Here is a 129,362-nt window from a genome sequence, read left to right on the forward strand (position 1 = left end):
GGGAACTTTCCTCACTCCCAGCTCAGCAGAGTTTGGAGCCTGAGGTCAGACAACAAATAGCTCCTCAAGTAAGGTTTTTCAGAGGTATATAAGCACTTACACATGCAGATAGCTACCTAGCGGAACTAATTTGTTTACAACATTCATGGAAAAATCTTAATAACCAACTTCTATATTTAGTCTAAATGCCTTTGAAACTCTGAGCTCTATATCCCTGTGCTTACTGGCCCCATCCACTCATGTGGGGCTATGAGAAAAGGCAGAAAAACTGACAGTACGACCCTCCCATGGTCCCGATGGTTCTGCCAAACAAGACCTGAAGGCTGCTGGTCTGCTTTGGCGATGCTGTATACCCCTTTTTAACTCAATGATCGAAGGCACAGTTCATTGCAGAATCAAGCCCACCCAGTTTACCTGAATTACCCCCTTGTTCTCTTACTGCTCTTCCCTCCCCAGATCAAAACCCTACTTCATCCCACTTTTTTCCATTGCAATTTGCCAGACAGCTCTTAGCTGCAGGGAAAATATAAAATCAATCTATTTTTCCACCACCTCATCCATCAGCTTCACACTTCTCCCAGCATCAAGCCTTCTGTTGCCAGGATGAGTTCTCCAGCAGCTGGCCGCCACTGAACAAGCCCAAGGCCATTTGGTTTGCTGTATCACAGAGCTGCAGAGGCTGCAGTCATCTGCCTGACTGTGCTACGGGCAGGGGCATGGGAGCAGAGTTTGAGCTCCGTGTAATGAAATTGCAGTTCGGTAGGTTTCAGGACATTAATAGCGTGATTAACCTGAAGCAACCACGGTAACAAATTGATTATCAAGAACAATAAATCATCTTCTTACACATATAGGTAGCCCGAGTTTTTTTCACATTGGAGAGCCATGAGTGTCTACAGGAGCATAACAACGTCCAGCCCAGAGCAATACCCAGAAAAAGGACAAAAATCACTTGATTAAACTATTTTGGGAATGCAGAAGACAAAGGAGAAGGCTGTTGGCTTTCACATCTTTAATATTTGGACACAAGTAATGTGACAGCTTTCAAGCTGATTTCCTGGCCCTCCCCACCCCTGTCTACTGGCCAGTCCTTTCAAAAGCCTGTGGGACTGACTTTGCAGGGCCTGCAGCCAGGACAAGGTGTGGCTGCTCTGGGCACGAAGGCCATGGGCAGGAGCGTGGCTGCTCCAGCCCTGAGAATGCAGAGCCTGCAAGATGCACTGAGCGGCTGAGTGATGGGCTGGGCCCCCCTGCACCCCAAAGCCCTGAGCTCTCTGGATTTGCTCACGCAGTTTTCCATACACAACCCTTTGAATGTGACCTTTTGGCGGCCGGTCACAAGCGGTGTCCCCAGGGCTCTGTGTCGGGGCCAGTCCTGTTTAATATCTTTATCAATGATCTGGACGAAGGGATCGAGTGCAATCTGTCTGCAGATGACACCAAGCTGGGTGGGAGTGTTGATCTGCTGGAGGGTAGGAAGGCTCTGCAGAGGGACCTGGACAGGCTGGATCCATGGGCCGAGGTCAATTGTATGAGGTTCAACAAGGCTCAGTGCTGGGTCCTGCACTTGGGCCACAGCAACCCCATGCAACGCTACAGGCTTGGGGAAGAGTGGCTGGAAAGCTGCCCAGCAGAGAAGGACCTGGGGGTGTTGGTTGACAGCTGCCTGAATAGGAGCCAGCAGTGTGCCCAGGTGGCCAAGAAAGCCAATGGCATCCTGGCTTGGATCAGAAATAGCGTGGCCAGCAGGAGCAGGGCAGTGATCGTGCCCCTGTACTCAGCACTGGTGAGGCCGCACCTCGAATGCTGTGTTCAGTGTTGGGCCCCTCACTCCAAGAGAGACACTGAGGGGCTGGAGCGTGTCCAGAGAAGGGCAACGGAGCTGGGGAAGGGTCTGGAGCACAAGGCTGATGGGGAGCGGCTGAGGAACTGGGGTTGTTCAGCCTGGAGAAAAGGAGGCTGAGGGGAGACCTCATCGCTCTCTACAACTCCCTGAAAGGAGGGTGTAGAGAGGTGGGGTCGGGCTCTTCTCCCAGGTAACAAGTGATAGGACGAGAGGAAATGGCCTCAGGAAAGTTGCACCAGGGGAGGTTTAGACTGGATATTAGGAAATGTTACTTCACCGAAAGGGTTGTCCAGCATTGGAACAGGCTGCCCAGGGCAGTGGTTGAGTCCCCATCCCTGGAGGGATTTAAAAGCCGTTTGGATGAGGTGCTCAGGGACATGGGGTAGTGGTGGGCTTGGCAGTGTCATGTTTACGGTTGGACTCGATGATCTTAAAGGTCTTTTCCAACCTCTACGATTCTGTGATTCTGTGAACACAGACTCTGGGCTATTGCTAAAGGCCCAACCCAGCTGAATCCAGCTGCTTTTCCACCAGCAGTAAAAGGGGCTCAACAAGGCTCACTGTGCTCACTGGTTTGAAGAACCTTAAAGCATCAGAGACCCAAATCTCACTCAACGTAAGCCACAGCTGGAAACTGAACTCTCATTTCCTTTGAGGCACAAGTGAATAACTCCTGTACATGGAATATAAGTCATCTGCTCACATCTCCTGATCCAGAAAGGAAACATCGAGTGAGCCCCGAGAAGGGCCCTGCTCACACGCAGGGAGATGAGTTATTGCCTTGCCTTGGTGATTGCACCTTTTGTCTGGAGAAGCTCATTAACGATCTGCTGTTGCATTGCAGTGCACGTAGCCACATCCAAGGAGCTGGAGATGAGCGTGGCTAAGAGGGAACAAGTATGTGCCTCTCAGCCTCTGAGGCAGGCTATTTATAACATCAAGGAACGTTTCAGGTGATAATTTGCAAATGCTATCCACAGGCACAGAAACAGCAGCAGAGAAATAGCCATTCGGCTTGGCGTTAGCACCCAGAGTCCTCTGCTACACCCAGTCACCGTCCACACGCAGGGAGGCACCAGCAGGGCTTACATTACACCAGTCCCAGGGCAGACCAGGGCTTGTTTCGCTTCCGGGCATCTCCTGGGTGCTCTCAAGTTTACTTCAACTGTAGCATCTCTGTAGGAGGGTGCTCAGGTGTTGCTGTAGCTCAGAACCCCCCTGTCCATGTCCCTTCCAGCAACTCTGATCTGTACTGGGAAACAGCAGGTAACAGACCTCTTCATAGCCCTTCTGCCCTGGCTGGCTCGCTGGTGCATAAGGAATTATGCAGCTGCCCTGTGCTCCTTGCACCAAGGCTAAGAGTTGAGCAGGAGTCTTCACGGAGACAGATGGGACAAGAAGTGCCAACTGCTGCTGTTAATAAGTCAAAGCAAGTCCGGCCATCCAATTCAAATTGCTGGGCCACAGCACAGTACTTTAATATGAGAACATCTTACAGCCAGCAACAAAAATTTGATCCAAGCCAAGGAGATCACTAAGTCATCCAGGGACTGAGCCAGGGTAAGTTGGTACCATGCTGTCTGTTGACCTGTATTAATATTGGCATCAGAGGAAAGACAGCCTGTGACCCATTTGGGCTTTGAGACCCATCGGGAACTGCAGCAAGGCTCCCCTGCACCCCATTCACTACCTCTTTCTTCCCAGAAGGAGAGTTTGATGGAGACATTTCTGGGCCAGGAGGAATCCAGAAAGAGATTGGCAGATTGGGTATCTCAAAGCCTGTCGCACATTGCAGTGGTGGTCGAGTCAGGACATGGAAAGACTGAGATGGCAGGGTGGGAGAACTTGCCCTCTTCCAGCCTTGGCAGCAATGCTCCCAGAGAGGTGAGGCTCACCTCTGGAAGAAGGAGCAAACACTCCTTCCCATAGCATCTTCTAGCAGAATAGCTTCCAGTTCCTTAATAATTCAGCTCTGCTGCCATCCCCAGAGCCACTGAGTCACTGCAGCACTCTTCTCCCGTTAAGGATCTTGCAGGTTAAATGGACAAAATGTCTTGCTGCTTCTTGGACATCTCTGATGTAAAGGCCGTAGCCTTGGATCCAGTTTCCCCAGCCCTGCCCTGGGAGCCCTTCCCGACACACAGCGCTCCCTGCAGCCTCACTCGCTGCCAGGAACTGAGGATGGAGGCGGAGGGAAGAGCGATCCATTATTTTAGTCTGCCAGTGATGAGACACAGGATCCTGAGAGAGACATTACAAATTCATCTTGCACATGATATATGAACACAGGCAATTACTTAGAGAAGGATGCAATCTGTTAGAGCAACGCTGGGCCATTGGCACGACAAGCAGAATCCCTGCAGCTGAGAAGTAGCTCTGTATTCACCCTCAACCTGATCCAAGCCCCGACAGCATGGATCAACAAAACCTATTGATTTCAGGGAGGTTTCATGGCAATCCTAATGCCCGAGGCAGAACAATGCTCCTGTAAAGACTTCTTTGCTTACTTAGGGCTTTAAAAGCATCACTTGGGTTTTGCCAGGACTCATGAGCTTGTTCTTTCCCCATGTAAGGCTCTTCTGTGGGATTGATCTTTTCGTTCCTTTTGCAATCAATATGTCTAAGCTTAGAAAGAAGATAGTTATGAGTTCAGTGGCTAGCTCTGATGGCAGTGCTGGAATACTGCTGTTTGGTTTGTATCCACCTCCATTTGTGAATGAACAGACCCCAAGGGTTTGCATGAGTGGGAGTTTAAATGGCTTTAACAGGGTCTCCCACTTAGCCAAAAGGATTCAATAGTATTAGATGCCTTTGATAATCCCACATTATCTTCACAAATAGATGCTGGAATATTCAAACAATGCAAGACCAGGCTTTTAAAACCATTTGTACATCTACAGATGACACTAAGTGCCACTTAGTGAGAATCCCACTTCTGGGACTCTCAGAATGAAGTTCCTAACTCCTAATCACATACAAAGAGGTAAAAGCCTAAACCCCTCAGGCGTTGCCTGTACACCAGAGCTGCACAGACTTAGCCATGCCTAAATCAACACCCATTCTTATTAACACAAATACAGCTGAGATTGCTCATTCTGCTCTAGCTACTGCCACAGAGAAAGGAATCTCTAACAGTGCAGGCATCTTTATACAAGTAAAACCACATGCACTCAAGAACGGTACTTGATATCAGCATCACTAAGCAATCAGGACAATCCTCAGGTGACGGACACATGAACTGAACCCCGAGGTGCAGAACTGGAGCAACGTGCATCCCAGCAGCTGCCTACAAACGAGGAGGTTGTGCCTGGGCATCCAGAGCCAGGCATTAGAAAAAAAAAAAAAGAAAGTGGAGTTGATTCATCCAGGGATAACTTTGCCACTCCTGGTGTACAGATCCATCATTTTTAGACTTGCACTACACCTGCCCACGTATCTGCAGCATTTTGAAATGGTGACAGCTCAGTTTGCCACATGTTAATCCATGGTCTAAGTGACATCTGTATACAGGCAAAGTCTGAAACCCCTACACTTTGTACCTTGCCAAAAATCAGCCTTTGCAGCCTTTCACTTCTGTGCTGAGTAACCTTTATGCCCCAGACACAATACTGGTGAGTCGCCAGTGCGACAAGACAGAAGTCTCAGCGTGATAAGACTGCACCGATGCTTGTATTATCAGGCAAGGATGGATGGTTGAGTTATCCACATCTGTTTTAGGGGGAGCTTCTGGTTGATTTATGTAGGAAAATAGCACGATCAAGTGGAGGTCAAACATACATAAAAATAAAAATTCTTCCCAGATTGTTCACATCTTCATTGCATACATGAAGCATTAAATAAGGACCGATCCCCCACTAGAACCTTTGGGTGCTGCTGCAGTTTTAACAGGCAAAGTTACCTACTTCTGGTATTTGGCTGCAACTTTTACATATTAATTCTCATAAGACTTCCACGGATCCATTTTTGTGTAGAACAAAAATGCTCATTAGCATCTGGCACTGCTAGAATTGACATCCTTCTAGGTCTAACTCTGTGCAAACTGCACATGCCGCTTCCCTTCCGATTCCTGCAATGCACTAAACATTCAACTGATCTACGCAGCTGCCATCCTTCAATCCTCACACCCCCACACCCCCCACATTTCTGGGGAGCAGCAGACATTAGCTAAGAGTGGGCAAACCCCTGCTTTCTCAGCTCACACACTTTCTAGCGCAGCGATTCAGCCTGGGCAGTAAATTAACTCCATGCTGCCAGTTCTTCACTGCAGAGCCATACCCCAGGCTGAGGTCTAAGTAAGCTTTGAATTCCCTCCTAGTGATAAACAGAGGCAGAGCCCATCAATATCTTGTGCTATACGGCCTCTGTCTCTTTATATCCAAATCACATTGATTTCATGACCCACCTCTTGACGTAGCCTAAAGTAGTCCCTTTGGAGCGGTATCTATCAAGCCTCGCTGGCACCAGCAGCACAGCTCCTGCTGTGCTACTTGCTAGGTTGGTTGTTCTGCCCAACAAAACACAATAAAGTGAATTTGCAATGAAAAGGAAAAAAACCTGAGGAGTTTCTCTTTGCAATCTCATTCCACTCCTGGGTAGGACTCTGGCAGAGTGCAAACTCCAGCTCCATTTCAGCCGGCCCAGCAAGGGGGATTAGATCAAAGTTTTGTTTGTTCCTGCCGCAGGCACCCTGTCCGTAGCTCTAGGAAACCTGGTCTTGCTACTGTTACTGGTACTGAAAAATACATGTGTGATGGGTAAAACCACGCCTTCAGTTCTGGCCCAGGTTTATTGGTATGGGAGGCCTAAATCCTGGGATTTTGCTCAAGAGGAACGCAGTTGGTCTGTCTACAGTGCTCCAGCAGGTAAGATTCAAAGTGACAGGTATGCACCTATCTGCTACATCCACACCTGGAATTTTGTTTAATAATGGACAACTTAAACTCCCCGGTGGTCCTCATTTCAGGCGGAGGCAATGTGCTGGCATAGAAGGGGGGTAGCTCCCAATTGTGTTTGTTTCCCGTGTGATTGCCACCATTTTTAATAAAGATGTTTGTTATCAAAGCCCAACATTTCATATCTAGAGAGAATGTATATATACACATACATCCCTTTCCACCTCTCCCTCTAATTTAGAAAGCATGTGTAATCTGGGGCTGACACTCTGAATGAATTGCATCTAGCTAAGTGAGATACCTTGTGCAGCCAGCTACATATTTCATTCCAAAATGCTCAGGCTTTCCTGTTTAAATCCCTTTCCCATGAATGATGACTGGTATTTAAACAAGCGCATAGCATTTTCTAAAGCATTTTACCCACTTTAATTAAAAACTAATATTTATAGAGCAAGGCAGATGTGCTGTACACCAAAAGAAAATAACAGTCCCCGCTTCTACGCTGCTAGTGACTTTCTGCAGTAACTAGCATATAATCACTGTTAAACTGGAATACGTACTATTGATTGTTGCCTCTAATAGAGGATATGATTTTAAAGAACTTGCAGCACTGGACTGTTCAAGCTCATTGTATTTATTGATTGAGACTATGAAGGCTGTAATCGCATGTGAAAATACAAGGTTATCTTACGTTGGCTATTCAAAAGGACCATCCAATACTGCCTAAATGCAATAAAACAAGTGCAACCGCTGCTGTGGAAGGGCTTCGTCACCATCCCATGGCTACAGACTGGGGTGGTGGAGAGTCCACGCACCGCTCCAGGCACTAGCCACCAGGCAGAGCCAGCTTCTGACCTCTTCTGGGAAAACAAGAGGTCAGCAAAACTGAAACCCCATGCCTCGCACAAAACACCTTGCCACTGGAAACAAGAGGGGAGACAGCATCTGTCTTCCGGTGCCTGTGCAGACGTGCAGCGAAGCAGCAGTCTCAGCTAAGAGGTTGCTGGGTAGCATTTCATCCCAACAGCAAAGGCCCAGAGTTTCTTCTTTAAAACTGAATCTGGCTGAGGAAGCGGCTGCAGGCAAACACTAGGAATACAGACTTTATGTGAGGGAGCTGTACATTTGGGATTAGGATAGGAAGGAATTTTGTGGAGCAACACCTCATTTTTAATGCACTTTTGGCTTGCCTCTTCTCGTCTAATACCTACTACTGTTACTCTGTCCAGCCTCCAGAGCCTTCCACATTACACCACGGTTTATTGGTAATTACTCATTACCTTTTTTGCCACACATACTGCATACATGACCACAGAAACTGGCAACAGCCTCACAGCCCCTCAGAGCGTGAGGTTGCTGCTATAGCTTTGGTAGCAACTGCCAGGGCACAGCGAAAGGGGACTGTTGTGCAAGGGAAGGGGGCCAGGGAGCAAAGGGCAGGGTCCTCAGCAAGGAGGGTGCAGCGCCACGGGACCTGAGCAAGAAGAAGAGAGGAGCTCTAGGTTGGCTAGCAATCCGTCAATCTCCAGACAAGCCCACAGGCAAATGGTCAAGAAACCAAGACACAAAACCACGCACATCACACACACAACACAACTTGAGTAAGGGGCTGAGCTTCAACAAGGTGAAAGCCTGTTGGGTGAAAGCCTGAAAGGCTGAGCCAACAGGTGAAAGCCAGTGGGGGGAGACCCCAGATGGGGCTGCCAGGGCAATTGCAGCCAGGTGGAGCACAGGGAGAAAGAGTACCAAAGCGAGGGAGGACGCTTCATCTGCACAGTCCTGCCCTTTTGCCAGAGTAATTAAGGAGTTATTAAGCAAAATCAGCCCTTAAAGGAACTCCATCCCTGTGCTGCTTGCAGTCAGGAGTGTCAGTGACCCCTGGTCAGTGACCGTTGCCATCTCTTCTTGCACCAGATCCTCTCTTTCTCCTTATCTCTGGTTTCTTCAACTACACTAAAAATTTCCCCCCACAGCCTCATTACAGATGCTTTCACCAAACAGCACCTACATGATTTAATGCCTTTCTGGTACCTATTAAATCAAGCGCCCTACTTAAAGACATACTAAATTAGCCTTGCATGTTCCTTGTCAGATCATCAGCCACGTTGACTTTTATGTTATTTCCACTTAAATCTGGGCTTTAAGTGTTTTCTCTCTCAAAATTGTTCTAAACCTTTGTATGGTATATATCAAATAAAAGGTCCTCTTTGCTGTTCTTGTGCCACAATATCACAGTGCTAGGGATTTCCTCCTGCACTGTCCTGAAGTGACAACTTAGAGGTGAGCTCCTACCTGCTCTGGATTGCTGTTTGTAGGAACAGCAAGCACTCAGCCTATCGCAATGTTGGGCTTCCTATCTGTGCCTTCAGGAGAAAGAGGTGGTAAGAGTCTGGTGCTTGGGGAAAACAGAAGATCTATGGCGCAGGAGGCTGGTAGTTAAGTGTGCAACGCTACCGACAATCCTTATTTTGGCGGATGTGTCCCTGATCCATATGACCCAAATCAGGGAAATGATTTGGTTCTTGGAAGGCCAAAGGAAGTTCAACGGTGTTTGCAATGATGGTTTTGACAAAAATAGTCCTCTACAACTTGCTCCTGGCTCGGAAGGGCATAGTCACCCATGTTAGAACAAGACATAGACAACTCTGATAATTTGAAAGACTTCTTTTTACCTTTCTGTTTCTAGCGTTTCTTGTTGTAATCCTTGCAAAGTCCCCCGTCTGCAGTGAAATAAATGGTAGTTCAGAACTTCCAAGGTTAACAATGCTAACAGCCTCCTCGCCTACCCATCTGCATTTTCATACACATCCCAAATGGATCTAATTTACCACTTAAATGCTCTGCTTTGTACCAGGGAAAAAAAAAACCACTGCCTAGATCAAACACTAGGAAACATCTCTTAGCACACGGTGCTAAAATGCTGCGGAACAGGGCTGGTGGTGCAGGGAGCGCAGCTCCTGGAGTTGCAGGGTGCTGCGTTACCCAGCCCGCACGGTGCTGCCAAAGCTGCGGCCTCAGCTGCAGCACTGACCACTCTCAGAGACAAATTAATTTAAATGGTGACTACTTGTGCCAAAACTCAGCAAACTTTCTGGCACTGGGAAGCTTGTTGTTTGAAACTAGTGCAGGGAAGCATATAGTCTCCCTTCCCCGAGGACAGAAGGGCATGTCCTGAGCCAGCACGGCTACGGACACTACGAGAAGCAGGCAGGAAGGGTGGGAAGCCAAGGTGGCGTTGGGCACTCTACGCTTCTGTGTCCCTAAGAGCACCGAAAGAGACTTGCAAGCTGCAGCTGGGGACCACCCTACCCGAGATGCCGCTGCAGCTCTGAGAGCTGCTTCTGAGATAAATGAGCAAAGGGAACAGGAACCATTTCCACGTCCAGCACAGGCCGCGCTGCAATGGAGCAGTGGCCATCCAGCTGCACCGACGGCTCGTTTGCATGGAATATTTTGTTCAAAGAGTCAACAGCCCTCAAGACACAGCACCTTCTCCCAGGGAAATCCTCTGAGGGAAAGCAAGAAGGAGCTCAGGTGGTGGAAGACTTCAGACCCTGATGAGTGTTTATTGGTAGGAGGAGAGCACTGGGAAAGGCAGACTGGAGGTTACGAGAGGGGAGGGCAGTAGCCAGCTGCTCCTGGCAGAGCTCAGGTCGAGAGAGGTGGCTGCAGCTGCCTTGGGTTTTGTTGGCTGGAAGAGTTAGAGTTTTACAGGGAGCTCCAGTTTAACGGTCATATCTTTTCAAAGTAGTGAGAAAATGCGGCTAGTGAAAATGCAGTTAACGTTTTTAACTGTGCTATTCTCTTGTTTGTACTGGTGTGTGCGCAAGGCGTTGGAGTTGGGGAAAGGCAAGCTCCTGAGTGACTGCAGAGCCCGAGGAGGTGAGCTGGGACTTGGGGCAGGCACGCCAAAGGGAGAGAGCAGGGACCAAGGGTTAACGCAGACCCTCTTTGGGCTGTGGGAAGCTTAAGGGAATGTGAATTCGGTTCAGGAGGGCTGCTGGAGCGGCAGTGCGGCTGCCTTTGCAACCCTCCTGCTTGTGCCCAAGGGAAGGGAGGGTGTCGAGCACTGTCTGTCTCTCTCCCTGCCTGTCAGTTGGCAGCTCTCCTCCTTTATCATCCTTGCAAGTTTTATTGCCAAGTTTTTATGCAAAGTAGAAAAGCCTCATTAAGTGATGCTGAAAGTACTCCTCTGTTGATGTTAAAATGTGACAACCGTGCGAGCGAGCAAAACGTTCTGGTTGGGTTAACGCTTTGTACAGGTACAGAATGACTCTGTAAGGTGCAGAGCTGGGAGAAATCAGGCCTGGAAAGGAAGGTGAGCTGACTGAGTTTTCAAACTGTGTCAGTCTCAAAGTTGGGAAACAAGCCCAGACATCCTCATTGTAAGTTTAATACCCAGCTACACATGCCAAATGTCCTCTGACTTCTCTTACAGAGCTCCAGAGAGCAAATCCAGAAGGACAGTTATGTCCCTTCTGGTTTGCTCTGGTACATCAGCATTTCTTGCAGTCCATGGACACTCAGAGCTCGGTTTCATGAGGCCTTTGGAGTTGCACTGTTGCAATCCTTTGGGGTCTGGTCCTCAGGCCAGATCATCAGCTGGCGTAAATCAGGTAGCTCTGTTTCAGCCAAAGGTGCTGTTGTGATTTATACCAGGTGAGATTGTCCTACACTCCCTCATGGCTGGAAGTCCCTCTGTCCATCACCTCCAGGAGCATCTGAGCCATAAAGCATCAGCTCAGAGCACATCCTTGTGGAAGAGAACTAGGAGTTATGTTCAGACATGGCTAACAACTGGAGCAACACTAACCATGAGCTGGGTACCCAGATGGTCTAAAGAGACCAAGGCACCTCTGGAAGGGGTCTAAAGGATCAGGGTGCTAAGGGGCTTTGGCTTAGAGCTGCTAAAGGAAACATTAAATGGAGACCACTCTTTGTGTGCCAACTCCTGTCTCTGTGTGGACTTCAGCCCAGAGCTGGGATCCAGAGCAGGGCTTTTTTTAAGATCAGGTGCTTTGATTTCTCCTCCAAAAGAAGTGCTCTGCTGATAGCGTGGTAGGAGCAGAGAGCCGGGGCAGCTCGTGCGCAGCTCCAGGGGAGCCCTCTCTAGCTGGGCAGTTACAGAGAGCGAGAGCATCTTGAACTGCTGGCAGCCTCCATGGGGGGGATTTGCAAATTCTGATTCTTCTGCTCCAGATATTAGGAAAAAAGGCACTGAGATGGGGAATCACAAATTAAAGCCACATAAGGCTCTGGGCCTTGCAGTGGTGGACTTTTTATTTTTGGGGGGGGGGGGGGGGCAGGGGTTGTAACACCGTTGTGCACAGAGAGCTCTGGGTTCTGCTGCTGAAAGCCAGGACCTTTCACTGAAAGCAGTCTTCAGCTGCTTTTCCTGGGAGGAGATTTTCCTGGGCTGGTGTCTGAATGAATCCCCAACACCTTAGAGCAGCTGCTGCCCTAAAAATGGGGTTGGACAAGGATTATATCCTCATTTTTTTGTAATTCCTTTATTATGAAGGTCTCCAAAGGTTACAGAAATGGCACCTCTGCAGTTGAGTCTTGCACTGGGAACAAGGATTTGATTGCTTCTCTTCTGCTTATGCCATGTAGAAATTGTTTTCATTTGTCTGCTGATGGGCTGCGGTGGAAAGCAGAGCACAGGATGTATAACTGCAGAATTTGTCAGGTAAACCAGTGCTTAAAATATCCCTCCTCACTGCATCCCATTACATCTCTTCTCCCTGTTGCTTGTCTCATTCAGGGTACTATTAACTCAATCGCTTTAGTCGTAGCTCTGCTTACAGCACAGCATTAAGTCAAAACAGAGCAACAGCTGCTTGAGATGCAGCAAAATTCATCTCCACTTTCTATTAGCTGGAGGCCGAGGGCCCACACTGGGAAGAAGGTAAAAAGCAATTCATATAGGAAAGCTGGAAAATTAAATCTTTTGTACCAAAGAGGAAGATTTAGGCCCCATGAGAATCCATTACTCCTGTAGTCCCTGCTGTCATTCCTGATCTCCAGCAAGGCCATGATGACAGGGAGGTGTTGGCTTGGAGGAGGCAATCTTCATTCAACTGCCCAGGTGAGCCGCTATTCAAAACTTCCTATGAATTCAGTTATCTTAATATAGCCTAGGCTGAATGAAGATATTTTTATTCCAGGCTAAATGAGATGTTTTTCATGTCAGCTACTAAATTATCTCATATAGTCTAGTTGCTGCCTCCTGCTGAAGCAATGAATATCTGTGCTTGGGAGAGACAGAATAATTTCCCTATGAATGTCTTCAGAGCAGCACGACAGTGACCTTACTCTGAGCCTCATTGCAACGGTGCTGTGTAGCTACCAGGAGCAGAAATCTCCTCCCCAGCCCAGGGCAGACTCCAAGAGGCAGAATAGTCCAGGCGAGGGACCGGGATGTTGGGCTGAGACCTGCTGCTGGCTCTGCCACCCATCTGTGGAGGGATCATTTCCTCACTCACCCGCTCAGCTTTTATTTAGCTCTTACCAGCTTTTATGTAGCTGGGAATCTCATTCATTGTATTTAGGGGCAGAAACGGGATGGGGTGGGCAGCTCAGGCTCAGGCTGGAGGTTCAGGAAATGGTCGCGAACTGTGCCCGTGGCCTGAGGCCAGCTCCCGCCTTCAGTGGGTTTGGCTCTTGATGGCCGAGGGAGAGAGGATGCTGTGTTAGGAGCAAGCCTGAGGCTGAGCCTCCTGTTCTCCCCTTCCCAGATGGCAGCACTTCCCTCCTCTCAGAGCAAGGCCCCGAATCGTTCCACGCGCAGCGTGGACCAGTGACTCCTGCAAGCCGTCCATCCACACGTGCCTCTGCGGGCAGGTCCTGGGGCTGCTCGTGCATCAGCACTGCAAAGGCCATGGCCCCTTTTTTGTGTCTTCAGCTGTCATCACAGCGCTGTCTGTGTCCTCGCAGGAAGCAGCTGGGATAAGGGGCTTGAGCTTGCAGTTGGGTTTGGCATATCTTTACCACATCTTAGGCTCTGCGGCAGAGCTGGCGTGTCCTCGCGTGTCTGAGTGGCTGTCGCGGTAGTGCTGTGTTCAGGGTGGGTGGCTTGTATCTGCTGGATTAACCATGTTATGGCCCTGTAGCAGCTTTGCTGCCTGTTAACACCAAGTTAAATCGGTGAGGGACAGAGCCCTTCTGACTCCCTTTGCTTCCACAGAGCAAGGTTGTTCTTCAGGTTAGATGAAGGCTGACTGGCAAGTTGCTGAAAAAAGACTGGGCACGCTTTAGCCTTTGAAAGTGGCTGTTGGAAAGTGGCTTGGGCTGAGCAAACCCGGATACTCCAGCATCTCCAAAGAGATTGGGACTGGGGTTATGCAAAGGGTGTTTAACATGCACAGCAGCGCGCTGGCTGCCGGGCTCGCTGCACTTCGTGCATTGCTGCTGCTGGGAGCTCAGGGAGGGCCACAAAGCCAGCTCCTAGTAAAAGAATAACTCATTCGGTATTATAATCCTGGTGGCTTTACTCTCTGCATCTAAAATGATGAGATCAGGTGCCATCTAGTGTAAACCCATTCTTTTAATGCAGATGTGACTTCATCCAGGTTTCTGTTATTCCTTCCTTTTCCCACTCTGATATGCAAGATCTAAAATCCACAACTGCTGTAACAAAAGCAATTCAGCCCTTCCCCTGGGAGATCCTGCAGTAAAAGCCTCGCCAAGCACCTGCTGGTGCTGTCTGCAGTGCTAAAGGGGGGACAGCAGAAGCGCAGAGGTCTCAGACCTACACCACATCCGTTCTACAGCCCAGCTGGGGAAACAAAGCAGGAGTGGGATGGGACGGGTGTGCTGTGGGGTTGAGTCTGTGGCTGGGGGCTAGCAAGGGTGCTCTGGGCTGTCCCTCGTGCCCCTGGCCGGGTCTCTTCCTTCTGTAGCTTCTGCAAAATGATCATGGAAATAGCTGGCTCCTAGGAAGAGTGAATGGGCCTGATCCAGCCTGCACTGAACTCAGTGGGAGACGTTCCTTCCCCTTGGATAGGAGCAGGTGTAACGTAGCACTCTGCCCCAGGGTTTAAAGCATAAAGACTTATTTCACATCCCTCCCTACCCCTGCTCCTCTCTGAGGATGCTGCTGCTGAGTTGCCAGCAGCTGGCCAGGGTCCCTGGGGAGTTATAACCCCACCAACCACCCCGTCACCATCGCGTCACCAGGCAGCAAGGGCAGGAAAGACTCAGGAGGGCAGAAGGCTGAAGCCACTCTCTGGGAACAGGGAGCGTTGGTATAAATACAGACGGTACTGATTAGTGAAGGATGTGTCCATAAACATTTTTTCTTTTTACCCCTCCTAGTTGACTTACAAGAAAAATTGGCTGCTTCTGCCTGCAAAAGTGTTTTATGCTTATTTAAGTGGAGTACGACTGTTGATGCACTGAGATGCACAACCATGCACTTGCATGTCTACCGGTGCAGTTCTCCCTCCTCATGCAAAGGTGACTAGGAAATATTCAGTTTAACTCTAGTCTGAGATGTAAAGTCATGTTGAAAATTAGGGAGAGCTAAGCTGATGCTTTCCAAGCTTGTACCAGGGGAATTCCACTTTCCTTAGGGCACGAGGAAGGGGAGGGCTGGGGATCGGTTCATCGCTGCCATGTGTGGGAGCTTTGCTTGGAGCAAATCTGCTGGGTTCAGAGCTTCCAGGACGAGCCAATCCTGGCTCAGGGGAAGAGAATAAATATTTTAAAATGTAATCAGACTCATTGGGGAAATGTGACAGGATTTAAACGATGACATAACACGCTTGTCTTGTCTCTGCTGCCTGTGCTAATGAGCATGAATTGAGAGCATTAGAGATCTATCCACAGGCATTAGTGTGTGTGAGTCAGGGGATCACAGCCTTAATTAGTCTCATCCACTACTGGCAGCCAAGCCACTTGCCTGCCCGGTGCGGTCAGAAACACTCTCCGATGCTCTGGAGTTACGCAGGCTTCAGCATAGCACCGTGCTGCCGCCCATCACGTCCTGAGGCTGGACCTACCCCTGGGTGTAGGGGGCTTCTTTTGTCTTCGTCTCCCTAAGAGAAATCTGAGCACTTTTCCCTCTCTTCTGGGGAGTTTCAGAAATGTTATGACAACTCTGAGACTTCTTTTGTTTTCCACTGAACATTTCTCACTTTAGAAGAACTTTCAGCATTCAGAACCGCTTTTTTCCTAAAACCAATATTTGCTCCACCAAATGCTTAATTTCCACGAGAAAATTAGTTTTCAGCTAGAGGCAAACAAGTAAAAGCCTGCAGAGAAAGGATCCAGGATGCAAGCTTGTCCTGGCTTTTCTTCCCATCCCTCCATGCTCCGAATTCCCCAGTGTGGCCTTTTCAGTGAAACTCCATGAAGCCCCATCGAGAAGGTTTAGCCCGGCAGCGGTGCGGCTGCTGAGCCATGGGGGTGCTGGGAGGGAACTGAGGCTGAACGCAGCCAGCCGTGCTCCTCCGGCTAGAGATCGGTCCTCTGGCACCTCTCGGCATTGCCCTGATGGTATGAAATTAATTTTGAAAAAGAAAATCCCATGGCTGATGTGATTGATTAGATGCCTTTGCCCTGCTACATTTAATCGATGGCAGCGGGTATTTATTGCATTATATACTACAAATCAGTAGTGATTAGTACCTCATTAACCTTTTCTGTTCTTTTGATTGTCGTCTTGTAGTGTTGTAATAACAGAGCATCCCTCTCCAGCCTGGCAGAGATGGGTTTGTAGGCTGGAGAAGATGAGTGCTGATGCTTTTGATGAGGAGCGTGACCCTGCAGCCCTATTACTTCTCTGAGTAAGTGGAGGAAAGATGGTGTAAATCATCCCCCCCCGGAGAGAGATGCTCATGGGAAGGTTCACTCACCTCCAGGCTCCCATGGCGTAGGCATCTCAACCCCGTAACTCTGTGGCAACGGTTGAATAGGGAGCAAAACTCTCCGCAGTGCAAAACCTCTGGCGTGGTGAATGTGCCTGCAGAAGAGAGATCTGCCGGCTGCTCTGGCAGTATTTCAGGGTTGTCACAGCAGAGTGAGCTGCTCCCAGTGACTTTTTTGTGTCGCGCTTGCTCCCAGGACACAGGACAGTCTCTGTTGTGATAGATTCACAGAAAAGCAGAGGGCCTCAGTCAGCAGCTGTAAGGAGGAACCTCCCTTTTTCCCCAGATGTTTGTTCCCCCACATCTGTGCAATCAGACCTTGAAGCCGAGTTATCCTGCTTGCTGGGGTGAGTAGTGCTCCCGATGCAAGCCTGCGGGGACAGCATGCACCACTGCAGTCAGTCGGCTGGATTTCCACCGCTGCAGAAAATGTGGTTGGGAGGTTGGCCCATAAATCCTGCTAGACTGACAGGCTTCCACAAGTAGTAGACTTAGATAAATTTATTTGAATTAGTTAAATGTCTTCAAATTAGATAAATATCTTCAAATTAGATGAGCTCTGTGTGAGTTTGTCAATTCTCAGTGTGAGCGAAGCCCCTGAATTTCCCACCCACTGGGAGGCTGAACTTGTGCGAATGAGCTCTGCAACGCTCAGGCCTGTTGTGAAGTTGTCGGATATATTAAGAGCTCTTCAGAAAGGGACTGTACTTCCCTCAAATGCATTCGGCACTCTCCAGCCCCAGCGACTGCTGTAAGTAAGCATCACAGCTCGTGTGTGATGTGCTGCACTGGCTTGGGTGCCTCAACTGTAGCTCCTAGAGAAGTCAGGGCTCTGGCGTGCAGACACCCAGTATGAGGCAGTCCTTGCCCGAAGGGTGGAGACTAATGAGGCCACTGGGCTGGGGAAGTGATGTGCCCAGCAGGAGGAGAATTCAGGGTTGGAGGCATAAATTTGTACCATGGCACCCCCTGTGTGCAAGGCAGACCCCAGATCGTGCGTAAAGGCAGCACCGAGGTTAAAGAGTCTGTGCTCTCCCCTCTGTCAGAGCATCCTGCAGCTTCACGTGCAAATCTAGCTAGTCCTCCTCTGCCACCCAGCTCATCTATGTGACAATATTGGACTTGCTTGACAATTTCCACAGGTAATACAAATAAGCCCAGTCCCGTGGAGCACTGGCACCCCTACGGCTGGCTCCTTCTGCATGTGTTGCGTATGCCACTGCTCCGGAGACTTTACCTCTCACACCTAAGGACAGTCAGCCCTCGTGATCAGGCTCCGTGTCCTTTGTACACCGAGAAGTTTAACAGCCAAGGTGCCCAAATCAGAGACCAGGCAATGACAAAGACTGACCCTCAGCAAGTCTCTGCTTTGTCTGTCCGTAGCATCCAGGCCCACGTTGTGACTTACAGATTATTTGTGCTGGGCATTTAAAAAAAAAAAGAAAAAGCCAGTGATGCAAGTGGCTTTTTATTTCAGGCATTTCAAAAAGGACTAGTGAGAGCCTAAGTGCAAGAAATTGCCGGAGAGGGGAGGAGGATTGCAGCTTTTCAGTCGCCTGGTGCTGTGATGCAGGGTTACGCTCGCTGGTGTTGGCACAGTGGAGAGATCACTGCAGGCAAACCTGGGTGAATCTTCCTTTAGTTGGAAGGGTTTTTTCACCAGAAAACATAGCTTTATCTAAAGCAAATGCTTTCCCAAAATGTGGTTTTGTTTTAATTTGAATTGCTTTGACTTTGGGTTTTAATAAGTGTCAAAGCATTCCAATGGCATTAAAACAAAATATTTCTGGTACTATAGGTGAAACTATTGTTCTCTGTTTGATTTGATTAACTTTTTAATCCAGGCAGTATCTAAATGACTGATAAACTGTAATCCTGTGGTGTCCACCCTATGGAAACAGTATGTCTCAGTGGTTTGGAGCTAAAATTCTCATCTTTGATCTTCTCTTGCACAATGGAAAACAACAAATTCCCACCCAACTGAGCCTGCTTCAGGCTGGCTTTGCTCAGTAACAGTCTCAGTGTGGCACTGAGCAATATGAGCATAAAGATTTGTAGATATGCAGATACAGGAGGATTTTAAGAAGTGTCTGAGTTCCTTACCTCCTCTGCCTGCTTGACCCATGCTCTTAAGCAGCTACCCCTGGCTGTTGGCTGGGACGGGTCAAACTGAACTTGGTCTAATTAATGGCAACACCCGTAAATTGGAAACATTCCTGATGCGAGTGGATTACATTTATGCTCATAACTCAGAGTTTAGAAAACCCCCCTTGAAATGATGATTTATCACTGCTCCTAGGGCTTTTCTTTAAATCCGACTTCTGCCTGTTACACCTGGAGCTGAAGAGATGGAGGGTGCGTCTCCGCTGTTTGTGCAGCTCCCAGCACGGCGGGCAACTTGTGTCTGAATTGTGCTGGATTCAGCTTTACCGCAAGACAAACGGTGAGGTGGTGCTGGAGCCCACAGCACCCAGGACTCCTGTTAGAAAACCCTCCTGATGCTTTTCCCTCTGCATTGGCTATTTCTGTAGAGCACTTAACTGCAGCACTCAGCCGATTCTTGCCCATGCTGAGGAAAGCACACGTTCAAGCTGCACGAACCAGCCCAGCCGGCCAGGGACAGAGGATTGGGAGCCAATCTGCTAAACAGGGATCTAGCCGAGAGGCAGCCCTGAGTGCCAGCCATCTCCTAATACTCTCTTAAGGAGCCTAACAGCACAGGCAGCCGCTGCTTCCTCCCTGGCCCTCCTCGCAGTTCAGCTCAGTCCTCCAACTCTGCAGCAAGGCATTTCCAAGCAGAATTAACGTGTCGTTGTCTTCTTGCTACAGTGCCCTTTAATTAGGAGCACAGCTGCTCTGGAAACATGGAGCTCGCTTTTCAGAGTGCTCTGGAAAGTGATTACAGTGGATTAAAGCGGAAAGGTTAGGCAATTTATTCATCTGGCACTTAGCAAATGCATCAGATTATTTTGTGCTGCAAGGATGATTTAAAAAAGAAAATTAGTAACACCTTTTTCAGCTCTTGCTAGCCTTAAGGCACTCTGCTGCGCAAGCTAGGTGTTGGATCTGAAATGCTGTTTGAGAATTGAGCCTACGGAGTGTCCAACTGCTCCAACAGCTCCCAGCTGGGTGTGAGGGTGCTGGAGTTTAATTGTCGGTGTCTGTGTAGCCCCTCCAGTTAACAAAGGTCCAGTTCAGCCAGGAGTTGCCCCAGGAATGAATGTAGACTCAGCGTTCACTAATCTCGGCCCCAAAGGACCGCTGACCTGGATGTTTGCAGAGTAATGCCCTTTGTACCTGGCATTCACTTTCCATCCTGAGCCCTTGCCGCCAGCTCCCCAGCTGGCAGAGCTCCCTTTCTGAAAGGACCGTTTTGATTTACGGTGGTGAGAATCTGGCCCATTGAGCCACGCAGCCCTACACAGGTATCGCAAGCTGCTGAGAGGTATTCGCTCAGCAGTGTTATTTGTGCTGAGAAAGCTTTGAGAGGTTTCACCCAGGTGTGGGAACGCTCCTGTGCCCAAGAGCTGGATGAACCCTCTTTCCCCTCTGGCGCAAGGCTGTGTGCTGCCCTCTCTCAACTGCATGGCTTAAGTGCTTAAAGCAGTGGAAACGATAAAGCCTTCAGAAATGAATCAGATTCACTCCAAAGCTGAGGTTCTATGAGAAGATCTCAATCCCTTTCTTCTCCAAAGGAAAAGCAGTGGGGGTCCCTGGCTGGACAGTATATGATGATCCAACTTGCACAATGTGCGAACAATCTAAATCTGTAAAACATTTGGGGATTAAAACTTTGTATGTGATCTGTGAGCAGACGCTAGACCAGGCATCGCATCCAGCCCTGCTCCAAAGGGGTGCCTTGGAGTTGTCCTATGGCAAGTAGCAGCTGGATGGGGCATCCCGAGGATGAACAGCCTCTGCTGGCAGGGCCATAGTAGCAGCAAGAAAACAGAATTATTTCCAAATGCAGCTGGATGTTGTGCACGTTTCTGCCGGGTAGCATTGGATTGAACTTGTTTTAGGCTTGGGAAACTGGTTTTGTGATAGTTTCTGGAGTAGTGGTCAAAACACCAGGGACCAAATGCCACTGCTGGGCAGCTTTGGTCACTAAATGCCTGCGGCGGCTGTGGCTTGGGCATTGCCGTGCTCTGCTGAAGTGGGAAGAACTGGATGTGCTGCTCCAGTCCGGAGCTAGCGCAGCGCAGGGGCAGCTCTGTCTGCGTCTGCTTGTGTGAACGTACATGGTGTCTTCTCGTAGGATGAAAAAAGTGTGGAGACGCTCGGAAGCTGCGCTTGTGGGAACAGCGGTGCTTTAAATAGAGGATTCTTTGAGCGGGGTACTAAGCATTAAAATTGTGTTTGAGTGCGATTTGAAGAGATGCAATACCTTGTTTGCCCTTCTCTTATTTTGTTTGGCTGATGTAGGCGTATTTTTGTTTTTACTCACTTTTCTATCCTATATTGTCCCTTTTTTCCAGTAATGTTGACAGTTCCATCTGCTTATTTATCACCCACAGTTAGAACCCGAATTTCAATTAGCAATCTGCTTTGTTTAGTTTTGTTTTAAACAAGGCATTGAAAGCTCCAACAAAGCTTTAATACATAAAACTACTTGTAATGCAGCTGTTAAAGCTCTTCCATCATATCCATGAACAAAATGAACTCTATTGCTATCAAGATGCATCTGATAAATTAGGTTTAATCCTCCCCTACTGCAGCGGATAGAAGACACTTCAGTGAAGACAGACACATTTCAAATGACTGAGACGGAAAATGGTCTTTGCTCAGTGCTCCAGAGATGTACAAGAAACTAAAACCTCATGTAGTAAGAAATAATTCATCCAGCAACTGGAGAAGCAGTCCCTGGATTTCTGCACTGACTTCTAATCTTACGCTTCACTATCCGAAGTCACAAGTTCGGGGTGCGGAAGCAGAGAAGAAGGTGGCTAGGCGCGTGGCAGCGTCCCAGGCAAGGACGTGCTCCCCTGAATCCCACCGATCCACGCTGTGGCTCACAATTCCGGCTGCCTGCGGCCCTGCCAGCTTCTTGATCGCTGGATCTAGGTCACCAGGATCCCTCGTAGGAAGGGCTTCTCTGGGGCGGCTGACTCAGCCAGTATTTGCTAAAGGAAGGGGGGTTAATTGCAGAGAGTTTGGGTTTGACTCCAAACCCAGAAATTACCTCAACACCCTGTCAATAATGCACGTGCCTAAACCCTATTGACTTGCAATTAAAACACAGCCAGTGCTGAAGTTCTCTGCTGAATCACGGCTGAAGGGATGAATTACCGCCATTACAACTTACCAGTTATAATTACCAGTACTACAACTTAACGACAATCCACCGGTTGGCAATGGAAAAACAGCCCTACGGGCTAAGTGACAGCCGCCGTGTGCCCCAGGGAGGCCGTTCTCCTGGGCTGTGGGCCCATTCGCTGGGTAAAGAACTGGCTGGATGGCCGGGCCCAAAGAGTGGTGGTGAATGGAGTTTACTCCAGTTGGTGGCCGGTCACAAGCGGTGTCCCCAGGGCTCTGTGTCGGGGCCAGTTCTGTTTAATATCTTTATCAATGATCTGGACGAGGGGATCGAGTGCACCCTCAGTAAGTCTGCAGATGACACCAAGTTGGGTGGGAGTGTTGATCTGCTGGAGGGTAGGAAGGCTCTGCAGAGGGACCTGGACAGGCTGGATCCATGGGCCGAGGTCAATTGTATGAGGTTCAACAAGGCTCAGTGCTGGGTCCTGCACTTGGGCCACAGCAACCCCATGCAGCGCTACAGGCTTGGGGAAGAGTGGCTGGAAAGCTGCCTGGCAGAGAAGGACCTGGGGGTGTTGGTTGACAGCCAGCTGAATAGGAGCCAGCAGTGTGCCCAGGTGGCCAAGAAAGCCAATGGCATCCTGGCTTGGATCAGAAATAGCGTGGCCAGCAGGAGCAGGGCAGTGATCGTGCCCCTGTACTCAGCACTGGTGAGGCCGCACCTCGAATGCTGTGTTCAGTGTTGGGCCCCTCACTCCAAGAGAGACATTGAGGGGCTGGAGCGTGTCCAGAGAAGGGCAACGGAGCTGGGGAAGGGTCTGGAGCACAAGGCTGATGGGGAGCGGCTGAGGAACTGGGGTTGTTCAGCCTGGAGAAAAGGAGGCTGAGGGGAGACCTCATCGCTCTCTACAACTGCCTGAAAGGAGGGTGTAGAGAGGTGGGGTCGGTCTCTTCTCCCAGGTAACAAGTGACAGGACGAGAGGAAATGGCCTCAAGTTGCGCCAGGGGAGGTTTAGACTGGATATTAGGAAATGTTACTTCACTGAAAGGGTTCTCAAGCACTGGAACAGGCTGCCCAGGGCAGTGGTGGAGTCCCCATCCCTGGAGGGATTTAAAAGCCGTTTGGATGAGGTGCTCAGGGACATGGGGTAGTGGTGGGCTTGGCAGTGTCAGGTTTACGGTTGGACTCGATGATCTTAAAGGTCTTTTCCAACCTCTACGATGCCGTGATGCTGTGATTCTGTGATTCTTCCTGCTCGCCAGCGTGGCTTCCCTGTGGGTCCCCTCGCAGCAGGCCGTGCCCGGGTGCGGGTGCTGTGCAGGCGGCCGGGCCCCGGGCGGGTGCCGAAGCCCTCCGCGTGCGTTGCCGGCTCGCACACCGGGTAACCGGCCTCGCCCTTGTGGGGTAACGCTCCCGCGGGACGGGCGGGCCCGGGAAAAGCGACCGCCGCCGCTCCGCGGGCAGGAGGCCAGGCCTGAGGAAGGGCGGACGGGCTCGACGCCGCCGCTGCCCGCCCCGCTGCCCCTCCAGCCGAGCGGCTCCCGCCCGCGCCGCCTCCCCCCGGGCCCGGCTCCCTGACGGAGTCGCCGCGCGGCTCACCCCTGCGATGAGCTGCGGGCGGGCCTCAGCCCGGGCGGCCCCGCGGTAGGGACGCCTCGGCACCTCCCCGCCGGTACCGAGCGGCCGCTAATGGGCCCGGTAACGAGGGCCCGGTAACGAGGGCCCGGTAACGAGGGCCGCGCGGGGCGGGGCGCTGGGGCGGGGCGGGGCGCGGTCCCGCCGCCGGGGCCGCTCTGTATAACCCGTCTCCCGGCAACGGCGGGCACGTCACTTCCTGGGGAGCCGCCGCGAGGCGCCGGCGAGCGCGCGGCCAGGTGGAGTGGCGCGTGCGGCGCCGGCCGGGGCCGGTCCGGTCCCTCCCGGTGCCTCCCGGTCCCGTGCCGCCGCCGCCGCCGCGATGAGCGCGGAGCTGGACGCCGTGTCGGTGCGCTCCTCCTCGTCCTCGTCGGGCTCGCTGGGCTCGGCGGCGGGGCCCGCGCCGCGGCCGCTGTCGGCCAACGTGCGGCGGCTGCACCAGGCGCTGACGGCGCTGCTGAGCGAGGCGGAGCGGGAGCGCTTCATCCTCTGCCTCAACGCCTACCACGGCCGCCGCAACGTCTGCGACCTGGTGCGCTCCCTCCGCGCCCTCCTCGACGGGCCCCGCCGCCGGCAGCTCCTGCCGCTGCTCCGCCTGGTCCTGCCGCGCTCCGATCAGCTCCTCTTCGACCAGTACACCGCCGAGGGGCCCTACCTGCCGCCGCCCGGCCGCCCCCCGCCGGCCCCCGCCCCGCCGCCGCCGCCGGTGGTCCCCGGCGAGCTGCGGCAGGTGACCCTGCGGCGGAGCAAGGCCCACGAGGGGCTGGGCTTCAGCATCCGCGGCGGGGCCGAGCACGGCGTCGGTATCTACGTGTCCCTGGTGGAACCGGGCTCCCTGGCCGAGCGGGAGGGGCTGCGCGTCGGCGACCAGATCCTGGGTGTCAACGGCAAGTCCTTGGACAGGGTGACCCACGCCGAGGCCGTCAAGGTAAGCCGGCTCCGGACCGGGCTCCGGCTGCTGTGCCCCCCCGGCCCGGCGTTCGGCCGCCGTGCGCCCCGGCCCGGGCTCCGCTTCCTCCCCGCCCCGCTTTGCCCCTCCGGAGCCGGCGGCGGTGCCCGTGCCCCCGCTCGCTCCCTCCCTTCCTCCCTCCCTCCCCCGGGCGTTGTCGCTGCGCGCCCCGTCCTGCTTCGCCCCCTCCGGCTTTGGCCGCTGCTCCGTCCCGCTTCCGCCGGTGGGACGGGAGCCCCTGCTCCCCCTCTCCGGGAGGCGGCGGTGGAAACCTGCAGCCCCTCCGGGGAGCGGCTCCGGGTCTGCATCGTGCGGGGGAGATCGGGCTCGTCCCGCCGGCGGACGGGCACCGGCAGAGCGCGAAGCCGAGCCGGAAAGTTCGCGGTGAAAATAACGGTGCCTGCTGATAGCACGGGCAGCCGGTAGCTGCCGGGGGTCAGCCCGGCACCGTCTGCAGCTCTTGGCACGGCGGGTCCATCCCCTCGGGGGCAGCGACACTTTTTTTATCAGAACACTTCTGAAACGTAGCGACGCTGCTTGTGTCTTCCTTGCAGTCTGGGAGGCTTGTGGAAGTTGGGAATCCGCTTGAGCCGGGTTTGAAGGCATGTAGTCTAGCTGCTATACCATGTTTTCTCCTCCCAAAGGTGGAGAAACTGAGGCACGGCAAAGCACCCCCCTCCCCCCCCCCAGGACTGCTTAGTGCCCAACGCAGGAGCTGATCCCAGACCCCCTCCTGGCTGTGTCAGGGGGAGAAGGGGAACGGTTACACAACTGAAGCGTCCCCGGCTCTTCCCGCAGCACAGCGCGTTCCCATCTGCGCGGAGACCTGTTGTTGTGCGTAACATCGATAAAAGCTGTCATGTAAGGCTGGGTGGGGGAGCTCCATAAGCTGTGGGATTTTCACCTGAAGCTCAGTGTTTTGGGGCAAAGTCCGTGTTTGGCCATCACAGAGATGATCTTGTGGGCTCAGCTCAGGGGATTCCCGTGGCACAGCAGTGCCAGGCACAAACCCATTGAGCTGGAAAATCAACATTTAGGGCCACAATTTGTAGGCAGCGTGTGGAGAGCAGGGATCTGGGCTGTCAAGACTGTTTTGCAGCTGTTTGTGCTTTAATTCTTCCGTAATAAGCTAAAGCACTTCTGTTGGCAGCCTGCTTCATGTGGCGCGTTGCTCTGACGGTGCATTAATCTTGCATGGCTTTGAACAGCGTCTTCACAGCCAACCTGCTTGCTCCCGGCCCCATCTTGAAATCTGTGCCCCAGGCAAGGGCATGTCTTCCAGGCTGGAAATGTCCCCAGTAATCTTGAGACCAGAGCAAAGATTTGTAGGATTTTCTTCTTATTATTATTCCTAATGATAGGACAACAACGGCGTAAGCTTTCAGAAGTTACTCTGCAATTTTGTGCCCTGAAGATTGCAAAAAACATCTTTTGGCTACAGCATTGCGATGGGTAGAAACCAGGTGTCAGGAATTCTCTGGTCTGTTAAGTGACTTCATCTCTAATTCAACCCACTCTGCTGGGTAATTCACATCGCTTTCTGTTTGTTCTCTAATACAACGTACGTGATGTCTTTTAGACACTATTGAGTGAAACTAAGTGCTTCCTGCACAGAAATAATTCCTGTAGGATGCAGTTTGCCAAGGGATTGTTCTGTGACAAGAGCTGTATTTTGCTAATGTGATCTTGATACAAAAGAGAAGAAGCTTAGAAATTGTCTGCTTGTGCGCTGAACTTTAAACAACAGTTTCATCGCACAGCTGGCTATGCTGGTATCTTCGAGAGCTCCTGCACTCGCGTTACATCTGGGAAGGGTTTTGTGACCCTTGTAGTGGTGGTAGAAACACATTCCTTGGGACGAGTCGGAGTGATTTACAGTACAGCTGTAACAGTTCCTTTGGAGATTTTTAAAATTAAGCAAGTGCTAATTTGTCCTTGCGTGCTGCATTTGGGAGGGGGGGAAATGAAGAGTAGATTGCATTCAGCGATGCTGAAGGGCAGCCTTTGGAGGATTTCCCTGGGGTTAAGGTACAGACACCTCAGCCTAATGTTTTGGACATCGGGCAGGGTGTCAGAGCTGCAGGGACAAGAGGTGGTGACGTACAGGGTGGCCTGACCCCATGTTCTCTGTTTCTCCTTGAAACCCAGGATCTCGGGCTCAGTCTTACGGGCTTGACGTAAGTGTTAGCAGCTCTGCAAAGGCCTCTGGCTGTGGTCTGGTCTCCTTGAGCAGAGCAACCTCCCTATGTCCTGATGTCCTCACTGATGTCTGTTGGTCTGCTCTGTGGTGGATCAGTGGAGAGAGAAACGCTGGATAAACAGACTTGTACCAGAGTGAGGTTTGGTCCTGGAATTTAAGCGTGCGTTGTACTCAGGATCAAATACAAAGAGGGGGGAAAAGGTGAGCAGAGAGAGGCTTTCTTAATATAAAACCACATCTGTGTAGCTCGATCTCCCAAACGCTGTCTGCCTGCTGTAGATGAGTAGATGTGGTGAACTCTCCCTCCGTCAGAGCTCTCTGATTAAAGCACAGCTCCCGCTCCTGCGTGTGCGGCGATGGTCTGGCTCTCCATCTGTCTGAGCAGCACGTTCCCGTGCTGCACTTCCATCTTGACTGTCCTGCAGCAAGAAACTGCCTGTCTAGGACAGCGTTGTTATTCATAGTATGCAGAACGTGTTGTTGTGAGAGTTGTCAAAGCTTGTTCTTCGGGGCATAAGACGACTGCGGAGATCAGGAAGGCTCCTCCACTGCTGGCCTGGCCTGCTCCCAGGCACATCGCGCTCTCCGGGCTGAGCATGACAAACTTACTGAACCAGAAATCAACTTTCTGTCTGTCAGGGTGCTGGCGATGCCCAGCTGTGAACGCGGGCAGTGAGGCAGCTGTTCAGATGGAGCAGTGAATAAATACGTAGTCTTAACTTGTTTGTGCAGTCTTGTAAGGGCGTTCACACAGCAGTTGCTGCATTCATTTCACAAATCACAATAGCTCAGTTGCCTTCTTTCCGTGCACGTCTGGCCATGCAGGAGTACCCCAGCCGTTTCCAGCACTCCTCTCTAGGAGGAGAGAGGCACTGCCTGTGGGGTGGGAGCAATTTCTGTCTTCTGCCTTGTATTTTCAGGCATCGCTCAGAGCCATGGTGTACCAAAAGTGGAATCATGGCACCAGATGAACACTGCCACGACACTGGGCAAAGAAGACAAAAGTAACGAGCTGTGTGCTGTCCCAGCTGAAAACTGACTGGTGGCCTGTGACCAGTGCGATGGGGTTTGTAGATATTTTAGTGTAAATTAGGTAAAAAGTGGAATTCTGACTTAAACGACAAGATTACCGAAGCACTCCAAATCAATTCATGTAATGACCAGCTTCTTAACCTTTGTTGGAGTAGTGGTGTTTTATGCCTTGTCTGCTTTGTGCTCTCTATTTCATCCAAATCAAAATTAAATGACTCCATTACAATTATAGCTCTATCATTCCAGCATTCAAGAGTGCACTTTAGCAAAAGATCACTGTAATTTGAATTATGGTGTAAGTGGAGAAGTTTGTATTGGCTGTCCTACTTTTAGAGCTCGCTTGGCTTTCATCAGCCTTGCTATATGTACACGGTTGATATTGTAGCAGTCGTGCTGAAAGTTTGTATTGATAAGCCATAACATTTTGTCCAGAGTAGTTAAAATTGAGGTGCTTGTGGTTTTAGACGATCAAAACGTTACACAGGGAGGTATTTCTCCTCTACTCTGGGGTTTGCATTAAACTCACGCTCCCTTTCTCCCCCACCCCTCACTTTTGTTGCTTTGCAGTAGGTTTTTATGCCCTTTAAATAATTTAGAGAAAAAGGGGAGAAGAGAAAGTGTAAAGTATCATGATTCTGATGGATCATTCCTGAATGAGGATTTGGCTTAATGGGCTACACCAGCCTCAAAAGAGCTGCACTGGTTCCACTATTTGCCCTCCTGTGTCTTTCTGTTCAAGCTGACAGCTGGGCAAATCTGGATGAGCTTGATCAAAATCGCCAAAACTAGACTAATTTGTATGCATTGGTCTTAGGGAGTGTGATTCTTTCGTCTCAGTGTAAATCTGTGGTAGCTTTGCCAAAGTCAGTGGACTTGCGTTGGGTTTATTCTGAAGGAGCTGTGATAGTTCAAGTCCACCGTCTTGAGCTCTTCAGAGCGGCTTTGGAGAGAAGCGGCGGCTTTGCTGCAGGCATGGTGGGGCCGGGGGAAGGCTCGTGATGAGGCAGAGCTGTTAGGGACAAGACAAAGGTCTCGAACGCAGCGCCGTGCTCCTCCGGCTCTCCCTGCTGCTGGCCTGCGACCAGGGGCATCGCGTCGCCCGCCGCCACGGGCTCTGCTCGGGCAGGGGGCTTCGCTCCTTCCGAGCCAGCCTTTCCGTCTCCTGCTCTGACAGGTCAAGTGGGCATTTAAAAATAATTAATAAGAGACTAAGATTCTTTTAATGTTCTATTCTATTAATTTGGACTGTCGTGATGGCAAACAAGGCGATCTCTTCAGGGACAGTAATATTTCATACGAGGTAGAAAGGGCTCCAGCTGTTTGTGCTCTGGGTGCTTGTGCTATTGCTAAAAGACCGCTGAGAAATGACAGCAGTGCAGCCCTGAGCCTTGGAAGCACGTTTAGAGCAATTTTACCTTCCAGGCAGCTTACAAGAAAGCAAATCTCATTTCATTGTTTCTTGTGATGCCCAATTAATTGGTTATCGTTATCTGAGACTGCTTATTTGTTGTAGTCAGTAATCACCACCGTACTGTACAGGCATTGTAACAGCTAGTAGGAACGAATGCAGCTTGGTTTCTTTGGTTGGTTTTTAACCCTTCCAAGTACTTGGAGTTGTGGACCATCACACACAGCCATGGCCGGGATGAACGAGGAGTGAAAGCAATACATCGATCTCCCGAGTCTGTAAAGATATCAGGCTTGTTCCTTTAAATGCCTGCTTGCTTATCTCTGTGTCTCTGTATTTTTAGAAGTTGCTGACTGATCCAGAGGCTAGAAACCTCTCACCTTCCCGAGGGATCTCAGGTAGCTGGAGCATGGAAAAGAAGGATGTGACTAGCATCCACCGCAGTAGTTAGAGCAGTAACCTATTCCTTGGCCTCCGAGTCTGCTTAGAAACAAAAAAACCCAAGAACTGCACACAAAAAAAGCACCTACAGCTTAAAACACAGGTGCTGTGCAATGCCACAGGCTTCTGCTCTGCTTTTCTGTCCTGCAAACAGTTTCCATTTTATCTTCTGTAGCCAGGTGAGCGCAGAGGGCGAGGGTGGGAAGCGTGGAGTCTCCAGGATCTCCCTCTAGGAAAAAGAGGGAGGGGGAAAAGGTCACTCTTGAACTTGGAGGCATCTGCATTTTAAATTAGTTATAATGCTGCTTAAAGGGGAGGGCTCACAGGAGCGACACAGCGTAGATCTGGCAAGTGATGTTCTTGGTTTCACAGCCAGATCTGATGGCGTGCGGTGGAGCGGGCTGGAGCGCTGGACCTCACCTGGGGCTGCGGGGCCGTGCTCCGTTGTGGCTGTGGGCTAACCTGAGCTGATCGAATCGATACCACGCGTAGCCTGGAGAGGGGTGAACTTGCCCGTACAGAGAGCGTCTGCGGGAGCGTGGGTCCAGCCGTGGCGCTGGAGTTAGGAGTAGGTTGCATTTGCTGCTCTGCCACCGATTCCCCTCAGTGGGCAAGTTAGTTAGTCATCTGTTTCCCTTAATTACACCAGCAAATCACAATCAGCCCTAATGAAATCAGATGACATTATACTGATGTGAAAGATTAGAATGAAGTCCTTAATGTCTCCTCTCCTCATAATGCAAGGATGATAGTACTCGGCATGGGTATTGGCTTGTTCATCAGGGCTACTGTTGTTACGGCATCCTGGAGTTCTTGGAGCATAAATGTTATTTAGTGGGCTCCTTGTAAATAAACAGTTTTACCTCTGTAAGAGAAATTGATAAAATAACCCGAAGGATAAAAGCCTGTCTTTCCTTCCAGTGTCCATTAGAAGAAAACAAAAGCATTAGTGTGCAGCACAGCTGGTGAGTTAAAATATCTTTTACTCAGTTCCTCTGTCCTCAGGGAAGATGATGGATTTTCTTGACACCTTCCTCAATGCCACGTCTGCCGGGAGAATTATTCAGCTTTAAATCCCCTCGCCTAAACCGACAATGTGTCTGCTAAAATGATTTGCCTTGGTTTCTTTGGATTGGGTGCTCTGTGAATTCTCCCTGTCACGGACCACCAAGTGCTTAGTAAATCCAGGTGGAGCAGGGATGTGGGCAGCCTGGAGCAGCTCTGCTCCTGCCAGCTTCTTGTTGCTGGTCTCAGAAACTGCGTCTGAGACTCTCGGGGCGGGATGTGCTGGCAGGGAGGGCTGGCAGGGGCTCTGCTTTGTGCAGGCGCTGCCTGGGTATCCTTGGTGCTCAGGCGAGTGTCTTGCTCATTTCCCCCCATCGATTCTTTCAAAGTTAGCTTTTCCACCAAGTAACTAACCGTATCTAGACAATGTGGGTTTGGTGGTGGTTCTAACGATATTTTTCAGCACTGCGTTTGGTGTGGCGTGGAAAGAGAAAACAAGAGGAAGCAGGGCGGGGGGGGTGTGCTTTGATCTAGATCCCCCCCACACACACCCCAGAAAGCACCTAAACAGCTTTCCAGGTTTGCCTTGAAATAAAGCTCTGTGGAGTTTTCTGCTGTTTTTAAAATTGTCCTGGGCTTGCCTGAGGGATACACTGGGCAGTGGCCAGCTTTGCGGGGGTGGGAGATGACAGAGCTGTCCTCCTGAAGTGGGGATGGGGGGTGCCAGCCCTTGGAGGGGTTAGGGAGAAGGCCCTGGAGCTAAGATTTTGTTTGACCTTTCCAGGTGAAAGGGACATGGGCTTCCTGATGCCTTGGGGCTAAATGTGTGCAATCACCATAATTATGCATTAATTTGCATGTATTTGCATAAGTGCCACTACTTGAAAACCAAACTGCTGTCACCTTTGCCTTGGGAGAGGGGGAGAGGTTGGGCTGTGCCTCCTGTAATTCCCATTTATCTTCCTGACTGGGAGGCCATTTCGCACCCTCCATCCCCTATGCCGGCAGTGCTACCCACTGCTTTCCTCTCTGGTTCCCCTCGCCGAGCACTCCGTCGGGAATGCCTCCGCTTCCCTTCATCCCTCCTTCTCTCTCTCTCTCTCCACCTGCCTCTGCGTCACCTTCTTCTTGTACCCAGTTTTCTTCGTTCCTGCCTGCCCCGCCGCACGTCCTCCCCGCGCAAGGACGAGCTGTTTGCAGTGCGTCAGGGCGGACGAGCCTCCCGGTTCCTCTGCACGGAAGCAGTTCCCTGGTCTTTGTCAGGCAAGATGGGGAGGGGATACGCTTGATCCGAAGCATCTTGTTTATGGCTGCAGTCTGGGGCAGGGGCCGATCTCTCCCTATGCATCTGTAGGGCACCTGGCAAACTTGCCCTTAACCAAGGTGTGTTAGTGGGAGCTGTGATAGTCTTATATTTGTCCTGCCTGCAGAGGATCCCTGGAGCGAGCCTTTGCGGGCAGGCAGGCAGGTTGTGCCTCTGCCTGCTGTCTTCTGCTCTGGCCGTTCCGCTGGCAGAGGAACCGTTTAGCTGATACGGCTCAATCGAGCTCCCTGTCAAAGGTCTCGCAGTCCTGCCCCTGCAGCCCCCTCCCCTCCGTTAGCAGCCACGGGGAGCCTCATTGTTCCCACTGGCACGGAGATGGCTTTGCTCAGTCTAGCTGAGCCCACAAGCTTAAAAACCACCTGGGTCCAGCAGGAACACCCCAGGGTAGGGCAGGAAATAGCGGTTAGATGAACTTCTGCAAATTGTTCCCTCCATGGTGCTGGAGCACGCTGTAAAAGCTCCCTCTGCCTCCCTCCTGTGGTATCTCCATGTTTCTTTCCCCTTCACAGCTTTTTTTTCCAGGTCTGTGCCTTACTTTTTTGGGACTTGGCGCAAAATTGCGTGGTCCTTCAATGATTGATAACCTCCCCACGGACCTCCGCACCTTGCAAATGGAGCGAGTGCTTGGATGCCCATTATCAGAGCAGCCCAAGAAGCCAAGCAGCTCTGGCGAGTCTGTTATTGCTGGAAGAAAGCAGCTTGCGTCTGTGGCAAGGGGGAGGATGGCTCGTAGTTAATGCTTCTTGTATCAAACTGTGATCTACCCACTAACGGAATGAATTGGAATAGATTGCTCATTTCATTAGCGGCGAAGGTAAGCGAGTGGGCTGTATCCGTACGAGACGCATATTTTATTCAGGCTGCCAGAATACTGGTGATTAATTGCCATTGATTTCTGACACCTGTGTTCCTACTGGGGGCACTTTTGAAGGCCTGGAAGATGCTTTTACACAGCCTTTAACCTTTCGGCGCCCTTGAGAAGTGGAAAGAACAAGGGGAAAATACTGAAGGCTTTCCTCTCCTGCCTTCGGTAACGTGAGACGTGCTGGGCAAGAATGGGCTGGCACGGGTGGGTTTCAGGAAGGGTGGCAGCTGTCAGTCTTGATCTTAGCAAAGGACATGCTGTATTCTGCGTTGGTTTGGGTTTTGTTTTTTTAAAAGGTAATAACTGTGGGTACGCGAGATGTGCATTTCCTTTTTTTGAGTATTTTAAGCAATCTACTTCACTCTCAAAGGACTTGATAGATAATTAAATAGTGTGTTGTCAGGGGATCAGTGGCCTTGCAGAATCAATCTGCCCTTCTCGCTGGCACTTGCTTATAGAAATAATATTTCTGGGCAACTGGTGACTGTTTCCCTGCTAAATGCTTTGGCACTGATCCCCAGATTCAACTAAATTTTTTCCTTAAGCTTGTCCTCCAGCAGGTGCGCTTGCACACTGTGGTGCCATGGTTTTCAAATGCATTATAGATGGGGCAAAGCCAAATTTTGTCTGAGTCTGGAGCGAAACACAGCAGCGCTGAACAACATGTAGCAAGTCCCTGAAATGGCTTGAGAAAGGAAATGGAGATGCAGTCTGCACTGCCTCATTCTGCAGAGGGGATTAAGGAGGTGGTATTATTTTATTTAATGGTCCACTGCAAATGGGTGAGGTTCAGTATGCCTGTCAAATAACACGTCTTCCCAAAGAGCTTGCAGGATGAATTAGGCTGTTGCTTTTGTGGTGGTATCTCTGCAGTCACTGGACACAAGACAACCTGTGTGTCGGTGAGGGAGAAGTCCTCCCTTGTGGTATTCCCATCCAGAGCCTGTCCTTTCTCTCCATGGGCCCCATGCTTTTTATGTTAGATGAAAACTCTGGCCTGAAAAGCTTTTCCTTTTGTCCCAGGGAGCTGGGGTGACCCGCTTCATGGGGAGCGTGTTGTTCGTGGGGGTAGGTGCTGGCCCCCTCGCTTGCCGTTGTTGCTTTGTAAGTAGGGCTGACAGTAAAATCGAGGTCGGTGGACTCGTCCCAGCTTGCTGGCACTGTGGCATCTCACTGGGAGTGGGGAAAGGCAAAGTGCTAAATGTTAGAGCAGCAGCTAGGCTGCCAGGCACAGGGACCAGCGGCCTGAAGGCTTGGAGGGGAGGAGGGTACAGTGGTGGAAACCTGTCATAAACCCCCCCCTCTACCAAGGGGCCATTGCGGCTGGCCAAAAGGCCCTGCTCAGGTGGGTTTTGGGACCCTCTGCAAACACATTCCAGGAGGCCAGGGTGGATGCACAGTGTGGGAGAAGCCAATGGGATAGGGCTGGAGAATAGTGCCTGCTGATTGCTTGATGCTCAGGGAGACCAGCTGGGAAATGGGTCCTGCTCTCTGCCAAAGATACGGTCCCTGCTGGCCAAAATGCCTGTGCGAGGGCAGGGAAAGATGTGTTGAACACGCTGTCCGTGGGGGTCCCTGGGCTGTCAGTAATTAGCACCTCTGATCCCCAGATTGTCAGCTAGCCCCTTCCCACCTGCCCTGAGAAACTAAATTAAAATGAAACGGAGGAGAGAATAATCCTGCTTGCTGGGACAGCTGGACAAAGATGAGGAGTCTTGGGGCTGACTCTGCCCGTCCAGGACTGGCTCTGCCCGTGTGCTGGGGCTCGCGGCTGGCTTAGCAGAGCCAGCACCAGCCGCCCCTGCGGGGAGAGGGACGTGAAGCCCGGTGGTCCTGGCAGTGCAGAGCCCCAGCCAGAGGCTGTATCTGGGTCTGTCCACCAGCACAGTCTGCCCAGGCCGCTGCCTGCTCCCGGGGGATGCCAGGACTCCCCTCCACGCCGTGTCCCTGGAGAACATGGCTCTCCGCTCTTGCTGAGGGGAGCGGAGCTGGCTCTGGTGAGCAGCAGTGGCTGTTGTGTTCGATGCCCTGACACTGACCGCCTCCTCTCCTGGTGATGAACGGCTTTGTTGCTGCATCCTTGGCTTGAAAACCTTCCGTCCTGCCCGAGCTGCTGAGTCGCCTGTCTAATGCAGCTGTCATTGTCCCCTAGCACTGGTGCGTCCCCAAGGGCTTGCAGAGACTCCCATCGCCTCTCCAGCTCAGCCCGTTAGCCTTTGCTCTTGCCTCCTCGGATGGCTATTAATGATTTCCATTTCGCAGCACCTCTACACTCAAAGCACTTCCTTTTATTAGAGGCACGACTTCTACCTCTATTGTCATTCTCAAGTTGTTTCCCTGGGTACTCTGGCACCCGGCTGAGCTGCATACTGAACGGGAGAGGAGCGTGAAGCTCCCTGCAGCCCTCTGCCTTACCCAGGCTGGCCTGGCTTCGGTCGTAAAGCGGGCAATGAGGTCCTGGTGCGGTGGTAGTGCAGCGGTAGGCTGCACCTCGTTACTTTAGTAGCAGGCATAAATGGCCCCATTAAATCTACTCTGTATCCCAGTGCTGTAGCAATAAAAATTGTCAGGACCGAGATGGTGTTAAGAAATTTATGGTGAATGCTCCACTGTGGTGGTCGCTTGGATTCCTCATAGGAGCCAGTGTTGGGGCTAGAGCATCCTTTAGAGGGAGGCTTCTCCCAAAGCACTTCATAAGGACCTGAATAGCTGGCAGGAGGGAGTCATGATCGTGTGCTGCTAACTTTCCAAAGGTGCTGGATAATCATGCTCAGCGGATGAGAAAATTACCTGCAAACTTCTTTGGGATGTCAAATCAGCCTTGTTTCCTCCAGACTCTGAAAGCTGCTGAGGGCATGATGGAAATGCATATTAGCAGAAGTGAAGGGATGAAATGGGGAGGAGCAGCTGAGGGCACCTGCCTCTCATGTGCCCCAAGCTTGGTGAGAAAGCCTTCCTGGGTCCGTCTGCTGTGCCTGGGTGGAAAATCCAGATGAGCCAGCTTGGAGGGGACTCGCTGTTGGGGTTGCCTCCGCATTCTTTCCACAAGCGGATGATTTGGTGGCCTCAATACAGGGAAACTGAGGCACTGAAAAATGGGAAGCTGCTTACTATGGCAGGAGGCAGTGGCAGGATCTGTAACAGCTGGAGGTTTTTGGCTCCTGCTCTAAAGGCTACACCCTGTCAAAGCACAGGGATGGTAAATAGGAAAAGCCAGTGGAGGTGGTTGGCTCTGCTGGCATGGCAGCTGGGCTGGGGATCCCAGTGCCTGCCTCGTCGGCTTTTGGGAGCTGGGTGGGGACAGGGGTTGAGCCCCACAGGTCAGCATGGGGTTGGTTTCGGATATAGGATGGGAACAGGCCTCAGTGGAACAGGCAAGTCACGGGCTGGGCAAGGCAGAGACGGTCCCTTTCCATGGGCCGCTGATCCCACGTGTCCCCACAAGACACTGCACCACTTCCAGGGAACGGCCTTCTCCCAGCAGGTCCTGTCCCAGAGATCCCTTCTAATACCATTGGGACCATCATCTTTCCTCTCTTTATCCCAAGGGTAACAGACTTCATCTCCCTGGGTGCCAGCAGGGCCGCTCTTACCAACCAGAAGATGAACAGATGCACCAGCCTTGGTAAAGCCAGAAAATAACACAGAGGGGGAAGAGCAGCGTTTCTTCCCACGCAGGGAAACGGAGAGTAGCTCTGCTCGCTTGGAGCTCACCAAAGCAGCTGCTAGCGATTACTGTCTCTGTTTGGATGCGCTATGGAAGCTTCTCCCACTTGGCTCACCTGAGGCCTCATTGCTTTGCAGCTCTGCATGCCAAGTGCTTTGTTAAAGTCCGGTTCGGTGTGTGGATGTACAAAGGCTTTATAGGTCTGTGCCAGATCTCGTTCCCGCGCCTGCTGCGCTTCGTTATGGAGTGCGTGTGGTGCCGTTATCCGAGGGAAAACACCGCTTCGCTTCTCATCTGCTCTCATAGCTGTGTCAGCTTTAGTTTAAATAGCTGGTGGCTGCCTAATGAACAAAGGAAGCTCGAATATTTGAACAAAACTGACTTTAGCGGTCGCCAGGTTGGGGAAGCGGTTTGTGCTGACCATCCTGTGATGTTGACGAGGCTGTGGTGGCCAGAGGCAGGACGCGGGTGGTGCCGAGCCAGCCCTGTGCTGCTCAGCCTCTGGCTCTCATGCTAGGCCTCTTCCTCAGACAGGAGCTGTACTCTGGCTTACTGGAGCAGACGCGCTTCTAGCGGAGGGCAAAAGCAGAGATTCCTCAGGCTATTTGTGCTTGTGGTTGAAGAAGGATTTACCCCCGAGCTGATACAAACCTAGGCTTATCCTAAAATTAATAAAAATAAAGAATCTATTCAAACTGATGCAAGCTCACAAGTCAAAAATCTAGTCTTATAGAGAGACTGAGATTACAAATAGCTTCAGCTTACAAATGGGCTTCACCAGCTGAATTTCAGACCTATGCTTAAACATGTTCTAGGCAGAGGCTTAAATGCTTGCTCATTTAAGCACATGCCTGAAGGCCATGGTGAATCAGGGCTGTGGGAGACCATCTTCTAGAAAAAAAAAGAGCTGTTTAACTCTTTTAAATGGTCCCAGAGTGCTGCTGTGTCCTGTTAAACAGCTGCTGCTTTTTACCTGCACGTGTGTCTTGGAGGTGCCTGCAATGGTGTGTTACACGTCTTCATACAGCGTATACATCTGCATGCCAGTATATACACGTGTGTTCTGTGTGGTTTGGGGGTGCCCAATGGCCTATAGTTCTCCTACCAGCTTGTAGTTGGGTGAAGGGTTTGCTCGGGTCATGGCCCTTCGCTGTGTCGTGCGTTATAAAGCCGATGAAGAGTGAGTTTAACTGGAGCCGTACGGAAGCTGCACGTGATGGCAGGGCCATCTGCTGCAGGCTGTGGATCAGGCAGGGCTGAGGTGTAGCCTGGCTGGTGAAAGGCAGTGCTGGAAAGCAGGTCAGGGCTGCAGTGCTGTCGTGGTTTAGCCCCAGTTGGCAGCTCAGCCCCTCCAGCCGCTCGCTCGCTCCCCCCCGGTGGGGTGGGGGAGAGAATCAGAAGGGTAAAAGTGAGAAAACCCGTGGGTTGAGATAAAGACAGTTTAATAGGGAAAGCAAAAGCCACGCACACAAGCAAAGCAAGGCATTCCTTCACCCCTTCCCATGGGCAGGCAGGTGTTCAGCCATCTCCAGGACGGCAGGGCTCCATCACGCCTAACGGTGACTTGGGAAGACAAACACCATCACTCCGAACGTCCCCCTCTTCCTTCCTTCTTCCCCCAGTTTCTATACAGAGCATGACGCCATATGGTATGGAACAGCCTTTTGGGCAGTTTGGATCAGCTGTCCTGGCTGTGCCCCCTCCCAGCTGCTTGTGCGCCCGGCAGAGCATGGGGAGCTGAGAAGTCCTCGACCAGTGTACGCTTTACTTAGCAACGACTAAAACATTGGTGTGTTATCAACAATGTTTTCAGCACAAATACAAAACATAGCCCCATACTGGCTACTATAAAGAAAATTAACCCTATCCCAGCCAAAACCAGCACAAGTGGGAAGCATGGAGACTCAGCTGCAGGCAAGGGCCGTGTCACCAAGTAGATGTGACACTGGGCCGAGAGAGAGGGGCTCTCGCCAACTTTCTCAGGGGTTTGTGGGGTCACCTTGGACAAGGTGTTTCCTGCCTTACTTCTCCCTTTTCTGCTTGCTCTTTCTCAATTGCATTTCTTGAGGCAAGCACCATCCCTTTGAGTGTGTTTAGCACCTAGCACAAGGGCAGGTAACCGGAATGCCCAGCTACTGAGGTCAGGGTCACTGGCTTACCACTGCCGAGCTGCATGGGTGGTCCCACTGCCTCACAGTGGTAAGGTAAGTCCTTTGTGGGTGCCACTGTCCTCCTCCATCTGTGATCACCCAAAAGGTGCAGTCTTTGTCTTGTGGTGCAGGTCGGCTGCCGGTGCAGGTGGCTGGGAGGCTAGCAGAGCTGTGACCTGAAGGGCTCCAAAGGGTAGGGAAGGCCCCTGCACTAGCTCTTCAGTAGGCATCAGCAGTGGGGATGTGCTGGGGGAGAAACACTGTGCTGGGCAGGAAACTGCTTCACTCACCGAGTCCTTGAGAAGCCTCAGTAAATGTATAAAGGACTACACACGGTGTCACCAGCCTGCCCGCTGCAGCTCTGCCTTCTCTTGGGAGAGACTGTCCCCAGCAGAAGAGACTGTCCCCAGCAGCGTCCCCACGGGCACCGCCAGCTTCTGTTCACTCCCTCCTCCCGTGTCTCCTCTTGCAGTGAGGCTGCTGGGCAGCCCTGGCCCAGCCTGCTGCCTCGAGCCAGACGGCTGCTCTCCTCGCCTCCCGGCTCTCTGCTGTCACCTTCATGCATAAAACATCTCCCCGCTGACTGAGATCCCATCTCGTGGTGGCCTTGTCAAGGGAGCTGCAGGGGGACATAAAAAGTCCCTTGTAAATCTGTGGCCTCTCATCCCTGGAAACTTTACCGTGCCTCCAGAGAGCAGCTCTGCTGCTCTCCCTGCTCTTTCAGGGATGACACGTAGCTGAGGCAGGACGGGAGCAGCCAGCGCTCTGCCTGCTGCCAGCCTTCAGCAACAGCCACTGCCCCGTCCCAAGGGCAGGCTGTGAACGCTCCCCGGTGCCCGGTGCGGAGCTGGGCGTCCTGCCTGCGCGTGGTCGCTTCTCCTGGTGTCAATCCTGTGTGTAGAAACCCCGGAGGGTTATCTTCGGTCCCCCCTCCCCTGCCAGGGTGGATGCTCTGAGGAGCAAGGGAGGAAATGGGATCCCTGCGTCAGTCCCGAAGAGACCGGCATGGGAACGGGTGGCAGTGAATGCAGCGAGATGGGAGAGAGCGGCTCAGGGAGGGCCCTGTGTGTGCTCTTGGACCGGCCTCAGCTCTGAGTTTTTTTCTTTTCTCTGTCCTTAAATTACAGTGCCTTTCAGCAGCTGGCTTTGAGGCATTGTATGAACACATACAGGTGAGGAATGCCCGGGATCAGTGCAAACGGAGAGCCTGCTCTTTCACTGAGAGGGGGAAAAAGGGTGGGAGTGCGAGCGTCGGTTAGGATCACGTGGTGTTTCTGTGGCAGAGGGACGACTGTAGCCCTGTACAGATGGACAAGTCACTGGTTATCCTCGTCACTTGCCTGTGCTTGATGAGGAGTTGCAGCCTCATTCAGAGATGAGACTTTGCTCATGGGACTGTCGGTGCCGTTTGCTGTCTCGGTACCTAGGTAAGTAAATGACGTTATGCAGGCTTAAAAGAGGATTTCACAGAAATGGCTCCAGTTTGAATGGAGAATGAGGTTGTTTCTGGGGGGGCTGTACCCCGTCTCATAGGGGTCACTCTGCTCTGGGAGCTCTAGGGTGGGTGAGAAGCCTCCCTGCCACCCCCAGCTCATTGCCGTGGAGTTCAGATCATCCTGAGCCTGTCTGCGTGGCCGCTCGTGAAGGGGCTTTGGGTCGGGAAGCTGAACTGTGCCCTGAAGCATGGATGGGCCCCTCTGCCGTGGTACCCCGGGGTGGGCAGTGGGCTCAGAAATAGCTCCAGTGTCCCGGTGAGACTTGGGCTGATGCCAAACTGGTGGGTGGAGGGCACCTCTGCCAGTCTGCCAGCCAGGCTGGCTCCACGCGCTCGCAGCGAGAGAAGGGATCGCGGCAGGAGATGTGTTTGAGGGACCGGGGGAGCTAAGGGGACAGGGGCTGGAGTTAGTGAGCAGCCCAGGATGTTGAAGTGCTCTGCGGTTCTTCTGGTGGGGCTGTTGGTTTTGCAATCCTTGTTTAAGCTCTCCAGGCACGTGGTGACCTTGGTTGGGAGCATGTGACAAATTTGCAGCCAAATTGCTGTATGTGATGGAGATGCTGAACCGGGAATTGGTGAGCTGGATTCTCTCTGGCTCTGGCAGGGAGGGACAGGAGTGTTGCCAGGTCAGAGCTGGGATCCAGCCAGCCCAGTATTACCAACGATATTACTCTTTACCGAAGAGCTGCTGGTATTAGTTCTTCCCGGTCATGAGCTTTGTTCGGCAGCTTCTCTGTTCAGTGGGGAGAAGAGACCTTGCAGGAGCAGCTCATCAAAAGGACATATATATGGGAAAAAACCCCAAAGCACCTCCTTTCGGAGAGCAGATCCAGGGTGTTAATGTTCCTGAGGCCTCAGAAGGGATTGGCACTTACAGCTGCCCCTGGGGAGAACTTCTATATGTTAAGTTTACTATAAAACCTGTGTCAGCTTCTCATGGTGGAAGCTGGAGGAGCAGAGGAGCAATTGCAAATCGCCTTATCTGGGTCCCGAGGTCATCTCTGTGCATGCTGTTTTAAATATATGTATATGTTTAATAATTACTGGACTCATTAATTGACTGCTTGTGCTGGGGAAGGCAGCTGGTAATGACATGGGAACAGAGGCTGAATTTCCAGGAGCGTTGTCAATGTCCCCTGGAGGCATCAGGAGCTTTTCCAGTGGCAGAGTTTGGGGCCAAGCTGTGGGGAGCAGCCGTGCTGCTCTCCTCCCGCATTGATCCCTGTCCTGCTCTGGCTCCTCTCCAAAGCCGTAGAAACTGCCCAGTCTCAGGTTCAGCCCGTGCTGGGGTTCCTCCTGGCACGTCACGACCCACCTTGCCTCCCAGATTCTGCTTCACTCTGCTCTTTCCCTGGCCGATGGGGAGAGCATATTTCCTCTGTCAGCCGCAGCAGCTTTGCCGTAACGCTGCTGCTGCTGCTCAGGAGAGACTAGAAAAATTCCAGCTCTTTCACTAGCTTTTTATGTAGCTCGGTCGTTCATTTGGTGGTTGCAGAGTAGCTTGAGATCTTTCAACCTCCAGGAAGAGCAAAGCCATGTCACCCGGGAGTCCTAGGGCAGATTGTCCTTCCCCCTCCGTAGGCGTTAACTCCCTCCTCTCCTTGGCTTGTCTTCCAGGTACTGAAAGGCTGCAAGAAGCTGAACCTGTCTGTACATTCGGTGGGGCGCATCCCGGGGGGCTATGTCACCAACCACATCTACACCTGGGTGGACCCGCAGGGCCGGAGCGTGTCCCCGCCAACGGGCCTGCCGCACCACCAGAACAGCTCCCTGCGCAAGGACAGCGAGAAGAGGAGCCACCTCCAGCTCCTGCAAGAGGGAGATGAGAAAAAGGTGAGCAAGGGGGAGCAGCCACAGCCCTGGGTGCCTGTCTGTGGTTACCCGTGACCAAGTAGGTGCCAACCCTCTTTGTTCCCTTTACGCTTTTCATTTGTGTGATTCTGGCCTCCCTTGAGGTAGCCTGTCTCTCCTTTAGATCCTGGTTTTCTCCCTTGGTCTGTAGCTTTCCCTCTGTCTCCCCCGAGGAGTCCTGTAGGACAGGATGGATTGGCTTTGTTCCCATTTAACACAAGTAGAACCCGAGCTGGAGATAAGGTGTGGTCCAGATGCAGACTCGTCTGGCGGTGCGGGTGCTGCTAGGAACAGCAGTCAAACCAGGAGTTGCTTTTAAGGCTTTTTCCCAAGCAGGCTGTTCTGGCCGGAGGCCCGCTGCCAACATGGTCACTGAGAGGCTGACATAGATGTTATGTTCAGGAGGGCTTGTGGATTTGGAGGACTAGATCTCAGACTGCTTTACTGCCCTTCTTCCTGCATTTCAGGTGTTTCCGTGAGGCTTTTTTGGGTCTCTTGGCAGTTTTATTTAAGTAAAAAACCCCAATTTTTCTCTTCCAAAAATGCTATAAAATAAAACGGATTATTTTCCTTTTCCATTTGGGGAGAGGCAGGCTGAGCCAGGAAGGGCCTGAGCAGTGCCTGTGCAAAAAGCCCCGTCCAGTGAAGAAGGAGTGGGGAAGGGAACGGCTTTCATAATGGTACCCAGGGGAGCTGGTGGTGGCCAGTGCTGGCCGCTCCAGCGGGGCCTGGATCTCGGGCCTTTGACAGAAAGGAAAGCATATCAGCACATCTAATTCCCAGTCGTCTTCTCTTACTGTGAGCCTGCCCTCCTTTGAAATAGGCTTATTGTAAGTGAAGCCAGCAGAGGATTTGTTCAAGCTGCAATATCTGATCTCGGGGATTTTGTGTTTCTTCTCCCTCATGTTTCCCGTGCCCAAACGGACCTGGAGACTTGTAGACGCAGAGGAACAGTGCTCAGATGCCCTTGCAGCGAGGCGTAGGCTGGAGGGACAGACTCTGCTCGCTGTCCCGGTGGTGATGGATAGGGAACCTGTTCGTCCTGTGCAAGCAGGACGCGGTGTTGCCTCACCAGCATTCGTGGGATAGCCAAGTACTGTCATACGAGTGAGCGGGGTGCTTGCTTCCCAGAGGCACAGAGTTCCTTGGAGCCTCCATCCTGTTACCCTGAGATCACGGTGGCTGTCCCCAGCGCTTTGATTGTACGCCCAAAATATCCTCAGCTCCTCCTGGAAAGGCTGTGGAGGGATCTGTAAGGTGGAGCCTCCAGTCTCAGCCAGAGAGGGGGAAAAAAAAAATCTAATACAGGATGAGGCAGTTAGCTGATGAAATACTCATGTGGGCCACAAGGGAGAAGGGCCCATTATTTTTACTTTAAGGAGAAGAGAAAAGCAGCCGCTGCTGGCTTGTGGGCGTCCCCCACCCGCTACCGCTCGGTGTCACCTTGATACAGCAGGCAGCGACTCTTTGAAGCTGTAGGTAGGAGATGTTTCTCTGCACATCGTTCCTTTAGTCCTCGCTGCGTAGCGACATGAAATGCTTAGCAGCCTGAAGCTGTACACATCCCTGCCCGGTGCCTGAGCCTCGCACGGCCCCAGACGGCCCCGTCCCGTCAGTCCCTAGGGAGATGCGATTGCCGGTGCCCCGGCTGTCTCTGGGCAGCTCGGCTGCTGCATGGGCCGGTTATCAGACCAAAGCTCCCTCCTCTGTGCTGCTCCTGGTCCTGAGCTCGTCAGGGCTGTCTCCTAGGGAAGGGGAGAAAATGAATCCAACTGAACTTTGCAAGTTAAAGGAGCCTTAATTACCATAGCTTAATCTGCTTTGGAAGCTAAGGAAGCCACGTTGAATGAAGGCCACGTTAAACTTCGAAGAGTGTCCGTGCTGGGCTTGGCGGCTGTGGATACGCTCCCTGCCACGGCGTGAGGGGGCCCTGGCTCCGAGTCCCCCACCGCGGCACCTTTCTAGCTGAGCTGGGCTGCAGGACCGTGGCTGTCCTTGTTCTGAGCTGTGCTTCTCAGGTGCTGTTGCTGCGGTGCCTCTTTGTGGCAGTGCTGCACTTGCAGAGCGCTTGGAAGATTTGCCAGCCTTGGGTGGGATGCCCAGTCTTCATGGTGCTACCAGCTTGTGGCTTGCTGGCTGCAGGACCTTTTGCCCGGGTGTGAGGTGTGGTGAACAGCCTCGCACACCACCTCGCTCTTCCAAAATCTGAGCTTGTTCTTCCATTCCTTGGTGCTGCTTCACGCAGTCAGACAGCCCTTTGACTTCTCGTAGTGGAGGATCGTGCTTTGACCCCAGGGCAGGGGGGCGAAGGCCCCTCTATTAACCTGGGAAGAGTCAATGAGAGTTGCAGGAAATGTTTGAAGCTCACAGAAATGGGTGTGCAAAGGTCTGATGCAGAGGGCAGCGTTCAGCCTTCTCCTGGCACTACTCTGCACGGCACGTCAGCAGTGACGCCGGTCACTCCGTGGTTCCCGTCCTGCCCCTCGGTGCCACGCTGGCTGTGAACGTTTCTAACAGAAGCTATCAACTGTGTGGTGTTTCAGTCCTGGGATCCCCACACAGCTCTGGTGGCCCTTGGCTCCCTCTGCTACTCCAGACTTGACTTGTTGTGCACGACTCCGGAGTGCCTGCTGCTCTGCTGTAGCGCAGCTCTCGGCGCTGCCTGGAGGCCTTCTCCTTGCCCTGTTAACCGGCCTCCGTCCTTGCTGACCACAAGCACGATGCACCTTTCTCCCTAGCCGGCTGGCTCGGTGGTTCAGAAGTGCTTTCAGCAACAGCTGTTAGCACTGGTGGGACCTGAGGTTGCCCAGAACAGCACCCTGACCCCTCTGCTCCTTGCGCTGCCTTGAGCCTGCCTCCAAACCCAGCTCCTCCTCACAGCCCTGCTCAGTGGTGTCAATGTGCGAGGCTTGGTGTGCATGTTGCAATAACCTCCACTCCTGAATTCCCTTCTGTAGGACCGGCAAAAGAAAATTACTGGATGGTACAACTTTTAAATGACCAAGGCCACCCAGACACTTCTGTATCCAGTGGCACCGGCCTTGCCAGCTGCAGGTGAAAGCGAGCCCCACCGCGACCGAAGGCTGGCTGGCAGTGGGGAGAGCCTGACCCAGTCGGTGGATTTGAGAGGGGTGGTTTGGTGTGACTGCCTGTGTCGTCGGTCTGAACACATGCTCCAGGGCACGAAGTAGCTGAGTCGCTTTGTCCTGACGTACTGAGCACCACTGAGAGATGAAAACACGTCCCAGAACATGGGAACAGCCTGCCTCTAGTATTTTCTCTTTTTATTTGTATGTGTAGAGAGGCATAGATATATTTAACTGTTGAAAGAGGGGTTATTCTGTTCACAAATATCATGCAAATAAATGCAACATATCCCTGGTTAATTCAGCCCGGTCAACTGGAATTGACAGGTACCCCCGAGGGCTATTTGATTTCTGGATGGTTTTACATTCTGAGGGGAGGGCTGGGGATTAGTTGGTTATTTTTTTCCCGCCTCTCTCTCCTATTTCTAATCGATCTGAATGTCCTGGAATACATATGCAAAGGCTTTCAAACAGGCACCGTTTGGGAGAGTAGAGCAGAGATCAGACTTCAGCCCTACAGCAGGAGGCCGGAGCGATGTAAACCAGCAAGTTTGTTAACGTTTTGCTACAGTTCAGTAAGCCTGCAACGCTGCTGTAGTGTGGGTGATATTTCCAGCTTTTGCAAGGTTAAATTCAAGGTTGGTGGAGGCATCCGACATTCATCAGGCAATAGAGATATCCCTGTCTGGCTGCCTTTCCCTCCAGCACATCTGTTCTGTATGCCTGAAAGGATGGGGTTTGTAGCACAGTTTAACAAGTTTGCTTATCTATAGGCAGAAGCATTCATTATCAAAAGGCTTGAAATGGAAACCGCTGCTGTGGCGTGCGTGTGATAGTGTAACCGATCCGTCTGGCGGCGGAGGGATCCGGTGCGTGGCTGCGGGCTCCCGGGCGGTGGGCTGGAGGCGTGGAGCAGATGGGCTGGACTGGTGTGCAGCCAGGGTGGTTGGGCTTTCGGCTGACAGGTCGGTCGGTCTGACCTCCTTGGATAGCTTTGCTGTAGCACAGGTTTAGTGCAGAAGGCAGCCAGCGTTGCTGGGCTAGGGCTGGCACATTCCTTGCCCTTGGCTTTCTGTCGTATTTTTGTGTGGACGCTGGGATTTCTTTGCTGTCAGCTGTGGAAGAAGCCATTATGGGGCTTTGGGAAGCTACTGGTGGAGCGTCAGCTGACTGTCCCCTGGCTTTGCTTTCACCGTCCTGTTTCAGTCAGTGGTTCTGGGCCAAAATCCAGCTTGCACCAAGCCTGGGTTAGGGGCTATTCTGTGTGGATGAGCGGGAGGTGAATGCTAAGATCTGGGCCAATTATTCAGTGTAGACCTGACCTAGCACGAATGATCTCTCTTAAGAAGGCACAAGAAGGGATGCGAGAATTAAAGGAATGGAGGGTTGAGGGAGGTGCTGGCACTTGTATGCACTTGCGGTTGTGCAAGTTATTGCAAATCTTTACACTTTCCATGTCTGTGTTGTCTGTGGCAGGTTGAAAAGATGGCTCTGTTTCCCAAGTTTTGCTATTATTAGTTTCCTGCAGTAAGGGCAGCCTTCCCTCTAGTCGTAATCAGTGGATCCCGTGTTTCATCAGAGCCCCGTGCCCATCTTCCCCGTAGGTGAAGTAGCCAGTGACGGTGGTCAGTAATAACCATGAAACGAAGGGCTTGCACTAGTGCGAAGCTCTGGTGAACGTTCTTGGAGCCACCTACCTCCAGGACAGACACAGCGGCAGGTCGCAGTCCCCCAGCACCATCCCAACGGAGGATGTAGCCTGCTTGCTGCAGAGATGGGACCTGCTTCCAGGGGTCACCTTGTGCTTCAGAGCGCTTTGGGTTTTGTGATCTGTTCAGGCTTAAGTCCTCTACGTTTTTTCACAACACCAAGGAAAATTTGTGCTGTGAGTTGTCATTAATGTAATTCTGGGATCAACAGCTTATTTCATTAAAAGCACTTTGGAAACCATCAGCCAGCAAAAACTGGTAGGTGCTGCTGAGCTGGGAGGAAGATGAACTGTGCAAAATGCTCTGCAAGTGTCGGACTGCTAATTCTCTGAGAAACGCCGTTTCATCAGCTGAATCGTTGCTCTAATGTGCTTATTGCCAGGGGAGCTGCTTATTCCTTTAAGCTTTTTTTGCAGCAGAAAAAAAGAAAATATACATAAAGAGAGTGCAAACTTGCCTTCAGGCAGTTCTGTATTCAAAAGTAGCTACAATTATTATTAAAAAAAAAAAAGAAAAAATATCTGTGATAACATTGCGTGGCTTGAATGTTTGAGACTCTAATGGTGACTACTTGAGCATGAAGGATAAGAGATGCCGGAGAGATAGGAAGGATTTCTTTCTATTAGACTGTAATGACGTTTTCAGTGCGAAGTGATACAGTTCCCCGCGTCTCTCACTGCTTGCTCTGACCTTGCTGGGGTTTGCTTTGCTTCACAGCTAGAAGCCTCTCCAGGCTGCTTGGGGGTATGTGGTCAGCTCCCCGCTTGCCCGCAGGTTTCCTGTGGTGACTGGAGGATGTGATGTGAGCCGCTGGTCCCCCCCTTCTCTGGGGATAAAAGGAATCCTTCTGCCTTGGGTGGTCTGTAGCGCTGTCCCAGCAGACTTACCCCAAAACGTCCCTTGGGTCAGGCCTCAGCTCACGCTGGCAGGCAACGGTGCCACCTCTTCATTATTTCAGGCACTTGAAGCAGAAAAAGCACCCAAAAGTGATAATTGTGCCCCAGAGGTACGGAGCGCTGCGGGAGCGGAGCACTGCCCCGCCGGGAGGCAGCCGTTGGGCTCAAGAGCTGGGCAGCCCTGCTGGGCTGAGCCTCGGGATCAGGCCCTGGGGCAGAGGACTCGGTTTAGAGACTGCCCTGCGCTGCTTCTGTGTTGCCCGCCTGTCCCTCTGCTCCGAGCATCACCTCTCAGCCGTGGGAGATGCTCGCTGCCCCGGCGCACCCCTGCTGCAAGAACCGGCTTGCAAATCGGCGCCCACACGTGCCCGTTGCGTAGCCAAAGGCAGCGCCGTAGCTGCGCCAATATTAAACACACTGGGAGGTGGCTGCCAGCGTAGGTGTGACAGCAAAGTCCCCAGCATGGCCTTACAAAGCCTGCCCTGGAAGGGGGGTTGGTGTTGAGCTGGCTCTGATGGATCCGGCTCCCCTAGCAGCTCTGACTCTGCTGCTCCCGGTACCTCAGTTAATGGGTCGTGAGCTGGCTCTGCGTTCCTGTGAGCTGTGCTCGCACGTTTGCAGGATGTCTAGACATAAGCCAGTGGGGTTTCCTTGGTAAGTAGGAGGAGGATGAGCCCTGCGAGCCTCCTTCAGTGTTGTTTTTGTTGTTTGGTAGCAGTAATGGCATGGAAATAGCTGTCAGCATGAGTGAAACCTTCTCGGCCACTCACGCAGCTGCGTGCTGAATTGTACTGATGCAGTGTAATTCTTGTCTGAAAGTGCTTTTTCTAATGGTAAAATTGAATCTGTCAACAGGTAATTTCATAAACCCAGAGAAAAGAAATCCCATGCAAGAATCAGCTCAGAGCAAATGCCTTACTGACGATAGCAATTTTTTCCTTCATTTCCTGTTACAGGAGGTGGCAGCTGTTTCAGTGTTAAAATTGAAATTAAAATTGTGACCCTGGTCTTCCAAATGCTCGGGGCTGGACGCAGCCTTGGTGCGGCACGGGGAGGAGGTGGGGGCCGTGCAGCGCCTGTGCTGCCGTGAGCCTGGGAATAGCTGGCCCTACTCCGCAAGGCGCGGGGGGTTACCTCGCCTGGCTGTCCTTGGGTTCCCCCCCGCAGAATAGCTGCCCTCCTGCACAGCCGTGCTTGCTGCCTCTGTTTCGGGATGGTGCTAGGACAGCCGTGCGTTCAGCAGCCTGGAGCGATTCCAGCTCTCCCCGATATTAGCCCCTGAGGTATGTTACAGCTTCTCCCTCTGAGCTTCAGCCTGGCAGCAGAACAGGGGGAGAGCCGAGGAGAGAGGAAACGTAAAGTGGAAGCGTAACCAAAATGCTCTCTTCTGGGACAAGACTTGCACAGGAGTGTTAATCATACGTGTACAAGCCTCCTTACTTGAGTGGAAAAGCCCAAGCAGAAGGGCTTGGTCCAGGAAACGGTGTGTTGGGGGTCTCTTCCCCGCGGGGCCCAGGATCGGCGCTTTCCGTCGTGGCAGGATCTAGTCACAGCGGTGGGAACACCGGGAACCACAGCCTGGTCACAGCGGACGCATGTAGCTCCCTCCTTGGGCACCAGCTTGGCTTGTGCTTCGCCATCAGCCCGCAGTCTCCCTCCTACCCCACAGCCGTGCCTGGAGCGTGGGCACGCGGCGTGGGAGAGATTCCCTCAACAGGGATGGCAGCGGCTGGGGACAGTGCTGTGCCTGGGGCAGCCGGCAAGACAGTGCCAAGCCCACCTCACGCCATCTCTGCGGCGCGTCCCCGCCCCTGGAGACAGCCCCTCGGAGACAGGAGGCCCTTGGGAATAGTGTGCAAAACAGTCCCCTCTTATCCCTAAGCCCTTAACGCGGAGTGACTCAGCCTTTGCTTCATCCTGGCAATCAGCTTATCTCTCGGTTTGGCTCCTGAACGCTTTCTCTCCGCTCCTCCTTCCCGCCTCCCTCATCGCTCCCCACTCTGCTCACGCTGAGCCCCCTGCCTGCGAGCACTCGCTTTATTTCTCAGCTATTCCCTAAATCTGCAGTTTGTCAATAAGCCGAGTGCTCCAAGGGTTATTTCTCTGGCCCCTGCTGCAGCCACGCTTTTCCCTGCAGCCTGAGTTTCTATTGCGATTTGCCCAGGGTTTATTTGGAGAGGCGTAGGTATTAGTTGATTAAGAAATGCAGTTAAGCCCTCAACAACCCAACTTTCTGCGATTGCCAACAGCAACATATTTTTAAGTAGTGCTTAGGTTTTCTCACGCAGCTTGGGTTTGCAGGAAGGTCTTTCAGACCTTTATTGCTCAGGGCTGCGTTCATTGCTTGCTGCTTCTTGAAGACGGGGTTTGCCTGGTACATGTGTAAGCAAACCAGCTCACCCAGCAGCACGTCAGGTTTATAGGGAGAGGGAGTATCTCTTACTCGATCTGATGATACCGGGGTGGGGAGAGCAGCTTCTCAGCTTACCAGCCCGTCCGGATAGTGTTAAAGGGAAATGTAAATGTCTTGAGATGGAGCTACCCCTCGTGTTGGTAACTCCCGTGGAGTGCTGGCACATCTATTTGTTGTTTGGGGACTCGTAGGGAGGGAGTGTTGCCGTTACCAGTCCAGTTTGACTCTGATCTGTGCTTGCATGCACTTTGCTGCATTTCTGCTACTCGTATTTTTCCCAGAGTTGGGGAATTTTAGAAAGATATGGCCACAGTGTGGCAAAGAAGTTACAATAGAAGGGAAACCCTGAATGTCATTAGACAAATGGGGAGAAAAGAGAAGGACTTTGGAAAAGTATAGTATTTTTCTGGTTTTAATAAAACCCAGTGAAATGTTCTACAAAGTAATCATTCTATGTCCAGAGTGATCTTTTCATGTAAAGAGAAAGCTAAACCGCCCTTGATTTTGACAAGCAGACGCTCTGCTGGGTGGGCACAATGCCCCCTCTCCTCCCCGGCCTGAAGCATGACGGTCTCTTCATGGTCCCAGTACAATGCTTCAGCCCTAGCATTGTTTCCAGCGCTTTGTGCACTTTAAAGCAGAGGAGGGACTAACCCAGGGAACGCCGGGTTTGCGCAGCCCTGGACAAGGACGCTGGTACAGGCAGATAATGTCTTCCCGTTCTCCCTCTCCGGCTTTCCGCAGTACAGCCGCTTCTGGAGTGCGGGGAGCCTGCCCGCGCTGGCAGTGCCTTCGTGGGATCACCCCAACTTCAGCTCACAGATCCGTAAAACACGTGCAGCTGAGGAGGCATTAATGCAGTTGCCAGCCAGCTGTGATACCGGTATAGAAAAGTAGGAGCTGTTTTGGCATCCATTTCTTAAAGTACAAAATTTTGCAGTCCTTGGGTAGCTTTATGTCCTGCTGCTGATTTCTGCCTTGCTGCTGCACCACCACCAAGACAGGAGATGGGTTTTCAATACCAGCCTCTCTGAGGCTGGACTAAATTCCCTGTGTGATGCTGTGTCCTCTGGAGAGGCAGGTTAATTAGTGACCTGAAGCTGGAAATGACTTTTCCATCCAGGTAAATGTGCAAGCTTTTGATTTGACTGTGATGAAGAGCTTTAAATATAAAAGCCATTCACAAACAGTCTGTTTCTGGTTGTTTCTATCAGTGTGAAACACATTTGGGCTTTTCTCATTACTTTTTATTCCTGCTGTCTGCTTTTCTCCAGAATTGACTTAAAAGTTGGGACAAAAGAAAAAAAAAAACCCCAGAGTTATTCATTTAGAAAATGTCATGCAGGGAGTGAACAAAGGCTATTTTAAATTGAGAGTCCTCAAGGGAGCTAAACACAGGCTTTCTCATTCACTCTGAATTCTCACCTGAACTTTCATATATCATCAGGCCCTCTGAGTAGGAGGGGTTGGAAGAAGGCAGATGGGAAGCTGGCTGATAGCTCTGGCGTGCCTTGCAAAATCAGCCCTGCGGCCAGCGTTTGGTGGGGAAAAGAGCTGTGCAGGTGCTGCGCGGTGCTTCAGCCCCTCCGAGGTTTGTGTTATCCAACGTCTGTTGCAGCATGTGCTGCCTGTTCCGGGCGGGACAGGTGGAAAATCTGTGCTAGCGTTCTTCATTAGAGATAATAAGGCACACGGCTGTGCGGAGAGGAGTCCCGAGTGCCTTCTGCGCCTGGGACAGGCGGGGTGCCCGGGTGGGGTGTGCGGCGAAGCTGCCGTCTGCAGCGACCAGCGGCCGCTGCGGGGTGGCTGGGCTGGTGCAGGGGCGTGAGGACCAGCCCGGGCTGCGTCGGGGCCCTTCCCCGCTGCAGCCCCTGCCTCTGCGGCTTGTCCCGTTGCTTGTTCTCTGTAGCCTCTCTGGGGGAGAGGGTGCCTGGAGCGGCCCCCCGCAGCCACTGCTGCGTAAGAGGAGGGCAGAGGAACGGGGCTGGGCGACTTCCCAGTCTGGGTGGATGTGGGCAGTTGCTGTGTGATCACGTTTGCGCAGGGCACGGGCAGGCAGAGGGGAAACGCGCGGCCCGCGCTGGCCGGCACTGCTCCGTCAGTGGTGCTTTGGGGATTTCTCTCGGCCAGGTATGGAGCCCAGAGACGCGCCTGTAAAAGGAGAGCACTGAAAACTGCCGCAGGTGACCTGTTCCTCTGGTTTATGGTTGTAGTCCTCCCAGGCCACATGTGCTGCCCCTCACGTAGCTGAACCTTCTCAGTCTCCGGAGCTGGCATTTCCTTCTCGTGTTCCCCGCTGCCTCCCCTGTCCCGCAGGAGCTGCCCTCTCCGGCCAAGGGACGCGGCGGAGGTACAGCTGTCCTGTGTTCCAGCTGGCCGTGTGTCCTACCTCTCCCTTCGCCTGCATGTTTTCCTCCTCGTGTTTCTGAGGACTGCAGAACAGGAACAGAAGGGCTCCCTTGGTGCTGCTTTGTCACCCGGTGTCCTGTGACACCTGGGGCTGGTGGCAGGGGAGGTGCCGTGGGCCCAAGCAGCCTGGCCTTCAGCCAGAGAGCTTAACAGCAGCTCCGTCTGGACCCTGAGGGTGATTGCCATAAACCGGAGCGAAGCCTGTAGCTTGCGTTATTAGTTGGTGTTTTTAGTCGCTCGTACTGGAGGCTGGGTTTCTGCAGAACAGAGAGGAGAAGGGTAGTATCCAGCAGAGCTCCAGCAGTCCCTTGTCCGGCTGACACCTTAGCGGGACTCCAGCCTGCAGAATGGTCTCTCAGCCCTCGCCTAAGCTGTGTCTCCTTTCCTGAGGCCCAGACCCCTCCTGAAATAACTTTACTTGCTCCACTCGAAGCATTAACCTCCTTCCATGCCAGTGCTTTACGTCTGGATTTGTCACCTGAGTCCTGGATGTCTTCTCTCTCTCATCATCTTTCTCTCTTCTTCCGAGTTTTCCTTTGGAAGAGCCAGACTTCCACACCTTCTCGATGTGATCTGCCCTCTCGCTCTGCTTGACCCTCTAAATTATCGAAAAACAGGAAAAGACAAAACATACCCAAATCATGGATGTTGCATGTTCTCCACACTTCACTGGAAAATGCCCCCCTTGGCGGAGTCGCCCTGTCTGTCCCCCGTGTCTGCGGTTAGCCGTGCTGCTCCCTGGGGATGCGCCTCTAAGCCTCCTGTGAGCCACAGCCGGCCCGGACCGTTTGCCCAGGCGCGGGGAGATGGGCGAGCGTAGGGAGCCGCAGGAGCAGCTCGACCTGCTCTCCCCCCTCCTCTGCATTGCTGCAGGAGCCAGCTGCAGCAGGGAGGGGACGGTGCTGGTCTGGAGCTCCCTCTGGGGCTGCGCTTGTCTGGAGGCACCCACGGCAGTGGCTCTGTCCCCGGGCGTGCGCTGCTCACTAGGGACCCGGTGGGACCCGGTGGCAGCAGTGGGGATGTGGCTGTTGGCAGAAACGTGGAGCTGAGACTGCTTTGGTGCGGCGCTCGGACACCACGTAAATGACCGTTCCGCCTCCTCTGCAGGTGAATCTGGTCCTGAATGAAGGGAAGTCCCTGGGCCTCATGATCCGAGGAGGGGCAGAATATTCCCTGGGTATCTACATCACCGGTGTGGATAAAGGCTCCGAAGCAGAGAGCACTGGCTTAAAGGTAAGAGTGACCCCGGAGCGGGCTGGGGCGGGAGGTAGAGCTTCACACGCTGTGGCTGCAGGGCCACGTCGGCACGTAACTGCTGCTGTTCCTGCCCCTCTGCCCCCGGCCAAGCAGGGCTCTCAGTGGAGAGGTGAGCGTTGCATTTCCGAATGGCTTTTCAGGGCAGGTTCTTTGGACATTTTGGATACTAAGCCCAGAGGCAGAGAAAAATGCAGCCTTACAACCTCTGGAGTAGCTTGTACTTGCCTTCTGCCTTAGCGCACCCCCGCACCTGATTTCTCCCCCTTGAGATAGCCCAGGGGTGGTTTTGGTGTAGGTATCTGAGAGTGCAGCCCAGACCTGGCAGGTGAAGAAAGTCCCTCTCACCTCCCCGAGCTGGCAGGGAAGAGTTTTCCATTAAAGCTCCTGGTCCTGTGCCCTCTTCCTGCATCTCGCATCCAAACCCATTATGTTTGGAGCTAGTGTTTTGCACAAGGTGCTCATAGCCTGCTTGCAGGGAATGTGTTTAGCTGCCACGGTGAGAGAAGGCCAGGGTTGCTGCAGAGGGAGCAAGTGCGTACTGGTTTCCTCCTGCAGCATTGGCATTCGCGAGGATCGTGTCTTAACAAGCAGAAACAGCAGGATCGCCCTTGGGGCTAGAATGGAGCTGATCTATCAGCAGCCTAACTTGGTGTGACCTCCAGCTACGTCAGGATCCCTCCATAGTCAAATGGGTTCCTGAAGGATGCTCTGTGGGTTGGCTGGGCCCTTCTGAGGCTGGACTGGTCCAGAGTCCTACAGTTTTGCTGCAGACCTCTTGCAAAGCAAGATCCTACATCTCTCTCATCCCACCATGTACACATGCACACACATCACCTCCGAGGTTCTCCATCCTTCCTGCTGTACCAGGTCTCAGAACAGGATGGATGTCCTGGGACCTCAACTGTTCCTGGAAGGGGCATTTGGGGTTAAAATTTTATGTTCTAGGACGCTCACCGGTAAAATAAGTTGAAAAGGGAGCTATTGAACTTTGAGTGCAGCATCTCTCTGCTGCTGATGGATGGGGCATGTTTGAGACTCAAACTTCCCAGGCTGTAGTGTTTTACTTCATCACTCAGGGTTTCTTTTTTGGTGGGTTTTTTTCCCTCTCTAAATGACCCAACTCCCTGCAATCGCGTCGTGCCCTTTTTGCTCCCTCCAGTGCAATCCCATGGGCTCTGAGAGACAGTTCTTTCCCTGCTCCTTGTGTCAGTCAAGGGTCGATGGATGTTCAACTCCCTAACGTTCTCTCAATCCCCTGAAATGGTGCTGGAGTGCTGAGGATCGAGGGGTAATCTACTCTGATCCCCCCTCTGTATTGCAAAGTGATAAGTTTCTCCCTTGATCAACCCCAGAGAGTTTAGGACTAAGCCTTCAGCTTTGCTCCAGTGGCCCCAAAAAGTCACTTAAATCTGCAAAGGCTGGTAGCATGAAGTGGGTGGACAGTCTGGTGGAGAGGGCTGTGATTCGGGCTGTGACAGATACGATCCTGTCCTTGAAGTTGCTGTGGCACGAAACGTTGCATCTAACTGGGCATTGAGGTCACCAGGGTTCCCTTTATAGACAAGGAGACATTTGTGGGGGCAAGGCAACCACTTCGGAACTTAATTGTCCGCTGCAGGCTCCTGTTTCTCTCTGCTGACTCTTTTTGACACAGAATGAAAATGCTGAACTTGGAGGTTTGGATCAATCCAAGCCTTAATCTCTCTCTCGGGTCCTTAGCAGGGAAATGGGGTTTTGGACCCTGCCATGTGAGAGGGTCACTCGGGCACTAGGGACGAGGAGCGGTGGGAGCATCCTAGGGAGATGGCTGAGCGTTTCTCGGGGCAGTAAGAAGTGAGAGCTGCTGCTGGAAGCTCCCTGCAGACCGTCCTTCTCTCCCAGGGTGTACAGTTCTCCTTTGGGCTGGCCACCTCGCAGCCGCTCTGCCTGCACACCCGGCCAGGGTACACAGCCATCTCCCAGGGACGTCAGCGCGTGCTTGTTCATTAGCACTGGGTCACGGTGAGAGGCAGCAGGGACGGTGCTCTGGGACGCGAGGATTTTAAGACAGAAATGATAAGAGGCACAGGACAATTTGTTTCTGCGTAATAGAACTGGGAGGAGAGGGACTGGCTCGCGCTGCCCCGGGCGTCACGCGGGTGACTTTGCTGAGTCGGCAGACCCGCCATCTGAAGCAAGCCTGTTTGTCCCCAGCGCCTGCTGACCCTGTGCCAGAGTGTGAGACTCCATCTCCGAAATACCAGAAGCCTGAAAGATTAAAGGCAGGAAAAGAAAAAGAAGTTGCATTGTTTTCCTAAGGTTCTTTCTGTTTGTTTCGTGTTTAGTGCTTCCGTGCCGCTCCAAATCCCTCTCTTCGCTGCACTGGGAAAATTGCTGCTTTTCTTGGTTGGGTCCAGCTGCCGGTGAGCTCAGCACAGCTAAAGTCACACTGCAAACGCGCACACGCAGGAAAAGTCACAGCAGCATAGCACACGGCTTTATCCCTCCCCCTCTCATTTCATGCCTGCTAGGAAAGCAAGAAAATGATCACACGCACGCTGTAGTCGAAGCACATGGAGCGGTGCGTGCTAGTCCCCTCCATCCCTGCCAGGCAAGGTCCCCGCGCTGTGGCAATTGTTTGCACACCAGAGCCTCTGCTTATTGATTCTTTAAATCTCTCTCCTGCTGTTCTGTTTTCTAGTAACCGATTTCCGCGTGCCAGCAGGCCAATGTCAGGCTTTATACAATTTCAGATACGCGCAGACGCTTCCCACCCTGATTTGTGTATGCTGCAGGCAGTAAATTTAAAACTACTTGGAGGTTTGGAGATAAAGAAAGGCCTTTTATGTTCTGCCGTTAGACGTGGTCGGGTGTGGACTGCATCCACACGCTCCCTGCGCTGCTCCGGTTGGGGCTGGAAGGGACGTGATACCACGAGGGGTAAGAGCTGCTGGGCAAATGTGATTTCCAGATAATTTGTTGCTCTCTAAAATGGAAAAATTGTGATTTGTTCAACGTGGGCTCAACCCAACCTTGCTGGGTCGATGGGAAGGTTCCTGCTGACTTCCCAGGCAGGGAATACTTCGGTGGGTTTTGCTGCTTTCACTGAATTTGTTACCAGAATTGTTTGAGTTGATTCTGCCAGACTTTTCATTTTAGGGAAAACCTTCTTGCATCTATGGCACCAAATCAGAAGTTTTGAATGTTTTAATAACATGTTTTACATTTCCCTTAAATTTTGATTAAAGGGCGAACAATGTGGTATTGAAAGCCGGTCAGAACCAAGGAAGTTTCTCTCGGGCTCAAAAGCTAAGCTGGCTTTTGGCTGCTGCGGAAGCAGGGGCCGTGGCCCGGAGAAGTGGGTCCCAGAGGAGATGCAGGCGTGCCGATGCCCGTTTGGGTACTGCTGCTCTGCTCCCTCCGGCTCCACGGCCACGAGGCCGAGCGCTCTGCAGGGGCCAGCAGAAGGCGGGCTGGATCGCTGCAGTCAGTCAGTAATCAAATATTCGTGCTCTTGGCCTTGGCCGCCCTTATGTTTATTCATTCATGAAGCTTCTGAGAATGTGTTCTTTGGGCATGTTTTAAAATACGCTGCCTCGGTGCAAGTTCTCAGACTGAAAAAGTGCAGGTTAGCAGAGGACTGCAAAGGAGGAACGCGAGCCAGTCCGGTTTGCTTTCGGCTTCTGTCCTTCCTGCCTCCTCTGTGACGTTCGCAGCGATGCCGTACAGGAGCGGAGCTTGTTCTGCTGGCGTTCGTGGCTCTGCTCATCCTGATTTCTTCCTCGTTCATTTTTTCTGGTGGTGTATTTTGACAGGATTTATTTTTTTTTTAAGCCAAATTTTTTTTTTCGTCTCCTTGACCTTTACATCAGAAATAGCAGATTTCAGGTAGCTTTCTTTGAACAAACTACTCAGTATTGAGTTCCCAGCACAAAGGCTGGGGTGAAAAGAGCCTACCACCATCCATGTATATCCTTATACAAGAGAAGGAGCGAAAAAGAGAAACTGTAAATAGGAAGAGGTGAATGATTTTACATCATCGGTGGCAGGCATGAAGCTGCCTCTTGAAAACTGGCTTGTATTTTGAGGTCTGCACATAGACAAAGATACTGAAAAAGAGAAGATAAAAAAAGAGTCTCGTGACTGCCTCGGAGTTTGGGAAATAAGCTGCATAGTGTGAAATTCAATGAGGAGGTGAGCGGTTGTGGTACGCAGGATGTAACCTTTCCACTGGAGGCAGCGTGTCGTGGTCCCGCAAACAACGTCACCTTTCCAGGGACAAAATTGCTTAAATTGCTTAAATTGCTTAAATTGCTTACATTTAATTTGCTTAAATTGCTCCGCTTCTGGGAGGTTACCAGAAACCTCCCCACAGCCATGCCAAAACCACTGCCTACCCCAAGAGACAATCTTCTTTCCTTGTATCCTTTCTTTTCCAGTCTGTATCTGCTTTGTTCCTCCTATTTGTATTGCGAGGTGTTTGGGGAAAAGAACGTGTTTTCAGACAGCGCTTGGCACCCGCAGTTCCCTTGCCTTGCTCCCAAATCTGTCTCTGGTCCTTCCAACAGGCTGCGTTGGCCTCGTTGGACGGGGATCATCTGCCCCGACCCGTTTCCCTCCTGGGGAAGTTGAGTACCTCCTTATTTTTCTGCGAGTCTTAATTTGGCCGTTTCCAAATCGATTCATCCTTTTTCCTGCCCATATTTTTAATTTCTTAAGGTCTGCTTTTGGTAATTATTTGTGCTAGAGGGAGAATCCTTCTACTTTAGTGGTATCCACAAGTGTAATTTAACCTCTCTTCTAGCACATTAGTGGCATTAAATAAGACTAGTGCTGGTGCCAAACCACTTGGCATCCTATTAGCCCTGTTATTCCCAGCTCAATTTGGTGTCATTTAGCATTAACTCATGTTTAAAATCTCTCACCTATTTTTCTGTCTGTGTGACTGAATTTCTCCCAGAGCCAGTTTTGATTATTTTTAAGAGACTTTAGGTGCTCAGAACCCTTGTCTTAAGCCCATTAAGTTTCTCTTGACTGCACCTCCCTTTCCCATGTTCTTCTCTCTGTCTCCAGAGGGAGAAGGAGCCAAGCCCGTCATTGAGATGTGTTATTTCTGAACTCTGCTGCTTGTCTGTGCTCTGTCACCTTTTGCACGCCATGCTCAGTCCCTGCTTTTCAGGTAGATTTTTCCAGAGGAAATGAGAATAATCCCATTTTTAGAAGTGGTCAGGCACTTAGCACGTCCTGTTGTGCCCACCACCATTAGCTGAGCACAACTGAAAACTTGTTCCTGAAATACCCAAGGCAATAATTTTTCTGTGTTTTATTATAATTTTTTCTGTCTTATTATTACTTCTTGTATTCTCTGTTGGTTTGGAGCTGTGCATACAGCAAATCATTTGCCAGGGTCAACGTTTGTTTTAGAGATGCAAACGAGGTGTCTATTGCAGTCTTTTGTTACCTTCCCAGTTGTCCTTGACTTTGTGGAAAAAAAATAATTATTATTATCTATGTTAATTAGAAAAAAATCCTTTCCAGCTCTGATAGGAGGCTATCATCAAGATAGGCTGATTTGCAGGCATTTGGGCTGTCCAGCGATTCCCTTATCTGCCCTTCACCAGCAATTATTTTTGCAAGGTCTTTTTTTCCCCCTGCACGAGGTGCTTAAACTTCTCCGAGTATTTTGTGGCTAGTTGTTCTCACCCGGTGTTAATATTCCGTCAGCACCAGATAGAGGTGGTCTTGTGCTGGGCACGATGCTAACGGAGCACAGGAGACCAGAGAGCCATGAAGGACTTTGGATAAACGTTGAGGCAGCGATGAAGGACAGACGCAGACAGACGAAGTAGCTTGTCCAGGGCCCCTCTGGTCTCCTTGATACGGCGAGGGCTTGCCAGGTTCCTTTTGGTCCACTCTTGAAAGGAGAAACTAAAGAAAGGTTATTAAATCTGTATAACTGTCTTGAACAAAAAATAATGAAATTTTAATCCCTGATATGGAAAACTATTAAAGATTCATAATTGCAATAAAGCTATCTAATCGAATTTGAATTTTCATGGTTTTGGTGCTGCAGTGAGCTCGGTGCTCCTTGTTTTAGCAGCAAAATCCACTGCAGCGGATTAGAGAGACCTGAGAGATGATCCTCATTACACCTGAATGCGTTTCTCTTGGCAGTTTAGGCACTTGCATGATTTTCCCTCCCTGTTATGGTGGTGGTCAGCAATTTTCTGATCGTTGGTTTGAAGCTGACAGAGCTCGAAGGGAACCTGGGATATTCATGGAGTCTGACAGTTGGAAATGTGGTCATTTGTGTCATTTGCCTTCCCTTGGGCTGGCTCCCTCCCTCCCTTCCCGGTCCTTGGTCTCTCTGGATCAGCTCAGGCGGAGCTGGCTGCCTCTGGCTCTCTTTCTGCAGCTGGTTCAGAGGTGAGGTCGGTTCCAGGCTGTCTGTCTTTCAAACCAGGGAAGTTTCACATCCGTAGCGTATGATATAGGCAACCAGTCCGTGCTCCGCAGTCTGCGGGGGTAGGTGGGAGGGTCCCACCCTGACGCAGCTCGGCTCTGTGCTCTCTCCCCTCCGGCCAGCCGCTGCAAAGGGCCGCCATCCCCCTGGTCATGACCTGCCAAGTCCGACCTGTGCCCAGTGCTGTCTCTGATCCTTCCACGGGGAAAGTCAGAGGAGGGAAAGGCCAGCCAAGAGCAGGCGGCTTTGTTTGCAGGACCCGCTGCTTTGAGCATCTTCCTGGAGCCAAAGCAAAAGATGGTGCAGCAGGACCTGGCCTGTGCCGAGGCCAGGGCCTTGCAGTGGCTGTTGAAACGCAGCTGTCGCATGCTCCCTCTTCCCTCTGAGCTGCAGGCAAGCCCAGCTTGAAGGGGTTGGCTCCCCTCTTGGCTGGCCATAGGACTGTGGGTTTATCTCTTACCTTCATCATCTCCTTTGCCTTTAGCTGTGCAGCTGCCCTGTTAACATCGGTTATGAAGACAGCAAGCAGAGGGCTTCGGCTGACCCATGTGAGGACAAAGCTCAGGGGCCCTGCCAATGGTGTTGGTGGGGACTGGGCTCTCCTGTGCTGCCGCAGCCCTTGCTATCCACCAGCCCCTCTGTGTGTCACAGAGGAAGGAACTGTCCCCAGAAGAATGAGGCAAATCTGCTCAGGGTCACTGGACGGAGCTGAACGCAGAACCAAGCTGAGCTGCATCCGAGCTGCCTCTGCTGCTTTTGCTCCGTCTCCTTTCCTCCTGTTGACGCCACGCAGAGCGTTCTTCCAGCCTCACCGAGCATCCTCTGTCCTTTCATCAGAGGGAAGGGTCAACAGGAGCCCTTCTCTGGCTTCTCATTACTGCCAGCATTATTTTGTGTAGCTCCATCAAGCTCCCCACACATTATCTCTTCTCTAAATTTAACAGGCCTTATCTTTTCGATCTGTCCTTTCACAGGCACCTTCATCTGCCACTAATCATTTCTGTCTTCTTCTCTAGAACTTTTCTCCCTGTCTCTCCTTGCTGGGCAGGCAGAGATGTACTCAGGGAATGCACTCACAGCAAGGTCACACATTCACTTGGATGTTGCCATTACACTAGTTTGAGCTATTCTTGATGTGTTTCTTACCACGGTTTCCCATCACGTGTTTTTGTTGCAGGCTTACTTGATCATTCTCAAATCGCAGCTGCACACTGAGCAAAGTGGTCCATGAGCTGTTGGTCATAGTCTTTTTGCCTGTCTGCTCTGTTCATTCAAGAGGCATCAGCCACATCTCGGACAGTTGGAAGGTCCTGCCTGGTTCTTCAAAGGACCTTTACCAGCCCCTTCTGACACCTCTAGTCTGAACTAACCCAAATAGTTGAGCGTCGCTGGTAGATCTTATATAATCATAGAAGCATTTAGGTTGGAAAAGACCTTTAAGATCATCGACTCCAACCATAAACCTAACACTGCCAAGACCACCACTAAACCAGGTCCCTAAGCACCACATGTACATGACTTTTAAATACCTCCAGGGATGGTGATTCAACCACTTCCCTGGGGAGCCTGTTCCAATGCTTGATAATCCCTTCAGTGAAGAAATTTTTCCTAATATCCAATCTAAACCTTTTCCTAACATCCATATCTAGTCTAAATCTGGACTCTCTCCTGGGCTCAGTCACACTGCTGCTGCAGGCATCTTAAGATTTTCTTCCCCACCTTCTGGATATTCGATAACCCCCAGGTTCTTCCATTCCTTTGCATCTCTTTGTTGCTTCTCAGAGAGATCCTGTGCCATCCCTCCCTCTGCATCTATTTTTGCAAGGCCAGAGGAGCACAAAGGTCTCCATATAAGACGCTCCGTGTCCCTGCAGCGGGCAGGGAGGGAAGCTGCCGTGCCTCCTTTGCATGCAGAAACTCTGCCTCTGTAATCCCTTAAACAGCCTGAGCAATACCTATTTGCACAAGTGCCATACAGTGGATTTGGGGGATTTCTTCTGCCCTCCCCTGGAAAGCAGGCTGGAGTGAGTGAAGTGCTCCTGGAGCTTTGTGCTGCTCTGAGGCCACGCCACCTCTGCTGGCATGGTGGCCACCCACCGATCCAGGACAGTCCTGGGGACAGTCCTGGGGCTTCCTGCCACCCCGCAGCAGCCAGCTGGTCCTGTAACCATGTGGGGAGTCGGATGAGAGAGCCGAACCAGCTGAAAGCCAACCCTGCAAGAAGCAGCCATGAGTTTCAGTCCGATCCATTAACTGAGGCAGAGCGCTGCTACGGGGCCGGTGAAGGGGGGGGTGCTTGTGAGTGCTGAGCTGGATGGGAAGAGCCAGATTCCCCTTGGCAACAGCCTTGTGTTGATCGGCTAACGCTTTGACGGTCTGCACCTGCATGGAGGGGGTCACCAGTGCTCTGCAGCCTCTCTGTGCGGATCACGGGGCCAAGAGTTTCCCCAGGCTCCTGCGTCCTGGCTTGGTTTTGCAGTGGGGCCAGCGTGGCTGCTGCCTGGCACCGCTTGGGCGAGCAGGCCCAGGGCCCCTGTAAAAGGCACCTGGAATTTTCTTTAAGACTCATTTCAAAACACAACAAAATGTAATAACAATTAAACTGCTGCAGTCTCCCCTCGAGGGCTGCTTGGAGGAGCATAATTCAAGGTAGTGGTGGTTTTCTTTGCTATTGAGCTAACTTTGCTCTACAGCAGTCTGTCTGGGAGCTGCCCTGGTGCCACAGGAATGAAAAAACTGTTAGAAATGGAAGGCTGAGACCACGGCGTCGCAGAGTTACGAGAGGGGCACATGGGGCTGGACCGTGGCCTCTGCTGTGATGGCAGCTCCCAGACTAAAACCCTCTCTGTGAAATGGTCAGTCACGCTCCTGTTGAGACTCTGGCTCATGCTCCTGGTTGTGCCCTGCACCCTTGGCTGGTTACGCTGCAGCCGGGACAGCCTCCAGCCACGGGGTAACTGTCCCTGAATGCTGGCAGGGTCCGACCCTGCTCACCAAATACCCTCACCCCAGTGGGACTCTGGGGACCGGGATTTGCATCTGTTTCAGACAGCCTGAGGTGGGTCAGTGGCTCACGAGATGAGCACAGAGCCAGGGTCCTGCTGCCCCCATCCCCTGTGACTGAGCCCTGCGAAGGCGTGTTCACTCCTGCCACCCAGGGGCTCTCCACCAGCTCGCTCTTCTCCTTCTCTCTACTTGATTTCTCATAAACACCACCTCTGGGGTGGTCTGAACTCTCACAGCCCTCAAGACGGCCAGGGTTGTGGTCAGGGGTCTCTTCTGGCCCGTGGCCCAAGCAGCAGGATTTCTCTTTGTCTTTTCTTCCCCATTCTTGTGCTCTCTCTGCCGAGGACGTCCTCATGGGGATGCCTGGAGAAGCCACAGTCTGGTTTTATCCGCACGGTATCTGACACCGTGGCATGGCCGCTCTGCCCTCGGTTCCAGCCCTTTGCTGGATGCACTAGTGGAAGGGAAACGTTGTCCCAGGAAGACAAAGTGAGAGCAGCGGATGCCTTGACAGGGGTCCTGTTAGCCTGGAAGCCTTGATGGTTGTTGGATCGACCGTCTGGTTGCCACAGGCGCAGCAGCACAGGCTAGCAGAAGTTGAGCGGGAGCGCGCACGCAAGTTGCCCGTGTGTGTGTCGGTCCTGCTGCTGCAGCCCCTGGCCGCCTTCCATCTCAGCTGGCAATGCTGTGTCTGGAGAGCAGCCGATGCAGGCCCTGGCCCTCTGCTCTTGTGAGCTTCAGCACGGCTGCAGCACAAGACAGAGGCGATGTCCAAGGGCGGGGGCTGTACCGCCATTTCTGGATCAGTCGCTGCCTTCTCGGACTAGCAGCTGGCTTCCCCTCCCTGCCGGAGCAGTCGCTGCTCGTGCTTTATGCTGAGCTGAGCTTTGCTGGTGGTAGTCCTGATGTCCACTGTTTCACCCCAGCAAAGTTCAGGGTACACCTCCGGTGAAAACTCGGGTGGCAGCAGAGTCCCAGCCCACCATAGACCGTGCAATGGTTAATCATGGCTTCTCACTGGAGTAAATAATTTTAAGAATATGAAGAATTAATCCCAGTCCTCTGAGGCTTCCTTGACCCAGCAGTAGAATGAGATGGACTGAGCTGAAAAGATCATATTAATTCTCCATGTTATTTTTTTAGCCTTAGAAATTCTTCCCTCTCCCTCTTTTCTCCTCTTCTCCTCCAAGGTGGAGGCAAGTTATTTAAAGGAATGTCTCCTTCTTCTTGCATTGCAGCATAAAGAAAATAAGACTGTGTTGTGAGAGAGCTGAACAGAAGCCTATGGTTAAACGAAGATACGAAAGAGCGGTTTCAAAGAGGTGGCTTATCAGAAACAGGGTGAATTGTGATATGGACGTGAGGAGGAGTGGCGTTGAATGCCCTAGAAGCAAAGAGAAAGAGGCCCTGGGATGAAGGGGGAAATACCAGCTGAGGGCTGTGTCTTGAACATGGCCAGGCTGTCAGGGAAGCTCCTGATTACAGCAAAGGCCCTGGCCACAAAATGAAAGCTCTCAGGAGCAGCTGGGGAGGAAATAGGAGGAGAGGAGAGATGAAATCCAGCTGTCTTAGATCCTACAGTTGACAGAGCGTTGGAGACTGTGGTGAGACACTCGAGTTGAACCCTCCCTGCTGCACACAGAGATCTGAGGTCTGGGGCTTCCGCAGATGGTTCCTGGCCTCCTGGATCAGCAGGAGGGATTGGGGCTGGAGGTCTTGATATTCTTTGTGGGTTGTTTCTAACCCAGGCGGGTCTGCAGATCTAGTTAATGGAGGGGACTGGGCAGATTGGTCTGACTTGGGATCCTAAACAGGCTCCTCCAGGCTTCGCATCCTGGTCCGTTGCTGGCTGTTGTCTTGAGTGCTTGGTCTCCAGCCACCAGCACTTGGCCCCTTTCCCTCGTCTTTCTGGGTGCCTCCAGTTGCTGTGGTCCTAGTTTGATGGTGGGGTAGACTGAGTAGCTCCTCCCTGGTGGGAGAAGGCGGCATATTCCTAACGGGAAACCCCCCAGGGCCTGCCAGGCTCACCCCATCCTGACTCCACAGGTAGGAGACCAGATCCTGGAGGTGAACGGCAGGAGCTTCCTCAGCATCCCCCACGACGAGGCGGTGAAGCTGCTCAAGTCTTCCCGCCACCTCATCATGACAGTGAAAGACATCGGGAGGCTGCCCCATGCCCGCACCACCGTGGACGAGACCAGGTGGATAGCAAGCTCCCAGATCGGAGAGACCCTCGTCAACTCAGCAGGGTACGTGCTTGGTACACCTCGTGCAAGCTTGCTGCGTAAGGCTGCCGACCCAGCGCTCCCGTTGGGTACACGTGCCGTCCCCCAGGATGAGCGTGGCGTGGCAGCGTGTGACACGGTGGCCGCCTGGTGCACTGCGATGTGCGTCAGCAGCCTGTCTGTGGGAGAACCCCCGCTGCGTAGTGTGTGTGGCCCCCGTACCTCGTGCTTAGAAGACAGCATCTCTGGCCCGTGAGGCGCATCGGGTCTGGACAGCACGCTGCTGCCCCTTCCCTGTTCTCTCAGGCCAGAAGCTTTTAGCTTACAGGCACGGAGAGGAGAGTACGTAACAGATCTCGTGCCAGGCCTCAGGTGATGAGCGATGGGCACATGGCGCTCAGTGCTGACTGGTCTTCTCCCTCCTCGCAGGGCGGTGGGCGATCATGCTGCGGAGGCGACAGCCAGGGTAAGAGATACCAGGCCTTCCTGATGCCTCGTGAAAAAATCGCCATCGTTGTCTCCTGTTTTCCATGGGAGAGGGAGGGCTTTGGGCTCCTGATTATAAAAAGGACGTTAGCTTTATGAGGACTGGTGGGTTTTAACTGGCTCTAGCCTTTCTCCTGCTCATCTCATTTTGCCAGCTGTGTTTCTACAAACAGGGCTGCTGGTGGGTCAGTTCTGCAGCACATCTGGTGCCTCCTAGCCTGGGAATGGTCACGTTAATGGGCAAGGGGCAATGATCACACACGGGCAAGGACCGCGGGGACCCCCTCCACCCTGCAGAGGTGACCGTGATGCCTTCCGTGCGGTGGCTGTCTCTGGGCCCTGACAGCTCCTGGGATCTTTCCCACCCGAAGCAGAGCTGAGCCAGCCCTCTCCAGCCCACCAGCCCGTGGCAGCGCTGCGGCGGCGGCAGGGACTTACCCAGTGCTGTGACTGCATCTTCTCCAAACATCTCTTTGCAAAGCACATTTCTTTGAAATGGAAATGCAACAGCAAGGTTTCACAGGTGGCTCTCACTGATAACAGCTTTGTGCTGTTTGCTGGCACGACACGCTCCCAGCCTCAACTCCTTTCGGTGTCCCTGGGATAGTCAGGGTCTTGTCTGGCTCCATGTCCCTACGCTGCCTGTGCCAACACCGCCAGCGAGGGGAATAGCAAGGACCTCCTCTTAGAAATCCCCCTCAAAGAAAAAAGCCTTTCATCTGCAGCCAGACACGTCTCTCCCTGGGACCCCTTTGGTTACCAGCGGTTCTATCTTCAGCAGGGTCTGCTTCGAGCTTGCAGCGGGGGCAAACGTGCTTTTTACACGAGATGGGAAGCTTGCCTCTCTCTCGTGGCCCCAGTTCCCCCAGCTCTGCCAGGAAGGAATACAGCCTGCTATTAAATCAATAGCTGCTCAAGGGACAGCGTCCACGCTTGCTGAACAGAGCTGGGAAGCTGGGTTTTTTTATTCAACTGGTGCTGCATAAACTCATGGCTCTGGAGTTACCCAGACAAGTCGTGACACTAAGTGAGCGGCCGTGCTGGTGAATCCTTGGGGGTAACTGCCTCCAGTCATTCTTGGCATCCCGCTTCCAGTCCCGCTTTCCAGCTTCGCCACAGGTAGCTGGGTGCAGGCAGTGGTCTGAAACACAGGCAGCTTGGGCTGCCGGCAGAGCCCAGAGCAAGGGGGCAGTTGCCAGTCCTGCCTGTGCTGCCCAGCTGTCTCAGCAGAGAGCGAGCTGCCCTCCTTTCAGCAGCTGATTCCTTGGCATCCCAGGTCAAAGCTTGTCTCCTGTCTTCTTCTGCAGCCTGTGTTTTACCGGGGCCTGGCCGGCTCCCAGGTAACGCTGAGCAGCATGGTGAACCAGACCCGAGTCATGCTGGAGGAACAGGCACGGCACCTGCTGAATGAGCAGGAGCGGGCGACCATGGGGTACTACCTTGATGAGTATAAGGAAGGCAACATCTCCGTGGATGCTCTGGTCATGGCGCTCTTTGAGCTACTCAACACACATGCTAAGGTGAGGCCTGCACCAAGGTCCGGGACAGCTTCTTCCACCCGGTGGGCTGAGCAGAGCCATTGTCACAGTGTGGCTCAGTGCCTCCAAGGCTATCTGCTCAGGATCAAGGGTGAGGGTATGAAAGCAAAATCTAGATGTAGGACATAATGGGGGATACAGGCTGGTGTTCAGTGGCAGAGGAGCTTCTAGTGAAGTTTAGGACCAAACCTCCTCGTGCGTCACCTGCCAGTACATCTCATTACCACTGTTGAACCATGTGGGAGGATGGGTCTTCACCTACCCAGGAATATGGTCGTGCCCCAACCTCTCTTTGGTTGTCTGTCTGCCTGGCCCAGTTCTCACTGCTTTCAGAGGTGCGGGGTGTGATCTCCCCGCAAGACCTCGACCGCTTTGACAACCTGGTGCTGAAGAGAGAGATTGAGTCCATGAAGGCTCGGCAGCCCTCGGGGCCCAGTATCGGCACCGACTCCTACTCGATGATGTCCTACAGCGACACCGTCTCTTCCTCCAGCAGCCACTTCACTGCCACAACCGTCAGCTCAGCCCGGGTGAGTCCCTCCTGGCTGTTCCTTTTTCTTTCAACACCTGCTCCTGGCAGCCCTACAACAAACTCGCTTCCTCGAGGTGCTAGCAAGGCATTTCACCCTGCAGGAAACCATATTCAGTCTGCTTCCCCGGTGGGTTCCCCCAAAGCTTTTTTTTTTTTTCCTTGTGGACTGAGTGCAGAAGCATGATTTGTAGGTGGAATAAGGTGATGCTGTGACACGTGCTTGGTATCCCTGTGCCCCTGAGACTGAGATGCCACTATCCCCTGCACGGGGGCTGGGCCTGGTGCTAAGCGTCACTTTGTCCCCAGCAAGGGAGGCAGTCTGCTTCCCTTCCAGGACCTTCACTGCGCAATGCGAGCTGCATCCACGCAGAAGTCTCAGCGACTTGTCGCTGCCGCACCATGCCTGCCGCTATTCACCAGCTCCGGCTGTTGCTTTTAAGTCGCCTCCTTAAAGACGCTGGCTCCCCATCCCAGCGGGGACCGCAGCGGCCAGGCCAGCTGCATCCTGTCCCCTGCCCACTCTCCAGCATTAAGCGGCCGCGCTCCCACGTCTCTCTGCCAGGCATTCATTGCACGCACCATCTAATTAAGTTATTGTAATCACCTCAGAGTGTGCAGGCACACAGCCCCGAAATTAATTTCCTAGCCATAAAATGCCTTTCATCATAAATGCATTAGCAACCTTGGAAATTAAAACCTTCATGAAAAGAACGGATGACAATGGGGCTTTCTGCTAGTTTGACAGCAAGCAAACCAGCCCACGGCCGGGGTGAGTGGGATTGTGTTGTGGAGGGCCCAGGCAAGACAGCCGGCAGGGGAGAGGGGGGGCTTTCCTGAGGCTGTGCCTGCCTACGCGCTTTGGTCCTGCCTACGCAGTTTGGTCCAGCCTCACAAGAGGCCTCGGAGAGTTTCAGAGCATCAGAGCTGTGCTTTTGTCCCGTTGACTTCACAAATACCCATAGGAAAGCCATCTGCTCTGTTCAGGATGGATTACAGTGAGATCCGTTCTGGATCAGGATCAACAAAGCGAGTTTTGCGCTGCTCTCCGAAGGCACGCTGGGAAAATCTGTCTGAAGCATCAGGGGGCTAACACAGGTCTGCCGGGACTCGCGCGCGGGGCGCGACACCCTGGTCCCACGCTGTCCCCGTGCCCGGGGCTGTACCACTTGCTTTGGGTGCGCCGCGCTCGCCCTCCTGCTCTGTGACACCACGTGCCAAGCGTGGCTGCTGGGCCTGGTGTGCGAGCGATGGCCCAGCGGTCAGCGAGGGAGACTGGGGTGCTGTTCTGGCATAGAGAAGAGAGCGGGCACCGTCTGGTGGGCCCTGTTTTAAGAGCTTCCTGCAAGAACATGTGCCCCTGGTCCCACCACAGCTCCTCCCTGGCAGCCTGGCACCTCTTCCCACGGGCGTGAGAACATGAACTCTGAGCTCTGCCTCGGGCGGTGGGAACAGACACTCGAGATGTTTAGCACCGCTGCTTGCTAAAACAACTGCCACGCAAAGAGCACAGGCTCGTGGCCATGGGCGCTTATCTCAGCTAGAGGAGAGAGAGAGAGAAGAGCTCCCAAACGGTTTCCTCTGCCCTGTTCTGCCCTAAGCCCCTGCTGCGTTGCCCTCCCCAGCCCCTCTCGCAGGAGGGGCTCGTTTCAGCCTTCACATTCAGCACTGGATGCAGCTGGATGTGGATTCTGAGGGGGGGCTGGGGGGAGGAGGGATGCGTTGTGCCGGGATTTGCTCGTCTCGCTCATTTGTTCTGCATCCTCCCTGATGTTATGTTTTCGCTTTTATGCTTGTTTTAATCTGCTTTTCTCCTCGCACGTCCCCAGGAGCGGCTCTTGTGGCTAATAGACCTGATGGAGGTAGGGGCCGTCAGCGAGACGGGGAGCTCGAGTGCTGCGGTTGCCATAGTAGATGGGTTGAGAGTGCGTGCGAATGTGCGTCGGGTGGGAGGCGGGGTACAGGCTGTCCAGGGGCCAGCATGCGACTCGGCCACGTGAACAGCCGCCTCGTTTCACCCATCTCTGCCTTTTCTTCCTGCGGCTCTGCTGAGCCCTTCCAGAGTCCCTGTCCCGAGCACGGCTGCAGGCCTTGGTGCTGCAGTGCAGACAAGACTCAGCCTTGAACCAAACCCAGCTGGTACCACTGTCCTGCTTGCCCTAAAGCCCTGAGTGCCACTGACAGCTCGGGGCTGGGGTTTTAGAAGGACCAGCAGCGTTGATGCCTGATGGAGCCCAGACTGCCCTTCCTGCCTTGTTGCCTGCTCTACCTGTGCTGTGCTGTCCTGCTGTATGGGCACCCTGGCTAAATACCAGTAGGCTGGTCACGTCTCGTCACGCACCCTCGGGGATGGGGGAGACTTTTCCTTACGGGCCTTGGGTCTGCAAAAATCTGTGCTCCAGTGCAGGAGGGGTCGGCGTACTCACGTTGTACGTGTTCAGCCTTGGAGAAATCCTCAGACTTTAGAGAGGCTAGACGTGGATATGGGGAGAGCCTCAGAAATCCCTCTGTCATAACAGAGCTCTTGGTTGGGAGGAGGCTGAGAAGAACAGCAGGCTTGTGCCCTGCAGCACTGCTCCGTGGCGTGGAGTGCGTTCCCTCCTCCTTGTCTGGGAGGATATCAGAGGGGTCAGCGGGCTCAGCACGCACAGCAAGTGGTGGAGCTGAGAGCTGCTGGTACTGCTTTGGGAGAGAGGACCTCTGGTAGCTGTGTTTGGGCCTCAGGAACCTGGCCCAAAACATCCCTCTGGGAATGGCACTTATGTAGAAGAGGATAGCTGTAGTGTTCCCAGATTGAGTTTATCGCAGGCACCCTGAACCGTGGGACACAGATTTCTTTGGCTTCGTGACCAAAGGCAGTGACACTAGACCAAACCCCCTGTCCCGTCAGCTCTCCACGGGCCGGTGGGTGAACTTACGCCAAAAATAACCAGCATGAGGCTGATCAGAACCTGCCATGTAAAAAGTGATTCTGTTACGAGATGCTTGAAGGATACTCAGAAATGAGACAAAGCCGTGTTTGGTGGTGCCGCCCACGGATGATGTGTGTCTGCCTAAGTGTCACCATCACCTCTTGTAAATCTTGGATCCCAAGATGGGTCCTGCAAAGCAGAGGTTAATTGCAGGCTGCAATAATCAGATGCAACTTGTCTGATCAGAGCGGTATGAATTTCTAAGTGCTTACAAGCAAGGCAGTCTAGCATTTCCTGCCTCCTGCCCCAGCCCTCATTGTTAGGATTAAGGAATTGAAATCCCTGTTGATTTCATTTTTCTTCTCCACTGCCTCTTAGCAAAGACGCTGTCATCCAAAGGTGCCTTCTCCTCCCAGGGCCTGATTCCACAGGCACTGACTTGCTCCCAGCTCCCTGAAGCTGCAGGATCGGGCCCAGTGCGGTAACCCAGTTGAGTTGCTAGCCCCTGTCTGTCTTTGGTCTCCGTTTCACAAGAAGTATAAGTAAGGAGAGGATGGCACTGGGCTGTTCGTCTCTCTGGAAAGTGAATCTCAAGCACAAGAGCCCACAGCCTCTTTGGCAGCTGGCAGATGATCTCTGTGTCCCCAGAGGGAGAGCAGAATGAGGGCAGAGAAACAGGGGACATCTTCCTCACCTATGGCCACCGTTACAGAGCTGCTCAGCTCCCAGTTGTCCTCCGACCCTGTCCAGGACAGGCACAGACATCCCATGTGGAGGCTTCCCATGTGCTTGGCACGGTCCTCTCGGGCAAAGAGGATAGAGACGGAGTGAAGCCACCGCGTGGGTGTCACTGCATCGCCCGCAGAGCCCCTGAAGTCAGAGAGGTCTGTGCTCAGGCTGGGGCCGGGGGCTCTGGGGCTCCTCCAGCCCCGCGGATGCGTTCTGGGGTAGGAGAGGGAAGGGGAGAGAGGAGGAAAGCTGGCTTATTCTCAGACTGGCGCAGTTGTTCAAAATTTGAACCCTGTGGGAGTCAGGCTGAGTAGCTCTGCAAAGCTCTCGTTAGCAGTAACTGGAAAATAAGGGACTCATTTGGAGCTGTGAGGTTAATTAAAGGTTGGGTTGTATTCCCCAGGGAGGTGGTAGTTTCTCCACCGCTTAATCTGCGAATGGAAACTGGCTGCCTGGCTGAAAGATGCTCTCCAGCTCCATTGCTCCTGCCGTGGACCCCGTGCAAGATAGGGAAGACAGAAGTTTTCCAGCTGCACCCCGCAGAGGGGCCGGAAGGCCCTTGCCTGGCCTCCAGTTTCTATAAGTAACTAGAAAATAGATGGGGTAAAGGAGCAGAGAGTCAGTAGAAGGGAGCAGCCTCCTCAATAAATACTAATTTTTCAGAGCAGTGGCATGTGGCTTCGATGGGTCTTTCAAGGGAAATCCAGGAAAGCACAGTCTTAAAATAGCCAATTCCTGAAAGCAAATGTGCTCCGCTTAAAAGCCGTTACATTTTATAGCCCAGAGCAATTTCTATGTAATTGCTTTTGCCCCCAAAGTTCTAAGCTTGGGGAAAGGCAAATCTGCTTGTACACTTCAGCGGGAAAAAGTGCCCTGAAGGAGATGAGCGGTTTTAGTGGCCCTGGCTGTTCGGGGCGAGCAGAGCCAGGGCAGTGGGACTGGGGCCACCCGCGGGGCTGGCGGGAGGGCGCTGGGTGCAGCTGGCCGTGCCCGCCTGCCATTTGCCAGCAGGATTCGAGTCTCGGAGCGGGCTGGTCATCGCTGCGAGGCCCGGGCTGGGACGCGGCGCGTGGTGTGCTCTGGGATGGGCTTGGTGTCGCGGTGATGGGCACAGGGTTAGGTGGCAGGGCTGGGGGAGATGGCACTGGCAGATTTTAGGGGGGGCATTGGGCAGACTCCTCTTTTGAGTAGCGACATAACTATGACTGTTTGACGGCAGGCTGCTCCCGGTCATATCACAGGGGTCTAGTCCTGATGCACTTGCCAAGAGCTCAGTGAACTCTTGGAGGCAGATTGAGGCTGGCAGAGGCAGGGCTGGAGAGGGAAGAGTTAGGGACACAGCTGAGATCCTCCCAAACACGGCCAGGCTGGTGCCGAAATGCCACCGTCTCTGCCTTGGCTCCTTTCCTTGTGCACGCAGCCATTTGGCTGGATTAAAGGCTCTGGGCAGCATCTGGAGGTGGGCTGGTGCAGGGGGAGGGTGATACTTGGGCAGCTTTCTGCAGAACAGCTTTCTCATTAGAGGAAACAACAGCAAAGGGAGGGAGCTCTGCAGCGGGCGCACTGGTGCGGTTTGGTGCAGTTTACCCAGCGCTGCGTTTTGTCTGCCGGAGCATCTCTGCTCCTTGGCGTCACGCAGGGACGTGCTGGCACCTGGGGATTTTAAACTCAATGGCACTTCAATCAAATCCGAAGTCGTATTGCTAATGCATGCACAGCCCAGAGCAGTTCATGATCATTTTAATCAATATGAAGGCAGGTCGCTTTTGAAATAGCCCTGCCTGCCTCTTCCTCCAGCCTCAGACGTATGGCGTTGCCCCATCCTTCGTGCCAGTGCTGGGACTTGCAGAGTCCTGTGGCAGGTCAGGTCTAGCCGAAGCCTGTTCTCTCTGCTGCTGCTGCCATCTTTTTCAGCCAAATTTGTCTCCTGCCCTGGCTTGGCTGCTCGGTCAGTAACCCAAGAAGGGGTAGGGGATGTTTCTCTTTCAAAAGCCACCTGCCTTTACGTTGGATTAATTGATGATGAAATCAGCCCTCATCAGAGGAAGGAGTGGTTTCCCAAGGGAATACTTCCCCTGTCACTCTCTGAACAAGCCATTTCTTTTAGTTCTCGTTCTCCAGGGTTCCTTCTGAAGCCACAGAGATAAAAGCACTTTCCATCAATGTTTTTGCTGCTTCTCTAATGCTCTTAATTGTCTCCCATGTCTATTTTGGGACACTAACATCTTACAGGCACAGCAGCAGCCTCCAGCAGATGGAAATGCAGATGCACCAGCGTTTCAACTAATCAGCTGTTTACCCTGCAATAAATAACACACAGTTAAACACAAACCGTACCCTGCCCATTCCAGCACAAGCACACAAACATCCCCGTGAATGTGACACAAACGAGGTACGCCCTTTCTGAGCAGCAGCAGCACCTCTCGGACCAGGAGTCCCTGTGGGAGGGGGGGCCGAGTCTGGGTTTGCTCCTACAGGGCCTTGCACGGGAACCTGGCAGGGGAGCCGGGGCTGCGCACCGCCGGCAGAGCCCCCGCGCTGTACCTGGGGCAAAGCCAGCAGCAGAGCCCAGCAGAGCTCCACACCCAGCCTGCCCTGCCAGCCCCCGGTTCTGCCAGCCCTGCTGTTGCTTAGCCAGGGTGCCCGTTTGCTTTGCTTGACTGTATCCAGCGTCCTCCCCGTGGGTCCATCCTGACTGACGGCTGCCCCTGCGCAGACAGACTGACAGATTCCCGAAGCCCTTCCTGATTTCTGGAGCTGTGATGTGTTCAGAGCTGTGTTGTGACTTTTTCTAATGACGTTTTGACTCATGAAAGGAAGGCAGGGGCAGCGGCTTCTATTTGTATCTGAGACCGACTGCTCTGGTTTGCAAGGGAAGGAAGTTTTAAACTTTTTCATTGCCCTTCTCCCGGGAAAATTCCAGGTATTGAACCTGCGGCCCTCAGAGCTGGTTCCTCCCCTCCTTCCAAATTAGAGAGAGGAGCTGAGATTTGGGTTAAGAGGAGCACACTCCTCCGTGGCAGAGGAAAGTGCCGTGGTGGGTCAGGTTCTCAGCGTGCTTTGAGCGCGCTTCTTAGCCTGGGAGAGTCGTTTTCCCAACCAAGTTGCTTTGCTCGTACGTGTGAGTCCCTAGGGAACCTCCCAGGAAACCAAAACCTTTGAGTGAAAGACTGGCCTTGCGTGGGGGGGTTTGGGCAATGCCCTGCATCACTCTGCATGTTCCCTACCATGCTGGCACTGTGGTGGTTGCTCCTTGCTGCTGTGACCTGGTTTTCTTTTCCTTCTTTGCCCTATCAGAACACGTCAGAATTGGAGGGAGGTGGAGATGGCCACCAAAATAGCATCAACACCCTGCCGGACATCTCCCTGGTAAGACTCTGCACCGTGCTGCTGTGCTTCGGATGGGAGCGGGAGGCAAATTGACGATACCGAGTTTTGCTTCAGGTTCTGTAGCTCTTTGCTACATCACCTGCCCATGGGTGTCACTGCAGTCACTGAAGCAAATTAATCAGACCAGTTAGGAAGAAGGGTTCTGGCTGTCGGAATAAGAGTAGCATCTGTGCGAACCAGAGCAAAAGTTGGGTAGTTTGTCCTCTAATTGTCCTCATTTGTGAGTCGTATTCTTGTTGCCAATAAGGTCAGAAAGGCGTTTCTATGAAAATCAGCTCATTTTGCCGTGGTCACTGTGAGAAGGCAGACGCGGGTGACTGTGGGCCTGGGGAAGTTCTCGCAGCTGAGCGTGGTGTCCTAAAGGCTTCTGTTCTTGGTTTGGCAGGATGATCTCTCCTCCTTCCCAGATGAACCACCCAACTTCAAGCCTCCGCCTCCTCCTTCAGCCCCTCAGATGCTGGACCCCTCTGCTGCCCAGCACAGGAACCCGGGGAAAGACAAGCCCAAGCGCCCTTCCTCCGAGTCCTCTCAGTCAGGCCTCTTCTTCGTGGCCCCCCGAAACCCCACGCCCCCTCCTAGCCACCCCGAGAAGGACACAGTCAGCATGACCTCCACTGCTACCACATCCACCGAGGAGTCTGCCCCAAGCGCTATCTATGCTACCATTTCCCCAGCCCTGCACAGCTCCAGGAGGCAAATGGATGCCCAGCTCTCCTTGGTCAGCCAGCACCCCATCGGTCCCTTCCCCAGGGTCCAGTCCCCAACGAGGCTGAAGAGCCCACCCCCGGAGGGGCCCGCAGCTGGTGGCCTTCGGAGCCCCCCATCCCCGTCCCCTCCTCCTCCCCCGCCCCACCCGGCACCCCCTCCGCCAGACAAGGGCAGCCCGCAGGCCGTGGCCAACCAGCATTTCATCATGGTGGAGGTGCACCAACCCAACAGCGAGCCCGATGTCAATGAAGTGAGGCCCTTGCCCCAGGCCAGAGGTGGGTGTCACGTCGTCAGCCGCGGGGTGAAAAAAACCCTCTCCGGGGCGTTCCTCGCGAGAGAAACGGGAGAAGAGACGGACCTCAAGGGCAGGAACTGGGGAAGGGGGTCGGAAGAGTAAGACCTGCGTCAGGCTGCCGGTCCCTGCCTGGTGCGAGGCTTGGTTGCAGGGTTTCCCCGTCCCAGCGGGGATGCAGGCTGGCAGCGCGTGCCGTGGGGAGTCGCAGGGGAAAACGTTGCCGTTTTGGTTCAAGCTCTGGGTCAGCAGAGGTAAAAGCCACAGAGCCCGGATCGGTGCAGCAGTGTGCTGCTGTTTGGTAGCTGTGGGTTGGTTTGCTTTTTTTCATAGAAAAGTTTTCAATTCAGAAAACAGCTTGACAGCATCATGGCAAAAAAAAGCGAAAATCCAGGAAACACATAAAGCCCTCCTCAGTATTATCAGCAGTAGCGGTGTTAATCTCGGAGACAAAGCCCTCAGCCCTGGGTTTTGGCAACGCTGGAAAACCTGCGAGGGCCAGGGCGGCCGGCTCCCCATCGGCATTCCGCACGCTCTTCGAAGCCTCCCTGGGTTCCCCGTGCAATTCAGGCTGACCTTTACTTAAAGACCAAGCTCTGTTAGGCAGTTGATTGCGACTTCTGTCTTGTGTGGGCTTTGCTGCGTTAGTTCATAAAATCTGCTTCCAGTGGAGTTTTAAAAGAGAAAAAGAAGCAATTCTGGGATTTTTCCCATTAAGTCCAGATTTCGGAAGAAAAAAAAAGTATTAATTGTGCCCACACTGCGCTTGGGAGTCAGATTTATTCTCGGCATATCCCGGGAAAAGGAAGGGAGGAGCGGGGGCTCCCTCGGCAAGCGGCTCGGGAGTGGGAGGGGTGGCCCTGGAGCCCTGAGGGTGCCCGGGAGGGTGGGCTCTGCTTTCGGCTGGGCCCTCTTGGGGCCGGGGGGACCCCCAGCGTCCCCCCGCCCCGCTGAGCCCCCCGAGGCGCCCCGTCTGCCGCCAGGCTCCCTGGCCCCCGCGCGGGTGGCGTTGTCGCCCTCCCGTGGCCCCCTCCTCCCACTGCAGCGCGTTCATTCGGGGGGGGTGGCGCTGGGGGGGCCGGGTCCAGCCCCGGGGTCGGCAGTGTGACCCCAGCTCCTCCAGGCCCCGGAGCCGGTTTCCCGAGCTTCACCCCCCTCTGCAGGCGCTGTCACTCCCTTGTTCCCGACGCTCAACTCCAGCGCAGCGTCTCGGTCTGCACTCGGGGTCGTCATCCTCAGAATCACAGCATCACGGCATCGTAGAGGTTGGAAAAGACCTTTAAGATCATCGAGTCCAACCGTAAACCTGACACTGCCAAGCCCACCACTACCCCATGTCCCTGAGCACCTCATCCAAACGGCTTTTAAATCCCTCCAGGGATGGGGACTCCACCACTGCCCTGGGCAGCCTGTTCCAATGCTGGACAACCCTTTCAGTGAAGTAACATTTCCTAATATCCAGTCTAAACCTCCCCTGGCGCAACTTGAGGCCATTTCCTCTCATCCTGTCACTTGTTAACTGGGAGAAGAGACCGACCCCACCTCTCTACACCCTCCTTTCAGGCAGTTGTAGAGAGCGATGAGGTCTCCCCTCAGCCTCCTTTTCTCCAGGCTGAACAACCCCAGGTCCCTCAGCCGCTCCCCATCAGCCTTGTGCTCCAGACCCTTCCCCAGCTCCGTTGCCCTTCTCTGGACACGCTCCAGCCCCTCAGTGTCTCTCTTGTCGTGAGGGGCCCAACACTGAACACAGTAGGGTGTCTCTCCTCGAAGGGGAGAAAGCTCCTGCCTGGCAGCTCCTCTGTGCTTGGGTCTGTCCTCATCTCCTCCCAGGCCTGGTGTGGAGCACAGGCTGGCTCCAGCTGGCCTCCAGCAGGATCCCTGAACTCATCGCCCTCTCCCTCCATCCCAGTTCGGGATCTGGGTTGGATCCTGGACCTGAGTTTGAGGTCGCTTCTTCCTTGATGCTCCCTGTGCACAGCTCTGCTCTTCAGGAGGGGTCCGCTTGGGAACCCCGCTCTGAAGTCCAGGTCGAAATCCCAGGGGACCTGCCCAGCCCTGGGAGCGGGTGAGATGTCCTCCCTCTGGTAGGTGGCCCTGTGGGTGCTCGGCTGGCCACAGAGCCGGGCTGCCCGACCTCTAACAGCGCTCGTCTCTCCCCAGCCTCCACGCTCTCCCAGCTGTCGGACAGTGGGCAGACCCTCAGCGAGGACAGCGGGGTGGACATCGGGGAGGTCGAGATGAGCGGCAAGGACAAGAGCCGGCAGCCGGTCCCTGGGAAAAGCCGAAGCCTCAAGGAGGCCGCGAGGAGCGAGGGAGCGGCAGAAGGGGCCTCCAAGCCGGTGAGGCTGGGTGCCCGGGGGCCTCGGGGCGCTCCGTGCGTGGGAGGGGGGCAGCCGGGGCTGCCAAGGGGCAGTGCTGCTCCCCGCTGCCTCAGCTCTGCTCCCGCTGCCTGCGGGCAGCAGCCCCTCTTGTGCTTTGCTGGGTGATTTTTGCTCTTGGGTAAGAGCTGCGTCAGCTCGCTGGCGGGCTGAGCTGTGGGGAAGGGAGCCAGGAGCGGCTGAGGGGGCACTGTCGGGCCGAGTCACTCCATCCTGGGTAAATCCGGTCCCTCCCGGCTCCAGCAAGCAGCTACCTGGGACGTGGCTCCGAGGGGACGTCCGCAGGGCACAGTGTCCCGTGAGTGAAGTCATCTGTCACCCGGAAGGGAAGGTGGCAGCAGGTATCAGAAGGAAAGTGGAGGGTTTCTGATGGTGGCGAGGTTGAGGGGCGCAGGCAGGCAGCCGGAGAGCTGCTCCGCTCCTCCCCAAGCCCTCCCAGGCCTGCGCACGCTTGGGACCTTGGATGTCAGGAGTCAGAGAGCGGCTGCAGGCAGCGTGTCTGTCCCTCTCCCGTGGAAGCCAGCCGTGGGTGAACCTGCCTGCCGTGGGGCCCCGGCCGAGGGAGCGCGGCAGGCAAACCCTGCCTGGCCTCCCTCGGCAGTGCTGCCGTCTCTCCCCGCAGCCGGGGCTCCTGGAGCCCACGTCGTGTCTGATCCGAGTGTCCAAGAGCGCGCCGACCTTGGGGATCGCCATCGAGGGTGGAGCGAACACGCGGCAGCCGCTGCCCCGCATCGTCACCATCCAGGTAGGGCAGGCTGAGAATGGGAAGAACTCGATGCGCGTCCCATCCCTCTCCTCCCTGGACAGGCTCAGGAAAGCCCTTCAGCCACGGCCAGAGCACAGCAGCAGCCCTGCCCCAGGGGGGATTTTGGAGGTGTGCTTTCCCCCTGCATCTCCCCAGACATCCGAGGCAGCATTCTGCTCGGTTGGTGGCTGAGGATTGCATTTGTGTCCCGTGGGTGATCCCATACCATAAAGCACGTCCTGGGAGCCAAGGATTTGCTGCAGACATTTCAGAGGGGGTCTGGGCAGCCCCGAAAGCTTGGCTGGTGTCTCCAGATGTCTGGAAACTCCCTTTTTCTGCAAAGATAGAGGACTGGGGAGGGGGAATGGTGGGGAACTGAGCCCTTGGGAGCTGTCTCCCCACACCATTTCCTCTGCTCTTTACTTGGGGCAAAAGTCACGCTGTTTACAGCAAAAGAAAAGCAGAGCTGACTGCGCCTTGGTTATTCTTGGCCATCCCAGCTGGTGCTGCGCTCCAGGAGCAAGCAGGAGGGAAGCCAAATTCATCCCCTTTTTCTAAAATGTGAAATGTTTCATTTCCATCATGTTCACCCTGACCCGCCGGTCGCCGGGTCAGGGTGAACATGATGGAAATGAAACATTTCCCATTTTCCCAAAACCGCCTGTATTTCATCCCTGGAATGAGCGGGGGGGGTGGTGGGACCATGAGCTCACCACCCTTCTCCCGCAGCGCGGAGGCTCGGCGCACAACTGCGGGAAGCTGAAGGTGGGCCACGTCATTTTGGAGGTGAATGGCACGGGGCTACGGGGCAAAGAGCATCGGGAAGCCGCCCGTATCATCGCTGAAGCCTTTAAGCTGAAGGAAAAGGACTACATTGATTTCTTGGTCACAGAATTCAACGTTGCCCTTTAGGAACCCAAATGGGTTTTGGGAGAGTGGCTTGGGACGGGGAGCACCCGAACGGGGGTGAAAGGCAGCGCTGAGGTGTGAAAGCAGCATCCCACCACGCAGAGCTCTCGCCCGCTGTGCCACCCACACGTACAGACACCCGCAGCTCGTCCCCAAATGTCCCCCCACCCACCGCAGACTCTCGCTGCCTGAGCAGGGCAGGCTGAGAACGGGCAGAAATCAGTACACATCCCTTAAAGTCTTCATCCCTGTCCTCTCTGGGGTGGGGGGACCGCCCTTTGGGGACACCCTCTCCCCCTCGGCCAGGCTGGGGAGCGGGGTGGGAGGATGGCGGAGGTCTGGGTGTCCCCACTGTCATTTGAGTGCCACACGCAGAGCAAGGTGGGCCTGTGGCTCAGGCTGGAGGGTTTTTTGGGTGGACGCTGCTCCCTCGGGTGCTCAGGTGCCCGGGCGGGTGGCACAGGCCACAGGTGGGGATGCAGAGAGAGCAACCGGAGGCCTTGTAAATTGCTGGCAATGTCGTCGTATTTATATATACAGAGCTTGTGCTTTTAATTTTTCAATAAATCTATCAGGTTAGAAAAAGGCTGTTTGTGGGGATTTCTTCAGGGCTGGGACGGGGACGGGGGACGGGGACGGGGGACGGGGGGATAGGAAGGTAAGGGGCAGGGATGGCCTCGGGGCACCCCAGCACCGGCAGGGGTGGGCTGGGCAAAACTGCCCCGTCCCCGGGGAGGGGATGCCGATGCCCCATCCCCATCACTACCCCCATCCCATCCCATCCCATCCCATCCCATCCCATCCCATCCCATCCCATCCCCTCCCCTCCCCTCCCCTCCCCATCGCTACCCCCATCCCATCCCATCCCATCCCATCCCATCCCATCCCATCCCATCCCATCCCCTCCCCTCCCTCCCCTCCCCATAGCTACCATCCCATTCCCATCCCCATCCCCTCCCCATCTCCATCCCCTCCCCTCCCCATCCTCATCCCCTCCCTCCCTCCTCCTCCCTTCCCCATGTTGGCCCCCCCCGCCCCGCTCCGGCCCGGGCTCCACCCCACCAGGGCGTGCCCGCGCCGCATAAATTATGACAATGAGCGCCATCCGCCGCGGCTCCGATTGGCCGCCCGCCGCGGGATATGCAAATACGGGGGAGGGCGGGGTTTATGCTAACGGCCCCCCGTTCCCCGCTCGGCGGCGCGCGCGGATTGGCGGGAAGTGGCGGGTATGCTAATGACGCAGGCCCCGCCCCCCGCCGCCGGCGGGCCGCGCTATTGTCCGGCGGGGCCGGGCCGGGAGGCGGCGGCGGCCGGGGCTGGGCCGGGCCGGGGCCGGGGCCGCCGAGCGGAGCCGCCCAGCGCCGGGCGAGGGGGGCCCGGCCGGGCCCTCCCTGCAGGTGGGCAGCCGCGGGGCGCTCGCGGGGCAGCTGTTGCATGCGCGGGGCGGGGGGTGCCCCTCCAGCGGTGCCCCCGGGCCAGATGTGCCCCCCGGCTGTGCCCCGGCGGGGGACGGGGCTGGGGCCGGGCCAGGGCGCGGGACCGGCGCTGCGCGGCGCGGCTGCTCCCTGCGAGCCGCCCGCTGCGGCTGGAGGGAAGGAGAGGGCCCGGGGGCACCGCTGGGGGCACAGCTGGATGCGCAGCTGGATGCGCAGCTGGGGGCCCGCGGGGCTGGCCCCGTCCCGGGGGCCGCCTCCGGCACCCCCGGCTCTGCTGAGCCCGGCTCTGGCAGGGCTGGCTCGCAGCTGAGAGCCGGCCGGGGCCCCCTGGGCGGAGGGGGGGAACCCCCAGCCCCGCCGGGGTCCCCGCGGGCGAGGACGTGGGCCGGGAGGATGCGGGACGCGCCGCTGCGCTGCTTCTCGCCAGCACGTGTCCTGCCCACGCCGCCCCACGCCACCAGCGCCTTCGTGGCCCCAAGGCAACTTGTCAGAACTTTTCGTATTCCGGCGCTTCCTCACCCTCCGGGGCCGAGTCTGCCGCCCCGCCTGCGTGCGGGAGGTGCGGCCGGAGGGTTTCGGGAGGTTTCATCAGGCTGGCGTGGCCGCGGCCGCGAAGGGCGGCACGAAGCCAAGCCCGGGGCTCGCGCGGAGGTGGCGGGACACGAGGCCGTGCCGCTGCCTGCGGCTCCTGCGAGGAAGTTGCGAGGGCTGCCTTCAACTTCAGTTCCTCCTTTTATTTAAAGGGCAGCTTTGAGCGCACTCGGTCCCTTGAAGTTGGGCCGTGGGTGCCAGCCGGGTGCCGTGGGTTTCCCGTGCTCTGCAGCACCCTTTTGAAATGATCCAGGCAGGGCTGTTTTAAGGACTGAGCGGAGGGCGTAGCAGTCGATGCGCAGTTTACCCAAATGCAGCCCGTTGCTGGTTAACCCCGGCACAGGTTCCCCTTGCTGGCGGCTGCTCGGGGCCGGCTGCCCTCCCGCGTCCCCCGCCACCTCCCCCTGTCCTCTGTTAATAAGGGATCTCGGTGCCGCCGGCTCTGCCGCAGTGGCAGCTCTCTCCAGACGGGGATTAAGGCCGCCCTTGGCCGGCGTTACGGCCATCAGCAGCGCCGGCTCACCCCAGCTCCCACAGGTACGTCGGTGTACACCCACAGCTTTCCAGGGCAGGCCTTGGGGACAGCGCTGTCCCCAGGGAGGACAGGGCCCTGCATCGGGGACAGGAGGGTTCGTGTGCCGGAGAGGAGGCAGGAAAGCGGCCACGGGAGCAGCTCCCTGTCCCGCCGCGGGGCTTCGCTTCCGGGCAAGTGATGGAGGGAAGCTGCCGCCACAGGAGTTCAGTACCTCTCCGTGGGGATGTGCCAGCACGGGGGAGCTGGGGGGGACGTGATCCCTCCGGGCAGAGGAACCGAGGGGACGCGTGGGCTTTCGAGCGATGGTGTAGTGACAGGCATGCGTGCTTTCAGAGGACGAGGAGGGTTTGTCAGGCTCTTCCTCACTATGACTGTTTCTCCCTTGTTTTAAAGGGAAATAAGGCAAACTAAGAAAGCGACGTTTCCGCTTCTCTGCCCTCTTTCATGCTCATAAAACGGGGCTCTGTGGGCTTAAAAAAAAGGATTTCTAACCCAGGAATTCCTCCCTCCTGGAGTGCAGATGCCCCTTGCCAAGATTCAGCCTGAGGCCATTCTTCTGGCCTCTTCAAACCCCCCCAAAAGAGATGCTTTGGATGGCAGGGCTGACAAGCGGCTCCTGCTAGGGGCTTGGACAAAAAGGCGAGCTGAGGCGGGGAAGGGGAGCAGGGGGAAGCTGTGAAAGACCCACGCTCCCAAAAACCAGCCCTCCCCAGCCCTCCCCTGCAGGTCACCGGGACCAGACATCAGCCCCCGCTTGCTTTTAACCTCTCTTTTTAGACTCTCAAGCAGAAGAATGGATATTTTTATGCAGTGCATGTGCAAGCAGTACCCCCCTGCAGAGCCCTGAGCTGCACGGGGATTCAGGCTCCGAGCTTTTTAGGCAAAAAACCTGCGGTCGGAGGTCCCTGGCTGCAGGCGGGGCTGCTGGCGCTGCCTGTTTGCCCTCTCGGGGTGCTGGGGTGCAGACCCCTGCGGGGATGTGGGTGCCTGGCACCTCTGGGAGATGGGCCGCTCTCTGGAGCTGGGTTCGGGTTTGGAACTGGAGTTTAGGAAAATAAAATATCTGTCCTTTGCCCGGGGGGCGGGGGTTAAAGCTCCCCCCCCCCCGGGCAAAGGACAGATATTTTATTTTGGGGCACAGTGACGGCTATTCCCCATCACTCGGGGGATGTCGCCTTCGTGCCACGGGGATGGAGGTGGGGGGTTGGAGCCCCCCTCAACCTGCCTGCTCTGCCCAGGTTTGATGAGGCAGTGAAGGCAGAGTGACAGCGGCCCTGTGTGTGTCCCCCCCATGTCACCGAGCGAGCCTCTGGGGCGGGGGATGCGGCGTCTCCTTCGCTGTCACCACCGATAAACCCAAGTGCGGCGACGGGGCCTCGGCCTCGTTTGCGCTGCTGTTCCTCTGCCTCACGCATGCAATGAGTTGCGCGGTCTCAGTCCCGCACCTCCGTCTGCCCCGTGGGGGTTTGCGGGGCAGGGAGCAGGACAGGGACAGGATCACTGTGGCAGAGGGTGAAGCTGCCTGCAAAGGGGATCAGAGATTAGGAGCAGAGGGCAGGGAAAGGCAGAGGCAACCCTTCCTGCTTGCTGGCCAGGCAGAGACCTGGCAGCACTCACCGCTGCCCTGAGCAACCCCTCCCTCGTCTGAGCACCTCACCCCTGAGGCACAATTTGGGACAGCCCAGGCCAAGGAGCAGCGGGAGGAGAGGGGCTGAGGGTCTCAGGCAGGGCAGAGTACAAGGGTAAAAGACATTTTCTAGCTGAGGCTTTTAAATTTCCTTTTAGCTCTTTGTCTGATTGCCCTGATGCAAAATCCTGGCTTTCAAAGAGCAAGATTAAAAATATATATATATATATATACACACACGTACACACGGATTGTTTGCATTTGCATTGTGGTTCCTGAGTATGTAGCCACATCATTTTTCAAGCTTTTCCATGCTACCATAACAGCAAGCAACTCAAAGGGGAAAAAAAAATTCCAAGATTTTTCTCTCTTACCACCATGACCATTGGTGGAGGGACTTTCTGGGAAAGCGATAAATGTGGCTGGATTTGCAAGCAGATCCTGTAGTCTGCGGCTGCTGTGGGCAGTGCAGCCCGGGGGGATGCTGCTCAGAAATGGGGTGACAGCCGATGCGGTGCAGGTTAGGCATGATCCAGGCACCGGCCTGCCCAAACCGGGTAGGAAACGTTTTAACCCTTTTTGCCCTGAGACAACAGGACCCACAGGCTCCTCTCACCCACCGCCCACCCGCTGGGACCCCCCCGGCGCTGTGTTTGGGGCTCCTCGTCTCTCAGGGATGCTGCAGGGCTCGAGGTGGGTCGGGGGGCACCTTGGTGTGCTGCTTCTCCAGGCCGGGTTGCGAGCAAGGTCTCAGGGCTGGAAACATCCCAGCTCAGAGAAGGGCTAAAGCCAGAATCATTTTTTAGCTGCATTGAGCAGCCGCAGAGCCTGAAGCATCCCATGGGCAGCCGTATCCTCCCCGGCGGCAGGAGAAGCTGTGGAGCATCTCCAGGTGTGGAGAATGGAGTTGCCCAGCCAGCGTATGGGGAAATAAATCCTCGTGCAAACACGCCAGCAGGTTTGCAAGACCCTAAGGGATGCTTCGGGGTTTGCTCCCTGCCTGGAAAGCCCCAAGGATGCAGGCAGGCCTGGGAGCGCGCTGCTGCTGGTGCAGGGGTGATGCCCGAGGACCTTGATGCTGGGTGGCACCAGAAAATAACCTCCAAAACCCCACTAACAGTAGAATTTAAGCCAGGGAATTTGCAGATCTGAGACTTCAGAGTGGGATAGAGGACTTCTCCTGGAGCACGTAGGTACCATAGGTTTGCTCCTCATCACCACCATCCCCAAGCCAGCAGCACCCCAAAATCACCGCAGCACCCTCCGGTTAAATGCAGCCACCCCAGGGACCGTGCTGTGGTTTCATTAGCAGCCAGGAGCTCCTGCAAGCTCTCTTCTGCGTGCCACTAATTACACAGTAACGAGCTGGATTAATTGCCTGCCTGCAAATGTGCCAGGATGCACCGGGGTGCCTGGTTACCACTACGGCGTCCCTGGGGCTGCGAGGAGCATCTCGGGGTGGGGGCCAGGCGGACCCCATATCCCGGATTTCCAAGGGGGGGGTCCGCCTGGCTGAATTTTGGGGCTGTATGGCTGAATTTTGGGGCTGCTTGGCTTCCTGGAAGACCATCATCCTGATGTCTTTTGGAGGCTGCAGCTGCTGATGGTCCCAGTGATATCCCCCCCCATTTTTCTTTGGCGTTTTGCTCCAAATTGGATTAAAAAAATAAAGGTTTTGATGAAAAGGGGCGCAGGAGGAGGGTTCAGTCCCTGCCACGCAGGGCCCGATGGGGTTAAAAAATTTGCGGCCGTCTGCAAACTTGCAGGAAGCACCCGAGCATCATTTCCTACTTCTGCAAAAGCCCAGCTGCCCCGCAGGTGCAGGAAGGTTTTGGGGTGCTCAGAGGGATGCCGTTTCAGGGACCCCCAATGGGGTCATGGTGATGGGGATGTCCTGGGGATGCTGGTACAGGGTGAGTGTACCCTGCATGGGACCGGTTGCTCCTCCGCGCTCCAGCATGGGGTTGGGGATGCTGCGGGGTGGCCGGTGGTGCTCGGTATCAGCCATCAGCACGTGGGCAGCTGCCACCGCCAGCTCCCCATGGCCAAAACTGGGTTGCGGGGGGCTCAGATCCAGCTGAGGGGACATTGCCGGGAAAACCCCGTGGCCTTTCTCGCTACCCACCCCACAGTTAGGTTTTTGGCATCTGATGTCTCTCGAGCTGCCGCTGCGGCTCTGGGAACCCCGGCACACCGAGGAGCAGGGCGAGGGTGAGCTCCTGCTTTTAGGTCATCGGTGGAGTGAGTGTGCCGGGCCTCTGCTGCGATCCCTCTCGCTGTCAGACCCCCCGGAGCCAGAGGGGCCTCGGGGCGCTCCTGCCTCCCCCGGCACCGTCCTGCACCATGATGGCACTGGTGACGGTCCCCAGGCTGTGGCTGCCCGGCTGGGGTGACATCCGGAGGGTGCCAGCATGGGCTAGATGTCCCACAGTGCCCGCCCTGGGGGGGCGGAAAGCCTTTTGGGGTGGCCCTGGGGGGCTCCTTCCTCAGAGGGACCTCTGGGGACCATTGTGGCCATGGGAGACGTGGCAGCTCTGGCTTCATGGTGGGATGCGGGGAGGGTGGGGGTGGGGGTGCCCCGAGGGTGTCACCCCCTGTCATAGGGGGTTGCTCTTGTCCCCAGGGTCTGGGGGACAGGGAGAGCCCCTGCAGCAGAGGGGGACACCTCGAACAGAGCCCACGGTGTCCCACTGAGCGTCCCTCCCTCTCCCTCGGTCCCCGCCAGGACGCGGCAGCGATGATGTGACCTACATTCATGGCAAGGAGGTCCCCAGCCTGCTGCTGCCGCCGCTGCCGGGCCATGAAGCGGCACAAGTGACGGGGACGCCGTGCCCGCGGGCCATGGCCAGCTCGGCACCATGGCTGCGCTGGACACAAACAGAGCTGACGCGTTGGGAGGGAGAGGAGGAGGAGGAGGAGGAGGAAGACAACTTTGAAAGGCAGATGGACAAGGATGGGGTCATCGGCCTGGGGGAGGATGCCAGGAGCCCACCGTGGGGTGAGTCCTCCCCTCCCCGCTGCCCAAAGACCCTTGTGGGGGGGTCCTGAGTGTCGCAGGAGCTGCTGGAGCCGAGGGGGGCTGCGAGGGGGCTGGGGTCCCCGGCTGGCTGGCAGCAGCCCTGCGGCACTGGTGTTTTGCAGGCGACGGCGAGGACCTGGAGGAGGGGTCCCTGGTGGAGGAGGGGTCCCCGGTGGAGGAGGGTCACTGGCACCCGCGGCGGGACCTGGTGCAGGAGGACGAGGAGAGAGGCAGCTCCGGGGGGGACGAGGGGCCCTTTGGGGCAGAGAGCGATGGGGAGCCCTACCCTGAGCTCTCCTACGAGGGCCGGTGGGGCTCGGGGTCCAGCGGCAGCCCCGAGGCATTGCCGGACAGCCAGGCTCTCTGCCAGCCCCGCGGCTGCAGCACGGACGGCGGTGACACCTCAGGGCTGTCCGACACCAGCCCTGGCCCCGCCACCCCATCGCGCCGGCACTGGGGCTGGGACGTGGCCGGGGATGCCGGTGGGGGGCACGGGCAGGGCTGGACCCCGAGCCAGAGCCTCTTGCTGTGCCTCTCCACTGATGACCTCCACGATGCCACCAGCATCGAGCCTGTCCCCAAGCCCCAGCCAGCTGGGACGGGGCTGCTGGCCCCTGGCACCGCTGGCTTGGCACCCACCAGGGAGCCCTGGGGTGCTGGGACCCCCCCTGCACCCCAGCTGCACAACAGGTCCCGGGTGCCCAAGAAAGCGGGGCCCACGGTGCTGCCCCCCAAGCCTGGCCGGCAGGCGCGGTCCCTGAGCCCCCGGCGGCGGCACACGGGCGGCAAGGAGGCGAGGGATCCCTCGGGAACGGGCACCGGCACGGCCGACAGCAGCCGGTATGGCCGAGGGCGGCTCAACCACCCCCTGCCCGACCTCTCCAAGGTGGAGGCACGGGTGAAGTTCGACCAGAGCTACCGGCCACCGCGGGGCCGAGCCCTGCCCGCTCGCCCCAGGGCCCCGGGTGACCCCATCGGCTTCAAGTCCCCGGCCGAAATCGTCCGGGAGGTGCTGCTGAGCAGCGGGGAGGGGGTCCCCCTGCAGCCCCCCACCGCCGCTGGGCTGCCGCAGGAGTTCAGGTCCCCCAGGCAAGCCACCGAGCTGGTGCAGCAGCTCCAGGTAGGGGCCTTACTGGGAGGGGCTCCAGGGTGGGGGGACCAGGGGGTACAGGTGAAGTGGAGGTGTCACCAGCCCCATGAGCTGGCCCTGTCACCAGTGGGGGGGTTTGGTGCTGGGCACCTCTTCCCGGTCCTGCATGGGGGCTGGCGAGGGGGGAAGACCAGGCAGGGACGTGGGCAGTGCTCAGGGCGGGAGGCAGGGATGCTCGTGTCCCCCCCAGGATGCTTGTCCCCTGGGATGCCCTCCTGTCCACTGGGAGGAGAGGGAGGCTGTCCCTCTCCTGGGTGCTTTGGGGGGTGGGTTTCTGCACCGCAGGGTGTCCCCCACCCGTGGGAGCTCCCCCCTGGCCCCTCGTCCCCACCCAGGGATGCGTCCCTCCGTGCCACTTCCCCCTTTGCCACGCACCCCTCGGGCATCCTCCGAGCCCCCGTCCCCACGCCGGGTGCCGTCACCCACTGCGCGTCCCCTCCCCGCAGGACGACTACCACAAGCTGCTGACGAAGTACGCCGAGGCCGAGAACACCATCGACCAGCTCCGCCTGGGTGCCAGGGTGGGTGCTGGGGCGGGGGCGGGGTCCCTGCTCTGCCCCCCCCGTCCCCCCGTCCCCGGGGTTACTCGGGGTGTCTTCCTCCCCTGGCCCCGCTCTTCCTCCTCCTGGGGAGCAGCGGTTGAGCAAGCCCAGGGCGGGGGGGGGGGGGGAGAGTTTTCTGCAGCGGCTGCAGCGCAGGCGGGGCCGCCGTACCCTGACCCCCGCCCGGGGCTCCCCTCCGCCCCGGCCCCGGGGAGGCGGCTGTGCGGAAACGGCCCCGAAATGGCGGGGGCGGCGGCAGGGCACGCCGCCGAAATGGCAGGAGAGCGAACCGGCGGGACGGCCGGCGGAAGCGCGGCCCCGTGCCACCCGCGCCGCGGCGTGGGTGGGGAAACTGAGGCAGGGCCGGTGCCCCGGCTGTGCCCCCCCCCGCCCTCGCCCCCAGCTGCCTGCCGGCCCCGCGGGGGTGGGCGCCCTGAGCCCCCTCTCCCTGCCCCAGGTGAGCCTGCACGCCGACCCGCCGCGGCCCAGCCGCAGCCTCGCCGCGGGCACCGTGGGCACCGGCTGCCGGGCGGTGGCCTTCAGCATCCCGCAGGCCCGGACGGCGGCATTCGGCCCGGTCCCGGCCCCGGCGGCCCCGCCGGGTGGAGGTGGGTTGAACCGTGTTTTCCGGCCCGGCTCGTCGCCCTCCCGCTCGGGGTTTGGCGGGGATGTTCAGCCGAGGCCCCGCGCCCACGGCTGGGACGGCACCTTGTCCTCGTCTTTTCTTGCAGCTCCAGCCCCGGGACCGCCAGCCCGGGGGGGATCACCCCGGCCTCCTTCCCCCGCTCCGCCCGGGGGGGGCTGTCCCGCCTGCCCGGGGCCGTGCTGCTGCTGCCCGGGGACGCGGCTGACGCGGGCGCTGGCGGGACAGACCGACAAGCTGCAGGCGCAGGCAAGGCCGGGGCTGCGGTGAGGGGCTCGGGGGGCTGCGGTGGGGGTCGGGGGGCTGCGGTGAAGGGCTCGGGGGGCTGCGGTGGGGGTTGCGGTGGGGGGCTCGGGGGGGGGTGCAGCAGGGCTGGCTCAGCCCTTTCTCTCCCGGCCAGGTGGAGTCCTTCGAAGGCTGGATCCGGGCGGGGAGCCCCGCGCCCCGGGAGCAGCTCCAGGTGCGTCCGCCCCTTCCCGGCCCCCCAGCCCGGGGACGCGCGGCGGGGCCGGGGGGGCGCCGGGGCCCGGGGCCCGAGCGGGCAGGCCCGGACGCCGCCCTTGTGCCGCAGAGGTTTGGGAAGCTGAAGGATGCGCAGGATGCGCTGGAGCAGGCGTACCTGCGAGCCCGGCAGCAGCACCCGGGGGCCTCGGGGGGCTTCGATCCCGAGCGGTAGGTGCTCGGCCCCCACCGCCCCCTCCCCGCCAGCGAAGCCCCGGGCCCCGGTGCCGCGGGGTTCGGGGTCTCCCCGGCGCTGACGGGCCCTGTCTTGCAGCGCGGTGGAAGGGGAGATTTTCCGCCTGGGGCTGCGCCTGGAGGAGCTGAAGGAGCGGCTGGAGCCCGGGGCCGGGCGGCATCTCCCCCCGCAGCGCCCGGCCCGGCCCCGCTCCCCGCCGGCCCCTTCCCCGCCGCCCGCCGCCCGCTCCCCGCGCCCCGAGGTGAGCTGGGCAAGGCTGCGGGGGGCAGACGGAGCGGGGGGTGCAGAGATGCTGGGGCTGCGGCGGGGGCCGCGCTTCCCTGACCCCCGTCACTGCTCCCTGCAGAGCCCCGCGCTGGCGGAGGGACCCCGGGGGACAGCGGGGGACGGCGGGGCGGGGCGGGGGGGGCTGCCCCGGCCCCTCTGGCAGAAGCAGCTCCGAGCGGAGGAGGATTTCGGTGACCTGCTGGCGCAGTGAGTGCCCTCGCAGCGCGGGGGGTGCGTGGGCGGGGAGCGGCTCCCCAAAACCACCCACTCCTGCCTGCGGATCCCCCCCAGGTACAAGCACTTCAAGTCCGTGCCGGAGTCGCTGAGCTTGGAGCAGCTGAGCCTGGCAGGGAGCCCGGAGGAGGCGGATGGCCCTGCAGCAGGGGACGGTGGCCCCAGCAAGGTCCCCTGCAGGACACCGTCACTAGAGGAGGGGATCAACCTCGAGACCTCCCCCTTGTAAGTGTTGTGGGAGCATAAGTCCCCCAGGGACTTATGCAAGCGGGAGGTTTTACATCGCTGACATTGATAGGCTTCAGAGTTAACAGCCTCCATGGGAGAGCTGGCTGCACCAGGGCATTTCCCCTCCTTTGGGGTTGCTCTGCCCCATCGCTCATGCTCCATTCTCTCCCCGCAGGCATCCCCCGGAGAGGAGAGTGGCACCACTGCCCCCCGGGGAGCCTCCATGGCCAGGGGGGACACGGGGCCACCTGTTCCCGGCCACCACTGAGGAGCCACCGGCCGCAGCCAAGCCCCCCCTGGAGCTCCCTGAGCCACCACGGGCGCCCCTGTCCCGCCGCAGCAGCGGGGCAGGCAGCGCTCCCACCCAGCACTGGCCCCACAAGGTGACTCCTCCGGGACCGTGGGTCCCCATCAGCTGGCACCCTCGGACCCTCTCAAGGAGTCCTAGGGGTGCTCATCACCAATCCTGCCCCCCCCAAGCATCTGCAGAAGCAGCGCATCGTGTCACCGGAGACGGACAGCGGCTTCGTGGGCTCGGAGGCCAGCAGGGTGTCACCCCCTGTGCACACCCCCGAGCACCAGCCCCCCGGCAGCGGGTATGGCTCAGGGTCCCTGCCCTCGCCCCGCGGGGGGGATTCAGGGACATGGGCTGTTGGCTCTGTCTGGGGGGATTGGGGGTATCGAAGGGGAGCAGGGATGAGGTGAGAGGCAGCGAGGATGTGGGGAGCAGGGAGGGGATGCTCGGGGGGGGGGTTGGAGATGTGCAGGGTGGCCCATGGCTGGGGGACAAGCCATGGGGGCTTCCCACATGACCTGTCCCGTCCCCAGGACCCCTGGCTCACTGGGACCCTCCATCCCTGTCCCCGCAACCCTCCGTCCTCCACGGAAGAGAGAGGTGACCCCGCTTCCCTCCAAGACGGCGCTGATGAGCATCTACCCCGCGAGTGGGCAGGGCGGCATGGGGGGGCCCCGCCTGCCCCTCAGCACCCCCTCGCAGAGCAGCTCCCCCCCTCGCTGGGCCGAGAGCGCGGGCAGCGAGGCAGGACCCGACGGTGATGGCAGTGAGTAGGCAGCGTTTCAGGGAGGGAGGGACGTGGCCCCAGGGAGAGAGATTTGGGGGGGCCCTGGCTCTGCAGGTGCAGAAGGCCCTGGTTTATGGTGTTCCCCCAACCCCTTGGGGTGCTGGCCCGGGGGTGCCTCCCGCCTGCTGACTCTGCTCTCCCAGGTCTCTCCTCGCGGGGGGACACCCCCACGTCCCACGCTGCCGACCTCGGCTCACCGCGCCCTGCCTCCTGCCCGGCTCACACGGACTCGGAGGTGGAAGGCAGGAGTTGCGCCAGCGCCGGTGACCACCCCCCCACCATGGCCAGGGGCCCGGCCAGCCCCCCACCGTCCCCCAAAACATCGTCCCCCACCCCGCCGTCCCCTGACCTGCCGTCCCTCGACCTGCCGTCCCTCGACCCGGCTCACTGCAACCTGCTGGGCTCCCGCCTGGAACGCGAGTGAGTGTCTATGTACCCCACCCCGAACCCGGGCCGAAGCCTCCCCGGGTGACACAGGGACCCCACCAAGCAAAGTCCCCAAAGGCACCAGCACCTTCCGCTGGGCAGCAGCAGGTTTTCCCTTCTCGGAGAGCCAGGGCTGAGCTGGGACTGAGTCCTCCAGACTCATGACACGTGTGGGCTGGCTGAGAATGGACCCCAGCCCAGACAAGCCCCAGGCTCGGTTTTGAGGAGCATCGCAGCATGAGCTACTGGGTCCTGGCCGGTGGGGCTGGGGACAGGCGCGGGGTCCGGGGAGGACGGGGCTGCTCCCCCGCCCAGGACACCCAGCGGCAGCCAGCACTGTTGGGAGCCTTGGCTGGCTGCAGGCGCCCCTCACTGTGGCATCTGTCCTGCGGCAGCCAGGCCATCCGGGCACTGCAGGACGAGGTGTGGCGGCTGCGGCGGAGGCTGGAGGAGAGCCTGCACCGCTCCCGCAGCTATCCCGAGGGAAAAGCCGCCCCGCGTGCCACCCCAGCCAGGAGACAGTCGATGGCCAGCGGACCATCATCCCCCAAGGACGCAGCACGCTCGGGGTAGGTGGCAGGAGGGACCTGGGGAGGGGGGATGGCAGCAGCCACCCCTGGCTGGGGGCAGCACTGTGTCCCATGGGCGTGGGGACACCCCCAGCCCCAGCCTGTCCCATTTGTGCTGTGACCAGGGAGAGCCTGGGACCGGCAGCCTGGCCGTGCCGGGGTGGTGGGTTGGGGGGATGCTTGAGGGGACACTGAGCGGTCTGGGTGGTGACAGCGGCTCTGTCCCCTCCACAGGGAGCCGAGCCCCCCGGTGCAGCACAGGGCAGCCCCCGGGGTTGCACCCACGAGGAGGGGGAGGTCGGCATCGCTGCCCCGGGACAGGCCGGAGCTGGACCTCAGTAAGTGGCACCCCGCTGCGGTGGGGACAGAGGGGACAGCGGGGACATGTTCCTCCCTGCACTCTGCATCCCCTTCCCCAAATGGAGCGGGGTGCTGGTGGGACTGTGGGACCACGGGGACAGGGCAGGTCCTGGTGGCCCCATGGGACCCAGCGGCACTCAGCCCAGGGCCAGATCCTGCAGATCTGGGACCCGGACCCACCGGATCCCACCCCGCTTCCCTCTCCTCCGCCACAGCCTCCGAGTCGGACCCCTCGCCTGCCGGGCCCCAGGCCACCCCCTCCCCGCGGAAGAGCCCTGGGAACCTGCCGGGTGCGGTGACGTTTCGGGGACAGTACACAGGTGGGTGCCAGCGGCGGTCGGTGCTGGGGGCTGAGGGCGGTCACCCCTGCGTTGGGGTCCCCGGCCGCGCTCATGCTGGGTTTTGACAGGGACACGGTACCAGGCGGGGACACCGCGCACCGCCCCGGCACCCCGTAAAGAGCCGGACACCCCGGGGTGCCCCCGGTGCCACGGGAGCCGGACGCCGTCAGGTGAGTGGCCCCGGGAGCAGCCCCCAGCCCCTCCTGGCCTTCCCTAACGCCTGCTAACGGAGCTGCTAATGACTTGAATTCATTAACTACAGAGGCTCGGGGAAGGGGGAGTTATGACCCCACTCCCCGTGACTGGGGGCTCTCGAGCCCCCTGCCCTGGGGTGCCCTCCCCCCTCCTTGCGCTGGCTGCAGCCGCTGGTGTCACCGGGAGCAGTGGGAACCTGTCCCCAGCCCTGTCCTTTAGCTAAGGGCTAACCCAGCGCAGAGCTGGGCTCTGCCTGGAACTGAGCTGAACGCATGCAGAGTGCTCTGCAGACCCCCCATTTTGCAGACCCCACCCCATTTAGAAGAGCCCCCCTTTGCAGACTCCCCCTCCTTTTTTTGCAGACCCCCCCTTTTTGCAGACCCTCCTTTTCAGACCCCCCCTTTGCAACTGCCCTTGCAGGGAAAGGCCCCCGCGTTGTGTCCCAGCTGCTCCCCCAAACCGCTCTGCTCTTTCCAAACCGCCCTTGCTCGGTCTGCGCGGGGACGCTCCCGGACACGCTCGCTCCTCTCTCCGTAGGCGGCTCCGGGGCGGGCGATGCTGCGAGGCAGCCCCAGCACAGCACCCCGAGGAGGACGCGCTGCCCCACTTGCCGGGCACCCACGGGTCCCCCCGCGCCTGGCGGCAGGGATGGAGCCACACGCGGTGGGTGACGGGGGTGGCACGTGCTTGGCACGGCTCGTCCCTGCGTGGGGGCTGGGGTGGGGGGGACAGGGAACAACCCTCAGACCCCTTGGTGCAGCGCTGGCACGCTGCTTGGGGACAGAAGTGACAGCCAGCAGTGCCACCACCCGCTCCCCGTGTGCACGTGTGTTCCACCCAGCAGTGGCAGCCCAGCGTGGCACGGGGGGGACCCACCTGGGGCTGCTGCTTGGTGCACCCCCCTGGGGACATCTAACACCCCTGGGGACATCTGACACCCCCGGGACATCTAACTGCCTTCCTCCCCACAGCAGAGCATGGCCCCAGTGGCACGTCCCCCCCAGGCCCCCGTGTTGGTCCCCGAGCCGAGAAGCCGGAGCAGCCCGGACTTTGGTACTTGGCGGCCAGCCCTGGTGCCACCGCCGCCATCGGCTGCCTTGCGCCCGTCCCCCTCGTGCCTTACGCGCCCTCCGTGCTGTAAGGATGCTGCGTGGCGGGGGGGCTGCGGGGGTCAGCGTCTCCTGGGGCAGGAGGGTGAACCCGGGAGGGGCTGCGCCCACCCCAGGCACCCGCTGGTTTGCCCACGGAGCCCCGGCACCCGCGCGGCAGCCAGCTGGGAGCAGGGTCACGCAGCCCTCGGCTCCTTTGCGGGGGGGTCTGCGTGAGGGGGAGCGTGGGGAGATGGGTGCTGGGGGTTGGAGATGGATGAGGTGGGGGAGAGGGATGAAATAGAAGGCAGAGTGGAGGCACAGAGCCCCGGGGGGGCACAGCCCACGGAGCAAAGCTGAGCCCATGTCCCCTTCTTCTTCCCAGCTACTGCTCCCCAGCGGTACCTACCTCAGCCCCAGCCGTGGCCGGGGTCCCCCTCCTGCATGCCACGGGGCACTGGCGGGCAGAACATCCCCCCCGGCCGCCCGCCGCTGGCCGTCACCGCGGCCTGACCCTGGACCTGGATGAGCTGGAGGAGCTGAACCGGTCGCTGAGCTGGGCCGTGGAGGCTGCCCAGAACGTGAGGCTCACCACCACCCGCATGAGCCGGGCGCTGGCCACCGAGCTGAGCCGAGCGCGGGACCTGCGGGGCTCCTGCCTCTTCTGAGGGTCCCGCCGGCACCTGCCAAACCCTCCCTGCCCTCGGAGGGGGCAGGAGGAGGAGGACGGTCCCCCCGTCAGCATCCCCGCACTGGATGCTCCCTGCCAGATCTGGGGGCACCGGGGCTGGCGGCATCTCCATGGGGTCCTGCACCAGCTCCCATCCCACTCGCCCCGCACCTCCTGCGTCGCTTGTTCATCTGTCTGTCCATTTTCAGGACGACCCAAGGTGCAGGAGGGGGGGCAAGACGTGGGCAGAGATCTCCCGAGACCTGCACCGTCCCGCGGCACCCCGGGGTGCGAGCACAGCCCCGGCAGGAGGGCACCGTGCCCTGGGACCAGCGGGGTGGCCCCATGTCACCCAAGGCAGATGCCACCCTGAGCTGAGCACTTCTGGGGATGCTCTGTCTTTGTGTAGGTCCTACTGCAACACGGGCCGAGCCCCCGTTGGCAGCTGTGTTTACCTCCGTGCCTGCGTGGGCAGAAATACCCGCGATTCCCTATTCAGCCCCTTTCCCAGCCTTTCGGCATCCTCCGGGGGCTTGATGGCCGGGCTCAGCCCCCGCGGCCCCCTCCACCCTCGGCCCTGCCCTTCCACTTGAACCGAGCCAGGTCCTCCCTGGGAAAGCTCATCTTTTTGTGGTTTTATGTGAATTTTTCTTCTCCAAGGTAGCTAGCAAGCAGCTGAATCACTCTCTTAGGGCTGATCGGTGATATATAATGTGTGTGTGTGTGTGTATGTGTATCTATATATGTATCTATATAGATACATATATATGTTCTGGTTTTAATTTCCAGCATAATCCTTAGGGCATTTGTGGGGGGGTGGTTTTTGTCCGTCCCTGGATGTGCCCACCCACAGCGTCATCCGGGCAGAAAAAAAGAAGGATTTGGGGTTTTCCTGGGGATTGCCAAGGGCTCTGGGCTGGTAGAGGAAATACGGCCCCGTGAGACCGAGGCAGGGGCGATGGAGGGGGTCTGCAGAGCCCCTGTACCTCCAGGCTGGTTTTGGGAGGAGTTAATGCCTATTTTTTAGCACGATGGATGTGGAGAGGGCACAGCGCCTCGGGGGTGGGTGCTCTGCACCCCACAAACCCCGGGGGGACCCTCCAGCTGCACCCACATGGGACCTGCACCCTATGCCGCCGGGATGGGTCCGGCCAACCCCCCCCCGCTCCATCCCCAAGCATCTCTGCCCGCAGTGCCCCGGCTGTGTTTATGTGTAGGACCTACCTAAACTGCCCGTGTCAAATGTATTTATTTTTGAAATTTTTTTGGTTGTACAAAGACCCACGTTTGGGGGGGGGAATCGCTAATGCCCCCGGCGAGTTACTCAGGTCTAGAGCCTCCCCAAGCGCTTGCTAAGCCACTGAGCCCAGATCCTGCACCCAGCCCAGGGGGGACGGTGAGGGGCTGGGAACGGGGCTGCCCCTGCCCTTTGGGGGGAGGCGGGTGGGTTGGGGGCACCCGGGGGGATTTTAAAGAGGATTTATGTGTCTGTGGTTGAATCTGCTTGTACCTGTGTCCCAAGCGAGCCGATGGGCCAGGTCACGGCCGTGCTGGAAGCTGCGACCCCCAGCCCAGCCGGAGCACACAGGGAGCCTGTGGCTGTATTTATCCAAAACACAATAGCCAGGAGAAAAGATGATGGTTTTTTTTCCGTATCTCCTATTTTGTAATGACCAGCAGAGCCATTCGGATGGTATTTTGTACTAAGATAATCGCCTATTTTTGAATGAAATAAATGCGGTTGGTTGGCTTGTGGGTCTGTCTTCCTTTCCGAAGCCATTTCTCAGGTGAGTTTTGGCATCGCCACAGCGGGATCTCTCCCACGCCAGGATCTCTCCCTTGGAGGCACTGGGGTTTGGTGAGAATATTTCCCCAAGCCTTTCCCTCACCCGCCTGGCTCCAAGCAAGCGGCACAGCACAGCCCCGGTTGCACTAGGGATGGAGATCGCTTTTATTTAGTCACTCGAGTGCTTTAGTACAGAAGAACAGATATACAGAGATGATACATGTTTGTGCTTCAACACTTTCAAACATTTAGATTCCAGTAATTTCAAGGTAAACAAGTTCCAAGACAGACTAGATTATTTTTTTTTTAAGTTTTCCTTTTTGATAAATTATTTTTTATATAAATAACTGTAACAGAAAAAAAATAATAATGTCCAACATACAAGATCCTGAAGCATTTGCATTGCTAAACCGAGAAGGAACTCAAAACGGGGTGGGAGGACCAAGGAGGAACCAACAAATATCAGTGCAATGATACAGCCTTTGCCCTAAAAATATACATTTAACTTTATGGGCAAGGAACAGACGGGGAGGGAAGGGGGGGCTAACCACCAACGAGGCAAGAAAGAGCGATTCTGGGGAAGGAAAAGGGGGTCACAGCCTTTAAAGGGAGAGAACAAAACGATGGACCCCAAAATATTGCAGTGCATCTAATGGCAGGGGCGGGCGGGGGCAATCCTTGGGTGTAAAAAAAAAAAAAACCAACTAAAATCAGAGGTTTGGTTAAATCACTATACACCAAGCTTGTAAGAACGTCACGAGACACAGTCATTAATATACACAGAGTCCGGAGGGGGGGCCCGGAGCGGGGGGGGCCTCGGGGTGACGGCACGCTCAGAAACGCTTCACCACGGGACGACACGAGCGGAGCTGGGCACGGGGCACCGAGCTTCCACGGGGATGGATGGAGAGAGAGAGAGAGATAAATTAAATTTTTTTTTTTTAATATATATATATGCATTTTAAGGAATACCTGGAGAAGGGGAGGCCGGGCTGCAGCAGGGCAGGGGAGCGGCCGTGCGAGCCAACGGGCCCAGTCTCCAGGTTTTGACCATTTTGGTCCCTTGTCACATGGGAATTGCCGCAGCATGAAGCATCCCGGGCGCACCCTCCCCACCCCAAACCCCCTGCCAGATGTTGGCATGCACATCTGGCGGGAGCACCCATCACCCTGAAAAGACACGGGGCAGGAGATGGTGGCGGGGACCCCCCGGCCGAGACCGAGCAGCGACGTGAGAGCTGAGCCCAGCCCGCGGCTCCTGCCTGAGCACAGGCTGGAGTGATGGTGGTGCGTCCGTCCATCTGTCCGTCCGTCCATCCACACAGGACCCCAACGAGGAGCAAAACGTTTGGAAAAAGGGGTTTTTTTTTCTGTTGGGTTTTTTTGTTGTCATCATTCGCTAGCAATGGGCAGATGGGTTACTCAGCAATGAGCTCCTGGGTGCTTCGGATAGCTGCAGCAACAAATATATAGATTTTTTTTTCTTTTCCTCTTTTAAACACAATGCATCGGTTTTCTTAATATATTTTTTTTCGGCTGTTGTCCCCTCCCTGTGGATAAAATGAGATGGGGAAGGCAGCGGGAGGGGAGGGGGATCAACACAAGAACAAGAGAGAAGCTGGGCCGGGCCGGGGCTGGGTGCAGGATCGCACCCCGGGCCGGGTGCCCGGCGGGGAGGGTGAATTCGGCATTGAGTCGGTGGCGGCGTTTCCTTTTAACTGCTGCTTTCTTCCTCTGTTTTATTGAGTTTCTTCAGCGTGTCCAGCAGTTTCTGTGGGGTGAGGATGTGCGTGGACCCTGCAGGGGCAGAAGAAGGGGAAGGGCATCAGTGATGGCTTCGGGACCCCCCGTCCTGCCCCGGCCGCCGGCCCCGCTGTCCCCGGTCCCCCCCGGCGAGGCCTTACCTGGCGACGACGGCCCCGCGCACCGGTGGAAATGCTTGCAAGAAAATGTACATCTATGGGGGGGGGGTGTGGGGTGAGGATAACGGGAAAGGAACGGAAAAGGAGAAATGAAGATGTATGGAGCTGGGCGGGATGAGGCGGGGGCCGGGAGGTGCCCGTGCAGCGGGGTCGTGGCCGGTGGGGTGGCTCCTGGCCCCGTGGGGGACGCAGGAGGCACTGGCCAAAAAGCCACCGGGGTGCACAGGGCGGGCGGTGCAGGCGGGCAGCAGCCGGGCAAGGAGGGACCTGCCGCAGGTGCCCAGGCTCTTCCTGCCCGCACAGAGCATCGCTGGGTCAAAGGGGTGGTTGGGAGGGAACGGGTGTGAGGGGAGGCGGAAAAGGGCTCTCGCCTTCTGCTGCCCCTTGCTCCGAGAGCCGGGCTCGGCCGCAGCGGTTCCCCGGTGCCAGCGGCAGCTCCCAGCCACGCTGCCCGCAGCCTGGCCCCTTGCCGTGCCGCCCTTGCAGCCTCCCTGGCTCTGCACGGACCAAGGCAGGGCAGCGGCTCGGGGGGATGCCACCGTGGGACTCACCGGCAAAACGGCCGGCAGCTAAACCCCGGCACAGGGCTTGGGGGTCTGCAACGTCGGGGGGCTCCTGCCTGTCCAAGGGCACCGAGCGCCACAAGAGCAAACCTGAGCTTTCCCATCGACTCGGGATTTCAGCCCCATCGCAGCCCAGAGCTGGGGCTCACGGCAGCGCCCAGCCTTCGTCGCGGGGGACAAGAGGAGCCAGCGCCGGGACGAGCGCTGGGGTCCACCCCGCGTGCCCGCTGCTGCCCGCTCTCCCCCGGGCACCGAACCCCTGGCCCCGCTCCAGCCGCCCGCCGCGGGCAGCATCCCGGGGTGCTCCGTCCCCCTGCCCAGCCCCGGGACGCCTCTGCCCCGCAGGCAGGACCCTGACCCGGCGCCCCCGGCCCCTCTGGCCCCGGCGAGGGGGAACTCATGGCATGACGGAGCCGGGCAGGTCCGGCCGACAGACATGGCAGAAGGATGATGGAGCGGCGCTGGATGCTTTTCCACCTGGTAGGAGGAACTGCAAGCATTTTCTTATTGGAGAACCAAACGGAAACGAAACCCAAAAATAATAATTAAAGAAAGGTGGAACGGAAGAATCAAAGAAAACCCTTCGGGGAGGAAGAGTTTCTTTTTCATTAGTAAGCTGCCTTTACTTGGTTTCTTTGGCTCACTCCATTGCTGGAGCCTGATCCTCAAATGATACCCTAGTGGAGTCCCTGAAGTCGGGGTGCCTCAGGTCCATGAGAAATTTGGTGGGAGTGAGAATGTGAGTAGAACCTGCGGGAGAACAGAGCGGGGCTGACGGCTGCGCCAAGACCCCCCCACACCATTTTTCAGGGTGAGGAAGGACGCGGTTGCCACCCGGAGCATCGTAGGCGCATGCAGGGGACGGTCCCCGGAGAGACGCGGGATGAGATGGGCGAGAGGCAGGATGGAGCTGGACGGCAGTGGTGGGTCCGGTGGCGGGGGGACACGGCCGGGGGCTGCGGGAGCTGATGGAGAGGGGGCTGCTGCTCCCAGGGGAATACAAGGAGCAGATGAGATGCCGACAAGAGGCTCTACCAGGCGCCCCAGGCGAGAATCCAGGGACCAGATGGGACAGTGAGGGGCTCCTGCCCCTGCCCTGCAAGGTGTGTATCCAGCTGTGCTTCCCTGGGGGGAACTTTAGGGGACCTGAAAGCTCCTTGCTAACATCTGGCAGGGCTTCCACCATGTCCTCCATGCCTGACCCACAGCTCCTTCGGGAGCAGGGCTGGGGTGCTGAGACTGAGCACGCAATGCGTGTCCTGTTGCACACGCGCAGCGTGTGCGGAACACGAAAATGCATCTCCTGCTGCATTGCAAGTGCAACAGGACGCGCAGTGTGTGCGCAACAGGAAATGCATCTCAGGAAAATGCACAACAGGAAAATGCACAACAGGAAAATGCAACAGGAAAATGCATGTGCAACTGCACACACAGCGTGTGTGCAAGAGGAAAATGCGTCTCCTGCTGTATGCACAGTGCACATCGTGGTTGGCGTGCCGCACCGCACGCCTCTATTTTGTTTTTTCTCCCTGTAACGACCCCGAGGACAAGCGTGCAACAGGGGTGCGACAGGAGCAATTCCAGCTGCAAAACGCCCTTTTCACCCAGCTCTGCTTGAACAAAACCAGCCAGGGAGAGGAAAAATAGGAGCAAAACCGGGGATGGGTGGAGGGACGTATCCTGTCCCTGGGGAGGGGGGACACAGGGGTGACACCGGGCAGCAGGAGAAGACCTTTCCGCAGAGTTCCAGCTCCCACGATCATCTGGAGCCGGGAATTTGCGGGATGGCAGAGGGAGCGTGGGATGAGCAGCCAGCGCGACGGGGCGCGGGGTCCGGCCCCGGATCCCACTCACCTATTAGCACTTCCCACTTGCCGCTGGCTTGCGTCACCTCGTAGGCGCAGCGCATCTCGTTCATGCTGACGCCACCCAGGATGAAGATGATGAGGCGGGGGCCGCTGCGGTACTCACCGGGGGCCTTGTTCTTGTGCCAGTGGCCATAGCGGGCACTAGAGAGAGGGAGAGGAGAGGGATGAAGGATGGGCAGGAGGCAACAAACTATGCATTGAGTTCACATCTTAACTAAATCACAGATTAATTAGCTTCCAAGTTGCTGCTAGAGCAAGTAAAGTCCAGCTGCCCAGCCACGAGCGCTGCTCGCCGTTACAGGTAGGGAAACTGAGGCACGGCATGCCTAGATGACGGCAGAGCAGCTCACAGACCTGCTGACGGATACGGCCCCTCCGGGCAGGTGAGGGATGGATGCGACTGGTGATATACGTGCCCACGTATAGGGGGAGGGCGGGGGGCCGGGGGACCCACCTGACGGCAGTGGTGCTGAAGGAGGCGGAGGAGCGGGTGGAGATGTACGGGTAGTGCTTGGTGTCCAGCTTATCATCGATGGCGTCCTGCGGGCAGAGAGCCCCGGGCCGGGGGTCAGCGAGGAGCTGGGCACGGCCCCTGGCCCAAGAGCCCCTCTGTAGGGCTGTGCCCAGGAGGACTGGCCCAACCGGGTCAGGATTTATTTGCATATATTTGCATAGCCTTACTTTTTGGAACAATTTGGCTGTGTTTCTGTAATTTACTTAGGGGGAGGAGGGTGGTATTTTGCTGCGGCGGGGCAGGGGCAGTGAGGGGGGCTGCAGCATGGGGCACGGGGGAGGCTCGCCCTGCGCTCGGGGGTGTCTGTGGAGGTAGGGTAAGGGGGGGGGGGGAAGACAAGCTCCTTTCCTAGGAAGCTCAGGGGCATGAGGCTTCCCCCCTGTGATCCACCCCCCGCTCTTCCCTTCATCACCAGTGGGGGGGTTAACGCTATCTGAGAGGTCGTTGCCCTGCACAGTCCCCTCTGGTCCTGGGGGTGAGGTTTAGGGGTGCCCTGGGCGTGACGCCGCCCCGGGAGGGTTTGTACAGACTGTGCTAGGGGAAGGCGAGAGCTGTGGAAATCAAGGGAGCTGCGGCTCTGCTTGTCATCGGTGCCTGGGAGCAGAGGTGGCACTGAACTGCAGTGATAGCCCCCTCTGCAAAACATGGCTCTAGGGTCTGTCTGTCTGTCTGAGCAGGTGGGAAATGTCTGTGTCGGGGAGCAGTTTTGGTGCCTGGGATCCCCCGGCTCTGGGCAAACCCCGGGAGGTTGCTCCAATTCAAGGGGTGGTCGGGAGGGAGCGGGTCAGGAGGAAGGCAGTGCCTGGAAAAAAACACTTTTTGGCTCTGCCCAATGCTACCTGAGCGCAGAGCTCGTGGGGTAGTTCCCGTGGGTACAGGCATGGCTGTGCCTGTGGGCAGGGGTGAACGGGGCCGTGCCTGTCCCCTGGATCGGCTGGGACATGGGTAATGCTGTGACGAGGCCACCCAGCCATGCCCGTCGTGGCACACAGTGCGGCACAAGGAGCAACCAGTTTGTTATTGCATTTTGTCTCGCAGGGATGCCGTGCAAGCCTGGCCGGGGCTGTGCACCCCACCAGCGTGCACACGGGGGCCAGGAAAGCCTCCCAAAACATCCTAACATGAGGTCCCTGCTCCATCCCCTGTCCCTGTCCTTGCTGGCTCACCTCCATGATGTCCTTAATTACGGGGGTCCATCGGGAGAGCTGGTAGGTCTGCTCGCTGATCCGCTCCTTCCGCTCCGGCTTGCTCCGGCGACGCAGGGTGGACTGGGCAGAAAGAGCACAGAGACACCCTGAGATGTGGGGCTCCAGCGGCGGGATCGGGGCCACCCCAGCGGGGTGCTAGGGGCATCCCGGGGGGTACGCGGTTCCCATAGCAGAGAGGGGGCCATGGTCCCCCCGCGGGGCGAGGAGGGCTGCAGGGAGCGGGAGGTGGGCACTCACATCTGTGATGATGGGCACCCCGAGGTGGGCCATGTTGGTGATGATCTCGCTGTCCTCTGCCGGGATCTGAGCGTGCTGGATCAGCTTGTTCAGGTTCTCCTCGGTGATACCTGGAAATGCAACAGGGAGACGGTGTCCTCCTGAGAAATGCCTCCCGGTGGGGACACAGCCCCTCCATCGTCACCTTTGGACACCTGGCCTGGTGGTGGTCGGGGAAACAGAGCCGAGCTTTTCTATCCGGCTTATCTTGGCCAAACCCTGAGCTGTTTGCCACCGGAGCTGCCTGCACGTCTTGCCCACCCCTGCCCAGGTGTCCTCCTCACCGTTCTTCAGGAAGATGTAGAGCAAGATGATGCGGATCTTGTCATAGGTGCTGACATTCCCATCCAGCAGGATGGGGACGATGGCCCTCATGGGGTCCTTGATCTTCTCACCTTCAGCATCAGTGCCCATGGCCAAGTCCTGCAGAGAGCACACGTACTCATCACCCCACGGCTCAGTGCTGAGCTGTGGGGCAGGAGCTGCCGGCCCCAGTTGTCCCCGTGGGGATGTGGGGAGGAGATGTGGGGCTGGGGGAGCTGATACCTGTTCGACTCTGCAGAGCTTGTCCACTGTGCCCTGGTAGTGCTTCATGCAGTCCTCAGCCAGGTGCAGGTGGGTCGAGTACTGGGGACACACAAGTGGTGCTGTCACCCCTGTGGTGCTGGCAGCAGCTGAAGGTCCCCGTGCCACCACCGCAACCTCAGCCCGTGCCCACAGCCGGGGACCCTCTGGGGAGAGCTGCCATCACCCGCTCCCTGGGTGGGCTCAGCGCCAGCCGCTCTGCACAGACATCGCCCCCCTCCTCATACCTTGCTGAGCTCCTTCTGGTACTGCGGCATCTTCTTCAGCATCTGGGACAGGTCTCTCATGGTGGTCTGTGAGGGAAGGGGACATGGTCACTCACCCTCGGGGACTTAGGGACCATGAGCAGAGAGGGGATGACCCTGCCAAGGACTTCTGTGCCCATGCGAGCCCCTTCCAGGGGTTTGGTGACGCCTGCCATGGCATTGCTGGGTGTCCTCCGCTGCAGCTGAGGGGCAGGGAGGGGGTCTGCAGCTCTGCAAACTGGAGTGCTGGGGGGAGAAATCCCCCCAGGACCTTCCTCCGGGACCCCCATGCGCTTGGCTGAGGCCGAGATGGTGCTTTCAGCTTCTGGCCACTTTTACACCCTATTTCCACTGGTGTCCCCTCACTGCCACCAACTCGGGGTCTCTGCAAGGGAACTGTCCAGGGACAGAGGCAGCTGCTGCAGGATGGGCACGGACCCCGTGCCGGGGGCAAACCGACCCCCACGGTGCGGTGCTCTCCCAAGGCACCCTGCTTCCCCAGCCCCAGGTGTAGGGCTGGCACCCCACAGCCGTCTCCCCGTCAGGAACCTGAGCACCCTTGGCCCTTCGCAGAGGTCCCCATCAAGTGTCCCCCAGGAGACTCCGCCACGTGCCAGCCCGTGGCCGAGCCCCCTGGGTGCCCGTCTCCAGCTCAGCGGGCACAGTCAGGTCACCTTATCGCCCGTGTTCATCCTCTTGCTTGAAGAAAACTCCTTCAGGGACCGGGTAACCTCCCTGGGGAGAGGAGGAGGGCACAGCCGTCAGCGGAGAGGGGACCCTAACAGCAGGGTGGGTGGCAATGCTGAGCTGATGTCCCACCCAGCTGGCAAACGGCCCGCAGGGACACTCACTGGGACACCTCGGCGATGTGTTTGTGGCGCAAGGTGACCCACAGGTCGTCATCCTCGTCCAGGAGAACCTCCTTAATCCGGGCTTCCCCAATGCCGCTCGTCTCGTACCTGGGAAGAGGACAGGGGGTGTCGCGGCAGGGCCGGGGCTGGGGGGCACACGGTCCCCTCGCTGCCTGGGCTCTAGGGAGATGGGGGGACGTGGGGCCTCTTCTTGGCTCTGCCAGCAGCAGGGCGAAGTTATTTCAACTCGGTTTCACGTCTTGCCTTCTTGTACCCCTTCAACTGCTAAATCTGGGGAAGGGGCCAAGGGCTGGAGGCTAGAAAAGCCCCTTTTGCATCAACCCTGCCCATCACGCCTGCCAGGCTGCAGGCAGGATTGGTTTCTCCCAACCGATGACTTGTGATGGATGGAGGGATGCTGAGGCTCAGACTTCAAGGCTGAGCTTCCAACTCCCGCTCGAGGGCTGGACTCATGGGGGCCGTGGGGATGGCAGCGCCGCACTCACTTGTAGACGTCATTCTCAATGGGCAGCAGGTCGTAGCTCATCGCCTGGAAAGTCAGCTCGTGGAGCACCGGGGAAGCAGGGTCAAAGCCGCGGTCCAGGATGAGGAGCTGGGAGCGAGCCTTGTCTGGACCCTGCGGGGCCAGGGGAGCCATCAGCAGCGGGGCCGGGGGCTCCTCCAGCCCCACAAGCGGTTGGGGGAAGCCGGGGCCATTTTGGGGTCCCTGCTCCAGGTCTGCGACTGCCATGTGGCAGAGCTCGAGTGGGACTTGAGGAGTGAAGCATCGCCCAAGCATCCTCCCCCAGGGCTGCCAGCACCGCCCCGCTCACCTCGCCCATGGTGGGGTCATCAGCCTTGTAGGCGTCCAGCTTGTCCTGGATGAGCTGTGCCAGCATGGCGTTGTCCTTGTAGTCCCTGGAGGAGGCAGGAGGAGAGGTCAGCTCCCCGGGGCGGCTGGTTCTCGCCAGCATGGGATGGGGAGGAGCTGCTGGTTTCCCTGTGCAATGTCTCTGGCTCATGGGAGAGGAGGTTTTGTTGCCCATTTCCACCTTCCCTCGGGGTGCTCTGCTTTGCCTTCGTGCCACTTGGATTTTAGGGTCCCAACAACCCCCACTCTCCAGAGCACCTTCCAGTCCAAGCCTGTTTTTACACTGAGCATGGGTGTCTGTCCATCCCACCATCTCCTCCATCCCCACGCCCTCACCAGCGCCGGACGCAGCATGGCCTCATCCCTGCCCCACGTTCGGCACGGCCCCAGCTCCGCCGCGCTGCTGGGGGAGGGGGCAGGTCCGGGGGGTGCAGACGGCGCTGCCCTTACCCCCTGTACCGCACGGCCGGGTACTCCTTCAGCGTGGCGCACAGCGTGGCGATCTGCTCCGCCAGGCGCTCCAGGATCGGGTTCTTCATCTGGGCCTTGTGGGGGCTGTAAAAGCTTTGGAAGGAGTCGGCCGAATCCAGGGAGTAAACCTGGGAGGTGCAGCGGGAGGGAGGTTAGAGGGGAGCTGCTGCAGGAGACGTCCGGAGGAAAGCGGCCCCGCAGGACACCCCGGTGGGTTTGCAAACCAAGATTCAACCCCGGACAAAGGTCCCCGGCTGAACCTGGGACCGGGCAGCCGGAGCTCAGTGACGCTTGGGGCACCCCTTGGGCTTTCGGCTGCCAGCTCTGGACCCTGAAGCCTTCCCCAGCTCCGGCTCCATGGCACGGTCCCTGCCCATGTGTAGCCCCCAGGGTGAGCAGAAGAGGCAGGAGACCCCCTGCCCACAGCAGTCACCTGCTCCCAGGCAGGGAACCACAGACCCAGGGACGAGAGGGGACACGCTGCTCCCCGGCGGTGCCCCCGGTAAAGATCAGAAGCCAATTTGGCTGCTCGTGGAGGTGCCAAGAGGTCATAATCCACCTGTCTGTCTCCCCAGAAATGCTGAGGCTTGAAGGGTTAATGGCACCAAACAGGTCCGACGCCATCTGTCCCTCCCTGTCCCCCTTGTCCCCATGTCCCCAGCAGGGGCAGAGGCACAGGGCTGGCTCCCGGCGCCCTTGGCTGGGGCCTGTGCCGGGGGGGTGCAGAGCTGGCCCATGCGGCAGCCGGCTCGGGGCCAAAGCATGGCACCTGCTAAATCCCCCATGGCGGATCAGCCCTGAGAAATAATCAAAGGAGACAGGGAGGAAGAGCCGAGCAGGGGGAAAGGAGTTGGCCGGGCAGAGGGATGCAACGCTGTACACAAACCCTGAGGGGCTGGAGAAGGACCCAGAGCATCCCCAGGCTGCCCCATCCCATGGACCACCCTGGCAGGGACGGTCCCCAGCCTGGCCTCACCTGGGACTCGGAGGGGAGGAAGGCAATGTTGATCTCTGTCAGGGTTTTGATGACCTTGGCAGCGCGGGATTTCACCAGCTCGTTGAAGAGGGCGTCGGGGCAGGCTGCAAGGGGAGGAGGAGGAGGAGGGTAGCGCTCAGCATCCCAGCATCCCTCCATCCCCGCTTGCTTGCATGCATTTTAGTGACCAGGACATTCCCTCCCTAACCCTAACCCTAACCCTAACCCTAACCCTAACCCTAGCCCTAGCCCTAACCTTAGCCCTAGCCCTAGCCCTAGCCCTAGCCCTAGCCCTAGCCCTAAACATAACCCTAACCCTAACCCTAGCCCTAACCCTAGCCCTAGCCCTAACCCTAGCCCTAACCCTAGCCCTAACCCTAGCCCTAACCCTAGCCCTAACCCTAACCCTGGGTTTCTTTCTCGGAGGAGGGCTGGCTGCCTGCAGCACCTGCCCTGGGACGCAGGGAACCGCCCGTCCCTTTGGGAGCAGGAGATGGAAACCACCCGCCTGCACTCGCAGCCGCCCAGTGCCACGGGCGGGACGGGGCTGTCACCCCACGGTTTGCTCTTCTGGTGCCCGGGAGGTGCCAGCGGGGAGCTGGGGTCCGCGGTGCCCGGGCAATGGGGTGGGAGCTGCGACCCCCGGGTACTCACAGTCAGTGAAGAAGACGTGGGCAGCTCTGTACTTGGAGGTGGGGGGATCCTTGAAGTCGTTGATGAGGGAGTGGATGGACTGCAAGAGAGAAGGGACCAGCTGGGCTGGGCAGGGTGGCACCGCGGGCATCTCGGCAGGGTCACCCAGGGCCCTCCCTCCTGGCACAGGGAAAGCTCCGCACCTCTGGTCCACGGCCCCCGCGGCAGCGCTGGCCTCGCTGGAGCCAAGATGCCATCCCAGGCTGGGCACCCCTCTGCCTGCCCCCAGCCGAAGGCCGTGCCCCCGCACCGCGTGCTCACCTTCTCCGAGGGGGTGATGAGATAGACGGCCTCCAGGCTGGGCAGCGGCTCCCGGCGCTTGTTGATGTCTTCCACAACTGGGGGGGAAACAGAGGCCGTGGCAGGGACGAGCGCGGGCAGGGGCACTCAGCTACGCGGGGTTGTTGGATACCCCAGCAGCACAGGACCAGCCCTGCCAACCCCTCCGTGTCCAAAACGTCCTCGGCCACTCGTCCCTGCCCACCCGGGAGCTGGGGCAGGGACTGTCCCCACCCCACCCCAACCCCACGGTGCCCCTCTGGGGCTGCGTGTGTGGGTGCCTGGCAAGGTGCCGGCGGGCCGGTGGATTTGCCTGCGTGCTCCCGTGTTGCTGTTGCCTTGGTTTATTCTCACATCCCTGGGCTGGAGGGGACCGCCCGGGGGTGATGCTCTGGTGGTACCCGGGCTGGGGCAAACCCCCGCTGCCCCAAACACCTCCCAATGCATGGCCTGGGGTTTCCTTCTGCTTTCGGAGTGCTGCAGGGAGCTATTTATAGGGTTGACATAAAATAACACCTGGTTTCCTCCTCGGACTGAGATACTGCCAGGAGAGAAGGTGTCGGGGCTCCTCCAGCCCCAGCAGGCAAGGAGGGAGGAGGCTGTGGAACATCAGCCTGGCACCGAGACAGTCGTCCGCGCGCAATGGGAGCTAGCGTGTCTGCTTCCCAAGCGGGATGGGGCTGGGGGGGCTGTGCCGCCGCCTCGACGGGCTTGTGCCAGCCTGGAGATGCCGTTGCGGGTCCCCCGGTACAGAGGGAGGTTTTGCCCTTCCTGCAGTGAGGTTTGTGAGACGGCTGGGACGCGGCACTCACTTGTTATGCCCTCCGTCATGATGTCAGTCATCTTGCAGCAGGAGGAGAGCATCCGCATGCTGAGCTGGTCCACCACCAGCACCTGGGGAGAGGGGCTGTGAGCTGGGGGCATGGCGGGCAGCCAGGGAACTGCCCTTCCCCACCCCTTCCCCACCCTTGGGGGCTCCCTGCCCACACCTACCCCCTTCCCTGCTTCCTCCTCCCCACCCTTCCTCCTCCTCCTCCTCTCCTGGCCTCCCCGGGGTTTGGCGCTCACCTTCCATTCGCCCTTCTTCTTCACTTTCCGGATCACATCATGCATGATCTCTGCAAGAGAGGGAGCGCGGGGCAGGGGGTGAGCACCCCAAGTCCCCCCCGTAGCACCCCAGGGCCCGTCAGCAGCATTGGGGTCTGCGCTGGGGGCACCAAACTCCCCTCCATGTGCGGGGCCACGGCGAGCCCCGCTCCCCCAGTGCCTTTCCTGGGGACGTGGGGAGGAGATGGGGGGTGGTTTTGAGGTACCCAGGGAGGGGCCGTCACCCCCCAGCCTTGGTTTTCTCTCATGCCTGGCACTAACAGACAGAGCCCACACCGGTGGGGAGCTGTGGGCTGGCGGAGGGTTGGGGGGTCCCTCTGGGGAGCCTGGGGGCCACCCCACACATCTCAGCCCTAATCCGAAGCGCCAGGAAAACAACAGCGGCTTAAGAGCTCCTTTTAGAAACAAGAATCAAGCGGCCTGAGCCCGTTCCTTGTAATCCCCCGCAATCTCATTTCGCCTTCTGTGGCTGCTGGGTTTACGCAACCGGCTGGGATGGCAGCACCCAGGGACCCCTCGGGGCTGGGGCCACCCTGCACCCACATTCCCAGGCACAGACACCCCGCTTCTGCCCCGGGCCAGCCCGCAGGGCTGCTCCCCGCAGGGTGCGGGTTAAGGCCATGCAAGGAGGTGGCCCCAGCAGTGGGACGGGGATGTCACCTTTTGGGGCTGGGCTGCAGGAAGGGGGGTTCAAGCCTTGCCAGAACAGGTACTTGCCCTCCTGCCAGACACACGTGCTGCCTAAACATCTGTGTTGGGGGACATGAGGTGCCCCCAAAATGCCGATGGTCCCCCGAAGGTCCCCTTTTTGCCCGGGTGTATGTACCATCACCCCTCGCAGAGCAGGGACATGCCGGGGAACTGCCCGGCTGAGCCTGAGGGAAAGAGTCTGCGTCTGCGAGCGGCCGGGCCATGTCCTCTGCAGGGTGCTTCTCCCTGGCTTTCTCCCCTGGAGGGTTTTGCTCTGACCCTCTGGTCCCAGGGAAGGGGATGGAAATGCCCGGTTAAAACCCAGTTAAGGAACGTTTCTACATGAGAAAACACGCGAGGTGTGGGGAGCCCATTGTTGAGGGTGTCACCCTGCCAGACTCAGCCTTGGGACCCTTCCCGTGTGAAGTGACCCCAAGGGTGCCAGTCACCTGGGCAAAGCTCAATTTGCATTTATATGGTGCAGTTTGGGGCCTAAACTTGTCCCTTTTTTAGAATAAGGCTTGAGGGAGGTATGCAGAGGGGACTGCCCTGGGAGCACCCAGCCCTAGAAACTCCTGCTTTTAGGTGATGCTGCATTTGGGCAAAAGATCCCATCTTCCCAGCTCTCCCACCCGCTGGGGATTTGCACGGGTACGAGTGGATCGGGGCCGGCCGGGGCCTCGCAGCCGCCCTGCGCCACATGGAGCATCCCCCCTGGGAGAGCGGAGGGGCCCTGCCAGGCTCGGCTCGGCCCCAGCCCCCCAGGGTGATGCTCCCCGTGGTTTCCCCATGCTGCTGGGCTCATTCACCCTGCCACCATCCAAACACCCTGCGGTGATTTCACGGGCTGAGCGAGGCTGTAAGACCTCCCAGGCTGCTCGCAGGGCTCGGAGCCATGGTACCAGGCTGGGAACTGGTGCCAGCAGGGATAAACGGGGAGCCTGTGAGCATCACTGGTCTGTCTGTCCTGCTGTAAAACTTAGAGGCAGCCGTTCCTACCTCTGCACATCCATCTCCTTCCCAGCGACATCTGCCTCCGAGGAGCCCCAGAAGGATGCTGGCCATGAACTCGGGGTCCTGCCTGCCCTTGGTCACATCCCTTAGCCTCTCCATCGGTAAAGGGGGTGCAGGGCACCTCTGGGCCGGGGAAGGGGGGATGGAGTGTAACCGGGTACAGATGGTCTGTACCCCTGAGCCCCCGAGCTGGACACCACTGCGGGGGAAAAGCTGCTGCCTGCACCCATGTGCGCTGCCCACCCAAATCCAGGTCACCCACAGAGGAAAAATGTGAACTGGGAATTGTCCTCTGCTGTGGGCTGGAGCTGGCAGCGAGGGCTGGCCCTGTGTCCCCAGTCCGGCTCTCTGGTCCTCCACTGGTGCAGGAGCAGGGCCAGGAAGGAGGGATGCAGCACATCCCTCCTCTTCCTTTCATTACTCACGTTTGGCTCCTTCCCCGGAGCAAGGATCCAGGAATCACAGCGCTGTTTACAAGGCAGCACGCAGGAGCCCTCCCTCCCACACCAACAACCTCCATCGCAAACAACGGGGAAGAAAGCACGGGGGGCCGTGGCAGCGCACCGCGTGCCGGGCGGCAATGCTGGCCGGGAAGGGGTCAGGGTCCGGCTGTGAGCAGCCAGAAGGGAATACTGTCCCTGCGATGAAAATACCGCTTTGCTGCGGGGCCGGGAGGGGAAGGAAGGAAGGAGGCTGGGAACGAGCGTCCTGGGGCCCAGGGGAAGGTGCTGTCGGTGCAAAGGCTGCCGTAGCTCGGCTGGTGCGGCGCTCCCGGCACCCTCCGTCTGCTGCGGCAAGGGGGGGACGGGGCCCAGGGCAGCGGAGCCCAGAAAGGGCTCCCCAAAGAGCTGCCTCAGCCACCCCTGAGCTTGTCCTCGCTGTGGCAGCTGCCGCAGGGGACATTTTGTCTTCAGCGCCTGGCTATGTGGGAACTCTGTCTCTTTTGCGTGTGTACGGGTTGAGCTGGATGTGTGCGGCGGGGGGAGCATGGGCCTGGCTGTGCACCCTTCCAGCCCAAAAAGTGCCGTCAGGTCCCCAGCCTGGTCCTGGCACCAAGACGGGCTCCCGGAGAGGAAACTGGGCACCTCCGAGGGCGATGGCTCTGAGCTTTGTGGTTTCGGGGCGTCCATCCTCTGGTCAGAGATGGGCCCCCCTTGGCACCAGGGGCCAGCCCTGCTCCCAGCCTGCTGCAGAGCTGCCCTGTGCCGCGGCTGCAGCCGGGCACAGCCCTACCCTAAACCGATGTCCTCTCCTGCCTTGACCATGGGTCAGATCTGGTTGCAAAGTAGCCTCCGGGTCTGCTCCTCCACCGGCTGCCAGAGCCAGCACAGAGCCCTGGCAGGGTCGGGAAAGAGGCAGATTCACGGAGCATCCTCCCAAGAGGCTCCAGGGCCCTGGCAAAGCGCAGGAGGGCATGAGACACAAACCCCAACAAAAGCTTGAGATTACAGTGTCCTGTTTGGAGGAGACGTGGCCATGAGCTGCACCTCCCAGGTGTCCCTGCAGCAACCATTAAACCCCCAGGTTAGGGAAGAGCGGTCTGTTAGCGCTTGGGTGGACCAAGAGGGCAAGGCTAAACGCTGCGGGTGGTCAGGGCTGGCACGGAAAGGGGGAAGATGTGGGAATTTTGAGGTCAAAAGGTACGGTCCAACAGGGTACAGCTGCTCCCTGGGGCTCTTCTGGCTAATGTGGCTGCTAGCGGTGGAGCTGGGGCCACAAGACCAAAGGCTCGGCCAAGGTCAGGGCTGAGAAGACACCCGGACCCGTCCTCAGAGCAGGGCAATTTCTAAGCAGCCTCTCTGGCAAGGGCACATCTAACCAGGAGAAGGGATGCCAGCACATACGAGCTATCCAGGATGAGCAATGCCAGGGAAGGCATCCTTGAGCCAATTCCACGCTCAGTTATAGGATCAGCAAGAGACTCCTGGGGGAAACGGCAGCTCCTCTGTTCCCCAAGGTCCTCAAGTCAAGGCTGGACACCTCCCAGGAAGCGGTGGTCTCACCTCCCCACATTAGCAGGTCAGATGTTGCCACCCATGTCCCTAAATGGTCTGGCCAGCCAGAGCTTTTGGGCTCTAACGTCAGTCGGTGACGCTCACAGTCTAGCTTTTCATCTTGGAGATAAACCAGGTTTCAGGGGAAAAAATGTGTACGCATATCTCATCCAGTGCCTTCAACACTTGGCTTGTCTGGACCTACCACACTGCATCTGTTTCCTTCAAGCTGGAAGAATTTTAATTACAATTTCTACTGAGAACAGACAATACAGACAGCTCTGGGCTTATCCTCCAAAGTAGAGACAACGCCAGTGCCTATGGACAAGGAAGCACACCTCACCCACAAGTGGAGGACCTTGTGCTCTTGACTAATATGGTCCTAAAAGTGCAATCATGCAGATGACATGCTTGAGAGCAACCACCTCCCCCAGCCCACCACCTGCAGTTAGGCTTGTTCTTGGGGTGACGTGTGGCATGAAAGTGACCCACTGCATCATTTTCAAGCAGGGCCAGAAGCTGGTGACATGGTGGCCTAGTAGGACTTGAGCCCATACGTCACTCCAAGAGGCTTAGCCCACGTTATTTATACCGAGCTGGCCGGGCAGCCTTTCTCCAAGCCTGCCTTGCCTCGCTTGCTCACGGCAAAAGCAACCAGCCCCATGTCTCCAACGGGTTCTGAGGGAAGAGGGACCAACCCTGCCATCGCTTGTGCCCGCACCAACAAAGCACAGCCTGCGCCGAGAAAAACTCATTTTGGGATGCCCCAAGCCCATTATCCTGCTTCAGAAAGAGCCTGAAACCTAATGACCAGCCCTGACCTCCACCGGTCAGTGGAAGCAGTGAAACCTCATCCTGGCCACCACCCCACCCTGGAGCACCAGGTCGGTGAGGATGCTGTAGCCAGGGGGTATTTCTGCTCCAGCGCTGACCCAATGGCCAGTGCCAGCAGCGATGGCCAAGCCCTTCCCTCCTGGAGCAATGCAGGAGGCCAAACTCCTGCTGCTCAGAAATGCTCCTTTGCTGCCACGTCCCAGGACCTCACGGGCTGCACACCTTGGCCTGACGTGGTAAGGGAAGACGGAATTGCTTTATGGGTGGGCAACAGGCTGTAGGAATTGCCCAACGTCCTCCAGGAGATGAGTGGGCCTAACCGTGGGCTTTTCCCTATCACAGGCAGGGCTCAGTCCTGTCACTCTCCTCACGCATCCTCCGTTTTGGGATTCGACATCCCAGAGCAGCTCTGGAGAGCTGGATCGCAGAAATCCACGGTGAGGTTTGCTCAAGACCCACTTCTCTTAAAAAGCTGTCACGCTGCATCTCCAAGACGAACATGTTTGGCTTCGGGTTGGCTTGGCAACTGCTTTTTTGCTGGTTCATTAACTAATTGCTTAAGACAGTGTGAATGTTACATAGATACAACCACGTTTGAATGTAGTGGAGCACGTATCCACCTCTGAACATCCTCAGTCGGGGATCTCTAGGTGCCAGTGTACCATCCCCAAGCACTCCCAAATAAAACAGGCTTCATGGACCAGAGGATGGCAGGAAGGCCATCAACCCCGTTCAGGACATGGAGAATAACTTCATTTACAGGAGGCAAAGCCTAGCTGATGTCCTTCAGTGCAGCTAAGAGCCATCTCAGGGATGATTTGAGTCTGGAGACCACCGTGTCCATAAACCAAGCAAGTCTCAAACATGTCCCCTCCAACAGTCCATGTCCCCAGTGCCTGTTTTGCTCACTCTGGTGCCCACCTAGAAGACCTCAGCCTTTCTGGAGGACACGTTCCTCACGTAGGAACCTGCTGGTGGTGCAGCCCATGTGCCGTCCAGCTGCAGTTAAGTCCTGCATGGGCAGAATTGCCCAGGCTCAGCTTCATCCTTTCCTCCCCAACCCTGGATGAGGTGAACTTCGATATTTTCACATCCAGAGCAGCACCACACGTCTCCCTCACGGCCGCTGGTGAAACATGCCACGTGTCGAAGCCACGCCAAGCAGTATTTGTGCTACTCTGGGGAGCTGCACAGCGCTGCTTTGCTGCTGGGGCTCTAGCTTCAAGGATTAGTCACGGTAATCGTAGTAACCTGTGATTAATTCCTCCTTTTTCTATTTGCACTGCTCTCATGAAGGATGTACACAGCTATACCTGCCAGCCAAGGCCACGGGGAAACCTGCATAGCCTAGAGAGAAGGAGGACAGAGACCTGGAGGTTTTCAACTCTTTAGAAATTGAATAACACACCCAAAGGGAAATAAGGGAAATGAAATGCACGATCACACCCACGAATCGCTCTCATTGACTGCACTGGAGGAACGGGGTAAAATTCACAAGGATTTTCACTGTGGGATCACTCCTGGCATAGTTTCCTCAGGTCTGCACAAGGATCTGGGAGTTGAGCAGAGCTTCTCCATTTGGGTAGAGTCGATGGGCCACAGACCATGTCAGGTCCCTTTTGAAGGCATCACCCTTCACTAACGCTTGTCCTCTTCCACCAGGTGTTTCCATCCCCAGCAGAGACGCTGTACCTGGCTGTCAGCGGCTGTAGGTGCTGTTGGTGTGGCCAGTGTTGGCGGTGCTTCAGTGCCAAGAGGAGCCAAGAGCTTTCCTGCAGCAGGATGGCACGCACGGGGTGTCACAGTGTCCCGGAGGGGAGGTGACCCTCTCCCAGGGGTAAGTCACGCTCTTCTATGTGTGCGGCCATGACCTTCTGAGATGGTTCTTCTCTGCTTTGAACCAAGAGGGAGCAAAACACCGACAAGCTGGGGCTCTTCAGGCTTGGCTCGGTGGGAATCCAGGCTGGGTTGGTCTCCTGTGCTCACATGGACACCAGGGACAGGCTGGAGGGCAGCTGATGTGTGGCTGAGCTGGTCCAACCCTGAGCGGGCTTTGCTGCTCCCTCAGTGGCGCAATGTCAAACCATCTGATGGGCTCCATAAATGACCCTGTAGCACACATGTCAACGTCTGTGTACACATTCATGTGTTTGTGTGTGTACATGGGCAATGTGGAAGCCCATAAATTAATTCACCTTCAGCTTGATCTATTTTTGCACTCTCCAAAACACAAGAGCCAAGTTCCTTCCCACAACGCGAGTTGGTGGACGCAGCATCTGCTTCTCAGCGTGCAGCTAAAAGCCATGTGACGATGATTCTCTTTTTAAATGTGTTGATTTTGTGGGAAGAGGGAGGGAATCTCTCCTGGGACATTTCTCCTGAGAGGTGCAGGGGAATTAAACCCAGACATTTTCTTTTTTTTTTTTTTTTTAAGAGGGAAGAGTCCAAGTCCTTTACGTCGGTGGCTTTTTCAACCTTCTTGCACATGCAGACACCAGTGGGTGGATGTAGACCTGCCAAAGTGAGGTCTGTCATTGTTGGTAACCTTCCATGGTCATGTACAGGCAAGTATTTCTCAGCCCCCGGTGTAGACCATGGTTTGGAGACTGAAACTGCTCTGCAATGTGTGTGAAGGCAAGCCCTGAATTTTGCATATATTTTTTTCAAGCTTTTCCAACTTAGAGCCAATGTTGGAGGCAAGACAGATCCTGGCGACAGGATCCCAAGAGGGCAAACGCTAAAGGCCCCAGCAGAGGCTTTGCCAAGCGCCCGTTCCTGTACCCACACGTAGGGCAGGCAGCACCGCACCGCCCTCGGGACTCCTCGGAGGAGGGGATCAGGAGGGTGGGCTGCCCAGGAAGCGACTGGCTTCAGGTTCTGCTCCCACCCATGGGGACGGGGCGCAGAGACCCTCTCCTCCTCACCCAGCCACTTCGCCAGCACACAGAGATCGTGACGGGGCTGGAGGCTCTGCCCCCGTGCAGGGAGGAGGATGCAACGTGCATCCCTGCAATGCTCCCACTGGCCCTTTGCTGCCTCCTGTTCCTCCTCTGCTTGGCAGAGACCTTGGCAGGCCTGGCTCGGGGGCAGCACGAGCCTCGTACCCTGGGCCCTGAGATGGGCTCGGAGCATCCTCGATGGGCAGCATCTGGTCCCCAAAGTGTCCCTGTGCCCTCGGCCAAGGGGTGGTGGGAGTGGTGAGGTGCCCCAAGCAGCCTGGGTGAGTCACGCACCAGCAACCCGGTGGCAGCAGGTCCCCAGGGCCCCTGGCCGTGCCCCGAGGCTGGCAGCAGGCCGGCAGCCCTGCCCATGCCTCCTCCCTGAGCCTGGAGCTGCAGCACAGCACGTGCAGCTCGGCGTGAGCCTGCGTCCCTGAGTCATCGCACCCCTGCACGGGCCAGGCAGGGGTGTACCCCCGAGAGGTACAGATGGGGACACGGAGTGACACGGTACGGCAGTGAGTGCTGTACGGGGGTGCTGAGGGCCCATCAGACCTCGTCCAGGCAGGATTTAACCGTGGGGCTCCTCGGTGGCTCTGGCAGGCAGGCGCCCAGGCACAGGTCAGCTCCGCGGGAGGCTGCATAGGCAAGGATGCTCCGTGGGAGGATCGGCTGCTGTCCTGGGGGAAAGGTGTTTTCCGGCTGTCTCTGGAAGGGAGCAGGGCGCTCCCTTATCCTGGGGCTGCTCTGCTTCTCCCATCTGTCCGTGACAGCGACATGAGCAAAAGGAAGCCTTCGGGGCGGTTTCTCTCCTCTTGCAGGTGAAGGGGTCCGGGGGTTTTCAGATCCAGCATGGGTATCGCCCCCCGATGCTCCAGCTACGTGTCTTGCACCAGCCCGCTGTGGTGGCAGGTGCTGCACAGGTGTCACCCCTGCAGCACGGCCCGTCTTGCCTTGCTGGTGATGGTTCAATGAAGTAAACCCAGCCTCCTCCTCCTCCTCCTCTCCACTGCAGGGTGCTGCAGAAGAGCAGGGACCAGGCTGGGCAGGGGAACGCCGGGGCAGGCTGCCCTGAGAAGATCCAAGGAGGCCCTGGGGCAAGAGAGGATGGGGGGGAACGTCCACGTGGCGGGGGGTTAGATGAAGATTTGGGGATGGGTGTCCTCAGAGGTGAGACCAGCTCCCACGCTTGGGTGAGATTTTTCTAAGCAGCACCAGACCAAAGCGACTGGTTCTCCAGTGGGGTTCCCTGGGAGGTGGGCACAGAGGGAGCAGAAGACACACCAGGAGGACCCGGTCCTCGGCATCACCTCCGGGGCTGAGTACACTCAGCTCTGACCCCGGCCAGATGAAAGCGAGTCCTGGAGGGACGCAGCCACTGCTGCCGGATACTGCGGGGAGGCGCAGGGACAGCCTGCCCAGCACGCACCCCGCGGCTCTGGGGGGTGGCAATCCGGTCCTGCCCATCTCCTGCAACGCTCACCCACCTCGTCCCCCTGCCCACCTCCTCCCACCTCTCCAGGGGCCTCCAAAACCCATCTTGTTATGGCACCAGCTGGTCAGAAGAATAATCCGGGTCTGGAGGGAAGCCAGGGCAGAATGCAGCTCCGGAGGTGGGGCCTGGCAGAGCGAGCTATGGCAACACAGCAGCATCCTTCCTTCTGTCCCTCCCCGGGAGGGAGCCCAGCAGAGATCCCCTGCCCCGGGGTCAGCGCCAGGCTCGGACCCCTTGCTCCTTATGAGCAAGCATCTTCTCCTGCAGGTAAACCTGGGGGGAATCCCTGCCCGCGAGCAGTGAGCTGGCGCAGTGAGGGAGAGCCGGGGAAATCTTGTGCTAGCCGCATCAGTGCCCAGGGAAGGGGGAGGTCTGGGGTGCCCTGCACCTGGTCCGAACTCTGGGGGAGCAGCTCCAGCTGAAAACAGCACCTCAAGGCTGGAACCGACCCATCAAGACCAGGAGCTTCCCTGGCAGCCTGAGGAGCACCTTGAGCCCCGGTGGGAGGGGAGGGCTGGGCCCCGCAGGGTGCTCCTCCGAGGGCCCCGTCCCTTGCTCCTATGCAGCATTTTGCCTGCACAAACCCTGCTCTCTCCTTCCAGACACCCACGCTTCCCCGACAGCCCCGCGATAGCACTGATGCCCGGCTACCAGTTACCATTTTCAGTCTGGAATTATATTTTTCAGGGAAGAACAGAGCAGTTTGTTGCTAAACCCTGAAGGGAAGGATTGAGCCAGATTTCCATGATGCTGCCCTGAACCTCTCTGTGTGTGTGTGTGTGTGTGTGTGCGCGGGTGCTCTCTCCCAGCCTATTTCAGCGCAGAGACAATGAATGAAAATAAGGGACACGCAGTGGCGCTGGGCTCTGTCCCCTCTTTAGCGAGGGCACCGGATGAGCTGGATGGGGCCCTGCCTGGGGGTCTGTGCTTCCCCCCGGACCCTGCCCGGCTGGGCTGAGGGCAACCCCTCTCCCCACCCCTGAGGCGAGGGGACCAGGCTCCCCCCAAAAGAAAACCCAGCAAAACACAAGACCCAACCTCCCCCCTCCCCAAAGCTGATCCTGCAGCAGAGAAACAACAGGGCATTTCCCTGCCTTTTCCCTTTCCTTTTGCAGCTGGCCGGGCTCTAACCCCCAATGCAGCACCCCGGGGGGCGGGGGGGGGTCAGGGATGGCGCAGCCCCCCCATCCCCGGGGCAGGTGACGACTGGGAACAAAGCAGGGACATCAATCCGGGGGATACCCCCCCCCATCACCACCCACCCGATCACACCACCAGCCCCGGCCGCACCATCTGCAGCCTGCGCGGGAGGGCTTCGCTGCACAACGCGGCGGCTGCCGGAGCCACCCCACCCGCGGGGATTTCACCCACGCACACCCCGCCAGACTACACACCAACCGCCCCCCCCAAAAAAAAAAAAGGAGACCCGGCCCCGGCTGGCCACGGTGCCACGGAAATAAATCATGCAAGAGGAACGGGGAGGGACGAGAAAGGCTCTTCATGGCTGCGGGGAGCCCGGGGGAAGTTTCCACCGGTTCCTGCCGTTTCTGCTCTTGATTTAGTTGTTGTTTTTTGGGTTTTTTTACATGCGGAGTTCTTCGCTTTAATTTTGCTACGGGGAAAGGAGCCGCCACCCCCCACCCCCCCTCCAGCCTCGGGCGTTTTGGAGAACCCCCCCCCGCCATCACGACGCTGACAATATCGTCTTGCAACAGCCGGGGGAAGGAGGAAGCGAACCCGGGGCTGCTCCGCTCCCGCCCGCCCTTCCCCTCCCCGCCCCGCAGCTCGGCTGCCAAAAATAGCCCGGCGGACCGCGACCCCCAAGGGCGCAGAAATGCCCGGGGGGGCTCGGGGGGGAGGGCACGGCCGCTCCGGGATCGGGGAAACCAAGTCACGTCCGGGAAAATTAAAAAAAAAACCACCATGAAAGCGGGATTTGCTGCAGACAAAGCCGAGCGGCGCCCGGCCTGTCACCGCGGCGGGGGGGGGATCTGCACCGGGGACATCCCGGTGCCCCCCGGGCCGGGCTCAGCCCCCCCGGTGGGGGGGGCGGTTGGGCTTTCCGGGGGCTGCTCTGCCGGGGCGATCGCCCCTCGGCCGTTTGGGAGCCGGAGGCGAGCAGCGGGGGGGGGGGAAGGCTCGGCCGCCTCTCGCTTCCCTCTTTACCCCCTCCTTCTTCCACCGCCCCCTTCTCCTCCCCTCCCCTCAGCACTGCAGAAAAATCCCAACAGCCTCAACGCACCCCCCCAAAATTAAATAAATAAAAACCGGAGGGGGACAACAAGCCCCGACTCCCCTCCCCCGCCAGCCCGCCGGGCCGGCTTGTCCCCACGTCCTCCCGCCTGCCCACGGGGGTGTCCCGGGTGCCGTCGTCCCCCGGCCGGGCGCCGATGCCGCCCCGGGGGTCCGTATTGCGCATCCCCGCACCCCCACCCGCGGAAAAGGGGAGCCGGAGCCCGGTCAGTTGCTTCACCCCCCCACGCGCACACACACGCACGCACGCACGCAGCACACCGCGGGGCGCGCAAGGAGCGCGGCGAGACGCGGCTCTTACTTTCTCCCACCACAGCCTTGAGTCCGATGGGGGCCATGTCTCCGCGCCGGGGGTCCGCAGCGGGGGGCGGGGGCACACGGGCACGGCCGGGAGCGGCGGCGGTGGCGGGCGCAGCGCCGGGCGGCGCAAGGCTGCGGAGGGAGCGGGGCGGGGAGCGGCGCGGGGCGGGGCGGCGGGGGCGGCGGGGCCGGGGCTCAGCTGACCGCGGGGGAGGGGCCGCCGGCGGGCGGGGCCGCGTCACTGCGCCCCGCCCGCCCGCCCCGCGCCGCGCCGCAGCGCTGCGCTGCGCCCGCCCCCGCGCGGAGCGGCCTCGGGCACCCGCGGCCACGGGCACCCGCGTCCACCCGCACCCACATCCCCCAGGGCACCCACATCCCCCCTGGCACCCACATCCACGGGCACCCGCATCCACCCGCACCCACATCCCCCAGGGCACCCACATCCACGGGCACCCGCGTCCACGGGCACCCGCGTCCACCCGCACCCGGCATCCCCCGGGCACCCGCATCCACCCGCACCCACATCCACGGGCACCCAGCATCCCCCGGGCACTCACATCCACCCGCACCCACATCGCGCCGCACCCACATCCCCCTGGCACCCACATCCACCCGCACCCACATCCACCCGCACCCAGCATCTCCCCTGCACCCACATCCCCCCTGCATCCACGTCCCTCCCTGGCACCCACATCGCCCCGCACCCACATCCCCCTGCACCCAGCATCCCCCGCACCCAGCATCTTCCCCTCCACACCCCAGCATACCCCCCGCACCCACATCCTCCCGCACCCAGCATAGCCCCTCGCACCCAGCATAGCCCCTCTGCACCCAGCATACCCCCCGCACCCACATCCCCCGCACCCAGCATAGCCCCCTCGCACCCAGCATAGCCCCTCCGCACCCAGCATACCCCCCGCACCCACATCCCCCGCACCCAGCATAGCCCCTCGCACCCAGCATAGCCCCTCCGCACCCAGCATACCCCCTGCACCCACATCCCCTCGCACCCAGTATCCCCGCACCCAGTATCCCCCCAGTATCCCTGCACCCAGTATCCCCGCACCCACATCCCCCGCACCCAGTATCCCCCCCGGGGCTGCAGCATCTGCCTGTGGGGAGAGGGGACAGCGGAGCGGGCAGTGGGGAGGGGTCCCTGTGGCGTCTCAGGCTTGTTTTCCAGGAAAATATCTCCCCTCGCCCCATGCAGGGGATGCAGACTCCCCGTGTCCACCCACCCACGATGGGCACGCCCGGGGCTGTAAATCTCAGGGCCAAGGCCGCACCCCGGCCGGGCACCCGGCCCCGCAGCTCCTCGCACCCGGGTGCTGCTGCAGGAGGGTGGCTTTTCCTCTGAGCTGGGGTGCGGGGCGCGTGCCGGGGCTGCCAGCCGCCGCGGTTGGCCCCGAGCTGGCTCCCGGGGCCGTGCCGAGGGGATTGGAGTGTTTCGGTGCTCGCCCTTCCAAGCCTGGGCAGGGTGTGATGGGGTGAAGAGGGAAAAATGGGAAAGGAGGTGGGAAACAGCAGGATGCTAGCGCAGAGCCTGAGCTGACGGCAGAGCGCTCCAGAGACAGGCTGTGCCCGCGGGTACAGGTACGTACGGGTGTGGATGGCTGCGTAAACGTGCACCCCGTCGCTTAGAGGCGAGGCAGGACAGGGGGTGCCTGGGGACATGGGACAGCAAAGGAGAGTCTGGAGGGACGGCGGGGTGACGAGGGCTCCCGCTCCGGCCCAGGTGCGTGCGTTCCCAGCAGCCCCAGGTCAGGCAGACATGCGTCTCAGTCCTTTGCTTTCAAACCTGTTCTCTTCAATGCTTCCTTAAAAATAAGCTGGAGTTGAGTTTGTCAGAGCCACCGGACTTTCTGCCAACCACAGGCTATAAATACCAGCAGGCTATTTAAGAGCAAGGTATTTATATTACTTTCCCCTCTCCCCATCAGTCTTCCCGGTGAGGCCGCGCATCGTTTGTCTGTAGGCAAAAATACAGCACGTGTAGGGAGCCACAGGTGAGCCGGGCCCCGTCTGCTGGCGGCCCCCACGGCGTCCCCCCTCTCTGCCCTTGGCTTCCCAGCAGCCCGGTGGTTCTCTTGCATCCATCACATCTGGCAGAAAAAATAAAGAAAGAAAGGGTGACATTTGCTTCACACGAAAAATCAGCAACCAAACCTTGACCGTCCCGATCGGCGGGCTGCGTGGGCAAAGGCAGGGTGCCAGGCTGGGGATGGAGGCCTTGGAGGCGAGCGCTGGGAGGGCAGGGACAGAAACGTCCTGCAGATGGTGGAGCGGAGAGGGCTGCTTGTGGGAAGGATGCTTTGGCACTGCCTTCCTGACAGCAGGGGCTCGGCCCCAGCACGTGTGGGGAGCCCACGTCCTGATGTCCAGGAGCCTGCTGGCTTCGGGGCCGGATGGGGGCTGGAGGCTGGTTCCCACTCAAAGGCATTTGCTGGGGTGCAAAATGCCTCAGGATGGTGGGTCCTCCAAGCCGGGCCCGTGGGCTGTTGGCCACAGGCCTTAGACCCTTGGAGACCACCAGGAGCCTTTCCCTGCTCTGCAAGGGGCTCCGGGTGAGGAGCCGGAGCCACGCAGCCCGGACCCCCCCAAGACAGCCGAGCCGCAGCGAGTGCCGTCCCGATGCAGGCGAGACCCCACGCACAGGTAAGAGGAGGGGAGCAGCGTTTCCTTGCCCCTCTTTCCACCGTAGGGCTGAGAGGGAACATCAGGGTGGATGGGGAGAGGTGGTGGCTGCTCCCCTCACTCCATCCTGTGCCGGTTTGGTCCAAGTGTTGTGAATCGGGGTGGCCGGGTCTGGCAACTGGGACCTCCGCAGCGAGTAGCAACTTATGGGATTTAAGCCTGCCTAAACAACAGAGGTAGCTGGGAGGCAAGACGAGGGACCCATCTCAGGGTCAAGGATTGGGAGGGAGCTGGCTGAAGCTGGTTTTCCTGAAAGACAAGTTTGAGGATGTCTGTGGCTCCGAGGGGGAGTTGATGTGGGAGACACTTTCCGGAGCAGCCCTGGGGCCACATCCTGATCCCTCCTTGCTCATCCTCTCCTAAGGCGTCTGGGCTGGGAGGCCTCGCTCTGGGCTTTTTCAACCCCAAAAGTTCAGCTGAAAACTGTCGAGATGCTGGAAATGTGTTTAACTAGGAGAAATGGAGATGTCCCGCAACCCCCTGAGTCCTGGGGCTGGGGCTTGGGGGGAAACACCAGCAGCTCCTGCTGACCTCCTGCCCACCTTCCCTGGGGATCGGGCACTCTCCGGGTGCATTTGGGAGCTCAGGGGCACCCACAGGGCAGCCATGGGAGAGCATAAGCGTATCCCTGGGTCCTCTCTGATTCCCCTGGGGCTGCTGGCTCGCAGGCGGGGTGAGTCTTGTGAGCCCTGGGGCTGTCCTCTCCTCCAGAGCCCCAGGGAGGGGGAAACCCCCCAGGCTTCATCCCGCTGGGGGATGCATCCCTCGTCAGAAGGTGTGAAACAGGGAGGCCGCTTCCACCCCACCCTCAGTGCAGGCAGAGGCAAACTGGTGATGATGAAGCCAAATGACTTGCCCCGGGGCCAGGAACATGTCCCAGGGGAAGGTGGCTGCACCGACAGGGAGGGCACAGTGTCACCAGTTGCTTTCGTTCCCATGTTCCCACGAGCTGCCTGGGGCGAAGCTGCTCGGGGTTAATAATCTCCAAGTGTCTGGTGTTTTTGCTGGAGGCAGTGAGGGTGATGGCTGAGCAGAGATCCTTGCTCTGGGTGCAAGCAGGGCCCAGGCTTTGTGCTTTGGGTTTTCCCACTGTTTCCAGCTGTTCGTCATTGCTCGAACATGTGGTTTTTTTCCTTTCCCCCGTGCAAATGCCAGAGCGGTGGCTGCAGTGACCCAGCACCAGGCCTTGCATGATGCGATGCCCTGTCCCTGCCCAGGGTTTGGAAGTGGGGCAGAACCCACAGGTCAGAAAACCACTCTTCACAGTATCCCACAGCAAGGGGCAGAGCCAGGGCCACATCCTGGCCTGATCCACGCTAAGAAGAGCCACCGGAGCCAAAGGGGCTGAGACCATCGTTCCCATGTTTATTGGTGTCCAGTGCCCGTCAGTGTGGGCTCCTCGGGAAAGCCGGGCAGCTGGCAGAGCCCCCAGCCCCTCCTGGGTCCCCGCAGCAGCCTGCGAGCAGCTGGAGGGGCTGGGGAGGCATTGCCCATGCCCCATGCCCCGTGCCGGTTCCCATGCCCGTGCCGGTGCCCGTGCCCCGTTCCCATCCCCATGCCCCGTGTCCCATGCCTGTGTCCTGTGCCCATGCCTTGTACCCATAAACATGCCCCATGCCCATGCCGGTGCCCATTCCCATGGCCCATGCCAAGCTGGTGCCCATGCCCACACCCTGTGCTCATCCCGGTGCCCACGCTGGGGCCAGCACCCCATGCCGGTGCTGGTGCCCATGCCGGTGCCGGTGCCAGTGCCCGTTCCCACACCCCTGCCCATGCTGGTGCCGCTGCCTGAGGCGGATAGGCTGTCTGCCATGCCCATGCCCGTGCCCGTGCCGGTGCCCATGCCATGCCAGTGCCCATGCCCGTGCCGCTGCGGGTGCCGGTACCGGTGCCGCCAGGCTGTCGCACCCTCCGCAGGCTGCACCGGGCCGGCCCCGGCTCCCTGCCAGGGCCTGGCTGGCGGCGACCAGTTATCCCAGTCCCGACCAGCAGAGGGGAATGGTGATCCACATGAGCCACCCTCCTCCAGCCGTGCCCTCTGCAAGCGCGGGCTCTGCGGTTCCCCGGCCCCGCCGGTCCCCTCCCGGCGGCGGGGCGCTCGCAGGGGGGTGGGTGCTCACCCACGGGGGTGTGTGGGTGGGGGTGACCCTCCCGGGCACACCCCGACCCCTGGGCTGCCTGCCGCAGCCCCGTGGGACCGGCTGGTGGTTTTTTGCAGGGTCCCGAGCTGCTCCCCAGCCGAGGCCAGGCTTGGATCTGGTCCTCTCCATCCCCCTGCGCAGAGGCTCCGTGCCCAGGCTGGGGCTGGGGCTGGAGGTTACTGATCCTGCGCCGGCTCTGGCCCTGATTCAGCACAAGCCGGGGTCGCAGCAGGCCTGATTCAGCACTGCTTAATCACTTTGTTGTCTCGGAGCGCTGCTTTGGCACAGCAAATCCCGCTGGAGTCAGTGGGACTGAGGGTGCAACGACCCATGGGGCCCGTCCCCAGAGCCACGGGCACGGCCCTGCTGCTCCGCAGGGCCAGGCAGAGCTGCCCTTGGCTTTATCAGCAGAAGGAAGTTGTACTGCTGCAATTATACAGCTGTTAATTGCACCAAGACCAGTTCCCGTGAAGGCGAGCGGCCCCCAGCGCACGAGCGGGAGGACAGGTTCACACCCTTGTTTGCCAGGTGCTTTTCCCTCCTGCCCAACCTTGGCTTGCTCAGACCCTGCGCCGCAGCAGAGTCCCTTAGCAAGGACACGTCTCGTTCACCTCCGAGGCCTCAGAGGTGACCCCGGTGGGTTTGCATGTGGCCCTCCCCCATGGATGGATGGGGACCTGAGCCCGGCTGCGCTGGCTGCCGGGGCCACCGGAGAAACGCCTGCAGCTCTCTTTGCAAGGGACACCCTGAAATCCCCGGGCTGCACCTCCTGCCCGCAAGCACGCCCAGGCTCTTCCCCCAAAGTGATGGGGTTTCCTGGTGATCCGGCTGAGGTGGAAACAGATCCTCATCCCAGGGTGAATGAGAGTGAAAGGAAAACTCTGCCGATTGCTCCTTATGTCAGAGAAAGGGAAATAAATATTTACTAGGCTGAAAGCTTTATCCTGCAACATACTCCTGCGTTTAGTGGTTTCAGGAATTCAGCAGGTCTTGGAGGGGGTAAGTGATGGGGAACAGCCTGTTCTGGGCGCTCTGCAGGTGCATCAACCACCTTTGCTGCCGAGAGGTCAGATTTTATACCATGGTAATGACTGCATGGAAAACCCAAGAGGAGCAAGGCGGGGTGAATCCTCCCCGTGGGTACCGAATCCAGGGGGACCAGCTGAAGGGGCAGGAGGGGCAGGGAGCTGAGCACACAGACCCTGGCAGGCTGGGTTTGACTGCTGTGAGCATAAAAATATCCCAAATAATCAACTTTTTTTTTTAAATGCTCCCTCATGGACATGGATTGGGGCATCAGGATTGTCCAGGAGATGTGCTGGGTCCCCGGGAGGGTAAAGGAGAGGTTTGGAGTACTTTGCTCGTCATGGTGGACTTCTGCACCAGCCTCAGGCTTCACAAGTGCTTTGAGGGCTTTGCCAACGCGGGCACTATCTCAAATCGCTGCTGCCATTGCTGCGGGTGCCTGAAACCATGAGACCGTTTATTGTGCTAGGCTGTATTCAGAGGGAAATCCTTCATTTTGAAGCTAGGATAAGCCAGCTCCAGGCAGATAAGCGTTATTTCCATCTGTTTAGTGAGATGTAATTAGCTGGGATGATTAGACTTTATCACGGTGTAATTTTTTAAAACTCCGTATCTGCACAGTCTCTAACAGGAGGGATGTCTGTGCTGGGCCCGCTCGCAGCCCCGGCACGTGGGGCAGACATGGGGCCAGGCTTGATAAACCCATTTGAGCATCATCTGCGGTGCAGGAGCTGCTGCGTTTGGTTTCCCTCTGCTCAGGGCTGCCGAGGGCTCCTGAACCCAGCGGGGCTCAGCTCCAGCCTCGGCAGTGGCGTCACCCGGAGCAGGTGCCTCTGCAGAGGGACGCAGGAAGGAGAGCGGGGCGATGCCCGAGCCGGCGGGCAGGCGCTGCTGCCTGCGCTGCTGCCTGCGCTGCTGCCCGTCTCTGTACCAAAGGAGTGAGCCTCCCTTGCACACAGGCAGTGCAAAGGGGGCTGAGTTTAAAGGTATCTTCGGGGAGGATGGGGCCAGGAGGGGAGGCAGGGGAGCAGCGGGGGGCTGTGACCGCACCCCTTGCCCGGCCACGGCGGGACAGGCTCAGCACTTAGCAGGGCCGGGCTGGACTTTGCCCCGCGCTGCTCCCAGAAACTGGCAGCAGGACAGGAAGGACAAACCATCCCCATCCCCACCCCTGTCCCCGTCCTCCTCGGGCACCCAGCGGGGCGGTGGGGATGGAGGAAACCCTGACCAGGACTGCGTCGGGGACAATCTCCTCTGCGCGTGGCCACATGGGAATACATCGAGAAGTGCTCAACGTGATGCCACTGCTGAGCTTTGAGCTTCCAAACGCCTCCTGTCACGACAAAACCCTTCAGATAACTCCTTTACTTCCCCCCTCCCAAGCTTTAGCAGCTGAGCTTGTCTCTGCCACCAGCCAGCGTGCAGAAGCAGCTCGGCACTGCGTCACCGCATGGCGCTGACTAATGGTGCCAGGATGTTGTGCTCATCTTCAGGTGGTTTTTCGAGCCCCAGAAACCGCCTCTATGTCTGCGTTACGGCCTCCAGTCTCTGTTGACACGCTATTTCTGCATGCCACAAATATGACCTCCCTGTTTGCAAATCAACAATATCAATGCTCTCTATTTTTTACCTTTTAATTAGGGCTGGGTTTTTTTTATTATTTAAGAAATACATCAGTGGGCAAAAGAAACAGATAATGGCTCCGTATGTAGTGCTCCAGTGCTTACGTGGATTGATTTTTCAAAAATAAGGCTTTTATACCACTTACTTGGTCTATTTAGCAGGACTGGGTGTGCACTGCCTAAATCATATTCCATACATTGCTTCTTTTAAAGGAATGAAGCTTGGTTTCTAATAATTAAGTTATTACCGTGGGTAGGTATTCACATTTTTTTTCGATTTGAGGGCGGTGGATGCGTTTTCCCCACCTCTTAAATACCATCACCCCACTAAGGCAGACTTTCAAATGAATTCAGAGCCAGACTCCTCGGGGATCAGAGCTGGGGAAAGTGTTTAAAAGCCTCCAGTGGAACAATTTTCTATTGGAAACGAGATTTCGCTGTAGCTAAATTTCCCACGAGAATCCCTTGATTTCAACAGCATTTTGGCCAGGCAAACAAAC

General features: G+C 57.0%; 3 protein-coding genes across 6 annotated transcripts; 2 read left to right on the plus strand and 1 right to left on the minus strand.

Annotated features, from left to right (window-relative positions):
- The first annotated feature begins 23,757 nt into the window (after window positions 1–23,757).
- On the plus strand, window positions 23,758–80,515 carry WHRN (whirlin). Of its 3 annotated transcripts, XM_072883142.1 has the most exons (13): window positions 23,758–24,427; window positions 41,653–41,868; window positions 53,507–53,632; window positions 65,151–65,353; window positions 65,759–65,795; window positions 67,123–67,335; window positions 67,671–67,883; window positions 74,821–74,892; window positions 75,299–75,896; window positions 77,077–77,178; window positions 78,074–78,252; window positions 78,914–79,036; window positions 79,766–80,515. In XM_072883142.1, the coding sequence occupies exons 1-13, from the start codon at window positions 23,822–23,824 to the stop codon at window positions 79,946–79,948; spliced, it is 2,871 nt and encodes a 956-aa protein (XP_072739243.1). In that variant the 5' UTR covers window positions 23,758–23,821; the 3' UTR covers window positions 79,949–80,515. The 3 variants fall into 3 exon arrangements, with proteins under 3 accessions (XP_072739243.1, XP_072739245.1, XP_072739244.1); XM_072883144.1 differs by lacking the exon at window positions 53,507–53,632; XM_072883143.1 differs by lacking the exon at window positions 77,077–77,178 and having other exon boundaries at window positions 23,759–24,427.
- A 658-nt stretch (window positions 80,516–81,173) lies between these two features.
- On the plus strand, window positions 81,174–97,394 carry AKNA (AT-hook transcription factor). Its single transcript, XM_072883470.1, has 22 exons — window positions 81,174–81,342; window positions 86,860–87,132; window positions 87,276–88,273; window positions 88,750–88,824; window positions 89,303–89,453; window positions 89,577–89,737; window positions 89,889–89,948; window positions 90,060–90,160; window positions 90,264–90,426; window positions 90,532–90,659; window positions 90,744–90,911; window positions 91,090–91,297; window positions 91,395–91,510; window positions 91,743–91,975; window positions 92,140–92,416; window positions 92,818–92,991; window positions 93,226–93,329; window positions 93,567–93,671; window positions 93,761–93,862; window positions 94,425–94,550; window positions 94,859–95,024; window positions 95,361–97,394. The coding sequence occupies exons 1-22, from the start codon at window positions 81,174–81,176 to the stop codon at window positions 95,641–95,643; spliced, it is 4,341 nt and encodes a 1,446-aa protein (XP_072739571.1). The 3' UTR covers window positions 95,644–97,394.
- A 179-nt stretch (window positions 97,395–97,573) lies between these two features.
- Window positions 97,574–121,541, minus strand: STXBP1 (syntaxin binding protein 1). Of its 2 annotated transcripts, XM_072883506.1 has the most exons (20): window positions 121,381–121,541; window positions 109,822–109,871; window positions 109,566–109,647; window positions 108,736–108,812; window positions 108,436–108,514; window positions 107,782–107,885; window positions 106,785–106,933; window positions 106,297–106,381; window positions 105,970–106,100; window positions 105,464–105,571; window positions 105,287–105,347; window positions 104,595–104,660; window positions 104,329–104,409; window positions 104,067–104,205; window positions 103,744–103,853; window positions 103,465–103,566; window positions 102,239–102,324; window positions 101,771–101,925; window positions 100,543–100,666; window positions 97,574–99,228 (listed from the first exon to the last, which is right to left on the minus strand). In XM_072883506.1, exons 1-19 carry the CDS (start codon window positions 121,415–121,417, stop codon window positions 100,557–100,559), a joined length of 1,812 nt encoding a protein of 603 aa, XP_072739607.1. In that variant the 5' UTR covers window positions 121,418–121,541; the 3' UTR covers window positions 97,574–99,228; window positions 100,543–100,556. The 2 variants fall into 2 exon arrangements, with proteins under 2 accessions (XP_072739607.1, XP_072739608.1); XM_072883507.1 differs by lacking the exon at window positions 100,543–100,666 and having other exon boundaries at window positions 121,381–121,540.
- Between the last annotated feature and the right edge of the window lie 7,821 nt (window positions 121,542–129,362).

The sequence above is a fragment of the Ciconia boyciana genome, chromosome 18 (assembly GCF_034638445.1).
Source record: "Ciconia boyciana chromosome 18, ASM3463844v1, whole genome shotgun sequence".
Taxonomy (NCBI): Eukaryota; Metazoa; Chordata; class Aves; order Ciconiiformes; family Ciconiidae; genus Ciconia; species Ciconia boyciana.

Excerpts from the sequence above, each read along its gene's own strand:
- WHRN (XM_072883142.1), top strand. The coding sequence starts at position 23,822 with ATGAGCGCGGAGCTGGACGCCGTGTCGGTGCGCTCCTCCTCGTCCTCG. Across the intron at positions 67,336-67,670 it reads TACTCAACACACATGCTAAG|TTCTCACTGCTTTCAGAGGT; the intron begins GTGAGGCCTGCA and ends TGCCTGGCCCAG. Across the intron at positions 79,037-79,765 it reads CCCGCATCGTCACCATCCAG|CGCGGAGGCTCGGCGCACAA; the intron begins GTAGGGCAGGCT and ends CTTCTCCCGCAG.
- AKNA (XM_072883470.1), top strand. The coding sequence starts at position 81,174 with ATGCTAATGACGCAGGCCCCGCCCCCCGCCGCCGGCGGGCCGCGCTAT. Across the intron at positions 91,298-91,394 it reads CCCAGCACTGGCCCCACAAG|CATCTGCAGAAGCAGCGCAT; the intron begins GTGACTCCTCCG and ends GCCCCCCCCAAG. Across the intron at positions 92,417-92,817 it reads GGCTCCCGCCTGGAACGCGA|CCAGGCCATCCGGGCACTGC; the intron begins GTGAGTGTCTAT and ends GTCCTGCGGCAG.
- STXBP1 (XM_072883506.1), bottom strand. The coding sequence starts at position 121,417 with ATGGCCCCCATCGGACTCAAGGCTGTGGTGGGAGAAA. Across the intron at positions 104,661-105,286 it reads GGATGAACACGGGCGATAAG|ACCACCATGAGAGACCTGTC; the intron begins GTGACCTGACTG and ends CTTCCCTCACAG. Across the intron at positions 102,325-103,464 it reads TAATTAAGGACATCATGGAG|GACGCCATCGATGATAAGCT; the intron begins GTGAGCCAGCAA and ends CTCTGCCCGCAG.